Consider the following 141,982-nt stretch of genomic DNA (forward strand, 5'->3'; position numbering starts at 1 on the left):
GAAGACTAAACTTCTTCTGGTCCCGGTGACCGACCCAGATTGGATCCTGCAACATTATCCTGGGACACGTATGTTCTTCATTCATAAGGTGGAGAATATATATATATATATATATATATATATATATATATATATATATATATATATATATATATATATATATATATATATATATATATATATATATATATATATATATATATATATATATATATATATAATAGGGACGCGGTGGCTCAGTGGGTTAGGATGCTGAACTTGTCGATCAGAAGGTCGGCAGTTTGGCGGGTCGAATCCCGAGTGCCGCGTAACAGAGTGAGCGCCTGTTACTCGTCCCAGCTTCTGCCCACCTAGCAGTTCGAAAGCACGTAAAAATGCAAGTAGACAAATAGGGACCACTACGGTGGGAAGGTAACAGCGTTCCGTGCGCCTTTGGCGTCTAGTCATGCTGGCCACATGACCACGGAGATGTCCTCGGACAAGCGCTGGCTCTTCGGCTATGAAACGGAGATGAGCACCGGCCCCTAGAGTCGGAAAGGACTAGCACGCATGTGCGGGGGAACCTTTACCTTTACCTTTATATATATATATATATATATATATATATATATATATATATATATATATATATATATATATATATATATATATATATATATATATCAGAAGAATATAAATGTATGCCTTTCTAGAACAGCTGACATTTAATACCAAGGATACAGTAGCACAGATGTGAACTGCTCAAACAATAAGTTTTAAAGCTGAGTAGCCATGCTTTCTATTTTAGAAGTGAATGTAGTCAAGAGTCAATTATGCAAGAAAACCATACGAACTCCTGGTGCCCTTTCCCTGTTGCACATGCAGATTTGTGTATGTGTGTGTGTACGTTTATGAGTGTGTCTGTGCATGCATAGTACAACCATAGCAACTTTTAAGATGCATGGACTTCAACTCTCAGAATTCCTCAGCCAGCCATGCTTAAAACCCACACATCTTGAAGTTGCCTGGTAGCACAGTATGTATAAAAATTATCTCTCCCCTCCAAAATGCCCCTTTCATTTCTTGTCCTGTTTATGAAATGGAATTTTTTTTTAAAAAAAATATATAATAATAGGGTTTTTTTAACTTTGCATTCGACTATTCTTTTCTTACTGTAGATTTATTTTTCTGCATTTGAACAGAACTACCGTATTTTCCGGCGTATAAGACAACTGGGCGTATAAGACGGCCCCCGACTTTTGAGAAGATTTTCATGGGTTAAAAAGTCGTCTTATATGCCGGAAAATATGGTAATTTTTCCCCCTTCCATGTAAAGTACCTGCAACCATATCAAAGGCAGGAAGACTGAGCTATATAGTCCTTTCGCTTTGAAAGCCTTTTGGCTTCCTGTTTACTGTTTCCTTTGCTACCCTAGTTTGGTAACATGACAAAGTTAGGAAACAGCAAGATAGTTGCATTCTTCCATTAATGCCTGTTGTCCGTGTGCTTGCTGTCTCTTTTGCACAGTCTATATAGATGTTGTTAACGTCTATGTAAGGGACGCGGTGGCTCAGTGGGATAGGATGCTGAGCTTGTCGTTCAGAAGGTCGGCAGTTTGGCGGGTCAAATCCCGAGTGCCGCGTAGCAGAGTGAGCGCCTGTTACTCGTCCCAGCTTCTGCCAACCTAGCAGTTCGAAAGCACATAAAAATGCAAGTAGAAAAATAGGGACCACTATGGTGGGAAGGTAACAGAGTGAGCGCCTGTTACTCCTCCAAGCTTCTGCCAACCTAGCAGTTCAAAAGCACGTAAAAATGCAAGTAGAAAAATAGGGACCACTACGGTGGGAAGGTAACAGAGTGAGTGCCTGTTACTTCTCCCAGCTTCTGCCAACCTAGCAGTTCGAAAGCACGTAAAAATGAAAGTAGAAAAATAGGGACCACTACGGTGGGAAGGTAACAGCGTTCCGTGCACCTTTGGCGTCTAGTTATGCCGGCCACATGACCACGGAGACGTCCTCAGACAAGTGCTGGCTCTTCGGCTTTGAAACGGAGATGAGCACCGGCCCCTAGAATTGGAAATGACTAGCACGCATGTGTTGGGGGGGGCCTTTACCTAACGTGTCTATTGATGGCTGATTTGTCAAGAGTGCCAGGCTTCTTGAAATTCCCTTGACAGTTTTGGAACTTGGCTTGGTTTAGGATTGTTACATTTTCCCAATTGAAAGTAGCAAGCTCAGAGAGCACCCAAGGACCCTTGAAAATCCCCAGTAAGCTTCCATCTTCTACCCCTCCCCCCCCCAACCACCGCGCTTTCTCGCCACAGGACATTCCCCTGACGTCACCGCTTCCTTCACTTCCCCCCCCCCCCTTCCCTTCTAGAACCCTCACGTCCAGGGGTCGCCAACCATAGCCGGCTCAGGAATTCTGGGAGGTGAAGTCCACGAGTCATAAAAGAGCCGAGGTTGCCTACCCCTGCTCACGTCTCTTTCCCTCTCCGGCTCTGGCCACGCCCGGCCTAACGTCAGAGTGCGATGACGCTGTTCCCTGGGAACGGACCTTTATATAAAGCGCCTGCGGCTTTCGCTTCCATCTGAAATACTCCATTATAATCGGCGAAGAAGAAGAAGCAAAGGTCAGTCTCGATAGGGCGAAATGCTTCGTGCCGAGAAGAGCAGCTGCTGTTTTGCAAAGCCCACCGTCCGGTCGCTTATTCGCATTTATCCCGCAGTTACATGCTGGAGCGAGTTTATTACTGGCTAAGAATCCAGAGGTAAGAAGGTTCAATCATTATTTAGACCTTGCTTTTCCCCCGGGGGGGCGGCGGGGGGGGCAGCCCCCTTCCTCCCCCCCACCCCCAAATGCTGCCTTTAATTTATTTGTCGCTTAGCCTCCTGGGCCCCTTGGCCTATTAGGCTCGGCCGCTCGTTCCCGGCAAATGCACGCGTTTGCAAGCCGCCTCCCCACCCCGTATTTTCTGTTTCCCACGTGCTTAAGGCGCTCCCCAGCGGCTACGCCTGTTTCCCCGAGAAGCCCTGGTTCTCCAAACGCGGGCCAGGTGTCCCGGCTTGGCATTATGATAGCCTGCCACCTCCGCCCTCTCGGTTGCCTTCCCAGGCATCCGCCCCAAACCATCCGCCCTTTTTAATTGTTGGGAATCCTCCCTCTTTGCTCCGTGCGGTTCTCACAACAACTGTTTTTCCTCGCGGTGCCCCGAGCGTGGTGGGGGGTCGCCTTCCTCGGGTTCTGGGCCCCAACCCCCTCCCAAAAGCCTTTGGGAAGAGCTTTAGAGATGTTCTTGGTCTTTGCCTCCTGCCGCCTCCCCCCTCCGGCTGTAACATGCTGTTTTTTTTGCCCTGATCTATCAAAATATCATTGGTATATAATTCGCTTCTCTGATTTGTGGCTCCCTCTTTCCACGCAAAGGTGAATTCCCCCCCCCCAAGTCTTTTCTGTGCTTCTTCAAAGTCTAGGATGGCTTTCTCCAAGCTGGTGCCCTCCAGAAGGGTTAGTTGAGATCCCTCATCTGAAGAACATTCCAAGTTTTTTGCTCTAGAGTAGGGACCTTTATGGACTCAAGTCTTGAGTCCAAATTAGTCTCCTCTTCCTGTCTCAAGTTTCCAATTTCACCAGTCCACCCACCCACCCCCCCTTGCTGGCCTTCCATTGCTACTGCTTGCTGCCCACCAAATGCTTGTTAGGAAACTCTCTCCTTGAATCCTCCTTAACTCTCCTCTTTCAGAAAGAACCAAATATCCGCAGGCAGGAAAAGCCACTTTACAATTCCTTTCCCTCTTTCCATAATATTCCTCTGTGTTCCATTAGGATCTTCTCACTTCTTGTCCTGGAGAATCCAAGCTGTTTGTACAATGATAACTTCTGATCATTGAAATCGACTTTCCAAACCTATTTGTCTGCAATCATTTGCAATCCCTTCTGCTTTTTTTTAAAATGCCTGTTGCTTCTCGTACATTAAATATATTCCCTTCCTTTCCTCCCCTCCTCCCTCCATTTCCAGATCTAACCTGTTGTGGGTCAGAAGGGTTGTCTCTCCTCCTCTCTCCCCAGCAGCTGCACACTCAGCATCCGAACTGTGTGTGTGTGTGTGTGTATGTATGCTCACATGCCCCCCCTTCTTCCTGACTGGGGTGTTGCCAGCGTTTCAGGGGCACTTGCTTCAACTTGTTTGGGGCGCGCCCTGAATTCAGCCTACACACCTCAACCAGTGAAATGTTCCCTAAGAAAGCTGGGAGGTAAATTGCACTACAGGTAGGGGGCAGAAGGAATTGTGCTGGAATTTGGGAGTAAGGCACCTAAGTATGTGGTCTTCAGCCTCTTCCCTTCCCCATTCCTCCACTTGCCAGCTCTTGTTTCTGAAAACATCTTCTGCCTTTGCTGAAAAGAATTGGATTAGCAAAAGAACAGGATACCCTGGAAGGAAATTTGCTTCACTTTGATTTTCCAAAGAATGCTGGAGTTGTGATTTTCCAAATGCCAGAACCTGTTTTCTTTCAATCCTCACTGGAGGTTTTTAAGAAGAGATTGGACAACCATTTGTCTGAAATGGTATAGGGTTTCCTTCCTGAGTCGGACTAGACCTCCAAGGTCTCTTCCAGCGCTGTTATTCCGGCTTTGAGGTCTGATACCAGGAATAGGACTTAACAAAGCAAGTGTTAAATGCCTTTGTTTTCCTCCTGAATAAATAAATAAAATATTCTTGCAGATTTTGCAGTGAAAGAATATCATGTGTTTTAGTCATACTAAAAAAAATATTAAAATGTGCCAGAATGGCAGTTATTTTTCTGAACTAAGTTAAGATGTTTTAACCAGACTAGGTTAGGAAAGTTTGTGGGAAACCTGTGGTCTTTCAGAAGTTCTTGAACAACAGTGCCCAGAAATCTTGGATTGAAGGGTGCTGGGAGTTATAGACCAGAATATCTAGAATAAAATAAGAGATAATCCTCAACTCGTGACCACAACTGAGACCAGTATTTTTGTGGTAAGTTAAATCATATGCGATTTTATGACAGTGTTTATGACTGCTGTTAAGTGAATCATATAGTCATTACACGAATTTTGGTTCCCCAACAGGCCTTTTTTTGCCAGAAGGTAACAAATTGCAGTCACCTGGGCACAGGATGCTGCATGCAACAGGTGGTAAATGTGACTTGGTTGCTAAGGTCCATAATTGCAGTCACATGACATATATATATATATATATATATGAGTATAGATCGTGAGTCACTTTTGCCAAGCCTATCATTAAATGGTCATACGGTGAAGACTACCTGTGGCTTGATTTTCAGTTACAGCATGAACACATTCACTTACTACATTCACATAAACGTCACCTTAGAAAACATGTCAAAAACCATTTTTTTACTGACTGGTCTGTGACAGTAGTAGTGTTCAGTCCTGAGCATCTATATTGTTAAAAAATAGGCTCAGATAGCAGATTATGGGAAGGAGCTCTGTATAAAACAAAGGACAGACAGTGCTAGACTTGATGTACAGGTCTAACCTCATAAAAAATGCAAATAAACCTCACCCAAACAGTTTAGTGACCGTTTGAAATGACAGCAGTACTGAAAAAAGTGACCTAGGACTGGTGTCAATGCTGCAACTTCATTTTTGGTTGCCACAGTTGGGAGGGGGGATGTGTGCTTTTAAGGGTAGACATAACAATAAATTGTCCTGTGGGAACCAAGGTCCTTGCTGCTGGGGTTTTGGCAGGCTGAACTTTCCAGCCGCCAAAGTACCTTATTGGGGATTGTGATTTATGACATATTACTGGGGTGGCAAGTTCAGTCTTGGTTTCACTTTTGACCATGTCGATACTTTGTAGCCAATACAGTATGTTCTTTAAGGAAACCTTTTGCCTTGGAGTTCTGTTTTTACTGGTTTCATCTATCGGTACCATGACAACTGGTTTTCACCCTTACGACCGTTGCAGCATCCCCATGTCACATGATCAGAATTTGGGTGCTTGGCAACTGGCATGTATTTCTGACAGTTGCGTTGTCCCCGGGGTCGTGTGATCTGGCTTCCAACAAGTAAAATCCACAAGCCATATTTGTTTAACAGCCACTGCAGTGATTCACTTGACAACTGTGCCCCAAAAAGTTGTAAAATGGGCTACAGCTCACTTAACGGGTCTTGCTCAGCAACAAAAATTGTGTGCTCGGTGTGGTCATAGGTTAATAACTACTTGCAGTTTGTTATGGTTCAAGAAAGCAAAGAATCTTGATGTCTATGGAGATTCTCAGTCATCCAGGTCATAGTTATCCCAAAGGTGCTTTTTCAGGAGGTAACTGGACTTTCTTGTGTTTTTTTTTTTCTTTGAAGACGTTTTGCTTCTCATCCAAGAAGCTTCTTCAGCGCTGAAGAAGGTTCTTGGATGAGAAGCAAAACGTTTTCAAAGAAAAAGCAAGTCCAGTTGCCTCCTGAGAAAGCACCTTTGGGGACAAAGAATATTGAGTTTCAGCTTACGTGTGCTTACTCTAAATTCCAGTGTTGACTGCTTCTTTTCAGATTTAAAATGGCTCCCTGTATTGTGGCCAGCCAGTTCACCTCACCCTTTGAACCCCAAAATATTCTCCTCAACAGTTGTTATCCCTCTGGACCTGGAATGGCAAAAATTCTACTTCCTGAATCAGTCAGCTCCACCCCTGCTGGCACATTTCCAGGTCTTCGACATATGATCGAGTTCGCTATGGTTTGGTTGCGAAGATTTTTATATTTTTGGCAGCCTTTCCCTGCAAGCCTGGTGAAGACTGTCTTGATGGGCATTGCCAGAAGGGCATTGCCCATCTTGGAAAAGATGAAATACTTAAAGAAGGCCGGAGAACTTAAAAGAAATGAAAATGATACTGAGAAGATGATGATGATAGAGGAAGGCAGTTGTTTGGAATATTATCCTCTCGAGAGTCATACAAAGTACCTTTCGGAGGAAAGTTTGGTTATAGATGGCTACTTTGGAGAAGACACTGAACAACTTTTGATTCATTCAAGCAGCATTGCAGTAACTAACATGCATTTGGAAGAGGAAATGATTTCTGAGCTGTGTTTAATAAGTCCTACAATAGTATTTGATTTGGGAAATAATTGGCAAGGTTCTTCAGAAAAGGACATAGAATGTGTGACTACACAAAGTTCTGGGCCTGTCTCCCCTAAGTGGTTGGAAGATACTTACCATCCTGAAATCTTTACAAAAGAGTTGGACCTCTGTGGATATTTGGAAAATACTTCCGACTGTTTAAATGCTAACGGACAATTAAATTTTAATAAGGGCCTTGACCAAATTTTGGAAATCACCAGAGTTCCCCAGGAACTGGAGAAGAACATGAAATCTAATCGGGATCTGCTGTCATGTGGGAAACAAAGCTTAACATGTTCACCTGATTCTTCAAAGGATGTGGAACAGCCAGAAATGTGCCAAAAGAGTGGAGAGAATGAAGATAGGTGCAATATGGACTCCTCTACTGGCCCCAGTAGCTTCCAAAGTTCCCTGGTCCTCTCCTTATTCTACAGTCCATTAGAAGATGAAGAAGATGACAATGATGACAGTTCAGAAGACTGGTGGAGTGAAGATGAGATGGAAGAGAGTAGTAAGAGCAAAATTTGCTCTGATGGCAATAATTCAGGAGACTTGGAGAACTATCAGGAAGTACAAGAGGAGGACTCTGTACAGCAGATTGTTTTTGAGAATCTTGGTGGAGCTCTGTCCATGGACAGTCAACCCTTCCACCCACTCTGTTTTTCCAAACCCATTCAGGCCCACACAGACCTCACCATTGATACACTGAAGCCCAAGAACCATCAAGAAACTCTCGTGTCTTCTTATCGGACAAGAACCAGTTCTAAACTTGAAGAATTGTGTGATCTCCCAAAGCAGCCATTGCCCAGAGACGACCAAAAAGTTGATAATAATCAGGAGACCTACCTATGCTGCCAACCAAGTCCTGGGAAAAACGCTTCTCCTGTCACTGCAGAAATACCTCTAGTTTCACAGCAGGAAATCCAGGTGAAAAAGAAGGTGAGTGTCCTAAAATATTTATAAGTATGCTCTTTGAATGTGATTGGAATGAGGATTTTCAAAATCCACCTTTGTTTTGTTTTTTTATGGCTCCTTAATTAGGAGCCACAAACACTTGTATTTCTGCTCTTGGCTGTGACAGATTGAAATGTAAGACTTGCCCACACGATTATGTTTGAGGAAATGTTTCTGGTTTTTTAAAAAACTATTTTCACCATGGTGATGAAGAGAACAAATGATACATGGTGCTGTTGAGTTGTTGTTTTTGTAGTAGTACTGTGGTCTAAAAAGTTGCATCAGTTGAATTTCTTGCAGAGGTTAAAAGCGGGGAGGGTTGCTCCATTTATTTATTTTAGTTAATATACTGCCTGACTCCTGCTGACCCTGGGTGGTTTACAAAATGTGAGAAACAAAACGAAATAGTGTAAAACAAAAAAGAGCCAAAATACCAAAAACAACTAACCCAGATGGTAACAAAAGGGCTTCAATCCCACTTGCCAAAGGCCTGGATGAAAAGTTAGGTTTTTGGGGCCCTTCAAAACACCATTAGGGTGGGGGACAATTGGATCTTGGGGAAAACCTCATTGCAGAGAGCAGTTGTTAACAGCAGAGAAGGCATGCTACTGGGGTCTTGATAGTCAACATTGTTTAAGTGGAGAAACCTGGAGCATCCCAACCCTGCCAGGTCAGATTAACCGGGCAAATACTATAGGAGACAGACAGTCCCTCAAGTAACCAGGCTGTAGGCCAGGGGTCCCCAACCCCCAGGCTGTGGACCGGTACCAGGCCGCAGCATGCCAGCAACCGGTCCGACAAATGATCAAAGCCCCATCCGTAGGATACCGGCAGCACACAAAACCACGCACACTCTGGTCCGTGGAAAAACCTTTCTCATCAGAAGTGATCCCTGGTGCCCTGTGGGAACGGCCATTTTTTGGCCTCTCAACCTTCAGCTTTCCCAAACGTTTCTTATCAGCCTCTACGTGAATTACAGTGATGAGCACACTCTCCTGGTTCGCACAGGATGGCATGTGGGAGGTTTGGGAAACACTATGATAAAGCTTTCAGGTATATCTTTTAGTATCTTGTTTTTGTAATGATCTCATAGGCTCCTGAGTAGTTCTCACTATGTATCCAATTATCACTATGTATCCAATTATCACTATGTATTCTATTTTTTTGAGATTGATGGGATTTATGTAATGTTGTATTTGGTATTCAGAAAGAGGAGGTGAATAAAAGTTCAGCGGGCAGTTGCTCAGGGAGTTTTTTTGGAGAGACGAGGCTGCCTGGTTGGTTCAGAGCATCTCTATCAACCCGGGTCTGAATTCTTTTCCCTACAGTGCCCAAAAGGTTGGGGACCGCTGCTCTAGCTTATATGGTCCATTTTATTGGAAAATAACTACAGATAGTTCTCGACATACAAGCAAAATTGAGCCCAAAATTTCTATTGCTAAGTGAGACATTTGTGAGGTGAATTTTGCCCCATTTTATGACTTTTCTGGCCACATTTGCTAAGTGAATCGCTGCAGTTAAGTTAGTAACATGGTGGTTAAGCAAATCTGTCTCCTGCATTGACTTTGCTTGTCAAAAGGTGATCACCTGACCATGGGATGCAGCAACGGTCTTAAATATGAATCAGTTGCCAAGCACCTGAGTTTTGATCACGTGGCCATGGGGATGCTGCAGCAGTTACAAGTGTGGAAAACAGTCATAAGTCACTTTTTTCAGTGATGTTGTACCTTTGAATGGCCACTAAATAAAGTGTTGTAAGTCCAGGACTACCTGTACAGGACTACCTGTAGAGTAGTCATTAAAGTGTTGTGTGTTTTATCTGCCAGAGGCACAAATACCAGTATTAGAGGAAAATCCTTTTGGAGGATGTTCCTCAAAGAACATGTTGAAAGGCTGAATGCCTGAGGGATCAAAGGTGAAGTGTTTTATCATGCACAAAATGCCTTTCCTATTCAGTAATTTCAGGCAATTGAGCTCCAATTGAGCAGACCTCTGTGGAAAAGCAAATAAGGAAAAGATTTATGTGATGTGACATGCTTAATTTACAGTTACCAGATTAGTGCCTGAATTAGGAAGAAATGGAGGTCATTTTTTTAAAAAAAAAATTGTGCCTGACTATGAATCACAAGACTCTTCCAAGGGAAATACAGCAAATGATGTAAGATTCGGACATTTCCCAGTCTAGCAGAGTCATTTCCCCGCCTCCTTTTAAGAGATTGCGAGATTGCCTGTTGTAAATTAAAAATGGCTTTCTGTTTTCTACTTCCTTTTTGCCTTACTAGCACTTCCGCACTAATGTGCCAAGTCCACAGACAGATGCAAATTCTGCCCTTGTTTAACACACTAAATGCACAAACCGCTGGAGAAGAGCATGAAAAACAGCAAGTGCACAAAGCAGCCGATTTCATTTGAGCTTGGACTGGGCCCCTGTTTTAAAATTATTTTTGGAAGGTGGAGATTGTGGGTGAAAAACAGCATCTCTTTTCTTAAGGGAAAAGTTAAAAAGACAGTCAACCGCATTTAGATGCCACAATGCCAAGGGATTAGCTTGAGTGTTAATCATGAATTATGGTGGTTATAGCTCATGGGGCTTCCTGGGTGTTGGAGGCCAGTGGCTACCTTTTAGCTCACCAGACTTCATGGATCTATTGGGAGAGTGAAATTATTTAATTTGCACTGCTCCAAGAAGAAAAATGGGATATAGCTCTAATCTCAGATTATAGCAAGGATAAAATGAAATGAAAAGGACTTTATCACTGAGAAGAAACAGTGGGAAACCAGCTAAAATGAGTCAGATGAACAAATGTTTTATTCCCCTCTTTTTCCGTAAAGGAGCTAGGGGAACACACAAAATGCTTTTGTGTTCATTGTGTCCGCCTAACAGCATTGTGAAATAGTTGGGGTGAGAGATGATTGGCCTAAAGTCACCTCCTAGTGAATTTGGCAATTAAAGGTTGTTTGGAACTTGAGTTTCCACACGTCTCAGTCCAACAACTACAGTGCGTAACTATAAAGAACAAAATTGAATTAAAAGATGGAGGAAGGAGACCATCATGCAAGGAATAACATTAAAAGAGGATATGGCTGAAGGATCCAACCTCCCTTATACTACTTGGAGGACCCTGAATAGGTTGAGAGTTGGGAGTAAAACCAAGTGGATGCTCTTAGCAGATAACAACACGCTGTGCGAATATGGAGAGATGCAGAGTCCGGCCCATCTGCTGGTATGTTGGATACTACCAGAAACATGTAACGATAGTGACTTATCTTTGGCCAGCAACAAAGCCAGGAAGGTGGCTTCATACTGGCAGTTTAATGTTTGATCTAGACACAGAAGAAGAAGTACATTGGTGTAGTTTGGCATGGGGGTTAAGGTACTTGGCTAGAAACCAGGAGACGGTGAGTTCTAGTTCTGCCGTAGGCATGAAAGCTGGCTGGCTGACTTTGGGCCAGTCACTCTCTCAGCCCAGCTCACCTCACTGGGTTATCGATGTGGGGAAAATAAGAGGAAACTTATGCTTCCTGACTTGAGCACTTATAAAGTAATAAAGGCTAGACAAAAATCAAATAAATATAAAGAGTGTGTGGTATAATATAATTGCGTACTTGATTTATAGCAACAAGCGCCTGCCCAGAAATATTGGCCTCGTTAGCTCACATCTTCTTTCTTCCATTCTTAGGTCCGATTCTCCCCAGCGGTCACTGTCCACCCACTGGTGGTCTGGGATTATGCCTCTCGGGCTGCCCGTCGGGGCCCATGGGAGGAAATGGCTCGTGATCACTGCCGCTTCCAGCGAAGAATCTCTCAAATGGCAGCCATCTTGGAGCCTTGCCTGGCAGTGGATCATCGGCACAAAGTTTGGAAGAGGCTCTATGGGGTTTCCATGTCTCTTCTGGAAGAAGCTGCTGACAACATTCCCCTCTGTTCCAGTTCCACCAGCAAAGAGAAGTTGGGACTCCATGGTTAGGAATGAAAAGCCTCTTCCACATAAAAATAACGATGTGCACATAGAAGTTGAGGATTCTGGGGGAAACTGGCTGGGGTTTTCCATCTCTAAAGGAGGAAGAACGTTGCTTTTGCTCTTCTGTTGGCATTTTAAAGCCTGGCATGAACTGGAACCTCATTGTTCATAAGTTTGAAGCAATTTCAAACTGGTGACTCTGGGGATATAATAGTGTAGTAAGATTGAGCCCAGGCCAAAACATTCTGGATGAGATAAGAATGTATTGATTATATGAAGGGGTAACATGAGAGAAAATATCAAGGCTTTTGTTTTCTAAATAAATACAATCCTAGGTTGCTACTACTACTACTACTACTACCTCCTTTGATCTGGAAAGTAAGGAAACGTGGCTGTTGTAATGAGTATATGTGAGAAATAATTGCTTTTAAATACGATGTTAAGTTCTATATTGCAGTTCCATTTCACAGGCATTAGTTGCTGTTGAAATCGCCAAGTGTTACAAGGGCTCCATCCTATGTGGTAGCGTTCTGAATCTTTTGGATCACAAGCCCCATGATTCCCAGCCAACCTTGCTTATTATGGAACTGGGACTTGGAGTTGGCTGTTTTATCAGAGGGGCAGCTTGAAGGATATTAAGGCAAAAACTATTGCTAAACATACAGTTGAAAATATCAGTTCAATTTCTTCACCTCTGTAGTCTGATTTCATGGCTAAGCTTTTTCATATGTACCAATCAGAGGGCAAGAATCTGGATCCAAAATTTGACAATTTACATTTTATATATTTCAGCTATATATTTTTTAACCTGGAGTTGGTTAACAAAGTCTCTAGTAGCTTCTATACATTTTTAGTTGAAGAAAAATGTTTTGGAGAGAGATGTATTAATTTATATAAAATTATTCCTTTGAAGTTCCTGGTTATGTCTTGAATGTATCATAACTGATTATTGAATTGTAATAATTATAATTATTTTTTAAAGAATGTGCTTCCTTGTTTTCTTGATATTTATAACAGGTGGTGATTACGAACTATTAAAAAAGCCATTTGGCATCAAAGTAGAAACTTAACCAATCTATATTGTTTTTTCTAGTTAATAAGGAAGGTTTTGGAAAACCCAAAAGCATGATATGAGCAGAGTATTCTGCTTATAGTCTCTTATCACCTGTTATAAACTATGTCACACATAAGAATAATTGATAGCTTTATTCTTCAGGACTCGTAGCTCAATCTTTAAGAGGCTATTTCCCAGCTTTTCCATTCTATAAAATATGTAGTAGTGATTAAAAGCTTTTGTAGGTTATCATGATGATGGCAGATGTGATTCTGCTAGGAAGGTCAATGGAACCCCAAATATTAAATAAGAATACATGTAGATGGACGAAAGAAGATATGTAAATATTGCCAGTTATTAGTGTTCTTGCTCAAGTTTCACATGTGGAAATTTTCACAACCTCTCACCTTCTTTTATCAAATCTAACCCCTCCCCTTTTACACCACCCACTTGATGTTTAATATGGTAACTGGTTATTTATCCACGTACAGTGTGACCAAGATATTTTGTTTTGCCTGTCCTTAATCCCAGATAACAACCAGCTTTCTATATTAAAATCATTCATAGATCCTCCCAAACCATGATTATTAGAAGAAAATATATTTTGCCTGGACTTAAGCGGCATATTAAACCACAGTAGTTAAAAAGCCCAGTGAGTTTATGTAGCGCTCTGAACCAAAACCAAACCAATCATTCAAGTCTGCTTAAGGCTGACATGATGTGCAAAAACCAGATCCCAGTGCGAGATTGCTGGTTGATGCAGTAGCTCAGCACCATCCACACCAACCTCGTCACTTCCAGATTTGCAAAGTTCAACCCTTGATGTTCTTGGCGGTAACTGCTGGCTGGGGGATTTCTAAGAACTGAAGACCACAAATCTGGAAGTAGCAGCGATTGAGAAATGGTGCTTACATAAGCATCCTTCCAGGGCATAAGTTTCTTTTCCCAGCCTAGGTGGAGATGATGACTGAAACTGGGATTTTCTCCAGGTTGTTATCAGAGCAATAGTTCTCCTGACCCCGCCACATTTCAAAGGTGAATCACATATGCCAATTTATTTTTAAGGCTGTACTAAAGTTGGTGCAAACTCTAGTATATTCAGGTTTGCCAGTTGAAGAGAGGCTGCTTGAGACGGTATCCACATTGTAAAATTATGTCAGGGGTGTCAAACTCGCAACATCACGTGACGTGTTGTGACGTATTGCGACTTTTTTGCCATTGCCAGCAATGGGGTGGGCGCGGTTTTGCCATGACGCATCTGGCCCGCAGTTTGACACCCCTGAATTATGTGATGTTCTCAAAACTTTTAAGCTTGGATTTTTTTAAAAAAAACACACACACTGGTTTTAGATATTTGGTAGGTCAGTTTTTCACCAGCTTCTACGTTGACTCTACCTATGAACTGCCCTTCGAGCACGGGTGTCAAACTGCCGGCTCACGGGCCAGTTGCATCATGTGGAGACCACGCCCAAACCCAGCTCCAACAACACAAAGTCACAACACGTCGCGATGCATCTCGTGATGCGAGTTTGACACCCGTGCCCTAGAGCAAATCGATGAGACGAAGATATATTAGGTAGTCCTCAGTCTATGACCACAATTGAGCCCAAAATATCCACTGCCGAACAAGGCAGTTAAGTGATTTTTGCCCCATTTTATAACTTTTTGGGCACAGCTATTAAGCGAAATCACTGCAGTTGTTAAGTGAATCATGCAGTCTTTAAGCAAATCTGGCTTCCCCCATTTGCTACGTTTGTTGAAAGTTGGCTGGGAAGGTTGCAAGTGATGACCATGTGACCCCAGGACAGTGCAAATGTCATAAATGCAGGCCAGTTGCCAAGAGTGCCGAATTTCGATCACAGGACTGTGGGGATGCTGCAATGGCGGTAAGTCTGAAAACTGGTCATAAGTCACTTTCTTCAGTACCATTTATTTGAACAGTCACTAAACAAAGGAGGACCATCTGTACCTCAGAAAGAAATAACGGCAACTACATGTAAGAAGAAAGGTATTTCCTATTTTTTGCCAGTTTTGTCCTCATATGGACACAGCTATAAAAAAAAGTATCTGGAAGAAACAATCGGTGTAAAAGAGCCCAAATCAGAGCCACAGAAATGACTTATGCTGCGTCTGAACCTTTTCATGCAACAGGAATGCAAGCTGACATACCAAGGGTGATTCAGTCATCAACGTTAAAAATAACCTAAGCCAACGCCTGACAGTCTAAGGAACCATCCTAAAATAACTTGAGGTGGAAAATATATATATAAGCGTACATTACATGTTTTATTAGATAACCCCTGATGTGAGAAAGACTTCCGCCAGTACCATAATATTAAGGCCTAATTTTAGATGACAAATCGTCGAGATTGGGATCTGTAATACCCAGCTTGGAGGCTTTACAGATAACCTTAAGACTACAATTTTACAGAATTCTCCACATTGTATAGAAGTTATGGGAACTGCAATTGAAAGAAATCTGGAAGGCTTGTGATTAGGGAAAAAAAGAGCCTTGGTGGAGCAGTGGGCTGATGCCTCCTTAAGTAACACCAGCTGCCTGCAATTAGTGCAGGTTCGCATCCCACCAGGCTCAAGGTTGACTCAGCCTTCCATCCTTCCGAGGTAGGTAAAATGAGGACCCAGATTGTTGGGGGCAATAAGCTGACTTTGTAATAATGCCACTTGGGGTGTGTGTGAAAGCCCTAATAAGCAGGCATATACATAGAATGAAGGCTACTGCTAAGCTTGTAAGCCGCCCTGAGTCTTCGGAGAAGGGCGGGATATAAATGTAATAAAAATTAAAATTAAAATTAAATTAAAATTAAAATTATAACTACTGAAAGGAAGAATGGAAAAGAGCAATTAATTTGGGCAAATCTCCATCCATATCTAAATACATACCGATCACACTATATTCGATTTCATTATGGCAAGTAAGGAAAACGAGTAATAAATAGCAAGCCAAAGTATCGATGACATAAGGGGAAAATAAAAGTTAATACAATTAAATTTAGTTTAAGACAGCATCATTCACTATACCTCTCTACATTTTTCTGTCCTTGCAAACATTTTAGCCTTTTTATTTATATATTGATTACTGGTGTTAGTTTTTATTTTTTGTTATTGTCACCATTATGGTGTGTTTATGTTGTACGCCACCTGGAGTCACACAGTTTGACTTGGGTGGTCTTATAAATCTTCAAACAAATAAAATTCAGACTTCTACCATGCACATATACCAGTTCATATGTTGCCTTTGGTTCTTTTTCAGAGTTTCATCATCTCTATCTAATCCTAATTTACTTTGTCATTCCCTTCCTCTTAGCCTACTTTATTTTTGCTTCATAGAATGTTTTTGTACCTTGATCCGCCTTCATTCTCTGTTTAATCAAACCCCTTAGCTTACTTCTTTCGTGTAACCTGGTCATTCCATTCCATACAGGGCCCATACTCATTCATGACTCTTTTTCTTTGTGTACCATCACACAAACTCCTTAAAGTAACTCATTCCCATGTCCTTCAGCTTATTTTTGTTTCTTCCGAAATTCCCTGTCTTACACCATATAATTAAGCAGAAACACTTGACAGACAGCCATGTGTGCTTCTGTTGACAAACACTTTGTTCCTTGCAGCAGATTACACAGAGCTTTCTGACAGCATTTGGAAATACTTCCTGTGTAAAGTTTGTGTTATTATTGTAAGAATTTTTCCACCCCCTACAGTGAGAAACATATAATAGAATTAAAAGGCTTGGATATATAAGCATGATTTAAGCATGTTTTCTTCTGAGACCCTCCAAATGTGTTGGCCTATTATTTCCTGTTAGCAATGTTTCTCAACTTCGGCAGCTTGAAGATGGGTGGACTTCAACTCCCAAAATTCCCCAGCTGGCTGGGGAACTCTGGGAGTTGAAGTCCACCCATCTTCAAGCAGCTGAGGTTGAGAAACACTGCCTATCAGTATTAGAGTAGAGATAATGGGGGTAGGGACGCGGTGGCTCAGTGGTTTAGGACGCTGAGCTTGTCGATCAGGTCGGCAGTTTGGCGGGTCGAATCCCAAGTGCCGCATAACAGAGTGAGCGCCTGTTACTCGTCCCAGCTTCTGCCAACCTAGCATTTCGAAAGCACGTAAAAATGCAAGTAGAAAAATAGGGACCACTACGGTGGGAAGGTAACAGCGTTCCGTGCACCTTTGGCGTCTAGTCATGCCGGCCACATGACCACGGAGACGTCCTCGGACAAGCGCTGGCTCTTTGGCTTTGAAACGGAGATGAGCACCAGCCCCTAGAGTTGGAAACGACTAGCACACATTTGCGGGGGAACCTTTACCTTTACCTTTAATGGGGGTACAGTATAAAATGCTGACACTTCAAGAGCTTACTAGGATGGGGGAAGATTAATGTAACTTCTATGCAACATTATGTATTTTTAACATTTTGGCAAACATACATAATACTCCTTCCTCCTCCTATTTTCTCAGCAACCCTATGAGGTGGGTTAGGCTGAGAGAAATTGACTGGTCTAAAGTCACCTAGCTGGTTTTTATGCCTAAGGCAGAAGTAGAACCTATTGTCTCCCTAATTTCTCCTCATTATATGAAACCTTATCAAGACAAGAGTTGATGTGATCTGGCATAATATATTCATACACCTCTCTTATTTGATAGGAGAGATTTTTCTTCTCCTCAGCAGCCAGCTTGAAGGAGCTCTTCACCCAACACCTGATTTATGTCCCTGGTTTAAATTTAAAGAGAACTAAGAGGCATCCACAGGGGGCATTTGCCCAGGTTCGCCAGGTGCGCCAGTTGCGCCCCTATCTGGACCGAGATGCTTTACGTACAGTCACTCATGCACTCGTTACCTCCCGTATAGATTACTGTAACGCTCTCTACATGGGGCTGCCCTTGAAGACCACCAGGAGGTTTCAGCTGGTGCAGAATGCGGCCGCGCGGGTTGTGATGGGAGCATCCTGATACTCCCATATTACACCCCTTCTGCGTGAGCTGCATTGGTTGCCGGTTGTCCTCCGGGTGAGGTTCAAGGTGCTGGTTCTTACCTATAAAGCCCTACATGGCTTAGGTCCGGGATACTTACAGGACCGCCTGCTGCCAGGAACGACTTCCCTCCGCCCTGTGCGCTCACACAGAGAGGGTCTCCTCAGGGTGCCGTCGGCTAGACAGTGTTGGCTGGCAACCCCCAGGGGGAGGGCCTTCTCTGTTGGGGCACCCGCCCTTTGGAATCGGCTCCCCCGAGAACTTCGGATGTCCCCAGATCTCCGGTCCTTTCGTCGCGACCTAAAGACTATCTTTTCCAACTGGCCGACCTGGACTGAGGATGGGGTTTTTTAATATTGTTTTAATCTTATTGGTTTTAGTAATTAATTATAAAAAGGTAAAGGTTCCCCCGCACTTGCGTGCTAGTCGTTTCCGACTCTAGGGGCCGGTGCTCATCTCCGTTTCAAAGCCGAAGAGCCAGCGCTTGTCCGAGGACATCTCCGTGGTCATGTGGCTGGCATGACTAGACGCCAAAGGCGCACGGAACGCTGTTACCTTCCCACCGTAGTGGTCCCTATTTTTCTACTTGCATTTTTTACGTGCTTTCGAACTGCTAGGTTGGCAGAAGCTGGGACGAGTAACAGGCGCTCACTCTGTTACGCGGCACTCGGGATTCGACCCGCCAAACTGCCGACCTTCCGATCGACAAGCTCAGCGTCCTAACCCACTGAGCCACCGCGTCCCTAATTAATTATGGGGCTTTGTAATTTAATTCTTTTTTAACATTTGTATTACTGTCTTTTTTATAGCTGTTTTATTGTTGTGAGCCGCCCTGAATCCTTCGGGAGATAGGGCGGCATATAAGTCCCATAAATAAATAAATAAATTTACGTGAATTCTTTCTCTGCGGCTAATATCACCTTTTATAGATTTGCTTTGTGGAAAATTACATACAAATCCAAGCTGATCCAGTAACGATAAAACTACAATCACCGATTTAAGCTCTTTTTAAAGGATCTGTGGAATAATATGGGTTCAAAAGGATGTTGATTCCACGTTTTTAAGACTTAAACGGATCTTCCTAAGGAACTCCATTTCTTCCTTGCTCTGAATACCTTTAGCCTCTGAGAAATCACGAGGGAAAAAGATAATGACCTACGTTCTAATTCTTGTCACTGACTCAGAAGTAGTCGTTGAATAGGTTGTGACCACAAAGAAAATAATTCACTTCTTAGGTCATTAATTAGGCTCCATGTGGATGCGTATCATCTCTGGTTTCCAATATACCTTTGAAGGGCAGGCATGTTTGTGTGTCCACATGCAGATGTCTACACCCATGGACCAGGTTTTGCTCTGTGGAAGTCCAGGAAAATAATGGGTCTGATTCAGTGAGTGACCAACTGTAAAGCTTCTACAGTTCGGAAAACTTAAGTGAAAAGATGGGAAACAATACATAAATAATTATAGTTTGAAACATAAGCTTCCTATGGCTCATTACAACCCTCTCAATTATTCCTTCATAGATGTGGTTGAGCTCCTCTAGCAAGGGTTGTAACTATGACGGGACTGTGGGAATGACTGTTTGGAAGACATCTTTCAATTAAGCAAGTATTTTGCAGGCAATGTGACATAACATCAGCTGCCCTATGGGAAGGTACCATAGAGAAAAGAGGAAGAGACATGTCGGCCTCACAGGAGATTCGGTAAGATCCTCTCAATGTCTTGGACCATTCCTACCAACTGATCTTTGGGAAGGATTCTAAAAATACCTTCATGTTCATTTAAATACCATTATCACTATCAGCCAGATGTGTTTAGACTGGATTTGGCAATTTTATATACCTCTTGAGTCCTTCACTAAGCCCTGGGACAAGCAAATGTTATGTGCTACAGCTGGAGTCTTCAGACTTGGCCCTTTTATGACTTGTGGACTTCAACTCCCAGAATTCCTCAGCCAGCGTGCCTGGCTGAGGAATTCTGGGAGTTGAAGTCCACAGGTCATAAAAGGCCAACTTTGAAGACCCCTGTGCTACAGTATAGGCCAGGGGTAGGCAACCTTGGGTCTTTTATGATTCATGGACTTCAACTCCCAGAATTCCTGAGTCAACTATGCTGACTCAGGAATTCTGGGAGTTGAAGTCCATGAGTCATAAAAGAGCCGAGGTTGCCTACCCCTGGTATAGGCAAAATTTCTGTTGCTAAGGGAGACTGTTAAATGAGGTCCGCACCAATTTTACCACCTTTCCTGCTACAACTGTTAAATGAATCACTTCACTTGTTCTGTTAGTAACGCGGTTAAGCAAATCTGGCTTCCCCCACTGACTCTGCTTATCGGAAGGTCCCAGTGACTCTGGAACATATCATAAAGACAATGCAAGTTGCCAAGTGGCCAAATTTGATCACATGACCATGAGGATGCAGTGACTCTTGTAAGTATGAAAAAAAAACGGTCGTGTTACTTTTTTCAGTCCCACTGTAACTTTGAATAGACACTAAACAAATAGTTCAGTTGAAGACTTACCCATATTGTCACAGGACGTAAGCTTTTCCAAGCAAAGCTGCCTTTTACAATTGATTGATTGCAACTTTGTCAATGCTGATAGTGTTCAAATGGTGTTCCAAATATTTTGGGATTGCACTTAAGGCACCTATCAATCACTATTGGTACTCTTTGTTTTTTTTGTGTTTTTTTTTGCCACAAGTCATTCTGTTTCCATTTGCAGGTCTTTGTATCATTATGAACTGTAATATTAACTAAAAATTTCACAACCCAAATTTAAATTATTTGAATGTATTTTTTCAACGTTATTAAAAAAAACACACCACGAAAACCATGTGACTTGCTATTTTGGCCAGAAGAAACGGCGAGTCATGAGGCAGCCAATGTCAGCAAGTTCTTCCTTACACATTGACTACCGGGAGAAAGATGAGTGTCAGGACAAGATTTCTGCTTCAAAATGAAGAGCAAAGCAGTCGAGTGCCAAGGTATAAGTGCCAAAGTCTAAATTTAAAATTTGCCATGAAAGCTTGAAAGCCCAGTTGAATAACTGGAATCAATAAAGTAAGTCCTAGGATCAGAGGTGAATATGCTCCTCCTAATCTTGCAGACATTCCACAGGTTCAAAGTTCAATCAGTAGGGCAAGGCAAGGGCTTTTAAAAAAAAATAATAAAAAAATTCTCGTACACATATTTGCCTAATTACTTCTCCTGGATCACCTCTGTACTTTCCCATGTGTCAAAAGTTAGGCCTCGCATATCTGGGCTGCACAAATCACGACAACAGCTAGATGGCAGCAAAAAGCTCCTTTTCCGTTACCCCTTTCCTACCGCCACCTAGTGGCTATTTTATAACTTCTGTAGTCTACAGATGGGAAAACTGTTAGGGTAGGGACCATGCTTAAAAGCAAGCATGTAACAGCTTTTCAGGGCATTAGAATGATGTAGGCGTCTTGGGAATGCTGCACTCCCTGTAAAACTCGGGAAAGGAGTGCATCGGTCTCGGTTACTCCCACGACATTCACCTTCCTTCCATTGGGAGGAGCCGCCTGTGAAAAGGACGGACAAAGACTTAATAAGGTACAGTATCACAGGCTCCTGTGATTCACAGCTGCTTCAAACTCCATCCAATGACAGGATGAGATCGTTGGCAAGCTATTGGCACTTTTTTCCGGAGCCTGGAGGCGATTATGGAGTACTGCATCTCCTCCAGGGATCTTAGCAGCTAGCAATACTTCGTCCACTTTGTAGGGACTTGGCAGCAAAGCCTGACTATCCCTGGCTAGTACTTGAATAGGTGACCTCCTAGGACCTAGGGAATGTGGGCTAGAGCAGGGTATCTCAACCTTGGCAACTTGAAGATGGGCGGACTTCAATTCCCAGCATTCACCCAAATAAGAGACTTTCAACCAGTCCTCACACTTACAATCACTGCAGTGTCCCTCGGGTGACATCATCAAAATTTGGGTACTTGCCAATCGGCATGTATTTACCATAGTTGCAGCGTCCCAGGGCTCTGTGATGACCATTTATGACCTTCCCTGAGGTCTCCAATGAAAAAAGTCAATGGGGGAAGCCAGCTCTGCTTAATGACCGTGGTGATTCTTTTACGACCACAACAAAAAGGTGCAACTCACTTTACAGCTCCACCATTCCGGTCCCAACTGTAATTGTTAAGTCAAGGACCACCTGCATAAGATGGGCCAAGTATTACGGAGGCCAAGATAGGAAAAAAAATGGGCTTTTAGAAATTATTTTGGTCTTCCAGACTAAAAGAAGTTATGGCAAAAATAGAAGAAATGTCAATGACCATTCACCCCAAATTGTACATATTTGGTAAGACATACTGCCAAGTCAGGAGCACAGTGACTCGGGCGGTTGGAACGCTGGGCAGGTGGTTTAGCAAGCCCGTGTTCGCGACCGGGCAGCTGCCGTGGGGTTGAGCTCTTATTCTTCACTCCAGCTCCTGCTGGGGGCATGAAAGGAGACACCCCCCCAAACTGGGTGTCCCCAGGGCAATGGTGATGTCACCAGCTAATCCTTTCATCCGTGCTTCTGGCACAACTGCAAAAAACACAAAAACCTGCCGAGTGTACAGATACTGAAACCATGTCGCATGCAAAGGGAAGATGGTGTACCGGGAGGGGGGGGGGAATGCAAAAAAAAAAAAAGACTCCAAGGGATTCAATTTATTAAATAAAACGGAACCAAATTGTTTTAGAACGAAATCCAGCAACTCTCCAACATGTATTTTGCAAACGGATGCAACGCTGTATTTCTGGGAACCGACTGTGGACACGGAGGAAAGAGGGCAAAGCACAATGCTCTAGTTAAGAGGCACCATACTCAGTACCATTATCTTCCCTTCTATTTACCCATGAGCATTTCTGAAACTGTGGGATTAAAATTACCCGAGAACGTCACGATGCCTAACCCTTGCTTCCTTCTCTTTGGCCTGCCCCAACCCTTCTGAACACAAAAGCCATCCTTACTCTCCCCCCTCCCTTAATTACTTCCCTCTGCCAAGGTATCCCCAGGAGAGTCACAGCCATCTGTTTCGTATTTAAAAAAAAAAAGTTTGCTTGCTTGGAAAAAGTGGAGGGTTGGGTGCAGAGGACAACCATTAAGCTTTCTCCTTCTGTAAACAATGCCTTGCATGGTCTCTCCTCCACAATCCTGGGGTGAAGTTTGATTCAGATACCCTGACAACGAGAAAAGAAGAATATGCGGAGCCCTCTGTGCACGCCATAGCCATGTTCTATTGGACAGCTACTTCTGGGTGTGCTTGGTTTTGAAGAGGCTCTGCTTGGTCTTTCGGAGCATCCTGCTCTGGTGCTCCAGGGGCTCCTTGATGGGACTCAGGAGGAGAAGCATGATCTGGAGAAAAGAGAGAAGTGTTACGTCCACTGGTGCGATTCACCTTAAGAACCTTGTTCTTCAAAATACCTAAGGTAAAGGTAAAGGTTCCCCCTCACATGCGTGCTAGTCGTTTCCAACTCTAGGGGCCGGTGCTCATCTCCGTTTCAAAGCCGAAGAGCCAGCGCTTGTCTGAGGATGTCTCCGTGGTCATGTGGCCGGCATGACTAGATGCCAAAGGCTCCCGGAACGCTGTTACCTTCCCACCGTAGTGGTCCCTATTTTTCTACTTGCATTTTTTACGTGTTTTCGAACTGCTAGGTTGGCAGAAGCTGGGAGTAGCAGCAGGCGCTCACTCTGCTACACGGCACTCGGGATTCGACCCACCAAACTGCCGACCTTCTGATCGACAAGCTCAGCGTCCTAACCCACTGAGCCACCGCGTCCCTACCAAAATACCTACTTACCCACAGATTTGGGAGTGAAACCAACACCTGAGGGACACCTTCTCTAGAAGTTTTTTTTCTTCACAGAGGTTAGACCAGGGGTAGGAAACCTTGGCTCTTTTAGGACTCGTGGACTTCAACTCCCAGAATTCCTGAGCCAGCCACGCTGAGGGGAAAGGGAGAGGTTTCCAAGCTGAGCCATGCTGGCTCAGGAATTCTGGGAGTTGAAGTCCACGAGTCATAAAAGAGCCAAGGTTGCCTACCTCTGGGTTAGACTTATGAAGATGGCCTGGTGTTTGTTGCTTGAACTGAGCAAGGATCAGGAAACAGATGGGCTTACAGATGTTGACTACTACAACACTCAGCAGCCCCAACAGCAATTGCCAATGATGCAGAAAGCTGTAGTCCAGCAACAATTGTAGCGTCAGAGATTTCCCATTTGGGTCCCTCTCATTTCTATGAGTTTATGAATTTGGTTTACTGCAGCCTGCACTGCCACCTCGTGGGATGATGTGCAACCAGCCATCCCAAAGTCACCGGGAATTAGCTAACCTCTTTATCTCGACCCACACAAACTTTCAGGATTTTTGGACGAGTAAAAAAACAGAGGCCAGCCTTTATTGAAAACCTTACAAATTTTCTCGCCATATCCGTTAAGTGAATCACTGCAGTTGTTAAAATTGGTAACATAGTTGTTAAGTGAATCTGGCTTCCCCACTGACTTTGCTTGTCGGAAGTTTGCAAAGGGGGATCATGTGACCCCGGGATACCAACCGTCATAAATGTGAGTCAGTTGTCAAGCATTTGAAAGTAAATCACTTGTTTGGTCAGAAGTCACTTCTTTCAGTGTCGTAATCTCAAACAGTCGCTTTTGTTTACCTCTTCTCTTGGAAAAGGAGTGGGGGGGGGAAGTCCTTGGCTGCTGCATAGCTAGTGTGAAGTCCTGTGCAAGACTTATGCTTCCAGATCTTCTTAGTGCCAAAGGACCTGCTTAGTTGAGGCTAGAACAGTTTACACCTAACTTCCCTCAGAAGAGAAGAGTAAGGATGCTTTTACAGTAATGTCTGGCACGGTGGCTCAGTGGGTTAGGACGCTGAGCTTGACGATCAGAAGGTCGGCAGTTTGGCGGGTCGAATCCCGAGTGCCGCGTAACAGAGTGAGCGCCTGTTACTCGTCCCAGCTTCTGCCCACCTAGCAGTTCGAAAACACGTAGGAAGATGAAACTTTGGGCTAACTGAGAAAATAGAGGATTATTTGTACAGACAGTTCTCGACTTACAACAGTTCATTTAGTGACCATTCAAAGTTACAGCGACATTGAAAAAAGTGACTTATGACCATTTTTCACACAACCGTTGCAGCATCCCCACCCTTCACATGATCAAAATTCAGATACTTGGCAACTGGTTCGTATTTATGATGGTCGCAGGGTCCTGGGATCACGTGATGACATTTCTGCAACCTTTGGACAAGCAAGAAAAGTCGTAAAATGGGGCAAACTCACTTAACTAATATTTCATTTGGCAACATAAATATTGGGCTGCACTGTGGTTGTAACTTAAGGACTACTTAAGTATTATGTGGTCTTGAAGCACCGCCAAACAGGCTAGCAGTAAACAACAGCCCAATCAGGGAACTATAAAGACTACTCCCACTTAACACCGATAGGGCAAGCCTTGAGTGTATGAAATATGAGCAAATCCCATTCATTATCAGTACTGAGGATGTAACCTATTTTGGCAATGAAACATCTGCAAGAAAATAACCAAAGTCAGAGAGCATCATGGACCCATTACTGCATCAATTGTTTTATTCTATGGCTATACTGAGCTCAGTTACACATACATAAGTACAATTAGCAGGAGTACTAGCAACCAAGCAACTCCAAAGTTGTAAGGCAAAGAATTCTGTCTTTACCTTACGATGAAACGGCTTTAGAAAGCCATGTTCTCCTAACTCTTTTAAAGCAACTTGGAATCCTGGTCTTCCAATCTTTTCCCTCTCTCAAATGGACCTAAATTGCCCTCTTCCCCAAAATCATGGCTTTCTGGGTCTTACCTGCTGGGGCCGCATGAGGTGGCTGTGCCTGGAACTTCAATTCTCCCCCAGGGCCAACCTTGGGCGCTTGATCCAGTTGTTGAGATTTCCTCTGTTCCATCTGAAGCACAACCTGGAAAGGATGGGAATGTGGAAACAATGCCGTACAGATTTTATTTTTCTTAGGCTTGCAGATGGAGACTGGCAGTTTGGCGGGTCGAATCCCGAGTGCCGCATAACAGAGTGAGCGCCTGTTACTCGTCCCAGCTTCTGCCCACCTAGCAGTTCGAAAGCACGTAAAAATGCAAGTAGAAAAATAGGGACCACTACGGTGGGAAGGTAACAGCGTTCCGGGAGCCTTTGGTGTCTAGTCATGCTGGCCACATGACCACGGAGACGTCCTCAGACAAGCGCTGGCTCTTCGGCTTTGAAACGGAGATGAGCACTGGCCCCTAGAGTTGGAAACGACTAGCATGCATGTGCAGGGGAACCTTTATCTTTACTTCAGAAACTTTTTACAATTTGAAAGTTTTGGTTCAGGTATTTGTTTTAATCCTTCAAAGAAAGGATTCAACCAAGAAATAGCTCCCTATAAAAAAGATCCTAAGGAAATCTATGGTCCTCCGTATGTTACTGAACTACAGCTCCCATCATTCCCTACTACTAAGCATACTATATAGAGCAGCGTTTCTCAACCTTGGCAACTTTTAAGATGTGTGGACTTCAACTTCCAGAATTCTGGCAGCTGAACTGCACATATTGTTGTATAGTTCAAAAATATCTGGAAATCACAGGATCCCATACTGCCATATAATTTTTAATTTTTTAATTTTAATTCCATTTATATCCCGCCCTTCTCCGAAGACTCAGGGCGGCTTACAAGCTTAGTAGTAGCCTTCATTCTATGTATATGCCTGCTTATTAGGGCTTTCACACACACCCCAAGCGGCATTATTACAAAGTCAGCTTAATTGCCCCCAACAATCTGGGTCCTCATTTTACCTACCTCGGAAGGATGGAAGGCTGAGTCAACCTTGAGCCTGGTGGGATGCGAACCTGCACTAATTGCAGGCAGCTGGTGATACTTAAGGAGGCATTAGCCCACTGCTCCACCAAGGCTCTGTCAGCATGACATGGGGCCTCTGTTTCCCCTTATCGAAAGAAAGCATAGTGTTCCGATTTCTGTACTACAATGTGTATCCCTCTAATTAAAATGTTCCCTACCTGTTGATACTCCTTCTTCTGAGCATCAAGTTCCACCTGCCGTTGCTGGAGCTCTTGATGTTCCTGGTGAAGCTGTTCTGTTCGCCGGTTTAACTCTGCCTCTTGAGCCTTGAGCTCCGCCTCAAATCGCTGGAGTTCCGCCTCTGAGTAGATCTGTGTTTCTTCTACTGTCTAGATAGGGGCAGAAAAAAAGAGACCATTGCCCTAAGAAGTACAAGAATACCAAATCTGTGAGCCACCTGGTATCACATAACATAGTGTATAAATATTTCTGGGCAGGGAGAAACCAGTGACAGGATACCTATGAACCTCAATGCAGTTCTTAAAAAGTATTTCCCCCCCCCCCGGGATGCTACCTGGATATGTTGGACAGCAACCTGTTTTGCTGCATTAATTTTGGAATAATTCAAATCTCTAACTCAGGGCTTTTCAACCATTTCACCCATTGTACCGTTTTTAGGATATGGCAACATCCGAGTACCACCAGTCGCCTAGCAAGGTGTCAAAAACTTAATGACCAAAAAAAAAAAAAGGAAAAAAAGTGATGAGGTACAGGTAGTCCTTGACTTACAACAGTTCGCTTAGTGACTGTTCGAAGTTACAATAGCACTGAAAAAAGTGCCCCCCAAGCCACAGCCGAGTAAGACACCTGCCTGCCCACTTGGCGGCGCTCTTCCTCCTGTCCAAGGTTTTCATCATTGTGAGCATTTCTGTTGAGGATTGGCAGCGGGGGTGGGGGTGGTGGGGTGTTTGGTTTTTATTCCCCCCCCATCTGCTGGGTGGTTGCAGCAGGTTTTGGTCACTTCACATGACCCTGGGACACTGTGCCCGTCATAAATATGAATCAGTTGCTAAGCATCTCAATATATATCACAAGACCCTGGAGATGCTGCAACATTCCAGCTGATTGGCACTTCTTCTGGGCTCAGCAGAAGCGCCAGGATCAGCACCGAGCTCCAGCTGGAGCCTGGCACTGATCCTGGCACTTCCGCTGAGCCCTGACAGCCCTGCGGCTCCAGCCGTCTCTCGCTCAGGCTTGTGCCGTGCTGCCACCGATTCAGCTCATTCCCCTCCCCGGCTACCACTTTTCTAGGATGGTCGCGTACCACCTGCCAGGTGCCAATGTACCACAGGTGGTACCCGTACCACTGTTTGAAAAGCCCTGCTGTAACTTTTTTCCCCTTAGCCATGATGGTTGGGACTGATGCATGTCTGAAACACCAGACATGCATTTGCGAAACACCGCAAATCGCTGAGCCACTTTTCAGCTCAGGAGTACAATCAAACATATCTAGAATGAATCTGCTCTCAACCCCATTCACCTTTAGATGTTCGTTCTCCTGGAAATATTTCACTGGGGTTATCAGGACTGATGAAACAAGTGATTTCTCTGCCATAAGATTGTAAGGAGAGCCTTCCTGGATTATTTACATCAGGGGTGTCAAACTCGCAACGACACATGACGTGTCACGACGTATCGCGACTTTTTCCCCCATTGCCGGCAATGGGGTGGGCGCGGTTTTTATGGGACGCACCCGGCCCACGGGCTGGCAGTTTAACACCCCTGACCTATATAGTCCAGCATCCTGTTCCTGTTGAAGCCAAATGGCTAATCAACACAGGGAAGTTTAAAACGTGATGGGATGTGCAAATGGCCTTGGGATGGAGGAGGAGGAGGAACTGCAGCCTAGAAAATGGTCAGATAAAAGAGATTATCTCAGCTCACTGAAGGGCTGGATGAAGAAGGGATGTCAGAAGGGCCCTCCTTAGTTCTCTGGAAAATGAAGGCAAGGGAGGAGTACTACTTTCAGAATCGTAAAATTCTGTTACTGTAATCTTACAATAATGTTAGGGCACTACCTCGAAGGGTAGTCTAAACACAAAGCAGGATCTAGCCAAGACAGCATGCTCCTGTCCATCTCCTTAATCAATATTCAGAGGCCTCTGGCCGCTATTGCTACAACCAGAACTATTAAGACTAGCCGCCAACCAAAAGCTGCCTCCTGAATTAGTGTGCCTGATCCCTTTTAAATTTTTGGATGTAGGAATGTTTGAAGAGCCTAGAAAAATGTTTCCCAACTTTAGCAGCTTTAAGATGGATAGACTTCAACTCCCAGAATTTTCCTTCCAGACTAGAGAATTTAAGTCACAGAAAGGGACTGGAGATTAGCTTCTCTAACAAGTTTTCAGAGGACAATCTCTGGCTGCGGAGGGAGAAAGTTAAAATGGTCTATCACAGGGGTCTTCAAACTTGGCCTTTTTATAACTTGTGGGCTTCAACTCCCAGAATTCCTCAGCCAGGCATGTCCCAGGTCTATCATAACCTACCCCACCTAGAGTTCTTCCAGTGTGCTGGAATTCAACTCACTCACTTCTCTAAGGCTATACTGATCAGGGAATATGGGAGTTGAAGGTCCAAAAGATTAGTAAGTGTGTAGTAGCTGGGGAAAAAAAATATCTAACCATCCACTTGCTACTAGAACAGGGCTAGGCAACCTCGGCTCTTTTATGACTCATGGACTTCAACTCCCAGAATTCCTGAGCCAGCCAAGCTGGCTCAGGAATTCTAGGAGTTGAAGTCCATGAGTCATAAAAGAGCCGAGGTTGCCTACCCCTGTACTAGAAAAATGTTTTCTCAAACCTTCAGACCAACATTTGGAATCCCACTCAGATAAGACAGTGTCATTTCACACACCTCCCATCCATCAGCTTCATTAAATTCCTTCCTCTGAGTGGATTTAACAAACTCTTCTAGGGTCACCAGCCGATCCTTATTAAGATCCACCTGCAGGAGGAGAAGAAGCGGAGGAAAGAAAATGAAATTGCTTCCTTCTTTTTGTACTTTCCCTGCCAAGACTAATAGATTTTGAGAAGTCTCACAAAATAATTAAGGACTCATCCCATTTCTCTACTTGCTTTGGGTTGTAATTCATCTGCAGGGGACCTTCACTTTCTCAAAGCCCAGATCAAGCAAGGGTGCTTCACTAACCCAAACCAAGGGCTGTGGCAGTATTTAGAATGTACATTTACTTTTTACACAAAGAACAGTAGCCAAAGGCAAACACAGAGTTACGTTACACACATTATAAACAAACAAATCCAAGAATGAAGGTATAATAAAGAATCGTCCTGGATTGAGCAAAGCCCAACCTATTATCCTATTTCCACAGTAGCTTAACATGTACAGTAGGTACGAGGTAGCTAAGAACATATCACGCCAAGATATAACGAGCTTTCACTTCCACTGTGGGAGTCAGAGAGACTCCGGTTTGGAAACCATGATTTATTTCTTAGCTCACTGTACAAAACCAGACATATTGATCTATCACGTTAGTAGGATGTGTGAACCCAGTTTTTCTGAAGCAGAATGTGAATGAAACTGGGGCTGCTTTAAGATCTTTCTTTGACGCACATTTTTGGGGGAACTACCTTCTGGGTCATTTTGATTGGTACTACTGTAATAGTTATCGATCTGGAAAATAAAAACTGGAATTGACAAGAGACATCCCACCCCCCCCACCCCCCACCCCAATTAGTTAAAAATCCACTTGTTTCCAATAACCATCATCATTAAAGATTAGCCAGACTTTGTTTCAAGGTAGAACCCGGCAGTTGCAGTTAATAAATAACAGAAGTGAAATAATTATTCTTCCTGAGGAAAAAGTGAACTGGACTAGACTGGGGGTAGGGGGGGGGGACTAGTTCTCCTATCTTAATGTTAAAGTATAACCTGTGATTCCTTTGAAGACCAAGGGGCTTTTAAAGAAACAAATTCCCAATAAACTGGTCTCCACTAGTCGTGCTAGTAATGCAGGATCACTTTTCTCTTTCTGCAAAGCTTTGAAAGACAGCCAGCGCAGAAAAAAGACGCCTTCTTTTGCTCTTTGCAAGCTCTCACAAGTGAGACAAAGAAAAGAAAGACAGACAAGTCTCTTGTTCTCTTTCACCAGGCAGAGGGGATCAGGAGGCAAAGAGATTTCGGGAGAGGAAGAAATCTCCTGTTCTATCTATGGGTTGATTCGCATTTTTTTTTTGCTTTTATATTCACGCACTTAGCTCGTACACTTACATTCTTCATGACGTGTTCTCGCATGCGCAGCCGTTCTTCCTCCATTTCTAACATATCGTCCTCCTCATTTCGGGGATCGTACACCTTGTCCAACTGCAAAAAAAAAAAAAAAAGATTCCTTAAGCTGGTGTTTGCCTAGTTCAGGGCTAGGCAACCTTGGCTCTTTTATGACTCATGGACTTCAACTCCCAGAATTCCTGAGCCAGCCAAGCTGGCGCAGGAATTCTGGGAGTTGAAGTCCACGAGTCATAAAAAAGCCGAGGTTGCCTAGCCCTGGCCTAGTTTGTCCCCATCCCCAAGGGGAAAAAAAATCCAGGGATTGATGTTGTCACTTTTTGTACGCAAAATATGTGTTCTATCTCTGAGCTGGTAAGTCCAGCTTGCAAGACTGCTCTGGAGTTTTGTTTTGTTGTTTTTTTTTGTTTTTTAGGATCACGGCTAAAGCACGCAAGTTGTCTAAATTACAGGACTGTTATCAGGAAGAGTACGTAAAGAACTTGCCTCCTTAGTGAAAAGTGCCTCCAATTCCTGCTCGTCCAGCACCCCATCGCCATTGGTGTCTGGGAGGGAAAAAAAAGGGAAGAATGTTAAGTGAAGCACATCAGATGTGAACCACTGATCTTTTCTTACGCTCAAACCCACATGCCTCTTTGAAAGATGTTGCAAGTGGGGCTGAACTTTGTTTGAGATGGGCCAATAAGTTAGAACAAAGTATGCTACCAGCTACACCAGAGGTCTCCAACCTATGGGCCACGGCCCACTACTGGGCTGCGTGAGTGGCTGGCCAGTGCACGTGTGCACACACTTCCCTCCCCTCGCGCCGGTGCTAGCCAAGCCACGAGCCATGAGCCTTGTACCGGCGCTAGCCGAGCTGCGAACCTCGCACTGGTGCTAGCCTCGCGCCAATGCTAGCGGCCCCATTTGTGGAGTGTGCATGCTTGCGGCCCCGTTCGCGCACATGCTTGCACAGCCACGTTAGTGTGCCTGTGTGTATGCGCATAAAAGTGCCTGCCCCTCCCTTTCCCACTGAGCTGCCAACCCAGAAAGATGGGGGACCCCTGAGCTACACTCAGAAACAGGTAGTCCTCGACTTACGACCACAACTGGGACCTAAATGGCAGCTGTTAAGCAGTTTTACACAGTCGCTAAGCAAAACTGGTTTCCCCCATTGGTTTTGTTTGTTGGAAATTTCCTGGGAAGGTCAGAGATGGTGATCACGTGGTCCCAGGATGCTGCAACCGTTGTAAATACATGCCGGTTGCCAAGCAGACAAATTCTGATCGCGTGACCACTGAGACACTGCAACACTGTTAAGTAGGAAGACTGGAACATAAGTACTATTTTCAACACCACTGTAACTTCAAATGGTTGTTGTTCAAAAATGGATCTAAGTCATGCACTACCTGTATAAGCCAGAATTGCTAAGAATTCTGACATCTCAGTTCAGGAACCACGTATAGATAATCCTCAACGTACAACCACAATGAAGCCTAAAATTTCTGTTGCTAAGTGAGACAAGTTTCGTTTTGCCCCATTTTACAGCCTTTCTTGCCACCGTTGTTAAGTGAATCACTGCAGTTGTTAAGTTAGTAACATGGCTGTAAAGTGAATCTGGCTTCCCCAAAAGGTGATAACATGACCCCAGGACACTTCAATCGTCAGAAATATGAGCCAGTTGCCAAGCATCCAAATTCTGGTCACGTGGACATAGGGATGCTGCAATGATTGTGTGAAAATTGTTCATAAGTCACTTTTTTTTCAGTGCCATTATGAAGTTTGAACGGTCACTAAACAAAAGGTTGTTAAGTCGAGGACTACCTGTAAAGTATATGCTTAGACTGCTAGTTCTTTCTACTTAGATTCCACCTGCCAGGAAAAAAATATTCATTAATGCAGGGGTTTGGAGGGGGCGGGGAAGAAGCTCCCTATTGCATCAGAAATCCACACTGTGGCTACTCCTCTCGTAATCAATACTGAAATTATAGTCAGTGGCTGTTTATGGTTCAAAGAAGCCACAAAGAAGAACTGGGACATAAGATAAGGGGTAGTTAATTTATTTCTAGTCAGTTACTTTCATTTCACTTGTATCAGGCTTCCCTCATGCTAGTGGCCAGCAGTTGTATCAAGATATTTAAATTTACAGCTGGAACAGTGGGGGTTGTGTAATGAGTCAAAACACAGTTATAGCTGATTGACTGAAGAGAGCTGGCTATTGTGTGAGGCAATCTAAGCTGTGATCGGTTGCCCTGAGTGAAAAGGGTTCCCCCCCTTATTTCCTGCCTTTTTCTTTTGTATGCACCATGTGCTCTGTAAGTTACCCGATGATGCTCCTGTTTGCCTGATTATCTTGTCTGGTATATAAAGGTAAAGGTTCCCCCGCACATGCGCGCTAGTCGTTTCCAACTCTAGGGGCTGGTGCTCATCTCCGTTTCAAAGCCGAAGAGCCAGCGCTTGTCCGAGGATGACTCCGTGGTCATGTGGCCGGCATGACTAGACGCCAAAGGCGCACGGAACGCTGTTACCTTCCCACCGTAGTGGTCCCTATTTTTCTACTTGCATTTTTACGTGCTTTCGAACTGCTAGGTGGGCAGAAGCTGGGACGAGTAACAGGCGCTCACTCTGCTACGCGGCACTCAGGATTCGACCCACCAAACCGCCAACCATCTGATCGACAAGCTCAGCGTCCTAACCCACTGAGCCACCGCGTCCCTTTGTCTGGTGTATATATAGATCTAAAATATATTTATTTATATAAAACCACAAGTACGTGTCAGAATCTATGACTTCATTTGGACACCAGCTGCACAATTCCCTGACAAGTTGTCTTAGAACTACACAGACAGACGTCCCTACCATGAAGCTTGAAGAACGTCTTGGGGTTAAATTCATTGGGGTCCAAACCATCCGTCTCCTGCCAGACCTCTTTGAGCTGATCACGGCTGCCCTGCAAGGACAGAATGAGGGACTCAAGTCAAATGTCTATGCAGATTCTGAATCATCCAGGTCATGGTTGTCCCAAAGGTACTTTTCCAAAAGGCAACTGGACTTGATGCTTTTTGAAGGTCCAGATGCTTTTTGGAAAAGCATATTTGGGACAACTCAAGCCAAAATAAGCATCCAAAACCGTGGAAGCCCTACAGGGACGTTGACTTTGGCGTGCTCCTTGTGCTTCTTCTTGAGCTCTTCAAAATGTGCTTCTTCCTCACGACGCTTCTCCTCATCCAGAGATTTCAAGTATTCCCGACGCTCGTGCTCTTTCATCATCTCGTAGCGTTTGAACTCCTCGTGGTGAGCTGCATCATAATTCTCCAGGTCCTTGGTAGCCTAAGAGGGAAAGACAGAAAAGCAAGAACCAACATTACTGGCACGGGAGGAAATCACCTTCCTTTTATAATCCCCCCCCCGCCCCCGCCATCCCACTGGTTTCCAAATAATCCTGAACCGTTGCATCACTTTCACTTGCCTCTAATTTCTGCCAATGACCCCAACATTGCCTTAATGCAGGCCTATCAGGTCCAGATTAGAACATTCTCAGCATAACAGAGTTGGAGGGGACCTTGGAGGTCTTCTAGTCCAACCCCCTGCTCAGGCATGAACAAATGGTCGTCCAATCTCTTTTTAAAGATTTCCAGTGTTGGAGCATTCACAACTACTGGAGGCAGGTTGTTCCACTGATTAGAAGCTGGGGCTTCCCTTTTAGCACTGACCTAACCAGGCACTCCAAGACCCTCAATAGCTGAGCATCAAATTAAGCTAAAAAATAAAAGAGATTAATCTATAACCGCTTTGAATCGAACACCAAAGCCTTCTAAGCATTTCTCACCACCCTCCTCTCTGCTCTGCCAAGTCTGGACAAGGGAAAGGAAAAGAAGGAACAGAGAATATGCTCTGTACTTGAATCCACAATATACCGAGGTAAAGGAGGAGCCAGAGCATGCAAAGCAGATTTAAAGACTTAATTATCTGAAAGAAATAAAAAATAAATTCAACATACAGCTTTAATGAGCAGCTCCAAATCTCGGGCTTCAAACGTGTGCTGGTTTTGAGAGTCCAGATGTTCAAACTGCTTCAATAAAGCCAGGTGATCAACCTGCACATCTGATGGGAGGAGATGAAAAACGGAGATGAAGACTACAGCTTCAGATTTGAAGCTTATAATAAAAACCAGACAATACTGGGGCTCATATACTGTGCTACACCAACATTTGCTTAACCGTTGTTTATTGTACACTGAATGCTTGATTCACACGAGTGTCAAAGTCAATCATGTCACGTGATGTATCACGATGTTTTTTGCTTTTGCAGAGCTGGGGTAGGCTTAGTACATTCAAGAAAACAGGTCGATAGATATTTTTTTTCATATTTGAAAACACATCTTTCATTACTAGATTTTGAAGATGGGACTTTTGAGAATTAAGTCCACTCCATTCCTCTTTAATATCCTGAGGCACAAGGGGAAGAATATCAAACTGATTTGAAGACAAACCAACCGTTTTTCATCATTTAGCCAAATATTTATTTATTTATTTATTTATTTATTTATTTTAAATTTCTATACCGCCCTATTCCCGAAGGACTCAGGGCGGTTTACAGGGCAGCATAAAATACAATATAAAAATAATATAGAATTAAAATACATTAAATTAATTAAGCCCAATTAAAACATTTAACTTATGATTATTTGGCTAAATGAAAAGCAATTGGTTTGTCTTCAAATCAGTTTTCTCTAATATTACTGCCAATAGACTTTCCTTTGTGCCTCAGGATATTAAAGAGGCAGTTAAGAACTGTTAATCCAGGGATTAATTTATCTGCGAGGTCCTTGGTATTCTGAACTTCGTGGTTTTCTTGCAGATGTTTCAATACCAGACTAGGTAACATCATCAGCGCATTGATGATACAATACCATAATGGCTGCCACAAGATTTGTCTGTTTGCATAATGATTCCATAGCAGGAATGACCAGGTACTAAACAGCTATTCTCCATCTATTCAACTAATTATAGTATAACAATTTTATTTTTTTTATTTTAATCCCATTTATATCCCGCCCTTCTCCGAAGACTCAGGGCGGCTTACAATCTAAGCACAAATCAAATGTGCTTAGCAATAGCCTTCATTCTATGTATATGCCTGCTTATTAGGGCTTTCGTCCCCCCCCCCAAGCAGCATTATTACAAAGTCAGCTTATTGCCCCCAACAATCTGGGTCCTCATTTTACCTACCTCGGAAGGATGGAAGGCTGAGTCAACCTTGAGCCTGGTGGGATGCGAACCTGCACTAATTGCAGGCAGCTGGTGTTACTTAAGGAGGCATTAGCCCACTGCTCCACCAAGGCAATAAAACCCAGGATTGGGGCTTCACACATTCTCTGTCCTCAGCATTTGCAGGAATCCCACCATCAACACTCTCCTATCTCAGCTCACCTTGTTCCATCGTGGCATCCATTTTGGCTTTCAGGAGCATCCGGAGCCGGGACACCTCCTGTCTCTTCAGTTCATCTAACTTAGTGCGGACGCTGTGACCAACAAAGTCCAGCTCTTTGCTAAGTTTTCCACTCTGAAAGGAGCAACAAGGAAGCAGATATTTTATTTTTATCCTAGCCTTGTGTTAAGGAATTCATTGTATATGTAGTCGCTTCTTTTATCTCACAACAAACTTGAAAGGTACATTATTTATAATTTATACCTACAATTTCAATTTATAACTCACAGGCTAGAGTGTGCTTGACTCAAAGTAATTTGGATGAACACTGGGATTTGAATCCAGGTAGGTTTTCTCATCCTAACTGGTCACTACATCACGTTGATTCTGTTATTGGGACCAGAATGTTCATTTTTAAGGAAGGTGGTTAAGTGAGTTGCTCTGATGATTTTTTGCCACAATTGTTAAGCAAATCACTTCAGTCATTAAGTGAATCATGTAGTAATTAAGCAAATCCTACTGACTTACTTGGAAGCTGCTTGGATGGCTGCAAATGGCAATCGTCCTAGGACACTTTAATGGTCTAACTCAGGGGTCTTCACACTTGGCCCTTTTATGACTCGTAGCGTTTGAACTTCATTTCGTCGCCCCTTACGCCTGCCTATCTCCTAAGCCAGGGCTCTTCAAACTTGGCCCTTTTATGACTCGTGGACTTCAACTCCCAGAATTCCTCAGCCAGGCACAGCTGGCTGAGCAATTCTGGGAGTTGAAGTCCACAAGTCATAAAAGGGCCAAGTTTGAAGACCCCTGGTGTAAATACATGCCACTGCCTGAATTTTGATCACATGACCATGGGCATTCTGCATCCAGCTGTAAGTCATTTTTTTCAGCACCATTGTAACTTCAAATGGTTACTATATAAATGATTGTAAGTTGAGGACTACACACACACACACACACACACACATAATTGCCCTATATTTCACTTTAAGACACAGAAAAATAGGATAATTTTCCCTTCTGCAAGTGAAAAGCACTATAGTAAAGGTGGTTTGTATCCATTACTGACTCCAAAATACAGGTTCAAGTTTACAAAATTGAACTTATTTATTTATTTATTTATTTATTTTTGGGACTTATATGCCGTCCTATCTCCCGAAGGACTCAGGACGGCTAACAACAATAAAATACAACGATACAAAAGTTAAAAAGAATTAAATTAACAGCCCCAAAAGATTAAAATTAATAAATTAAAAATTAAAAAACATTTTAAAATCCCTGTCGTCAGTCCAGGTCAGCCTGATGAAAAAGGAATGTTTTAAGGTCGTGGCGAAAGGACCGGAGATCCGGGGCCATCCGAAGCTCAAGGGGGAGCTGGTTCCATAGAGCTGGCGCTCCCACAGAGAAGGCCCTCCCCCTGGGGGTCGCCAGCCGACATTGTCTAGCCGACGGCACCCTGAGGAGGCCCTCTCTGTGTGAGCGCACTGGGCGATGGGAAGTCGTTCCCAGCAGCAGACGGTCCTGCAAATATCCCGGGCCTAGGCCATGTAGGGCTTTAAAGGTAAGTACCAGCACCTTAAAACTTCCCACAATGGTAGTAAGAGAGGACTCAGCCCTTGTTAGGACATAGCCACCCTGCTCTTTGTATGTCCCAGTTCACCTTGATGTCCTCTGCATTGGCTGCTTGAAGTTTTTCCCGGAAATGCCCATCGGTTTCCAGCACATTGATGACTTCTTGGAGGTAGCGGTGATAATATAAGCCTGTGTCCTGCAGAAAAACAAAAGTCAGGAGTCAGGAGCCAGATCCACTTGGGGGGGGGGTAAAAGCCCTAATAAGCAGGCATATACATAGAATGAAGGCTATTGCTGAGCACATTGATTTGTGCTTTAAATTGTAAGCTGCCCTGAGTCTTCGGAGAAGGGCGGGATATAAATGGAATTAAAATAAAAATAAAAAAATAAATAAATGTTGTACTTCTGCAAATGAGGCGTATTGAAACTTCTCTTCTGCTTATAGGTAGTGCTATTCAGGCTATATTAGCAACGACATTCACAAGTGAATTTCAGAAAGGACAACATCATACTAATAAAATGAAAAATAGATTATTAAATACAAGGACGCAAAGGTTATGCTTAGAGGATTTTACAGTCTAAAAGTGAAAATAACCGAGGAGGAAGGGAAAAAAATAACAAGCGTGGCTAAAAGCAAACAGAATGCATTTATATTATGATGTCCACTTAAACTTAGTTTGAGAATAGCAGTCTTCCCCAGCTTGAGCTCATCTTAGGTATGCTAGTTGGGGAATTCTGGGAAATGAAGTCCCCGTTTAAGAACCTCAAGTTGGGAAAGGATGAAGTAGAAGATTAGAGCCAAATGTTCTGGGTTTTTTTCTTTTTTGCCAAAATGTTTACTGAAAAAAAAAACCCTGAAGAGACTTATCACTGTACGTAATATCATCCATGAAATAATTTGAGAGGGAACGATAACTTCTGGTGTCCAAGGATAGTTCATTATATAGTTAGGGCCCAATGCCTTGGGCGGGGGTTGGACTAGAACACAGGTCTGCAACCTGCGGCTCCGGAGCCGCATGCGGCTCTTTCAGCCGTCTCCTAGTCCTCGGCCATGTGCAGTCCAAAAAAAGAAAAGTGGGACTAAAAAAGTTTAACCAATCAATTCAAATATGCAGGGTAGGTGCATATCTCGCCTTGGCTCCACTCTTCAGTCAAACCCTGTTCTGCACATGCACGCATGTACGCGCATGCGCACACATTTTTTGCGGCTCCCAGTTTTTCCTTTTGTGAGGGAACCGGTTCCGAGTGGCTCTTTCACTGTTTCAGGTTGCTGACTCCTGGACTAGAAAAACTCCAAGGTCCCTTCCAAGCCTGTGATTAATGCCTTGGGGATGAATAATTACCATTTAAACCCCAGCACCAGATAGTGCATGTGTCACAAGACTAGTTATGGAAAGCACAAATTTGGGAAGGGACAGTACAATTGCCGTGGTATCTTATGTAGGGGTTTCACTTTGGCCCCTCTTGGAAACTTGTGGGCACCAGATTCTTCTGAAATTTGGTCCAACGCCATTTGTCATCTTACGTTACCTGTAACAGCTTTAACAGTGTATCCATACAATCTTTATTTGCGGCTCAGGTAACTAGAATAAGATGATCTCAGGCCAGTTGTCATAAGGTAGTGAGGAAACCTTGAGGAAACCCCCCCCCACTTCCAAATGAGAGTTAATACAATAGTTCATGAACTGAACAAAACAACTCACTTTAGCCGTACCAGTTTAGCCACATATTTCTTCTACAGATGCTCAATCCGATGCCAAGTCCCAAATGCTGCTTCACTTCCTTCCGTTCTCCTTACCCTCTCACCTAACCCCACATGAAACTTTTGACCGCAATTAGTATTGCTAAGATATGGTGCCAGGGAAGCCATTCCAGGTGGAATTGTGCTGAGCTTAAAGGAGCAGATTCCATTTCAGTATCAAAATCTTACCACCTCAGTTTCCAGTCCAAGCTGGTTCTCTGGCAGCCAGGGAGTTGTCCAATTTGGGAAGGGTCAGTACAATTGCCATGATGTCTTACGTGGGGTTTCTATACAGGTCTCTGCCAGTTTGCAAAAATGGCTAAATTGACTTGTTTGCTTAAGGAAAGATGATAATGTATTAAAAAGAGAGAGAGAGACCTTTTGTGAACTTCTTTGCTGAAAACTTGATAAAAATCAATGGGCAATTTGGGTATTTATTGATTCAAAAGTTCTGTTTATGGGAAGAAGAAAACCATGCTTGTCATTTGGAAGGGTGGAGTTGGCAATTATTAGGTTTGCAACTCCTGCAAAGAAAAGCTGAAATGCTTTAGAGACAGGTATAATGTTATTCTTACTTTTCCTTTACTCTTTTGTATGTTTTTTTTCTCTTTTAGTGTTTTAAACCTAGATAAAATCCTCTTACAATAAAACATATATATGTACGTATAAAGGCCTCTGCCAAGCAGAGAACAATGGACAATCATCAGAGCACTTACTGGTGGTTCTGGGGGAGTTTCTTGTTTCTCTTTGGGCCGTTCAATGGGCACACAGATAGCCAACCCCAAGAGGGCAAAGCCCATAAACCACGGTAGATGCATCTTCCCGAGTCCCTGAAATCAAAAGCCATATAAAGAAAAGAGAAGGTAAGCAACCTAAGAGCGGAAAACAAGCTGCTTTAATAGGACTGAGTTTGGAGCAGGGCTCCAGTTTAAAGGGAGAAGCTAGAAAGTCTAAAATAGGAACCCTTTGGAAAGTTGCTCAGTTCAAAGTGGAGCAAGCAACAAATTCCTGGGTCACGAATCTTCTATTTCCACCGAAAGAAACTCAAGGTATCAAAGTGACATTTCCCACCCCCACCCCCACTGTAAATCAAGCCCTAACCCAAAATCCAGAAGTATCTGAATGCTCCAACACTGCAAGTGTCTATGGAGATTCTCAATCATCCGGATCATGGTTATCCCCAAAGTGCTTTTTCAAGAGGCAACTGGACTTTATTTTTTCTCTGAAGCCATTTCACTTCTCATCCAAGAAGCTTCTTCAGCTCAGACTGGATGATTTTTTTTTTTAAAAAAATCCCATTTATATCCCGCCCTTCTCCGAAGACTCGGGGCGGCTTACAATCTAAGAAACACAAATCAATGTGCTTAGCAATAGCCTTCATTCTATGTATATGCCTGCTTATTAGGGCTTTCGCGCCCCCCCAAGCGGCATTATTACAAAGTCAGCTTATTGCCCCCAACAATCTGGGTCCTCATTTTACCTACCTCGGAAGGATGGAAGGCTAAGTCAACCTTGAGCCTGGTGGGACTCGAACCTGCACTAATTGCAGGCATTTATTTATTTAGCGTATGGCTGGTCACACACATAATTAAAAGCACTTCATATTTACAAGTTAGAACAGTTAAAACAATTTTTTTTAAAAAAGAAGCAATTATAAAACCTAAGAGGAAAACAGAAATAACATTTCAGAGTTTAATGTCAAGTTTGGTGATCCAGTCAGTAGCTGCCGTTGTTACGCAGAGGAAGTCCTTAAAATCTCCTGGGTATCTTCTATTAGTGCATTCCCTCACTATATGCTGGATAGTCTGTCGGGGAGCCCCGCAATCACATTGTGCTGAAGGTGTCTTTCCCCATTTATACAGAGAATCGGCACACACCCCATGAGTCGTTCTAATTCTATTGTATGTCACCCATATCTGTCGGGGTAGATTAAATCCTGGAGGTATACTATTAGGATTGATATGCTCAGAAATATCTTGGGAGGTATAGCTACTCCATGCTTCCATCCATTTTTGTATAGTGCTCTGATTTTCGGCCAGCAGCTTAAGCACTGTGAGGAGTGGTGGATTGTGTTACTTTTTTTTATTAGTTTAGTTTAGTTTAGTTTTATTAAATTTTTATACCGCCCTTCTCCCGAAGGACTCAGGGCGGTGAACAGGGCATATAATAAAAATACAAAAATACAAAAGTTAAAATAGAATTAAATTAATGCCCGAAATAAAACAATAAAATATACAAATATTTAAAACCCTAAATTAACTCCCCATCAGGCCAGGCCAGCTTGTTCAAATAGGTGGGTCTTTAACCCGCGCCGGAAGGAGCGGAGATCCGGTGCCATCCGGAGCTCAACCGGCAGTTGATTCCACAGAGCCGGGGCGCCCACAGAGAAGGCCCTCCCCCTGGGGGCCACCAGCCGGCATTCTCTGACCGGAGGCACCCTGAGGAGGCCCTCTCTGTGGGAACGCACAGGGCGGAGGGGAGTTGACGCCGGCAGCAGGTGGTCCCCGAGGTATTCCGGACCCATGCCATGTAAGGACTTAAAAACCATCACTAAGACCTTGAACCTCACCCGGAAGACAACTGGTAACCAATGCAGCTCGCGGAGCAAAGGTGTAACATGGGAGTACCGGGAAACTCCCAAGACAACTCTCGCGGCCGCATTCTGTACCAGTTGGAGCCTCCGAGTGGTCTTCAAGGGAAGCCCCATGTAGAGAGCATTGCAGTAGTCAAGACGAGAGGTCACGAGCGCATGAGTGACCGTACACAAGGCCTCCCGGTCTAGATAGGGCCGCACCTGACGCACCAGGCGAACCTGAGCGAAAGCCCCCCTAGTCACGGCTACTATATGATCTTCTAAGGTAAGCCGCGAATCTAGGAGGACTCCCAAGTTGCGCGCCCTATCCACGGGGGGTAAAGACTCACCCCCCATAAAAAGAGATGGAACATTTTGAATGTCCCGGGATGCCGGAATGTACAGCCACTCAGTCTTGTCAGGGTTGAGTTGAAGTCTGTTCCTCCCCATCCAGACTCGAACCGCCTCCAGGCAACGGGACATCACAGCGAGGGCATCACTGGGGTGGTTTGGGGTCGAAATAAAAAGTTGGGTATCATCAGCATATTGATGATACCCAACTCCAAAACCACGAATGATCTCACCCAGCGGTTTCATGTAGATGTTGAACAGGAGAGGCGAGAGAACCGACCCCTGAGGAACTCCACAAACGAGAGACCTAGGGGCCGATCTCTGCCCCCCTGCCAACACCGACTGCGAACGTCCCAGGAGATAGGAGGAGAACCACCGAAGAACCGTGCCTCCCACTCCCAATCCCCTGAGACGCCGCAGCAGGATACCATGGTCGATGGTATCGAAAGCCGCTGAGAGGTCTAATAGGACTAGGACAGAGGAACATCCCCTATCCCGGGCCCTCCAGAGATCATTCACCAGAGCGACCAATGCCGTCTCCGTGCTGTACCCGGGCCTGAAACCCGATTGGTACGGATCCAGATAATCCGCTTCATCCAGGACCAGAGGGAGCTGATGCGCCACCACACTCTCAACAACCTTCGCAAGAAAGCGAAGGTTGGAGACTGGACGAAAGTTGTTCAACACAGCTGGGTCCAAGGCTGGCTTCTTGAGGAGGGGTCTCACCACCGCCTCCTTCAAGACGGTGGGGAAATTACCCTCACTCAAACAAGCAGATATCAACGCCTGGAACCAGCCTCGTGTCCTCTCCCTAGCTGCATAAACCAGCCAGGAAGGGCACGGGTCCAATAAACATGTGGTGGAGCTCAGCCTCCCCATAATCCTGTCCACTTCATCAGGGGTCACAGAATCAAACTCCTCCCAGATAACATTGACAAGACCGCCCGTCTCCTGATCGTCAGACTCTGCCCAGCTGGAGTCCAAACCGGTCCGAATCCGAGCGATTTTATCCGACAGATGCTGACCAAACTCCTCGGCACGACCCTGCAAGGGATCCCCCCTCACCTCCTGATTAAGAAGTGAGCGAGTCACCCTAAACAGGGCGGCCGGGCGATTATCTGCGGACGCGATGAGGGTGGAGAAGTAATTACACCTCGCCGCCCTCATCGCTGCGAGATAAGACCTAATATAGGTTCTTAACCGCAACCGGTCGGATTCGGATCGGCTGGACCTCCAGCAGCTCTCTAGGCCCCGTTTCCGACGCTTCATCTCCCGGAGCTCCGCGGAAAACCATGGAGCTCGCTGGGATCTGCACCGGGTCAGGGGCCGCAAGGGTACAACTCGGTCCAGTGCCTCAGTGGCTGCCCTTTCCCAGGCTTCCACTAAGGCATCCGCCGAGTTGTGAGCGACGGAGGCAGGTGGGGATCCCAGCGCTGCCTGGAACCCGTCAGGGTCCATTAAGCGCCTGGGGCGGTACCATCTGATTGGTTCCGTATCCCCACGGCGGGGGGTGGTAAAACGGAAGACCAGCCGCAGGAGGTGATGATCGGTCCATGACAGGGGCATAATAAATGGAGAGCCCCCACCAAGATCATCCAACCATCGTCCAGATAAAAAAACTAGGTCCAGGGTGTGGCCTCCCTCATGAGTTGGTTCAGAAATTACCTGCGTCAGGTCCATGGCCGTCATGGAAGCCATGAACTCCCGAGCTAACTCAGATGACCCTCCCAGGGATGGTAGATTGAAGTCACCCAAAACTAAAAGTTTGGGGAACTCAATCACCAAACCGGAGAGGACATCGAGTAGCTCAGGCAGGGCTGCCGCTGTGTGACTAGGCGAAACGTACACCAGCAGCAAGCCCAACTGCGCCCCCGAACCAAACCTCAAAAAGAGAGACTCACACCCGACTATCTGAGGGACGGTGGTCTCCCGCGGACATAAGGTCTCCATGATAACTACCGCCACTCCCCCGCCCCTACCTTGAGCCCGAGGCTGGTGTAACGCTCGGAAACCTGGTGGGCAAAGATCAACCAAAGGGACCCCACCCTCTGGGCCCAACCAGGTTTCGGTGATACAAGCCAGGTCCGCATGCTCACCCTCCACCAAATCCCGCACAAGGGGAGCCTTATTAACCACGGACCTGGCATTCAGGTAAACCAGCCGGAGCTCAGGAGGCTGCACATCCTCGCTCCCGGCACCTCGGGGAAGAAACAGAGGGTCGGAGCGCCTCACCGCTTGTAAACAGCGGGGACGGCCCTCCCGATAACGATACGGCCCTCTGTCCATACGCCTGCTGCCATACCCCAGTGTCGTGGGAATCGGTAATCCCACGACCCGCTCCAGAGCCCCAGATGTAACCACACCCCGCTCCCCCCGAACGCAGTCGGACCCAGGCCTGGCCTGCACCATGGTTGTATGGCCACCCCCCATAGTCAAACAACCATTACCCCCCACCCCTCTCCCTAACCCCCTAAAAAATTTAACTAAAAAATTAACCAGGGGCCTCCTATTAAATTTGGATCGAGAGCCCCTGACCTTACCCGGCCATCTCTCAGGGTCCCAATAATTGGGCCCTTCATTGAGACTGGGAGTGGCAAAAAAGGTGGGACGCACCCAGGAGAGGGGGGCACCCCTGAGGGCGAGCAAGTCCGTGCTGGAATATCTGTACATAAGTCCAACAAGTCCAGATAAGGCAGTCCCATAATGGAAAAGTCCAGTAGGAGGTTCTAAAGGAAGGGCGTGAAACATTCGGACCATCAACCAGCCTACTGCCACCCGGTTGGATGCTCCCGGGGGCAGACCCCAACCCGTCCTCCCACGACAGGTCGAAAGTCTGATCCAGGGGATGGTCCAGAATGTACACCCTGGGTGGGGCATAACCCATAGAGCTCCCACCTCTATGGGAGTGCCGATGTAAAACAAGCCGCTCTCCCACTGCGGCTTGCACCCAGGTCCATCCCAGTCCAAAGGGGAATAGAGAGGCAGATGGAAAGTTAGTAATTGGCAGTCCACCGGAGCTGCTATGGCCACCGCAGACCAGATGAAAAAGCACCGACCACTGCCATATCGCTGCCGATGGAACGGGCCAGCAAGCCCCGAAAACGCCGTCGTCGCCATCACCGTCGGAGGCTGGAACAAGGCAAACGAAGCAGCAGCACCGCCGCCATCGCCGCGGTCGTCCTCTCCACTGCCCAAGGCAGCCCGAGGACGCCGTCACCGTCGCCACCTCCGCCGCCGGCAGCAGCCCGAAAAACGGTACCAGGGACATCCCTGCCACCAAGCTGACCAGCGGTCGTCCCCTCCGCCGTCGAAACGGCCCGAAGACGCCGCAGCCGCCGAAAGCGGTCCGAGGCAGGTCCAACAGAGAAATCGCCGCCGCCGCCGCCGCCATCGCTGCCAACACGGAAGCGCCAAAATGGAGGCGCCGATCAGCTGGAGCTCCGAGGCCACCGCCGGTCAGCTGGAACTCCGAGGCCGCCGCCGATCAGCTGGAGCCTCAGAAACGCCGCCGAAAACCGCCGAGAGCCGGCCAGAAGCAACAGCGTCGCCCGAAACAGCAGAAAACGCCGTCACCACCAGCTACAACCCCTCAGGAGCAGCCCGAGGCAGCCCGGAGACGCCGAGGCGAAGCGACCCGGAGACGCCGAGGCTGTAGAAACCGGCAGGCCGAGACCAAACACAGCAAACACAGCGGCAGCGCAGACGAAGCAGATGGAAACAGCGGGCGAAGCAGCAGACGGAGCAGATGGAAACAGCCACTCATAGACGGGAGAAAACCAACAGCAAGCTACCTCATTCTTTGCCTCTAGAATTAATAGTCCAAATCCCCTACCCAGGGGCCCAAAAGGACCCCTGAGGGGCTCCCAAGGGACGCCAACAACTGGAGCTCGCGGAACTCAGCCCAACACGTCCGCCATCTTGAAATTAAAGAGTTTTACAAAAAAAGTTTTTACAAAACATCCCCAAAACCCACCCGCCCCAAACCACCCCCCTCCCCCCCACTTCCCAGAGCTGAATACAGGGTCATAAATATAATAATCATATTCTAACTAAAATTATCCATTATAAAATTAACCAAATTCATAATGTGCTTTAACTCCCCTTTAAAATTGATACATAAAAACATAATAATAACTTAAACAAAAATATAATCAATACTAATACTAAAGTTAATAAAAATCTAAAATCTACTCATAAGCTAAATGGAACTTTTTAGTCCCATATTTATTCTGAATATAATCTATCCATCTCCTCCAAACTGAAATATATCTTTCTTGCGAATAATCCTTCAAATAAGCAGAAATCTTAAGACATTTCTGCAAGATTCGATACCTTAAGTACCCATTCTTCCATAGTAGGCAAACTATCCTTCTTCCAATATTGTCCCACCAGTAACCGTGCTGCTGTTATCAAGTTCAACATCAAATTGATTTCTTTGGTATCACAATCTACAACAATACCCAATAAAAACAATTGTGGAGAAAACTATCTTTCTGTGGATTGTGTTACTTAAGGAGGCATTTAGCCCACTGCTCCACCAAGGCTGATGATCCTTCCCTTCCCCACCATCCAAAATCAGAGCTGAAGAAGCTTCTTGGATGAGGAGTGAAATGTCTTCCAAAAAAAAAACCACAGCCCAAGAAGGTCCAGTTGCGTCTTGAAAAAGCACACTGGACGTTTTTAAGAAGAGATTGGACGACCATTGGTCAGAAAGGGTATATAGGGCTTCCTGCCTGACCAGGGGGTTGGACTAGAACAGGGGTAGGCAACCTCGGCTCTTTTATGACTCATGGACTTCAACTCCCAGAATTCCTGAGCCAGCATAGCCATAGCTGGCTCAGGAATTCTGGGAGTTGAAGTCCATGAGTCATAAAAGAGCCGAGGTTGCCTACCCCTGGACTAGAAGACCTCCAAGGTCCCTTCCAACTTTGTTACTCTGTTAAAACCGAATCCTACAAAATCGCCTTGTCCAGATAAACACAAAGAAGCTTGACACCCCAACCCCCCGCCCCTTTTTTGTTTTTGTTTTTCGACATAGCAAAAATCAGCTGCCAAATCAACGAATACACCCTTCCGCACAGCCGGGGCCGTACTTACGGTAGAGAACGGGACTCTCCTTCCTTTACAAACTCTGATCCGGAACCGCCAGAGATGGAGAAGGAAACGTGAAGCAAACGCACTCTGTGCATGCGCAGACAAATCTTCGGGAAACGCCGTTGTTTTTTTTTTTCTTTTCTCACCCGACACCCAAAAGTTAGTTTGGGCGGGACTGCGCACCACGTGATCCAGGCCGCGAACGTTCTACCAGCTTACTCCGCTCTATCGCCTCAGTCCATCTCTAAACCCCGCCTTTACATCTAACCTAGCTGGCCACGCCTCTTTATACTGAGTTTTCGGATACGTCACTTTCTACCCTGTCACGTCCGGCGCTCCATTTTGCAATCATGACCTGTGCTTCACACTCTTTTGCATAGAAGGCCACGCCTTCGCTTCGTTCCTCTTCCCCCCTATTTGCGGGGGGGGGGGGAAACATATAAGAATCCGCCCCCTTTTTCTAGAAGGAACGCTCCTCCCCTTTTCCCCCACCCCTCCTTTCTAGAGTTTTCTTGTAGGAACCGAAAGAAATAAAGTCTGATAAAACCAAGGAGAAAGGTCACTGAATGTCATGTGTCGGGATAAATACGTGGCAGGATTTCTTTATAAATTTATTTGGAATTCAAGAAATCAATTGAAGCCTGGGTGAAAAAAACAATAACCAAACCTGCTCCTGAGCATGTTCAAAGTGCATAAAAATAGAACTATCTGACCTCGGTTGCGAAAATTCAAGATAATCGCTATTAGTGAAAGCTTAACTCTTTGCTGCCGTCTTATATGCTGTCCGGATTTTTTGCCCTCCAAATGGGATAGCCCTAATTAAAAACTACACAGGAATGTCTTTTTTAATTTAAAATTCAGATTTGTCCACAGGAAAAAATCTCCAAACGGGTTCTTAAAAGGTGGGCAAATGAAGATTTGGATTTTCCAAAATTCTAGCTTCGATTGCATAGAAAGCAAATAACAAACAGCAGGGGCAGGATTGATATTTCAATGTTTCTCAAACTGGGCAGCTTTAAGATGTGTGGACTTCAATACCCAGAATTCCCCATGGCAGGTTGGAGAATTCTAGGCACTGAAGTTCACAGAAAGCTGCCAACATTTGAGAAACAACGGGGTCCAGTTTTAAAACGGAACCTGGAAATTAGATTTTACAATCTGCTTCTACTTCTGCAGTCCCAGGCAGGCCTCCAAGTGGATTGCTGTCCAAAAGTTTTGGTGGGCTGTTTGGTGCAGGGGATTGTGTGGGCAGGAATATTAAAAGGTTAGAAAAATAGAGTACAAGTAGTCCTTGACTTAAGACCACAATTGAGCCCAAAATTTATGTTGCTAAGTGAGACATTTGTTAAATGAATTTTGCCCCATTTTTTTAAAATCCCATTTATATCCCGCCCTTCTCCGAAGACTCAGGGCGGCTTACAATTTAAAGCACAAATCAATGTGCTTAGCAATAGCCTTCATTCTATGTATATGCCTGCTTATTAGGGCTTTCACACACACCCCCAAGCGGCATTATTACAAAGTCAGCTTATTGCCCCCAACAATCTGGGTCCTCATTTTACCTACCTCGGAAGGATGGAAGGCTGAGTCAACCTTGAGCCTGGTGGGATGCGAACCTGCACTAATTGCAGGCAGCTGGTGTTACTTAAGGAGGCATTAGCCCACTGCTCCACCAAGGCTCTTTTGCAACCTTTCTTGCCACAGCTGTTAAGTGAATCACTGCAGTTGTTAGTAACACGATTAAGTGAATCTGACTTCCCCATTGACTTTGCTTCTCATAAGGTCACAAAAGATGATCATATGAGCCCGGGACACTGCGACTGTCATAAATATGACTCACTTGCCAAGCAACTCAATTTTGATCACGTGATCATGGGGATGTGGCAATGGTGGTAACTGTGAAAAATGGTCATATGTTGCTTTTTTCAGTCCCATTGTAATGTTGAATGGACACTAAGTGAACTGTTGTAAGTTGAGGACTATCTAGATAAGAAAAATTATATCAGCATTCTATTTTGTTTTATATCTGCAAATAATCCACTGAAAAAGCAGACAGCAAAAAGCAATTGAGAAGCACAAGATGGAAGAGAGGAATGTAAGGATCAGTCACAGCTATGAGAAGGTGATTAAGGAGTTTAGTAAGCTGGCCTGGATAACCAGCTAAGAGCAGTTTGTTTCAGGGGAGGGAGAATCAAAAATGAAGGAACCAAAATGAGAATAAACTTGACGGGATTTTTGGTAGACAAATGATATAAACAAAAAAAAATTAGCACAAATAAGAGCCATTGAAATCAGGTGCTATGCTAAAATTGGTTTTCTAGAATACTTTTTTTTTCCAACCTGGTGACAACAACTATACTGGCCAGGATTGATGGAAATTGCAAAATGGTCCATCTGGATAATGCCAGATTACAGGAACTAACAGTTGTGGGAGACTTCCTTAAGGGAATTGTGAAAATCATTGTCTAAACATTCTGGAATTTATCATTCCAGAACAGAACACCATTTTTAATCCTTTGTAGCTGGCTGGCACTGTCATGGTTACCCATTGTTCAATAAGAAAACAGTAACCTGTTTGGCAGCGTAGCCCTTCACATTACATATACAAGTGATAAAGCAGCTTCAGTGAGTTGTTGAAATAAAAATATTAATTAGCAGGGAGAAAGTTAAGTGAAGTAGCAACTTTTAAACTTGAGCAGATCTATTCCTCGAGGGATTTAAAAAAAAACAGCAAAGGCTGCTTTGCAAAAATATATTGACAAATACATTTTTAGGATTATAGGATAAAAAAGTGCAATGGCCATGCTCCACTGGGAAGATGATATTAGCATGTCAAAAAGGCTGAAATCTCCAGATAAAGTAAGTTAATAAAAGGTAAAAAAAGAAATACTTATTTTTCTGTTTAAGTTCCAGTACATATGGGACACTCTGTTTGTAAAGACTTATGACTTGGTGTTTATCTTATCATGTAATGTACTAAGATGTTTTTGTTTTTTTAAAAAGCATAATTTCTTGAAATGAGCCTAGTAGTTGAATTCACACATAACATCAAGTCATAAATTCAGTTTACGAACCATAGTGGGTTTGCACATTACACTAAGACAAAGAACAAGACACATGATCCTAAGGTATAACGTGAGCCCAACTGGTAACAATTTGTAAAGTTATTAAGATTAAGAAAGTAGTTAGATAAGCTTTCTTTTTGCTTATTCATTTCTAGAATTTGGGTTTTCCTAATTAAAGAGCTCAGCAGTCGGGCTAACAAAAAATATGTAGTACATAACAGGGTGAAACTCAGTAAATCTAAATGCAGTATCTAAGTAAGTAGTTACTACATATTTTTAAGGGTTAAATAAATGAATTGAAACTGCATTGATCAATACATCTTAGGCAGGAATACTAAGAGGAAATTCACATATTCAAAGATGATGCTTCTGAATATCAGATTTTAGACAAGAATACGGGAATCTTAAGTCTCTGTTTTGGAGCCTCTTAGAGATAATGATTGGGACAGAATGATGAGGTTGTAGTTCAATCCAACAATATCACTGTAAAAAAGGAAAGATGTGTCTCTCTTGATGAAATACAGTTGAACAAGTAGACTACCAGCTTATGATAACAGGATACAAAACTTTAGATGACTAGAGACTTTCATATTAAAGTTCCTTTCAGACAAGCTTGGTTCCGTCATATCAGAGAAACATATTGTTTTAATGGCCATGAAATTTGTTGCCATTGCTGTCTTCTGAGATTTTTGTTCAACTCCTTATTAGAGTATGCCACTCTCGGATTTCATGGTGGGTGTCCCATCCAAGTATTAATCAACCTGACACTGAAGTTTGTTTGTTTTTTAAAAAAATTGGACAGGTTTAGCTAGGAGCTACCATTTGTTGTGATTACCAAATAGATTAAACCGGTGTTTTCCAAATTTGGCAACTTTTAAATTGTGTGGACTTCAGCTCCCAAGATTCCTGGCTAGGGAATGATTGGTTAGGGAATTCTGGGAATTGAAGTCCACGCATCTTAAAATTGCCTAGGTTGAGAAACACTGGATTAAGCCAAAGTCAATCACCATCAACTCATCAGATTTGCAGATGACACCAAACTGGCAGGAATAGTGAATAAGATAGGCTCAGGAAACAGAAGGATCTTGACAGACTTGAACAATGGTCCCTATTTAACAAAATGAAATTCAATATAGGGAAAAGTAAGGATTTACATTTAGGCAAGAAAAACCAAATGCACAGGTACAGAATAAGTAGTAACTGGCTCAACAGTAGTAACTGTGAAAGAGATCTTGGAGTTCTACTGGACAGACATTTAAATATGAGCTGTAGCCCAAAAAAGCCAATACAGTCCTAGGCTGCATTAACGAGAATCAAGATCATGTAAAGTGTTAATACCACTTTATAATGCCTTGGTAAGACAGCATGTGGAATATTGCATCCAGTTTTGGTTGCCACAATATAAAAAAAGGTATTGAGACTTTCTAGAGTGCAGAGAAGAGCTACAAAGATGATTAGAGGACTGAAAGCTAAAATATATAAAAAAACAGTTGCAGGAATTGGATTTGTCTAGTTTAATGAAAAGAAGGACTAGGGGTGACATGATAGCAGTGTTCCAATATCTAAGGGGTTGCCACAAAAAAGAGGAGCCCAATTTATAAGAAGCAATGGATGGAAATTAATCAAGAAGAGAACAACCTAGAACTAAGGCAAAATTTCCTGACAGTTAAAACAATTAATCTAGTGGAACGACTTGCCTTCAGAAGTTATGGGTGATCCAACACTGGAGGTTTATAAGAAGAGATTGGAAAAGGATTTGTCTGAAATGGTATAGGATTTCCTGCTTAAGCAGGGGGCTGAACTAGAAGACCTCAAAGGTCCCTCCCAACTCTGTTATTCTGTTATTCTGCCATGACAGCCAGTGATATACAGAACATCAGGAGAGTCCTGAATTAGGTCAGCTACTGAGCTGGGAAGGAATGTCTGAAAACTGAATGGAAATTCTTTGTAGGAGCAAATTTATGTCACAGAAGATGCCTCCAATTCCTCCCTTCCATCACAGCCAGTGGGATTCCTTGATCCAGCGTGTAATATTTTGCTAAGTCTGCAGACGTTTCTACAGGAAGAACAAAATGGGCTATTGAGTTGTACCAGCCTGGCTGAATGAAAATTCAATCTGAATCCAAGTCACAGAATGGCCAATTATGCAAAACTGGCTATATGGGCATCGTAATGCTTAACAACTGTATGATGCTTTGTGTTCACACACGCTCATTTCCACATAATTTCTGCATCTGGTTGTGTGGGCAGATTAAATACCTCTCCCTTTTTTTTGGGGGGGGGGCTCAGTAATCTTACACACCACCTTCATAGAGAAAGGCAATTAATATGCTCACGCGTGGGTGACAGAACACCCACCCACAATTGTCTTTTCCCATTACTAGCATAACTAAGATCTTATGCACAGCCATGGACATTGGGGGACCTAATTATCTAAATATAAACGTACCCACATGGATTTCTGAAGCTAATCACTCACATACCCGCTTTCTCAGTTTTAAGCAGGGCTTTTTTTTGTCATAGAACGTTCAGAACGGAGTTCCGGCACCTTTTTTGGATGCAACCTTGTAGGGTAGGCAAGGCGGGTTGCATGACATGTGTGAGTTCCAGCACCTTTTTCTTTTACAAAAAAAGCACTGGTTTTAAGTATATGTGAACATGGTAGAGGAGCATGTGCCTACTAGCACAGCCTCCAGTAGACCTTTATATAAACAAACTACAAAGTCTCCATAAAGAAGACTATGCCAGCCACAGAACCTGGAGACTTAAGACAAAGCTGATTAAGCAAGAGAGAATGCGATGCCGGTTTTGGTGGGAGAAGAGGAGGAGGAGGAGGAGGAGGAGGAGGAGGGACCGTCAACTGCCCTCCCACTGAGCCAGCTGCAATTTGAAGGCAACGTCAGAACTGAGCGAGAGAAAGAAGAAGGGAGAGAAAGAGGGGGGGGAATGGGAGGGCGGGCAAGATCTAACTTGGATGTTTGTGATTTGAGAACTGGGATATACTGGATACCGTAGAAAGCGGGTAAGTAAAAAGGCAGGCTGACTTCTTTTGGTGTTGAATATCGTTCTGTTGTGTTGCTCACTTAGCTTTGTTGGCATTCCCTGGCAAACGGTGGGATACAAATATTTGAAACGTGTTTTGTAGCGTGCGTCAAAAGTGACGGAGCACAGAGAGCAGTAATGGATTCTGAAGCTTTGTAACCCAGGCACAAAAAAGAAAAAAAAAGAAGGAAAAAAAGAGAAAGCAAAAGACTCCTTGCTTCAGAGAGAAGTGAGTAGAGCCCAGTGATTTAAAACAGAGACACTTTCGGAGTCGGATCTAAAACTGCTGGGCCCCACTTTAAAGGTGCTAAGAAAACTACTTTGCAAGATATTCTTAAATATCTGTTTTGGTTTTTTTTCTCCCCGCTTCCAGTTGCAGTTGGAGCCTATTTTAGTGCAGCCGTCTCCGAGACACAAGATGTAAGTTACAGAGAACATTCTCTCTATAAATTTGTGTGTGTGTGTGTGTGTGCCTCGGGGGGGGGTTTATTTATGTTAATCTCTAATGCCCTGTCTGTCTTGGGATAAGCACAGATGCCTGAAATGGACAGCCTTGGTATTACCATGCCTTCACGCTTTTAATCCACACTCTTAGTCTCCTAAGGTCATGTTTTTTTTAAGACTTCTAAAGGCAATACCGGTTGCGCTGTTGTGAACTCTGCCATCTAGGACAGAAATGGGCAGATTTCAAGCATGTAGAATCTGCTGAGTTTTTTTACTCAAATCCCAAGACCTACAAGTGGAATCAGATACAAAACCTGTGACTCAGGCAAAGGGACTCACAGCACAGTAAGAATAGGGCGCTTTGGAGCACAGCAGAATTCCTGTCTAGTTTTTATCAACCCAATCTTTATAGTTATTAAGGATATATATATATATTTATCAGCAATCTCATTTAGGAGAAGGCAAGCCTTTTTTAATTGGTTTTGGACACTGGGGATTAGAAACTTTTGTAATTTCTTCTGGAAATTATCCAAGAAATCTAATAATATGTTCCCAACTGCTTTCTAATCATCCATAACTTCAGGACAAATGTAATTGCAGTAATGTCCTACACCAGGAAATGTACATGTGTGAGTGTGTATGTATGTATACATATGTATTGTATATGTATATGTGTATATGTATTTTAATGTTGTGTATAGGTATGGAAAGAGACGCGGTGGCTCAGTGGGTTAGGACGCTGAGCTTGTCGATCAGAAGGTCGGCAGTTTGGTGGGTGGAATCCCGAGTGCCGCGTAGCAGAGTGAGCGCCTGTTACTCGTCCCAGCTTCTGCCAACCTAGCAGTTCGAAAGCACGTAAAAATGCAAGTAGAAAAATAGGGACCACTACGGTGGGAAGGTAACAGCGTTCCGGGCGCCTTTGGCGTCTAGTCATGCCGGCCACATGACCACGGAGACATCCTCGGACAAGCGCTGGCTCTTCGGCTTTGAAATAGAGATAAGCACCGGCCCCTAGAGTTGGAAACGACTAGCACACATGTGCGGGGAAACCTTTACCTTTTACCTTTATAGGTATGGATGGATTTATTCATCTTTCCATCCATCCAACCACCCAGTCACCCTGATTTTACCCCAAATTAAGGGATTACAAGGTCGCAAAAAGGGAGTTTTATATATATATATGAATGAATTAGGCTGTTGATTCTTCAAGCTTCAATATGAACTATACTGCCTTTGTGGTGATTCTCCAAGACTAGAGATAATTGATTGAATATTATCAACAAATACAATCTTTAGATTTCTCTAAGTAGGTATAGATAGGACCATTGTCTGCAATGTTGTTGAGCTCTTGATATGATTTTCTCTCTTTGTGAGGTGAAATATTCCTCCTTAATTCTTGATCTAGTGGAAAAGTGTACCATCATGTAATCAGCTGCCCCTGTGGTGAACTCCTATCATGTCTCTATTGCCTGGGCCTCAGTCACCTGACATCCTTCCATGGTAATGGGTCCTCTATAATAGTGTTTCTCAACCTGGGCAATTTTAAGATGTGTGGACTTCTCAAGCACAGCTGGCTGAGGAATTCTGGGAGTTGAAATCCACACATCTTAAAGTTGTTGAGGTTGAGAAACACTGCTATAGAAGGATGCCTTTGGTTGGTGCCAGAGTAAAATGGAAAATCAAATGCTATAAAACCAAGAATAAGTTGAGGCACTGGTGGAGAGAAGATGAACTAAGAGTCAAGGGTCAGAACAGCAACAAAGTGTTGCCCGAACATGTTTGTGGGGCAGCTAGATGCCTGTGGGGGGGAAAACCCATATGTAGTGTTAACAATGCTAAGCTTGATAACCAAGTCTGACACAGCATAAGGCAGCTTTGTAAATCTTTCTAACATTTAAGATCTACTGTGATTGCTGAGGGTAAAAACTAGGTCTTTGGGCTTGACTGGCTAAGTTAGGAAAAGCACTGAAGCAAAAAATAATTGCCTCTTCCTCCACTTTCCCATATCAAGTCACTATTTACCCAGCCCAGGAAAGAAATGTCACAGTGTGCTTTTCTCCATCCTGAATTCTTTATTCATTATGAGAAGGTCTTTTACAGTATTGGAAACCATCTGTAGATCTCAGCCATTTTCTGGGACAGCTGCTAAATTAATGAGAAAGCATTTGATTGAAATTTTCTGCCCTGAGGTTTTTTTTGCCTAAATCATTATTTTAATTCATTCTCCCTGCCTCCCTAAACCCCTTAAAATCTCTTATGGCAGCCTTTCTGGGCCAAAAATGTTCTCCAGGCATCACTCTTGCTAGGATCATGGTTCATTTAATAATATATAAAAGGTAAAGGTAAAGGTTCCCCCGCACATGCGTGCTAGTCGTTTCCGACTCTAGGGGCCAGTGCTCATCTCCGTTTCAAAGCCGAAGTGCCAGCGCTTGTTCGAGGACGTCTCTTTCGAACTGCTAGGTTGGCAGAAGCTGGGATGAGTAACAGGCGCTCACTCTCTTACGCGGCACTCGGGGTAAAGTTACCAAGTTCTCAGCAGTGGGAATACTTTCACTTTTAGAGCCCATTCTCTCTCTTCACTTATTAAGAAAGGCATTCAACCTTTTACTGATGGCCTTTGCAGGCTATATAGGTAGTCCTTGACTTATAACCACAATTGAGCCCAAAATTTCTGTTGCTAAGCAAGGCAGTTATTAAGTGAGTTTTGCTCCATTTTATGACCTTTCTTGCCACAGTTGTTAAGTGAACCACCGCAGTTGTTAAGTTAATGATGTGGCTGTTAAGTGAATCTGGCTTTCCCATTGACTGCTCGTCAGAATGTCACAAAAGATGATCGCACAACCCCGGGACACTACAAGAGTCATAAATACATGCCCGTTGCCAAGTGTCTGAATTTTGACCATGTGATCACGGGGATACTGCAATAGTCATGTGAAAAACAGGCATAACTCACTTTTTTCAGTGTAGGTTGTAACTTCAAAAGGTTACTAAATGAATGGTTGTAAGTTGAGCACTACCTCTACTTTTAAATGATAAAAATAAATAAAAAAAGACAAGGTCACAACCTTGGCATGTAAGCTTATCATTTTTACATGCATGAAATCCCCCAGATTCTGAACATAACATTAGAGATCACATTGCTGTCATCTAATGATCTGTAGGATTTTTGTAGCCCAAATGTAATACTATAGACCAGGGGTGTCAAACTGCCAGCCCGCGGGCTAGATGCATCATGTGGAAGCCACGCCCAGCCCATTGCCGGCAATGGCAAAACCGTCCCGATACGTTGTGCGACGTCACGTGATGTCAAGGGTTTGACATGTCTGCTAAAGACCTATATTTAGATTAAAATGGCTTGGAGTTCTATAGATGTGGCCTGCTTGAGATAGGAGCACAATATTTATGATAAAGACAGAAGACTCTAATAATTAATTTCACTGTATGATTAGGACCTGATTTAGCATGGGGAAAGCCATTTTAATGTTTGTGATTTGATTCTTCTGTACTGATTTTTTCCCCTTCAGCATAATGGAATCCTCAACTACATCCACTCCTGGAAGGTAAGGAAGATGACAACACAACAGTGACATGGGAATGGATGTTTAAATCTGTTCAAACTTCCAATGGAAAAGAGTACTAGAGTCTAGCCCTATTTTATGCTGTGTATACAAATATAAACAACCAGTAATGGGCAGCGAAGAGTTGAGGCTTTCTGTCTAAATTTGGTAGCCTACCTCAGCCTATGTGCTAAGGTGGTCCTGATTTAACAACCACTCATTCAGCAACCATTTGGACTTACAACAGGACTGAAAAAGTGATATTTACAGGGGTTCTTGAAAGTCTAGTCATCACAGCACCCCCCCCCCCAAGATCACATGACTATGATCCATGTGATAGACAACTGGCCCAGGTTTCTTATTGTCCCGTGGTTGCATGATCACAATTTCTGACATTATCTGCCAGCTTCCCACTACTAGCAAAACCAATGGGAAAGCCAGCAGGAAGTCAGAAGTCACAATCATGAGGTGCTTGCTTAACAACCTATGATTTGCTTAACAGTGGTAACTGGGCATTGCCAGAACTGCCTTTATACTAACTAAGCAGTATGGTCATGTGACATTGCATGTTACAACTGCATTGTTTAGTGATAGAAATTCTGGTCCCAGTTATCATTGTTAAGCAACGACTAGCTGTACTTAATGTTTTGGGAAGGAAAGCCTAGGTGGGTCGTGTCACACCTGTGAGCAAGGCTGAGATTTTCCATTGGAAGTCTCTTTGAAGGATTGAGTCTTTATTTTTATTTTTAAATAGCTACTCCTATTTTAGCATCAGAATTTTCATTTTATTTGCCGTCCATATTGTGACCAACTCAAAATGCAAAGGACATACTTCCTGTTTGCTTTTTCTCAGAAGAAGGCTATCCATAGCACTGATTGGCTGGCCCTTGTATCAGACATGAACCTACCAGCCACTCAGAACAGGCTTCAAATAGGAAGAATGTTCCACTTTAAAAAAAAAGAATTGGAATTAATACTGGAGTGAAAACCTGATGGGATTGCCAGTGTGAAGTGATTGGCTTGGGGATGGGTTCGAGGAGATCCATTCTGATGTGGAGGCTGGAATTTGCATCCGTTTGGGAGCAATAGTGGGCCAATGGATGGATGGTCAAAATGAAGACTGCACTTTTTTTCTAGTACATCAGTAAGTAGCTATATATAAACAGTACGGTAGAAGAGATAAGATGGGCCTCGTGTACTGTATATATATTCATTACATTTCTGTCTCTTCTCTCTAAGGCAGTGATTCTCATCCCTGGCAACTTTCAGACATGTGGACTTCAACTCCCAGAATTCCCCAGTCAGCAAGCTTCTGGGAGTTGAAGTCGACACATCTCGAAATGCCAAGGTTGAGAAATAACTGCTCTAAGGATTAAAAGCAGAGCGAGTGATTCCACTTCCTGGCTTTCATCCTTGGAACAACTTTGTGAGGCAAGCTTGGCCTCACATCATCTAGTGAGCAATGTGGTTGGACAGGTTTCCCCCCCTCCCCCCCAAGGCCAAAAAGTAGAATTTGGCTAGGCCTCTCACCATCTCAGGGCCACAACTAAAAAGTCTCTGCTATTCCTAGAAACGGTGGAAACTTCTTTGGAAGATGGAAGGGAAGGAAGTTCACACAGGAAAAAAAAAGATAATATCAGAATGCATTTTTGCTTTGGTGGGCTTTGGTTGTAACTTCCGTGACTTATCTGCGTATTAAAAAATCACATGCCACTATTTTGATAGGGCACCTCTACATTTAGATGCTTCGTGGCATAAGGCCTTTTTAATCTCAGGAACTGCCTGCCTTTGTTGTTTCTGTCCATCTGGTGAGATCAAGCAGGATGGGGCCTGCTCCAGATCCCCTTGATTAGAAATTTCTTCTGGTGTCTTCTCTGTCATGGTGCTTGCCCATAGAATGATTTCCTCTGAGAAATCAACATGGCTCCCATTCTGATGACAGTTGAGAAGCAAACCTGTTTATTCTCCCAGGCTCAGGGAGATAGAAATGGTTGAGGCCCTGTTATATTAGATTGTTTTAGTTTATATATTTGTTGTTGTTGTTTTTTACTTTTTAATTATAAACTCTCTGGAGTTGTTGGGATTCAGTCAGCCTATAGACTGAATAAATAAATAAATTGTCTCCACATAAGACAATTATACTTTGCCTTCTACTTCAGTTGTGACATTAGAAGCTCATATTATTGAACTTTTAATCTAAACTTAATATCCCAGCCTGGTCTAGCCTTCAGTGATGCTTTAGGATGGCACATCTCATTTTTTTTGTTCTTTCTAGAATAGTAGCCTTCTGCTTTGGGGGCGTCTCAGTACTTTGTATATATTTTGATTTTACACTAGTTTGACTGTCAAAAGGACTTTGAGGCCTGAACTTTTGTGGGGCTTCTGAGATGACCCTGGTGGAGAAAGAATGGCAGCTTGAATATGCAATACTGTATAGAAAAGGTTGCCTCTGTCTTTGAGGCGATATCTCTCAAGACGGGAGTGGTCCTTGAAAATGGCTTTTATTCATTTATTTAGCGTATGGTATCTACAGAGATAGTGCAATGACTGATATGAAAATTTAGTTTAATTAAAGTGTCAGCAAATAAATGTAAATGTATGTATATGTATGTGTCTAAAATAATAATATGTGGACAATACAAGATAGGAGATAATATATTAAGATAAAACCATAATAAAATCACCATAATGTGGAACCATAGAATTGCATATAATATAATAATATGATATGATATGATATGATATGATATGATATGATACGATACGATACGATACGATACGATACGATACATGACATGACATGACATGACATGACATGACATGACATAATGATAGATGTTATAACACTACAAGAGATTCATTTAGCTGATGCGGATCAGATTAAAGCTTGGGGGAAGATCCTGGGGTAGCTGATTTAACATCTAATGTCCATGGCTCCTTAATGTAGCTCCGTCATGACACCAAAGAATGCAAGATTGTTAATTGTACCCAACAATACAATATTTAGTGGCTTAAACATGCTTAAACGGGATTTAAAACATGATGCATTGAATCGGCCTTTGCTGATCTTGTATCTGAAGATATAGACCACAACTCCTATATCTTCCAGCCATCGTGGTTAATCATGCTGACTGGATGTGATTGGGACGGTAGCATCGGATGTCTGAAGGACACTGGTTTGGAAAACAGAATGGAAAATAGTGCTCAATTAATGAGCTTTGGGTGGGGTGAACGCTGCGAGGGAAGCGATGTCTCAGCACAAAAACCCTTTTCCCAACCCAGACCTGGATGCCCTTGAAAGCTTTTGTGAGGTCACAAAGTCCCTGTAATGCCATGACATTCAGAATCTCTGGGAAGCAGGTAATCCTGGGGGCCCACCTGTCAGCGGATGGGGCTGCCCTGGCGCTGGCAGAGTGATGCCACATCTCAAAATGTACCACAATCTGTATCGCCGCCTCCATGCCTTCCCCAGTTCACCTCTTAACACTGGCACCTCTTTTCCTTCTAGCAATGGCAGTGGTGAGGCAGCATTAATCCGGAAGCAGAAACTCGAATTCCAGGTATTTTGTGCTGGGGAAAAGACTTTTTCCGATTCTGTGGTGGTATTGGGATGAGAAGAAATGGCTCTTGGTGTGAAGAAACATCTTATGCAGTGAGAGATGAGGTGGGGAGGCTAAAAGCAGTGTGGAGCAATTGACACATAAGGGACATGATGTTGTCCGTAGGAAAACTGCAGGTAAGATACGGAACTCTAAACTCTGTCCTTCCATCGTGTTGCTTGTAGTGGGTGTTTGAAAAACACAAGCCCGCTCTTCTCTTTGTGCGAAGAGGTTTGTTGCATGGTGTTTGGGCTCCCACCTTGTAGAAGTGTGCCGTCTCGAAGATTCTGGGTTCTTTTGAGAGGAAAGCTGATATATAAATAACACAATTAATGTGAAGAACAACACCCTTAATAAAAATAATACCACATCTTACCCCATCTCAGTAAGAAATATTTTAGTTCAGAGCTAGGGAGTGAAAGAGACTCAACGAGGCATCTTCTCAACCAGGTGGATTGAGGTACATCCCTGGAAAATATAGCCGAGCCCTTTGTGAATGTTCAGCTTTTATTTTATTTTAAAATTAAATCTAAATAACAACAACAACAACAACAAAATTGGAAGGTACCTTGGAGGTCATCTAATCCAACCCCCTGCTCAGGCAGGAAACTCTGTACCATTTCAGACAAATGGCTGTCCAGTCTCTTCTTAAAAACTTCCAGTGTTGGAGCATTCACCACTTCTGGAGGCAGGTGGTTCCACTGGTTAATTGTTCTAACAGTCAGGAAGTTTCTCCTTAGTTCCAGGTTGCTTCTCTCCTTGATTAGTTTCCATCCGTTGCTTCTTGTCCTGCCTTCGGGCGCTTTGGAGAATAGCTTGAGGACTACAGGTAGTCCTCAACTTACAACAGTTCATTTAGTGACTGTTCAAAGTTATTATAATGGCGCTGAAAAAAAGTGACATAGTATTATTTTTCACACTTATGACCATTTTGCAGCATCACTGTGGTCACATTATAACAATTCGAACACCTGGCAGCTGATTCGTACTTATGACAGATGCGGTGTCCTGGAGTCCTGTGATCAGCTTTTGCGACCTTCTGATAAGCAAAGTCAGAGGGGAAGCCAGGCTCACTTAACAACCTTGTTACCAACTCGAACAGCTCCAGTGGTTCAATTAACAACTGTGTCCAGAAAGGTTGTAAAATGGGGCAAAATTCACTTAACAGCTCTCTCTCTCGCTTTGCAATGGAAATTTGGAGGAGAAAAGAGAGGAGGAGGAGGAGAAGGAAAAGGAGAAGGCGGCGGCAGCAAGTCATAGTACATTCATTCCTATGCAATTGCTTCCTGGCTAAAAACAGTTCTACTTGTTTCTGGTCAGAAATGAATCCTACAGAGTTGAAAGTAGGTTGCATTTATTTATTAAGTTTATAATGCTGCCCATCTCACTATCCAATGCAAGTCTGGACAGCTCACTCACTCTCAGCCCACAGTGTTAGGCTTGGGGAACAAGCAGGTCAGTCAATCCCTGTCGCAACCAATGGACCAATATTCAGTCAAAAAAGTGGACCTTGCACTTTCAGAATAACAGTAGGGAATGAAAAATAAAAATAAAGGCTGCCCTGGAAAGCTGATCTGCCACTGAGTGTCAGAACAGACATTTAAAAATGAATTACGTGTGCCTCTTTGTAAGCAATAGACGGTAACTTTTCCTTGCTTGCAATCTCTCTTGAACTCCTTTTCAGCGCCGTATCATTGAAAAGAAGCAACGCCGAAAGCGCCAGGAGCCACTTATGGTTCAGGCCAATACAGACACCAAGGTGAAGGGGTGCCGGGGGAGGCAGAAAGCCGAGGAACGCATCCCACTCATGGAATCTTGCAGTGAACACAGCCTGGGGAATAGTGAGTATCCTTGTTCTTTCCAGTCTTATGCTCTCTTCTTTCAGAACTGCTAACTTCTCTTTCAGTGGGCAAGGCTTGGTCAACATTGGTGTACTCAAATCTGCAGATTTGCAGGTAGGTCTTTTGTGCTTTCTGAATAATAATATCACTGTTACTCATTTGTTACTCCCAAATTGGCCTATGTCAGGGGTAGGCAACCTTGGCTCCTTTATGACTCGTGGACTTCAACTCCCAGAATTCCTGATCCAGCCATGCTGGCTCAGGAATTCTGGGAGTTGAAGTCCACAGAGTCATAAAAGAGCCAAGGTTGCCTACCCCTGGCCTGTGTGTAACCTGTGTCACAAATTTGCCATAGCTTTCCTCTTTTGCCACTTAAGGTGACTGTTGGCAGAGTGGATGCATTTCAAGGATAAACAGAATGAAAGAACAAGTGAAGAAAGAGCAACAGCAACTTCAGAAAAATGCACGTTATGACATATTGATCATTTTCCAGACTAGTCTTAAAGAGTTTGGATTTGGCATCCTTTGGATATTTTCTTTGAATTAAGAATTACACAGGTTTGCTAATTTGTTACTTTTGACTGGGGAATTCTGGGAGTTGGTCCATACATCTTAAATGATGCCAAGGTTGAGAAAGGTAATCTATGGTAGCCAAAAATCAGGAGGAATCTGGTAGTGTATTTTCTGACACACGTTATTAAAAGCTGCAGTTTTGTGAGCTGCAGTTCACTTCATCAGATCCATACAGTACTTCCGATGTAGGGCTAAATTTGGAATCTCCTCCCATCAGTGGCATAGCGTGGGTTGTCAGCACCCGGGGCAATTTGCGCCCCCTAACCCGGTGACGTCATGGCACCGCCGAAAAGACGCGCCCCGCAGCGGCGTAGACTTTCCAAGAAGAGTCGCGCGCATGCGGGATGCTTCCGGGTCCCTCTCGAGGGCGGCTGGGCGGGGCTCCGACCTGCAAAAGCCGCTGCATTCAAGCTCGCACGTGAGCCCCGCTAAATAAAGCCACGCATGCGCACGAAGCTAGGCCAGCCGGCCGGCGGGTCCGTCTTCGCTCGGCCAAGCCTGCCGGGGCGCCTGCGGGGCGCTTGCGGTTGGCCTGAGCCTGGGCGGAGAGTTGGGCGCTTCTATTTATTTTATTCAGTTTATGTGGCCGCCCATCTCACCTGTCGGACTCGTTTCGCTTTGCAAGAAAGAGCAGCTCGAGAGCGGAGCCAAGCCGACTCTGTGCAGCCCTTGGGGCTCCCTGAGCAGCTCAGTGCGAGCGCGCCCCCCCCAGATGTTGCGCCCGGTGCGGCCCGCCCCCCCTGCACCCCCCACGCTACGCCACTGCCTCCCATCCCCTCATCCCAATCAAATCGTAAACCAGTCAAATCATTCATTGCATCGGATGCTGTGATTGGCAGTTCATGAGGACCCAGATTGTTGGGGGCAATTAAGCTGACTTTGTAATAATGCCGCTTGGGGGGTGTATGAAAGCCCTAATAAGCAGGCATATACATAGAATGAAGGCTACTGCTAAGCTTGTAAGCCGCCCTGAGTCTTCGGAGAAGGGCGGGATATAAATGGAATAAAAATAATAATAAAATAATTATGCCTTTTAATAAAATTTGTTAGCCAGAAAAAGTGCTGCCAGACTCCCCCTGGTTTTTAAAGGGAAAAATAGTAAGAATGAATGTCCAAACTACAGGCAGACAAGTTTGCAAAATGTGTGGTGCAGCAGAGATCTGATTAAAAGGGTACAGAAAGTTACTGTGTGTGAAACGGGGAAAGTGTAGTGCAGTTTTTTCCCTGCCAAAGCCTACGCAGACCAGATTTTTTGCTTTGCAGTGTATCGTTGAGGAGTGAAAAATATGAATGAATGTGAACAAAGTGATGGTTATCTATATACTGATTTAAAGGAAGTGTGTGACAAAATTAATATGCTTCAATTTATGAGATATTTTACACAAATATCGAGTTGAAGGTTGATTGCTGAATGCAGTGAGTGTGGTATACGAATGGAAGGCGTGCTTATGGGAAAATAAATCCAAATGGTTCATTGCCGAACAGAAGACAAAGATGTGCGATTTCTCCTTGTTTGTGGAAATATTACACGTCTGCTGACAGGGACCTGGATATTGCACGTATGTTTGGATACCACCACAGATATGTAGCTGGCTAAAAACCCAAATGGCCTGCAGTGAAAAATGAGATTGTGTGATGCACTGAGGAGTATGGCTCTGAAAAAGAATTTATCAAAGGCTGAAGTATATGTTGAAAGCGGAATGAACAATTGTTAAGTTATACCTAAAGGGCAAAAGTGCAAGAGAGAAGTAGAGTTCGTTCCCATAAACTGAATGGCAACTGAAAGTTTTCATTAGAGTTACCATATCTTCCCTGCAAAAATCTGGATGACCTCTAGATAGCAGGCAAGAGACACCAAATGTTAATTCTTTGCTGCTCTGTCATGGTCATAGCCCAGATAGGGTAGCTCTGCCCTTCTTTCAGGTTCTGCCATGTCCCTAAGGAACAGAAAGCTGTAAAGCAAGAGTTGTCTAATCTTGACAACTTTTAAAACTTGTGGACTTCAATGCCCAGAATTCCCCAGCCAGCATAAAGTTGCCAAGACTGGGCACCTCTACTGTAAAGGGACAGGTTGCTGATCTGGAGCCCAGTATTATTTCAACAGGTCTATTTGGCCCAATCAGCAATCTTATTAGGATGATCTAGTCCAGGGCTTTTCAACCAGTGGTACGGGTACCACCTGTGGTACATTGGCCCCTGGCAGGTGGTACGCGACCATCCTAGAAAAATGGTTGCGGGGGGAGGGAAGGAGCTGAACCGGTGGCAGCACCGCACAAGCCTGAGCGAGAGATGGCTGGAGTTGCAGGGCTGTCAGGGCTCAGCGGAAGCGCCAGGATCAGCGCCAGGCTCCAGCTGGAGCTCGGCACTGATCCTGGCGCTTTTGCTGAGCCCAGAAGAAGTGCTGATCAGCTGGAATGTTGCAGCATCTCCAGGGTCTTGTGATTTCCATTCAGATGCTTGGCAACTGATTCATATTTATGACGGGCACAGTGTCGCAGGGTCATGTGAAGTGACCAAAACCTGCTGCAACCACCCAGCAGAAGGGGGGGGGGAATAAAAACCAAACACCCCCCACCCCACCCCCGCTGCCAATCTTCAACAGAAATGCTCACAACAATGAAAACCTCAGACAGGAGGAAGAGCACCGCCGGGCAGGCAGGCAGGTGTCTTGCTCGGCTGTGGCTTGGGGGGGGCACTTTTTCAGTGCCATTGTAACTTTGAACAGTCACTAAGCGAACTGTTGTAAGCCGAGGACTACCTGTGCTTCATCACTTTTTCCTTTTTTTTTTTTTTGGTCATCAAGTTTTTAACACCTTGCAAGGCGACTGGTGGTACTCGGATGTTGCCATATCCTAAAAGTGGTACAATGGGTGAAAAAGTTGAAAAGCCCTGATCTATTCCGGTGGTGACAAACCTACGACATGCAATAAAATTTTGGGTGGTACCCTACCATTCCATGGCTATTCTTGATATCACATCCCATTTTTGCATAATTTTGGGAAGCTGCAGAGGCCATGCAAAAAGCAGCCTCTGGACCCTCTGAAAATGAGTTTGTTTTTGTTTTACTTGTATTTCGTTTTTGTAATTATTGGACATTTGTTTATATAACGCATAGCACCACATGACCGGGCTGTATGCTTTTTTAAATAAATGTATATGTAAAGAATTATTTCTCTCTTTGTTTCCGAAGGTGGGGAGGCAATGACAGGACAGCAGAGTCAGGTTAGGCATTTCAAAAAAAATTTGACACACCAAGCCCAAAAGATTCACCATCGCTGATGCAGTCTACGGGTTCTCTCACAGAACCATATCCCAAAGCCCCCTTTTTCACAAGGCAACTGGACTTTCTTAGTTCTTCTTTGAAGGCCACTTGGAGGTTTATCTGTGCTATCAGGGTCACCTGAGTAGTACAAATGGGTCTGGACAGAGAGGACACCGCTGGTTTGAAAGAGGGATCAAAGAGGCCATCTATGTCAAAATTGAACAGCCCTCTCTCGACAGGGGGGGGGAGGGCCACGACACCATCTATCTCCAGCCTACAACAGCCTCAATGACTCTCTAAAAGAAGGCAAATGACCAGCTGTCTGCAAGGAGTATAAATCCTTCCACTCCCCACCATCCAGTCAGAGCTGAAGAAGCTTCTCGGATGAGAAGTGAAACGTCTTCAAAGAAAAATCAAGAAAGTCCAGTTGCCTCCTGAAAAAGCATCTTTGGGACAACCATGACATGAATGACTACAAATTTCCATAGACATTGGTACTGGAGCAATTTGTCTCAGGTAAATAGAAGAGAGGATGGATAAATGAGACTAGGAATCAGGTTGGAAATTTTTTAGTGAGCACAAATTACTCCTTTTAACGTACAAATTGTTTGTCTCTCCAAAGGTGCAAACAACCCTTTTCTTGTGGAGTCTGTTCCAGAGGCTCACCTTGGTGTCCATATGTGGGGTAGCTCTATCCAGATGAGCCGGTCACACAGTGGCCAGGGGGAAAGCCAAGCAGCTGGACCAGGTAACCCAAAATTCTGAGGCACCAATTCCAGATGTGCTACGTTGTTCTTCTATGAGACCCTCCAGTTTGAGCTGCCAAAGTTTCCAGCAATCCAAAGCAATCTTTTTTTTTATTCATTTTGTTTCTTTTTTCCCCCAACTTGCTCTCTGTGCCATCTTTGGTTAAAAAAAATAAAAACTTCTCAAGGCAGGTGAGTTGTTGTTGTTGTTGTTAGTTGCGAAGTCGTGTCCGACCCATCGCGACCCTATGGACAATGTTCCTCCAGGCCTTCCTGTCCTCTACCATCTTCTGGAGTCCATCTAAGCTCACGCCTACTGCTTCAGTAACTCCATCCAGCCACCTCATTCTCTGTCGTCCCCTTCTTCTATTGCCCTCAATCTTTCCCAGCATGAGGCTCTTCTCCAGTGAGTCCTTCCTTCTCATTAGGTGGCCAAAGTATTTGAGTTTTAGCTTCAGGATCTGGCCTTCTAAAGAGCAGTCAGGGTTGATCTCCTCTAGGACTGACCGGTTTGATCGCCTTGCAGTCCAAGGAACTCGCAGGAGTCTTCTCCAGCACCATAGTTCAAAGGCTTCAATTCTTTGGCGCTCAGCCTTTCTTATGGTCCAGCTTTCACTGCCATACATTGCAACTGGGAAGACCATAGCCTTGACTATACGCACTTTTGTTGGCAGGGTGATGTCTCTGGTTTTTAGTGTGCTGTCTAGATTTGACATGGCTTTCCTCCCAAGGAGCAAGCGTCTTTTAATTTCTTGGCTACAGTCCCCATCTGCAGTGATCTTGGAGCCCAGGAAAATAAAATCTGTCACTACCTCCATTTCTTCCCCATCTATTTGCCAGGAATTGAGAGGGCCAGATGCCATGATCTTGGTTTTCTTAATGTTTAGTTTCAACCCAAGTTTTGCACTCTCCTTCTTCACCCGCAACAAGAGGCTCTTTAGTTCTTCTTCACTTTCTGCCATTAGAGTGGTATCATCTGCATATCTTAGGTTGTTGATGTTTCTTCCGGCAATCTTAATTCCAACTTTTGATTCATCTAGCCCTGCCTTTCTCATGATGTGCTCTGCATATAAGTTAAATAGGCAAGGCGACAGTATACAGCCTTGCCGGACTCCTTTCCCAATTTTGAACCAATCAGTGGTTCCGTGTCCAGTTCTCACTGTTGCTTCTTGGCCCGCATATAAATTTCTCAAGAGACAAATAAGATGGTCTGGTATGCCCATCTCTTTAAGGACTTGCCAGAGTTTGTTATGATCCACACAATCAAAGGCTTTAGCATAGTCAATGAAGCAGAAGTAGATGTTTTTCTGGAACTCTCTAGCTTTCTCCATGATCCAGCGTATGTTAGCAATTTGATCTCTAGTTCCTCTGCCTCTTCGAAATCCTGCCTGTACTTCTGGTAGTTCTCGATCCACATACTGCTGGAGTCTAGCTTGTAGAATTTTAAGCATAACTTTACTAGCATGAGAAATGAGTGCAATGGTGCGATAGTTTGAACATTCTTTAGCACTGCCTTTCTTTGGAATTGGAATGTAAACTGATCTTTTCCAATCCTGTGGCCACTGTTGAGTTTTCCAAATTTGCTGGCAAATTGAGTGTAGCACTTTTACTGCATCGTCTTTTAAGATTTTGAATAGCTCAGCTGGAATACTGTCACCTCCACTAGCTTTGTTGTTGCTCAGCTTTTCTAAGGCCCACTTCACTTCACATTCTAGGATGTCTGGCTCGAGGTCAGTGACCACCTCATTGTGATTATCAGGGACGTTAAGCTCGTTCTTGTATAGTTCTTCTGTGTAATTTTGCCACCTCTTCTTAATCTCTTCTGCCTCTGTTAGGTCCCTGCCATTTTGGTCCTTTATCATGCCCATTTTTGCATGAAACGTTCCTTTCATCTCTCCAATTTTCTTGAAAAGATCTCTGGTCCTCCCTATTCTGTTGTTTTCTTCTATTTCTTTGCATTGTTCATTTAAGAAGGCATTCTTATCTCTTCTAGCTATTCTTTGGAATTCTGCATTTAATTGGGCATATCTTTCTTTTTCTCCCTTGCCTTTCACTTCCCTCCTTTCCTCAGCTATTTGCAAAGCTTCCTCAGACAGCCATTTTGCTTTCTTGCATTTCTTTTTCTTTGAGATGGTTTTGGTTGCTACCTGTTGTACAATGTTGCGAACCTCTGTCCATAGTTCTTCAGGCACTCTGTCTATCAGATCTAATTCCTTAAATCTATTTGTCACCTCTACTGTATATTCAACAGGGATATGATTTAATTCATACCTGACTGGCCTAGCGCTTTTCCCTACTTTCTTTAATTTAAGCCTAAACTTTGCAACAAGAAGCTCATGGTCTGAGCCACAGTCAGCCCCTGGTCTTGTTTTTACTGACTGTATAGAGCTTCTCCATCTTTGGCTGCAGAGCATATAGTCAATCTGATTTCTGTGTTGACCGTCTGGTGATGTCCATGTGTAAAGCCGTCTCTTGGGTTGTTGGAAAAGAGTGTTTGCTATGACCATCGTATTCTCTTGACAAAATTCTATCAGCCTGTGCCCTGCTTCATTTTGTACTCCAAGGCCAAACTTGCCTGTTATTCCAGTTATCTTTTGGCTTCCTACTTTAGCATTCCAATCCCCCATGATGATAAGGACATCATTTTTGGGTGTTAGTTCTATAAGGTGCTGTAGGGCTTCATAGAACCGGTCAATTTCATCCTCTTCAGCACCGGTGGTTGGGGCATAGACTTGGACTACGGTGATATTGAATGGTTTGCCTTGGATTCGAACTGAGATCATTCTGTCATTTTGAGGATTGTATCCCAGTATTGCTTTTCCTATTTTTTTATTGACTATGAAGGCTACTCCATTTCTTCTGAGGGATTCTTGCCCGCAGTAGTATACCTGATGGTCATCTGAATTAAATTCACCCATTCCTGTCCATTTTAGTTCGCTGATACCTAAGATGTCGATGTTCAGTCTTGTCATCTCTTGTTTGACCACGTCCAGCTTTCCTTGATTCATGGATCTTACATTCCAGGTTCCTATGGAGAAAAAATCTTTACAGCATCGGACTTTCCTTTCACCACCAGACACATCCACAGCTGAGCGTCCTTTCGGCTTTGGCCCAGTCGCTTCATTCTTTCTGGCGCTACTAGTACTAGCCCTCTGCTCTTCCCCAGTAGCATATTGGACGCCTTCCGACCTGAGGGGCTCATCTTCCAGCGTCATATCGTTTTGCCTTTTGGTACTGTCCATAGGGTTTTCATGGCAAAGATACTGGAGTGGTTTGCCATTTCCTTCTCCAGCGGATCACGTTTTGTCAGAACTCTCTGCTATGACCTTTCCGTCTTGGGTGGCCCTGCACGGCATAGCTCATAGCTTCATTGAATTACGCAAGCCCCTTCGCCACGACAAGGCAGTAATCCATGAAGGGGAGGCAGGTGAGACCAAGATAAAATTATAGGAAGATCAGCTTGTATATATGGGTGGGTAAATGGGTGGTCTCGCAGAAAGCCCACAAGCTACCTGTGACTTCCCTTTAAAGAAAAATGAATTACGGGGATGTGCTGTCATCCCTGAAATATCTCCTTACTTGGGAATAAGGCACCAGAACATATCAATATGTTCTTCTGAGATAAGCTCCATCCTGCAGTTTTTGATTTGGGCATGGAATACGGTATGTGCCTTGTGTGATGAGAAACTTCAGCAAATTCAGCAAGCGGATAGCTAACAACAAACGTCTAAAATAGAGCAGGATCTTCCTAGCACTTCCATTGCACACAACTTTGGTGGAGCTAAAAACTCACTCTCCAAAGGTGTGTGGGGTGGGTCACCCAAAAAGCTTCTAAAAGTGCATTGCGGGTGAAAATTGGATTTAAATACCATGACTTTTAATTATTAGACTTTTGATTTTAACCCACCCCATTTCCCCACATCAAATGTGATTCCTAGATTTTTAAAATTAAGTAGGTGTATAATATAAACCAGAAGAAGAGAGATAGAGAGAGTGAGTGTCATATAATTGAACTGGTGCAGTACAAGATGGTAGACTAAACTAAAATTAAGCTGGGAAGTTTGTGGGCCAGCGTTGGTTTGTGCCAGGCATGAAAATACAGCCCAGTTTTCCAGCAACGCAACGTCCCAATTTTGTAAAGTAGCTAACAGAGGAGTTTCGCAGCTTCAGTAAGGTTACTTTAGCTGCCGTGTTGCAGACGAGAAAAAGGGTATACGCAAACATGCAAGAATTGAGCCTTATATAAAGGTCAGTCCCAGGGTTTAAATCCCAGGTCTTTTCTTTCCATCCCTTCACGTCAGACCTATGACCACAACTGAGCCCAAAATTTCTGTTCCTAAGCAAGACACTTGCTGAGTGAATCAGGCCCCATTTCATAGCCTTTTTGTCATGTTTGTTACCGTATTTTTTGGACCATAAGACGCACTTTTTTTCCCCAAAAGTGGGGGGGAAAACGAGGGTGCGTCTTATGGTCCGTAGGTGATCCATATGGCCAGCCCCAACCTCTGCAAGTGGAGCACGAATCGGCACGTGCTGAGAAACGCCGATCTCACGCTCCTTCACTCTCCCTTGCTCGGTTTCAGCTTCCCTTGCTACAAGAGAAAGCAGGCTGAAACAGAGTGAGGAGATTGCCAGGAATGCGAATCGGCTGATCTCGTGCTGCTGCAATCTGCCTCGTTTCAGCTTGCTTTCTCTTGTAGCAAGGGAAGCTGAAACCGAGCGAGGGAGTTTGCAGGAGCGCGAGATCGGCCGATTCGCATTTCTGGCAATCTCCCTCACTCCATTTCAGCTTGCTTTCTGCAAGAGAAAGCCGGGCTGCAGGGCTGCCTCCGCGGGTACTGCTCTAATGCAGAGAAGGAAGGACAAAGAGGGAGGGAAGGAAGGAAGGAAGGAAGGAAGGAAGGAAGGGACAATGGGAGAGGGAGGGAGAGAAAGAGAGAGGGAGAGAGAGAGAAGGAGAAAGAATTTTTTTTCTTGTTTTCCTGCTCTAAAAACTGGGTGCGTCTTATGGTCTGGTGCGTCTTATGGTCCGAAAAATACGGTAAGTGAATCGCTACAATTGTGAAGGGAATTATGCGGTGAATCTGCCTTCCCCATTGAGTTTACATGTCAGAAGCTCCTTAGGAAGGTTGCACCACAAGAGCACCCCGGGACGCCGCAACCGTTGTAAGAACATGTCAGTTGCCAAGCACCCGAAGTTTGATCATGTGACCGTTGGGCTACTGCAATGGTCGTAAGTTTGAGAATTGGTCAAAAGAGGCTTGGACTAGAAGACCTCCAAGGTCCCTTCCAAATCTGTTACTCTGTATTCTTTTCAGTGCTGACTTTCCGTTGTTCTTTTCTCAGCCTTGAGCGTTGGAGACTCCTCCTCCATGTTAACATAATGACTCTGTCTGGCCTGAGAATTTTATTTATTTATTTTAATCCCATTTATATCCCGCCCTTCTCCGAAGACTCAGGGCGGCTTACAATCTAAGAAGCACAAATCAATGTGCTTAGCAATAGCCTTCATTCTATTGAAAAGTTTTAAAATACAATTTTCCTTTAAAAAACCCACCTTCCCCCTCCCTACTCCCCCCCCTACCTCCCCCCCACCTCCCTCCCTCCTCCCCTCCCCCCCCGACTTCCCAGAGCTAAATACAAGGTATATATCTATAAAAAGGCAATCATAAGCAACCATATACTACCCACTATAAAATCTAAAATCCATTACTCTCTAGCTTATATAGGATAAGACACACCTTAACAATATTAACTATATATAAAAAACTAAAAGAAAAAAGAAAAAAAAATGAAAGAAGACTTATTCGAATGCTACATAAAACTTCTTAACCCTATACTTGTTCTGGATAAACTCAATCCATTTTCTCCATTCCATAATATAGCGTTCTTGACTCGGGGCGGCTTACAATCTAAGAAACACAAATCAATGTGCTTAGCAATAGCCTTCATTCTATGTATACGCCTGCTTATTAGGGCTTTCGGGGCCCCCCAAGCGGCATTATTACAAAGTCAGCTTATTGCCCCCAACAATCTGGGTCCTCATTGATAGTTCCTGCCTTACCAGCTTCTGTTCTTAGAGTAAGCATGTTAGGAAACCATCTAAATTAAATCAATAACAAGACATCAATAACAAGACATCACTGTTTAAAATGTGTGTGAACCAAATTGTCAAGCCTATCATAATATCTATGTGAATCTCTCTCTCTCTCTCTCTCTCTCTCTCTCTCTCACACACACACACACACACACACACACACACACACACACACGAGGAGGTGACAGAGAGAGACAGAATAGGCAATAGAATCTGGGAAAGCATGGGGGGCAGGTCTGATTTCCTGGAGAGGAAAGATATATACATTGTCTGGGCAAGCCTGTCATAATCTCTCTCTCTCAAGCCTGTCATAATATCTCTCTCTCTCTCTCTCTCTCTCTCTCTCTCTCTCTCTCACACACACACACACACACACACACACACACACACACACACACACGTGTGTCATTCAAAGAGGAGGTGACAGAGAGAGACAGAATAGGCAACAGAATCTGGGAAAGCATGGAGGACAGGTCTGATTTCCTGGAGAGGAAAGACATATACACTGTCTGGGCCACAGGTGGTGTATTTATGATGGGGAAGGTTCATTCTCATCCCACCAGTATAAAATAGTACGTTTTCAAAATATATTGGATTATAATCCAGCCCATCTGAAAGCTGTTATGTTGAGGAAAGTTACCAGGTGTAGTCTGGACGGTGCTTTTTCAGAAATGACCATGGATCCTCATACCATTTATTTGTGCTCCTGCCTTTCTTTTCCCCTCTCTGACTAGATTTTTCTGATGAGGCAGAGCTGGAGGTGGCCATTTTGGAAGAAACCCAGCCTATCAACAAGAAGGAATCCATTCCCAAGAATGGCTGGCAGGTCAAACAAAGAGAAGGTGAGGCCAGGAAAGGGAGGAGTTGCTGGGATCGCTATGATGCCATTCTCTGTTACTAAGCTACTGCCTTTGGAGTGAAGCGCTTGGTTGCCAGGCAACAAAGTTGGGTCAACAAGTCAAGCTTGTATGCGCCGGACAAGGAATGAATTCCTCCTTCGTGAACCAGGGTGACCAAAAGTGGAAGCCATGTAACAGATATGATGCTAAGCATGATGGTATCGATGGACCTCCATCTCAATGTTCCTCACCTGGATTTCCAAATTTTTCTCGGCACCATAGAGGTTTTCCAGAGCTATTGTGCCTTTTGTTAAAAGCTGCTTCCTTCTGCCTGTCCTAGTTCTTCCTTTTTAGCAGGAATTGGGAAGGAAGGCTAGTAATGAATTGTCCCTGGATTAGCCAACTTCAAAGATATCAGCTCTAGGATTTAATGGTTAATGATTAAATTATTGTGTTAATTGTTCAATTCTGCTTTTAGGCTTGCTCCAGATTTAATGTAGAGCCAGCTCATAATTAGTGGAAGTTAAATTCATGACTAAGTTTGATTTCAGGTAGACAATCCTTAGCTATAATAAGGATGGTCCCTCTCAACAGCTCTTAATACTACTCATTGGAAGATACTGTGTAGCTCAGCATTTCTCAGCCTTGTCCATTTTAATATGTGTGAACTTCAACTCCCAGAATTCTCCAGCCAGGCTTGCTGACAGGGGAATTCTGAGAGTTCAAGTCCACACGTATCAAAATGATTGAAGCTGAGAAACATTGCTATAGGCTAGGGCAGGGGTAGGCAACCTTGGCTCTTTTATGACTCGTGGACTTCAACTCCCAGAATTCCTGAGCCAGCATGGCTCAGCTTGGAAACCTCTCCCTTTCCCCTCAGAATGGCTGGCTCAGGAATTCTGGGAGTTGAAGTCTATGAGTCATAAAAGAGCCAAGGTTGCCTACCCCTGGGCTCTTTTCTGACTCGTGGACTTCAACTCCCAGAATTCCTGAGCCAGCATGGCTCAGCTTGGAAACCTCTCCCTTTCCCCTCAGAATGGCTGGCTCAGGAATTCTGGGAGTTGAAGTCCACGAGTCATAAAAGAGCCAAGGTTGTCTACCCCTGGGCTCTTTTCTGACTCGTGGACTTCAACTCCCAGAATTCCTGAGCCAGCATGGCTCAGCTTGGAAACCTCTCCCTTTCCCCTCAGAATGGCTGGCTGAGGAATTCTGGGAGTTGAAGTCCATGAGTCATAAAAGAGCCAAGGTTGCCTACCCCTGGGCTCTTTTCTGACTCGTGGACTTCAACTCCCAGAATTCCTGAGCCAGCATGGCTCAGCTTGGAAACCTCTCCCTTTCCCCTCAGAATGGCTGGCTGAGGAATTCTGGGAGTCGAAGTCCACGAGTCATAAAAGAGCCAAGGTTGCCTATCCCTGCTATAGGCATTTTGCCTTTCTCCCCACACATTTGATTCTGTTAACGTGAAAAAAAATAACGAAAGGAATGGCAGAAAAATGAAGACTGCGTTAGAAAAGGAAGAGAACGATATCCGGATACCCTTCCCCTCTCCAGGATTCCCTTCTTATCAGTGTTTCAAATATTACCATTACAGCTTTTCATCCTTTGTTGAATAGCTATTTGTTCAGTAGCAGAAGTGTGTCTGTGAGGGGATGTGCAATAAAATTATGGACGGAACTCTTTCCAGACATGGCCACGTTAGTGCCTTGTTTCACATCCCGTTTATATCTTCATCAGTCCAAAAGTATGAATGGCGTCTGACCATCAAAAGATTTTTTTTCCTCCCTCCAGTTTTGTTTCTGACTCTTGAGACTTAATACACTTCTTACCCTGGATATGATGTCATCTTCGATCATCCACAGGACGACCAAATCCTCAACGGCGTGGTCAGACTGCCAGAACAAAGAGAGAAAGCTTATCCCCAAGATATGACACTCCGTCTCCCATGGTGGGTATGGAAGAGGAGGCTCCTGAGCACATGTTCCAGGCAACCAAATCAAAAAAGGAAAGGTTAACCCCAGTACAGAAGGTTGCATCCGTTGTCATGGATATGGAAGGTGAGACTTCTGAGATATAAGTCAGAATCCAGGGGGGCTGGGGGGAAAGAAACCATACGCGTATGAAATGAAATGGGAATGAGTGTTGGCAGTCTATGCTTCCTGCTGCGAATAAATGGGTGCAGAAAACTGGTGTACTTGAAATGAATTATCTTACGTTGTAGCAAGGCAAATTGAGATGAAATACTAGGCAGAACAGTTAAACAATGGAGCCAGTTACTGAGGGACATCGTGGTATCCTCTTTGTTGATGCAGCAAAGCAAAGCAAAGCCTTTTCTGGGAGATAACTGCACTTTGTGGCCTCCACTAAGTAGTAGGCACTTGGATTCAATGACCTAAATAATATCTCCCAGTGCTAAGATTTTACACTATCATGTACACCAGTGGTGGTGAACCTACGGCACGCGTGCCACAGGCGGCACTCAGAGCGCTTTCTGTGGACGCATGCGCCATGCCCCGGTGATGGCAACTGTCCCTCTTCAACCGGCCGCCTGCTAAGTCGCTGAGGCCCCATGTGGCCGGATGCATCCCGGCACGGCTGATTCCCACCCCCTGTCCCATCCCTCCTGGCCTCGCATGCTCTCCTTTTCCCAGGCACGACCCACTGCATCGCCTCCTCAGCTGTCGGCCGGCCATCCAGCTCAGAGGCGGCTTCTTTGAACTGCTGGTGGCGGGCTGCAGAGCCCCAAAGTGCGCCAGTCGAGGGGCCAGCAGGCTGTGGCTGCTGACAGACACTGTCGGCCCCCATGCGCTCGCTGGCTTCTGTGTGCGGGGGCTGATGGTGTCAGGCAGCTGCCACCCTAGCCCTTGCCTTGCTCCATGGCAATGGCACCCCTGCCTTGCCTCACCTCACCCCACAGGAGGAGCCTCCTGCCTACCGCCCTGCCTGCCAGAGACCCCCTGGATCTCCCCAACCCTGCCCCCCCCACAGGCGTTCCTCCCCATGAGCAACATTGAGGTGACCGCACCCACCTTGGCCACACCCACCCAATCTGCCATGACCACCACAGCCACGCCCACCCAGCACCCGGCAATAAATACGTGGTTTTTGGGTTGCTCTTTGGGCACTCAGTCTCTAAAAGGTTCACCATCACTGATGTACACTATTGGAGACTCTTGATTCCTGACAGTGGAAATGCAACAATGCATACCTTTCACGGATTCTCTAATTGTAGCGAGGAAAGAAGGTGTTTCTTTAAAACTACATGTTTATGCGTATGTATAGGAGGTGGCAAGGTGGGCTCAGCAGTTAAGACTCTGGGCTTGTTGGCTGGAAATCCGGCAGCCCAGGTTGAAGAGCTGAGCACCATGGGATGGGGTGAGCTCCCGTCCTCGCCTCGGCTCCTGCCAGCCTAGCAGTTTGAAAGCATGCAAATATTGGTAGATAAACAGGTAGCACTTCAGTGGGAATGTAACAGCCCTCCACGACATCATGCTGGCCACATGACCGCAGAAATGTCTTCGGACAGCGCTGGTTCAATGTCCTTGAAATGGAGATGAGTACTGCCCCCTACAGTTGGCAGTGACTAGCGGAGTAAAATCCTCAGGGACTCCTTTCTCTCTCTTTTTTTTTTTAAAACACATATATGACTCTAAGGTAGTAAACATATAAAAATATGGCGTCAGAATAATCCGGGCGGAATGAGAAGAGATAGATTTCACATCTTGTTTAATTTAGTTTTGAAGAATGATCTTCCCAGAGAAGACTCGAAGTCTGCAGAGTCCAAAAAGGCCATTGGAGACATGTATAACATCACTGTGCTCCAAAGCAACTCCGAAAGTGACGGGGAATACTCCCAGGAGCTGACTGTACCCTCTTCACCTATGAAGAAGCCCCGTGACAGGATGCTGAGGCACCGAGGTTAGTGGACTTTCTGCATGGGTGGGAGTAGCGGATGGAAAGAGGCGCTCAAACAAACACACTTAATTTGCTTTGGAAGTTTGTTGCATCGTGTGACTTTGGAACTTGAGTCCTGTTCTGTGTGATTTCAGAAAATAAGCCCTGCACCATTTTTATTTTTATTTTTATTTTGCAATTGTCCTTCTTGCCCTGGTTTTAATCTCTCAAATTTGTCATGATTTTATGGTTTTAAACCATTTAGCAATTGTGCTGGTAATGAAAAGCATTGAAAGAAATATAAACAAATGATCGAAATCTGGGGACCCAGATTCACATGTTTTCAGACAGGAAGGCAAACATCAGGAGTCAGGATTCCTGGCTTGACCTTTGCTGTCTGTTGGAATGGAATTAAAAACAAGAAAGGGCAGAAAGAAAGGATGACTCTTTTCCTTTGCCCAACTTTTGCAGTTCTCCTTGATTTTTCCAGGGTCTCTCACTAATGGAAGGAGGAGTCAGAGTGAGGAAGAGGAAGAAAATGATGAAGATGATGACGATGAAGACTTCAAAGATGACGACCAAGACATTCTCAGGAGTGTCATGTACATTCAAGAAGAAATTGACTTATCTGCGGTAAGGGGCTAAAATAAAACTTGGACGTATTTTAGACACCCCTTGGGAAATCTTTTTATCGTTTCATCTAATGCACATTTATCATTACTTAGCAGAAAGGGATTTTCTTCTGATTCTTCTTCCTTTGAAGACCTTTCTCCTGGCCCCCACCCACTGCATCTCCCGCTTACAGTTTCTCTACCGTGGCATGTATTTTCACACTGTATTTTAACCCTTTCAGGAGAAAGCAGAAAATGAGAGCACCTTTTACCAACATCTAATCCTTAGAGCAGGGCTTTTCAACCAGTGGTACGGGTACCACCTGTGATACATTGGCACCTGGCAGGTGATACCCGACCATCCTAGAAAAGTGGTAGTGGGGGAGGGGACAAGCCTGAGCGAGAGACGGCTGGAGCTGCAGGGCTGTCAGGGCTCAGCGGAAGCGCCAGGATCAGCGCCAGGCTCCAGCTGGAGCTCGGCGCTGATCCTGGCGCTTCTGCTGAGCCCAGAAGAAGCGCCGATCAGCTGGAATGTTGCAGCATCCCCACGGTCATGTGATTTACATTCAGATGCTTGGCAACTGATTCATATTTGTGACGGTCACAGTGTCCCAGGGTCATGGGAAGTGACCAAAACCTGCTGCAACCACCCAGCAGATGGTGGGAAATAAAAACCGAACACCCCCCCATTCCCGCTGCCAATCCTCAACAGAAATGCTCACAACAATGAAAACCTCGGACAGGAGGAAGAGCGCCGCTGGGCGGGCAGGCAGGTGTCTTGCTCAGCTGTGGCTTGGGGGGGCACTTTTTTCAATGCCATTGTAACTTCGAACAGACACTAAGCGAACTGTTGTAAGTCGAGGACTACCTGTACTTCATCACTTTTTTCCTTTTTGGGGGGGGTCAAGTTTTTGACACCTTACTAGGCAACTGGTGGTCCTCAGATGTTGTCATATCCTAAAAGTGGTACAATGGGTGAAAAGGTTGAAAAGCCCTGCCTTAGAGAACAGGGAGGGTTCCCGTAGATTTGCAATAGCCGGCATTTTATGGGTGGAAAAGCAAGAAGGTTGTAGTGCAAACCGGCTCTCGGATTTTATTATAGCTTGCCTCTTCTTCTCCCTGGCAGTCCCCAAAGGAGGAACCAAGCACTCCCTCATCACTCAAAGTGGATGACATTGAAGCCTTTGTTTTGCAACCTGCCCCCCAGGGCCACACGATCCAGTGTCGCATCACACGAGACCGGAAAGGGATGGACAAGGGCATTTTCCCCTTCTACTACTTACACCTTGAGGTGGAAAACGGGAAAAAGGTATCGGAAAAAGCAAAGAATGGTGCTGTACTTAAACACACACACACACACACACACACACACACACACACACACATACAGTTAAAAATACATGATTCTGAAAAATGGGTTTGAATTGGCATCCCAGACAGAGCAAAGTTTCTGCTAACTACTGTTTGGAGATGAAGGCCTCGAAACAAACCCAATTGAAAAGAAACCCAGTATTGTGATCCCTTTCACAAGAAGCGTCCATTCCATCCTATAGCACAAGTAGTCCTCAGTTAACCAACCGCTCATTCAATGAAGTGGTGGTACTTTTGACCAGCCTTCAAAATTCCAGCTAGCGCAGCATCCCCACAGTCACACAATCATGATCTGGGCACTTCACAAACCAGCCCAGATTTCTGACCATTACAGCATCCCACAGTCACGTAATTGTTATTTGTGACCTTCCAGCTTTCGACAAGCAGAGTTAACAGGGAAGCTGACAGAAAGTCAGGCTGAGATCACATGAGGTCCTTGCTTAGCAATTTACGGGGAATTGCTTAACCACAGTAACCAGGGATTGCCAACATTGCCATTGTTATTCATAGAATGTCCCATTTTATTACTTTATTGCTTAGCGACAGACATTCCGGTCCCAGTTACTATTGTTAAGTGAGGACTACCCATATATGATTAATAAATTATGCTATTTAAAAAATATTTGTTAGATGCTCTGTAAAGGATTCAGCTTGCAAACAACTGTCAGGTCTAGGAATATTGAAATATCAAAAAAAGAAGTCTTTCAAGGTATCCATCACACTTGTTGAAAGGGACGTGGTGGCTCAGTGGGTTAGGACGCTGAAGTTGTCGATCAGAAGATCGGCAGTTTGGCGGGTCAAATCCCAAGTGCCGCGTAGCAGAGTGAGCGCCTGTTACTCGTCCCAGCTTCTGCCCACCTAGCAGTTCGAAAGCACGTAAAAATGCAAGTAGAAAAATAGGGACCACTACGGCGGGAAGGTAACAGCGTTCCGTGCGCCTTTGGCGTCTAGTCATGCCGGCCACATGACCACGAAGACGTCCTCGGACAAGCGCTGGCTCTTCAGCTTTGAAACGGAGATGAGCACCGGCCCCTAGAGTCGGAAACGACTAGCACGCATGTGCAGGGGAACCTTTACCTTTACCTATCACACTTGTTTGGTCTTTGAAAGTGCCTACAGTTCTTAAAGACCGATCAATCTCACATATTTGAAGTGACAATGCATTAGCTAGAAGCTCACAACACCTGCAAGAATGCTGTGATACTAACAATGCTGAATTCATTGACTGTTGCAATGGTTGTCAGTCAAAGGAGATGGCAGTATCTGGCCATCCTTAACTGATTTTGAAAAAGCTAATACGATAGGACCGGTTCAGAACAAGAGCCAACTGGAAATTGAAAAACAGGAAGGTATCAAAATGCTTCTGTTTTATTAATTAAAAAAACAAAAAACATGGAAGGATGTGTCCTCGAAGTCACTCGTTTGAGAGAGTCTTCACCTCTATTGCCTTCTATCACCTTATCGAGGCTGATATTAAAATATTTTGATTCAGTTTAATTCACGAAGCGGTCTCCTTTGAACTTACTTTCAGGAAGCAGGTGGGTTGTCTGAATGCTGCCAAAAACAGAAGGGATTTTTTTGTTTCTGCTGAAATATACTGTACTTAGGGTGGACTTCAGCACTCAGAACTGTCACCGATGGCCAAATTAAGAATCCATATGTTTGGAGGACACCCTGCTCGGGAAAGGCTGCTATGGACGAACCCCGGCAGCAGTGTTTCACACAATAAAACAAGTGCGACTGAGCAAACTGTTTTACTATGGTGTACGAATCCAACCTGAGCAACAGTTAGTTTTATAGGGGTGAATTGGCTATTATGACCATTTTCATTTTTGATCTCTTTGGCATTCAACCATATCAAAACAGCAGTGATGGCAATTAAAAAGGCAACCAGGAATGATTCTCCCTAACAACTGGGCGTTCTCTTTCAGCGGTTCCTCATGTCTGGGAGGAAGAGGAAAAAAAGCAAGACTTCAAATTACCTTATTTCCTTAGATCCGATCGATCTGTCACGAGGTGGAGAAAGCTTCATTGGAAAAGTCAGGTGTGTCTGGTTTGGAGCCTATTAAAAGCAGGTGTGAGTAGCCGATAGACCTACATCCAGTGGTTCAGCTTTCTCCAATGGATATTGAATGGAACCCCCAGAATTCCTAACCAGAATGACCAGGATGGGGGATTGTGGGAGTTGAAATCTAATACTCTACCCCTTTGCCAAGCGTTAGAATCTCTATGATCTTCAGTAAGTCAGTTGCACGTCACTCCCATTGTTTTACTTATGGGGTAATGTACATAATTATCTTGAGTATTTTCAGTGAACACTCTTAAACATTAGAGCGTGTTACAGTTGCTTCTACAAAATGGTCTCCATGGTGGCAGGAGGGGTCACGGTCATTGAAATGGGGAGGGTGACTAGGCTGTTGAAATGTGATGCCCATTAAAGAAGGGCGGAGCTTTGTTCACCCAGTTGCGCCCACCATTTTGACATCACTGAGGTGCATAATAGACATGCTGGACCCAAACCATGCATTTCCTAGCAGACCATTTGGTGACATTATTCTCCAATATAGGTAGACTTCACTTAGTGATTGTCATGGGCAGCCACCATTCAAAGTTACAACAGTGATGGGGAAATTGCAGCCGTTGCTTGAATGTCTGAGCTTTGCAGTGTCTCAGTCAAACATTTTCCACTATAGCAGGGGTGTCAAACTCAATTTCATTGAGGGCCACATCAGCATTGTGGTTGCCCTCGGGGGGGCCAGGTGGGTATGGCCAGGGTGGGCATGGCCTACTGGGTGGGCGTGGCTGGAGTGCGTATGGCCTACTGGGTGGGCATGGCCAGCTCTACATAATTGGCATCAAGGGTGCCTATGGGGGCCTGGGCAGGAGTGGGACAGATCTGGGGGTCTCTGGCAGAAGGAGGGTCTCTGGGCCAGGGCCAAGGCAGTGGGGGCCGTTCCCTCACTGTTTCCAGGATGGCTTCGGGGGCCACACAAAACCACTTCGCGGGCTGGATCCGGCCCCCGGGCCTTGTGTTTGTCCTGTCTGCACTATAGTCAGCATGCATCCTCCTATGGAGAAAAGCAAAGTTTTACATTTAGGCAGGAAAAATCAAAGGTACAATTACAGATTGGGCGAGACCTGGCTTAAAAACAGTAACTGTGAGAGGGACCTTGGAGTCCTAGTGGATGATCACTTGACTATGAGCCAGCAGTGTGCAGCAGCAGCCAAAAAAGCCAATACAATCCTGGGTTGTATAAGCAGGGGCATAGAATCAACATCCTGCGAAGTATTGGTACCGCTTTATAAAACCCTAGTAAGACCACACTTGGAATACTGCAGCCAGTTTTGGTCACCATATCCCAAAAAAGATGTTGAGAGTTTGGAAAAAATTCAGAGAAGAGCAACTAAGATGATTAAAGGCCTGGAGACTAACATGTACGAAGAATGGCTGCAGGACTTGGGTTTGGCTAGTTTAAAGAAAAGAAGAAATGGGGGAGACATGATAGCAGTGTTCCAGTATTTGAGGGGCTGCCACAAAGAAGAGGGGGGTCATGTTATTCTCCAAAACACCGGAGGGCAGGACAAGAAACAATGGTTGGAAACTGATCAAAGAGAGAAGCAACCTGGAATTAAAGAGAAACTTCCTGACAGTGAGGATAATTAACCAGTGGAACAGCTTGCCTCCAGAAATCGTGGGCGCTCCATCACTGGAGATTTTTAAGAAGAGACTAGACTTGTCTAGTCACTTGTCTTGTCACTTGTCTGAGATGGTATAGTTCCTCCTGCTTGAGCTGGGGGCTGGACTAGAAGACCTCCAAGGTCCCTTCCAGCTTCTCTTCTCTTCTCTTCTCTTCTCTTCTCTTCTCTTCTATTCTATTCTATTCTATTCTATTCTATTCTATTCTATTCTATTCTATTCTATTCTATTCTATTCTATTCTATTCTATTCTATTCTGAAGCTGAGAGGATTTGACTGGAAGAAAAAGGGGAATGGCCAAGGATTCTTTGTTTACTAGCCGAGGGAGGGTGTTTTCCCATGAAGGGAAGTCTTGTTGTTGTTAGCTGCGAAGTCGTGTCCGACCCATCGCGATCCCACGGACAACGTTCCTCCAGGCCTTCCTGTCCTCTACCATCTTCTGGAGTCCATTTAAGCTCACGCCTACTGCTTCAGTGACTCCATCCAGCCACCTCAATCTCTGTCGTCCCCTTCTTCTCTTGCCCTCAATCTTTCCCAGCATTAGGCTCTTCTCCAGTGAGTCCTTCCTTCTCATTAGGTGGCCAAAGTCTTTGAGTTTCAGCTTCAGGATCTGGCCTTCTAAAGAGCAGTCAGGGTTCAACTCCTCTAGGACTGACTGGTTTGATCGCCTTGCAGTCCAAGGAACTCGCAGGAGTCTTCTCCAGCACCATAGTTCAAAGGCTTCAATTCTTTGACGCTCGGCCTTTTTTATGGTCCAGCTTTCACTGCCATACATTGCAACTGGGAAGACCATAGCCTTGACTATACGCACTTTTGTTGGCAGGATGATGTCTCTGCTTTTTAGTGTGCTGTCTAGATTTGCCATGGCTTTCCTCCTGAGGAGCAAGCGTCTTTTAATTTCTTGGCTACAGTCCCCATCTGCAGTGATCCTGGAGCCCAGGAAAATAAAATCTGTCACTACCTCCATTTCTTCCCCAACTATTTTTCAGGAATTGAGAGGGCCGGATGCCATGATCTTGGTTTTCTTAATGTTAAGTTTCAAGCCAGGTTTTGCACTCTCCTTCACCCGCAACAAGAGGCTCTTTAGTTCTTGTTCCCTTCCTGCCCTTAGAGTGGTATCATCTGCGAAGAGAAGTCTAGATTTCCCATTTGCAAGTTTAGCGTTTTAACTACAGTATTCTATGCAATTGTAGGGACATCTGGAACTCTCTTTTGAGTATATTTGCTGAAAACTAAGAACAGTTTTGTCTGATGTTGAGGTCAGAAGCACATGAAGACCCTAGGGCAGTGTTTCTCAACCTTGGCGAATTGAAGATGTGTGGACTTCCAACTCCCAAAAATTCTCGGAGTTGCAGCCCACCTATCTTCCAGTTGCTAGGGTTGAGAAACACTGCCCTAGGGCAAGGATAGGCAACCTCGGCACTTTTATGACTCATGGACTTCAACTCCCAGAATTCCTGAGTCAGCTATGCTGACTCAGGAATTCTGGGAGTTGAAGTCCATGAGTCATAAAAGAGCCGAGTTTGCCTACCCCTGCCCTAGGGTGTGCCTGAAAAGAGATAGATCATAATGTAAAAAGCACGCTCCTGAAAACTCTTCCAGGCACCCTATTCTACCTCTATGGAAGATGCATCCTAATTTGAGGGGGGATCTAAATATAAAGGACTCATTCCCTGTGCTCTTATTATGTACATTTTCATTACCCAGCCTTCCTCCATAGTTAATACAGGTTTCCGTGTTGAAGAATTGTGCTCATAAGAACGCTACAGTTTCTAGAATCTCTTGGTGTTCTTAATTTGCTTTTTATGCACTTTATGGGTGCTTCTCTGTAGTTTTCATCCTAGCTTTGGGTTCTTCCTTAATTAACATGAGGGCGGGACAGGAGGGATGATTGAGGAAAATACGGCGGGCTCTTAAGATGCTTAAAGGAAGAAAACATCCCTTCATTTTTTTTGCCTGCTTTCCAGATCTAACATGCTTGGGACCAAGTTCACTGTATTTGACAATGGAATCAATCCAGAAAAGAAACCTTTTGTTCCAGAAACTGCCCACCTACGGCAGGAGTTAGTTGCCATTTGCTATGTAAGTATCGCAGAGTTGGCAAAGTGGGGGAACTGATATGCCCCTTATATACAGGTAATCCTCAATTCCCGAATGTTCATTTAACAACCGTTGGAAGTGAAAATGACTCAGAAAAAAGTGACTTCTGACCAGTTCTCACACAGCGTCCTTTCGATCACATGATCTGGGCACTTAGCACTTAGCAACTGGCGTGTGCTATGGTGGTTGCCGTGTCCTAGGTCAGGTGATTACCATTGGCCCCTAGATTTGACAACCTTTCCCACCATTAGGCTCTTCTCCAGTGAGTCTTTCCTTCTCATTAGGTGGCCAAAGTATTTGAGTTTCAACTTCAGGATCTGACCTTCTAAAGAGCAGTCAGGGTTGATCTCCTCTAGGACTGACCGGTTTGATCGCCTTGCAGTCCAAGGGACCCGCAGGAGTCTTCTCCAGCACCATAGTTCAAAGGCTTCAATTCTTTGACGCTCAGCCTTTTTTATGGTCCAACTTTCACTGCCATACATTGCAACTGGGAAGACCATAGCCTTGACTATACGCACTTTTGTTGGCAGGGTGATGTCTCTGCTTTTTAGTGGGCTGTCTAGATTTGCCATGGCTTTCCTCCCCAGAAGCAAGCGTCTTTTCTAAAGTACCCATAGGCAAAACAAGAACCAACGGATGGAAACTAATCAAGGGGAGAAGCAATTTAGAACTAAGGAGAAATCTCCTAACAGTGAGAACAATTAACTAGTGGAACGACTTGCCTTCAGAGATTGTGGGTGCTACATCACTGGGGGCTTTTAAGAAGGGATTGGACAGCCACTTGTCTGGAATGGTATGGGGTCTCCTGCTTGAGCAGGGAGTGGCACTAGATAGAAGACCTCCAAGGTGCTTTCCAACCCTGTTATTCTGTTACTCTGAATTAAAAGCAGAGGTCAATAGATTTCTGACTTAACCTCCCATCCCTGTTTCCATCTCCTTGCAGGAGACCAATGTTTTGGGTTTCAGAGGTCCACGGAAAATGACCGTGATAATTCCTGGAATGAATTCAGAGAACGAGAGGATCTGCATCCAACCTAAAAATGTGAGTGGTTCTCATCGCTACTATTTCTGTACAAAAAACATCAGCCCAGGAACTCCGTAATGTTTGCGCTTCTCTGCCTACAGGAACATGAAACCTTACTGTTGAGATACCAGAACCGGAACATGCAAAACCTGATCAAACTCCAGAACAAAGTGCCTGCTTGGAACGAGGAGACCCAGTCATACGTACTCAACTTCCACGGGCGGGTCACGCAGGCTTCCGTCAAGAACTTCCAAATCATCTCAGAAGACGACCGTGAGTAGTGGGCAAGGTTCAGGAGAGTGCAGAAGGTTTCGCAAACTGAGGCTAAGCTATCCACCAGATGTCCCATTTAGTGAGACTGACTTCTAAATAAATCAATCTATTGTGGCCAGTTTAGCTGACAAACATGACATTATTTAAGGTGATTAGAACGAAGAGGGATACCGCAACGGTTAGCCTGAGCACCAGCATAAGGAAGTGTAATGTGTAGTTTTGTATAGTGGAGCAAATCCTCTGTAAATTTACAGATATGTGAATCAGATTAGAGTTGGCAAGAGCGGGATCACAGATTGTGGTGTTTTAACTTAGTAGACACTTCAGTATACAGCAGTGACGAAAAAAAGGCAAATTCTTTCTTAAAGGCAAATAGGAAATAGAAACCCAACTATTGTAAAAACTTTATGGACAACCAATCTCATTTAGAAAATGGAAGTAGTTCTGGTGGCTACACCTCTCCATCACCAAAAGGAATTTTGGTAGAGCTGAAAAACAGGCAAAACAGGGCAAGCAAAATAACCCAAGGATTAAGCAGTTCCCTCAGATGTTTATATCTGGGGAGGACAAATAAAGTTGATGAGCATGAAATGGGTATAAAATTCTCCATGATGTACAGTAGATGAAGAAAATAGATGGGAAGATTATTTTTGCCCTCTCACATGATTCTGGAAATTGCGGTTATTCTGTGAAACCTAACAGTGGATGATTCAGGGCAGATACTCTCCCATATACTTAAAATGGTAGAATTTGCTTCCACTGAACTTAGCAGTGGCCACCAATTTAGAAAGCCCAAGAAGAAAATGAGATAGTCATGGGGTGTAAAGTTAGTAACAACAGGTAGCCACCATAGCTATCTTCTGTCACAAATGTCAAAAGATTCCTGTAGATGGAGAATATGAACAGAATACGAACAAGCACCAGCATCATCCTTTTCAATACTAAACTCTCCCACTGAGCATCTCTTGGTTGCTTTGGTCCAATCTAGATAATTTTTCTTCCTCAGTACAGTAGCGGCCAAAATTGTGGAAACCTTCTGGGAAAAGGTGTACAGTAGAAATGCCACCTTTGGTTAAGTTTCCACCGATTTTTCTTCTAATTTCTTTATAACTGTAGCCTTGTTCACTTAATAATACTATTTTACATCGCTTTCTGGGCAACCAGTCAACTCTTTGCATCATTACTTTAATTTTATTACATTTTACAAGCTCACTAAAGGAAACACACAAAAAACCCAACCAACTTGATAGCGATCACATAACACAGGGCTTTTCAACTTTTTCACCCGTTGTACCACTTTTAGGATATGGCAACATCCGAGTACCACCAGTCGCCTAGCAAGGTGTCAAAAACTTGATGACCAAAAGAAAAAAAAAGGAAAATAGTGATGAAGTATGAAGTCATCAAGTTTTTGACATATTGCTATATCCTAAAAGTAGTACAACATACAACTGTTCGCTTAGTGACTGTTGTAAGCCCCAGGATCAGCACCAGGCTTCAGTCGATCAGCGTTTCTTCGGGGCTCAGCAGAAGCGTAAGGATCAGTGCCAGGCTCCAGATGATCAGAAGCGCCAGGATCAGCTGGAGCCCAGCGCTTATCCTGGTGCTTCCGCTGAGCCCTGACAGCCCTGCAGCTCCAGCCGTCTCTCACTCAGGCTTGTGCGGTGCTGACGCTGCTTCAGTTCATTCCCCTCCCCCGCTACCACTTTTCTAGGATGGTCATGTACCACCTGCCAGGTGCCAACGTACCACAGGTGGTACCTGTACCACAGGTTGAAAAGCCCTGACATAACGCACTGACAAATGTCCTCCTCTCAGCTTCAGTACAATGACATCAATAACTGAATCCTACTGTGATCTGATTGACTCATTGCCAAAACAAGATGACACCTGATTGGCTCTCTAAACACTCATGCTCATTGGCTACAATCAGATGAAGGAAAGCTACCTGATACCAACCTAAGCAAGCTGTGCTGCCTTTTTCTGGTCACTTTTCATAGAATACAGTAGAGATAATTGAACAAACTTTGTTGCTTTACATTCTCGATTAAATTATCTTTCCATTGATGTATAATTTTATGGTATTATTCCAAAAACAAAAGTGGTGTTATTAGCCATCAAACCTCAAAAAATACACTTTCCCCAAAAGGTTTCCACAATTTTAGCCATTACTGTATGTGCTGGGCCAGTGATGGCGAACCTTTTAGAGACCGAGTACCCAAAATGCAGCCCCCAACCGACTTATGTATTCTCGGGTGCCGGGTGGGCGTGGTCTATTGGGTGGGTGTGGCCCATCGGGTGGGCGTGGCTGCCGTGGTAATGGCAGACTGGGCGGGACTAAAAAGTTCAATCAAGCAATTCCAACTTTGCAAGATCTTTTTTTTTCTCGCAAGAAGTTGAAACTGATTGATCGATTGAACCTTTTTTTTTTTTGCCTGTGGCAGCCTAAAGCAAAAAGGTTTTATAAAACCCAGCTGAAGGCCTAGGACTGGGGCGACGGCGCACGTGCCCACAGAGAGGGCTCTGAGTGCCACTTGTGGCACACGTGCCGTAGGTTCGCCACCACGGTGCTGGCCAAATGATTTTCTAACAGGTAGATTTTACCCCTCTAGTCACTGCCAACTCTAGGGGCCAGTGCTCCTCTCCATTTCAAGGCCACTGAGCCAGCGCTGACCAAAGACATTTCCACAGTTATGTGGCCAGCATGATGTCACAGAATGTTGTTGCCTTCCCACCGAACTGATACCTATCTATCCATTTGCATCTGCATGCTTCTGAACTGCCAAGTTGGCGGGAGCCGTGGCAAGGATGAGAGCTCACCCTATTGCGTGGCACTTGGGTTTCAAACCTGGGCTGTCGGCTTTTGAGCCGACAAGCCCAGCGTCTTAACCATTCATCCACCACACCGCCCTAGTTTCTAAATTGAGATAAGAGTTCCGATAACGCAAGTTTGATCTTGGTGTGAACCGGTGCCACGAACACAGCCTCAGTCCTGCGTGCGGGTTTCCATATTGCTCTTCGTCAAGCCCCAGGAGCAGAATGAAAGACGGACAACCCAGGACAAGCTTGGGGAAGAATTGGATCTGCTCAATCATCAGGGAAGGAAGCCCTTGGGGAATTTTTTTAATTTTTTTTTTTTGGAGGAAGGCTTAGGACAGGGGTCTTCAAACCTGGCCCTTTTATGACTCGTGGACTTCAACTCCCAGAATTCCTCAGCCAGCTGTGCCTGTCTGAGGAATTCTGGGAGTTGAAGTCCACAAGTCATAAAAGGGCCAAGTTTGAAGAGCCCTGGCTTAGGAGATAGGCAGGCATAAGGGGCGACGAAATGAAGTTTTTGGTGGATCTTTTCTTTTGCCTCAATGTGGTCTTTCCTCTCCTTGGTTTGCAGCTGACTACATCGTGCTCCAGTTTGGCCGGGTGGCCGCTGATGTCTTCACCATGGATTACCGATTCCCTCTCTGTGCACTTCAGGCTTTTGCCATCTGTCTGTCCAGTTTTGATGGGAAGCTTGCCTGCGAGTAGAAAAGGGGCCAGCCCAAGCAGATTTTTTTTTTACGCCCAAATCCTGTGGCTTTGCTCCAGAATGGCTTTCTGCTGCCCCGTAAAATCAGACACAGTTCCTTACATTGCCAGTATTGCTCATCTTTGTCCTTCCCGTTGTTTTTTGGGTTTTTTTTTTTTTTGTTAGGCTGGATTTCCACGTGATCTGTTACTTTCAAACTGGCACATATTTTCCCGTGGCTCCTCCTCCTTTCCATGCCAACTAACTTTCCCTGCCAAACGTTCGTCATCATTCCTAAGCCCTTTGATTTCTCTTCCATTTTGATTTTTCGTGCGCTTGGATTTTTCTATTCTAGCCCGCCTGTTTCCTCTGATGCCACATCATCTTTGAACATTGCTACTCTTGTTCAGACGTGTCCTGCCCCTCTCTTGCCCTCTCTTCCCCCTCCAAAACGAATTCAGGAACACCAAAAAAACAAAACAAAACAAAACAACGCAACCACCTTGCAAGATGTGGTAGATAGCTCCATTATTGAACAAACACCCATTAATAAACAGCCAGTTCTGCCAGCTGAATTATTTCAGATCAAAGGGAGGGGCAGCCAAACGAATGGGAAGGAGCAGCTATATTGAAACAGTGGACTGAAGCTGCCACCCCACACATCTTCCCTTCTTTATCAAATTGCAAATAAAACCTAACTCAAGAGACCAAACTCCCTGTTCACTTCTTTCTGGGAAGGGGTAGAATTCTTTCCAGGATCATGTCTGGAAGCTCTACCATTGCATGAAATGGAAAATATTCAAAATTGCCTCTAGGTTTTTAAGGACTCACAATTACGCTGAAAGAGTTAGGTCAGGGGTAGGCAACCTTGGCTCTTTTATGACTCGTGGACGTCAACACGGCTGGCTCAGAAATTCTGGGAGCTGAAGTCCACGAGTCATAAAAGAGCCAAGGTTGCAAACCCCTGAATTAGGTGGAGGTTTATCGGTGCAAGTGTGCCCCATTGTTTTCGGTGAATCATGCAGCTGGATCCTGAAGTGTGCTGCATTTCCTGGAGCTTGCTTGCTTGCTTATTTGTTTACTTGATTTTTATCCTGCCTTTTGTTACTTTGTAAGTAACTCAAGGCAGCAAATGCATCTAAAATCCCTTCTTTCTCCTATTTTTCCCCATAACAACAACCCTGTGAGGTGGGTTGGGCTGAAAGAGAGTGATTGGCTCAAGGTCATCCAGCTGGCTTTCATGCCTAAGGCAGGACTAGAACCCACCGTCTCTTACTTTCCAGATCAGCACCTAAACTAATAGACCAAAGTGGCTTTCTAACTTCTTCTCATATGTGTAACCAGAGCACGCTATTGGCCCTCCTGAGAAAACGAAGAAGGATGGTTGGATGCAACCAGCAATTGGTTTAGACATGTTTCTAGTTGTCAAGAAAGATGTTGAAGCAGGATGAGAGAGTGTAGGAAACCTGTCATATTTCCACCTTAGGCTCACATAAAATGGCGCAGGTCTGGCTCAGGGCAGAAATAAGTTTCGTTTCTGTTCATAAGTTGTGTTTTACCAAAAATCAGATGACCTTGCTACGTGCAGACGGACACCCCCGTTGGAACACGTACAAGAAAGTAACACATACAAGATAGTTAGAAGAACAAAGACATTCCATACAGATATGTAGCTGATTTATAACCTTGAGATAATTGCTTAGTGCATGGCTGAGATGTAACCATTCGCAACCTTAAGATAACGGTTTTCATGGATAGCTGAACGCTTAGATAATTGTTTGTTGCTAATTGCTTGTTGCTTATGCGTTGCTGGTATCTCAATAAAAGAGAGCTTGGGACTTCGGTCTGGGCCCTCATCCCGAGAAAGCTCAGACACGTGTCCTCATTCATCGGCAAGTTCATGAGGAGCCCGCAGGGTGCGAAAAAACCCACAACTGGTGACCCCGACGTGATTCTGCGGAATACGTCTTCAGCCATCCATCCTCATTCACCCGATGGTGGCCGTGCTCAACCTGGCTGTTCACTAGCAGCAGGTTCCCAGCAACAGGTTCCCAGCAACCCGGCTGCTTCAAGCTGCTTCAAGCAACGGGTTCCCAGCATCCCGACGTGATCTGCTGCGAGTGGATACGTCTCTGACGGTCTCCATACTCATCGCCTGGAATAGGCTGTGCACACGATCTCGCCTCGTGAAGACGACGATCCATTCGTGAGTATGGGGAACAAATTTTCTAAGCAACAGGCAGCGCACCTGAAAGAGCTTGAGGAAATAGTCAGAACTTCTAATATTTTACTTAAAAGTAGTGGCAAACAATTACCAGCAGTTTCAAAAAAGGAGTTGATTGCTTTAATGGAATATATTTGGGAAAAGACTCCGGCTTATCCGGAAAAGGGCTCGTTGAAAACAGGGACTTGGAGAAAAATTGGAGAATGGCTCCACGAACCTCCTCGAGCACCTCCAAAAATGTTAACAGCCTGGCGAGTCTTAATGGAAAGTTTGTGGATTCACGAAAAGGGACTTAAAGAAGCCTTTTCCGTTTCTCCGGCTCCCCCTCCTTATGAGGAACCTACTCAGCCGGGAGAAACTAAGCAGGGCACCTCAGCTGCGGCTCCCAGTGCCCCTCAGGCTCAGCCAGAAGCAATTAACAATTATCCTAAAGAAGGAATAGTGGCAAATGCTGTTAGACAGGCCGCCCGATCAGGACAGCTAACATTGGAAGATTTATCTTGCTATCCAGTAAACATCCAGCCAGCTCCGGCAGCTGGAGGAAATGCTGTTCACACATATGTAGGACTGGAATGGAATATAGTGAAAGATCTTAAAAAAGCTGTTGCTTCATATGGCATTCAATCGCCTTTTGTGCAGGGACTTTTCGTTTCCATGGCCTCTACTTATGTGATGCCATTGGTAGACTGGAAGTCCATTGCACACATGATATTGACACCTTCACAATATGTAGTTTGGGAATCTGAGTATAAAAAAGAAATAGAGAAAAAAATTCTTGCTGGATTACCTCAAGGGGTAAATAGGGATCAATTATTTGGCACAGGACAATTCGTTACAAATGACCAACAGGCTCAAAGCCCAAGGGAGGCTTTTAATTTGATACAGGAAGGGGCTTTAGCAGCTTTCCGCAAGATAGATGATCCTCACGGAAAAGCTAAAATGTCTTTTGCAAAGGTTTATCAAGGTCCCAATCAGGCTTATTCAGACTTTGTGGATAAACTGCAGGAAGAAATAACAAGACAAATAGACAATGAATATGCCCGAAATGAACTTCTGTTAAAATTGGCTTATGAAAATGCTAATGAAGACTGTAAAAAATTGTTAAAATCAATTATTGCCATGCCAAATGCCACTCTTGCTGACTATTTAAACGCATGTCGCATAGTAGGCACAACGGCATATTCCATGGATGCCCTGGCTATGGCACTAAATAATGGAGGACAAATAAAACCAATGGGAAATTGTTTTAACTGTGGCAAGCCTGGACATTTTAAAGCACAATGTCGGGCACCCGGGGGAGGAGCAAATCGGCTTCAAAATAGCTCCTCCACGAAACCAAAAACAGTCTGTCCTCGCTGTAAAAAGGGATTTCATTGGGCAAATCAATGCCGCAGCTCTTTTTCATCTGCTCCCCAAGATCAATTCCAGGGAAACTAGAGGGGGGGCGGTCAGCTAGCCCAACACCAAAGGCTGACTTTTCACAATCACATCCTGATGTTTTTAATATTGTTACATCAGAAGCCCTGGAAATCAATGTGCCTGGGATGGTTTATTTTTTGCCAACTCAGCCCGACCCTCAGGGTCCCCAACCACCAAATGCTCCTTTGTTAATATTTCCGGTGCGAGACCTCATGGCTCGGGGAATTTTGGCCTCGCCTTTTTTGCGAGATTCAAACGATTTTTCATCCGTTGCAATGGCGGTTACCGGAAACACACCCACTTCTTTTCAACAGGGAGAACTCGTGGCAACGGCTATTTTGATTTTGCCTGCCACACCCTTCCCCTCCTTTCAAATGGCGGATGCACTTGCCATTGAAAAAACGGTTCAGGATGACCGCCCTATGATGACATTTAAAATTCATAACCGGAACTTTTCTGGTTTATTGGACACAGGGGCTGATGTTAGTGTCATTCGAACAGAAGAGTGGCCAGAAAATTGGGAAACAGAAAGTGCTCCGGCAGTGAGAGGAGTGGGGGGAATTCAACACGCTGTCCGCAGCAAGCGGTGGCTTCCGGTAACTTCCTCTGCTGTGTCTTCTATTGCCTATTTTCAACCTGTGATTTTGCCCATTCACACAAATTTGTGGGGAAGGGATTTGATGTCACAATTTCAAGCAAAATTGACTCTTGAGTAACATGTTTCAGACCATTCAACCTTTAAAGCTTCATTTGAAAACTGATACACCCGTCTGGGTAGATCAATGGCCGTTAACTCAGGAAAAATTAAAAGCTTTAAAGCAATTAGTAAATGAGCAATTGGACAATGATCACATTGAGCCTTCACACAGCCCTTATAACACTCCAGTGTTTGTCATCAAAAAGAAATCAGGCAAATGGAGATTTCTTCACGATCTCAGGGCCATCAATTTGATTTTAAAACCGATGGGGGCGCTACAACTTGGTTTGCCAAATCCAAATTTAATTCCTCACAATTATGATTTATTGATAATTGATTTAAAGGATGCATTTTTTTCTATCCCATTGTGTAAAGAAGACAGACAACTTTTTGCTTTTACATTGCCTGTTTTTAACAATTCAGAACCTGCCCAAAGATATCAATGGAAAGTTTTGCCTCAAGGCATGCTTAATAGCCCCACCATGTGTCAATGGTACGTGGCAAAAGTGCTGCAGCCGTATCGTGATAGGCATCCACATTTTTTGGTTTATCACTATATGGACGATATTTTAATTGCAGCACCAGGCCCCAAAGGAACTGTTATGGCCACTTTTGATTTTTTAACAAAAACTTTAAATCAGTTTGGATTTTTTGTCAGTCCACAAAAAGTTCAACACATGTCGCCTTATTCCTATTTAGGCCATAAACTTTTGTCCACAGCAGCTTTTCCTCATATTCCAAACTTATTTTTGCCATCAGAACCAACATTGGTACAATTGCAGCAATATCTAGGAACCATTAATTGGGCAAGACCATATCTGTCCTTAACAACATCAGATTTGTCTCCTTTGTTTCATGCTTTAACATTAGGGAAGCATCCAGCAGACAAAATTTGTTTTTCAGAACAACATATTAAAACTTTGCAGTTGGTAAATGACGCACTAAAAAAGATCTGGGTAGATCGTATGGTTATTAATGTTCCTTTTGCTGCTATTATTTTAAACACGCCTGGACTATTTACTGCTGCTATTGTTCAATGTGCTAACCAATTGAAAATTTTAGAGTGGATTCATTTATCCCACACGCCCAAAGTTTCTGTTTTAACCAGAGAAGCACAATTGGCTCAATTGATTTTTAAAATCCGTCACCGGACGAAAGCCTTGATTGGGCTGGAGATAGACACTCTTTTTGTGCCTATGTCTTTGCAAATTTGGGAATCATTTTTTCAAACCTCGAGTGAATTGCAATTTTCCTTAGCTGATTGGCATGGCAAGGTTTCTTGCCACCCACCACCCGATTATCGTTTGCAAATTGTTCGCACTGTACCCATTGACTGGTTGTCACCCTTGTCTCCTCACCCTTTACATTCGGCTGTTACAGTTTTTGCAGATGGGAGCAAGGAGTGTGGCGCCTGTGCCTGGTTGGAAAATGGTCAATGGAGAACCAAGCAAACAACACCCCAGCGGTCAGCTCAAAAAGCTGAACTGGCTGCTTCAATTTTGGCCTGTCAAATTTTTTCCTTTCAACCTTTAAACCTTATTGTGGATAGCTTTTATGTTTATCACACAATTCAAGTGATTTATGGATCTTATTTATCCCCATCCATTCAACCAGATTTGTTACAACTTTTTTTAACCTTGCAAAATTTGCTTTTTGAACGCCAACATCCTATTTTTGTTGCTCACATTCGTAGTCATCAGCCTTTTCCAGGTTTTTTGCAAGAGGGAAACAATGTTGCAGATCAGGCTGCCTCCGGACCTTCAGCCTGTTCTTTGCAACCCCTCACCCCCTGGGAAAGTCATTCATATTTTCATCAAAATTCCAAAGCCTTGCAGAAGCAGTTTGGCATCACCGCTGCAGAAGCTATTGCTATTCGCCAGCAGTGTCCAACCTGCAGCAAACAAGCAACTGCAATCCCTATGGGTGTCAATCCCAGGGGATTGGAGCCTTGCCAAATTTGGCAAATGGATGTCACACAATATGCACCATTTGCCTCATGGAAGTATTTGCATGTTTCAATTGATACCTTTTCAGGATTCATCATGGCTACCCCCCAAAGGGGAGAAGCCACCAAACATGTCATTAATCATTGTATTCGGACTTTTGCAGTGCTGGGATGTCCAAAAGAACTCAAAACAGATAATGGCCCTGCTTATAGCAGTCAAGCCATGGCAGAATTTTGTCATCATTGGCAAATCACACACAAATTTGGAATTCCATATAATAGCCAAGGCCAAGCCTTGGTGGAAAGAGCTAACCAAACCTTGAAACATGCTTTAGATCGCTATAAAAATCAGAACGGGGGAAAACGAAACCCCAACCTCCCAGCAGTGCAAGAAATTCTTAACCTTTGCCTCTACACTCTGAACTTTTCAAACTTGACTGGCCATCCCTTAACCACAGCTGCAGAGCGGCATTTTTCTTCTTCTTCTTCTTCAGATCTCCCTAAGCCACAGGTTTGGTACCGACAACTTCCAGACCTGACTTGGCAAGGCCCCGCAGACCTTATCACCTGGGGCAGAGGCTACGCAGCTGTTCAACTGCCAGACAAAGTGCTGTGGATCCCCGGTCGTCATGTTCGCCCATATCATGCCTCCACAAAAACAACTATGGACCCCGCTAAAGACGACAATATGGTTTGTGACTCTTATCGGTTTTTCATTAACATTACCAACTCATACGACCACGGTGCTTCAGACTAAAGGACAATGTGAACTTTGCATGGCAACCACCAAACAAGGCACCCTCATAACTAGAACATTGATTTTTCACACTCACCTATCTTGCAAAACCAAACTTTCACATCAATGCACCTATAATGGTACATCATATTCCATCTGTACTGATGCTGGTAAGATTCAATGTTTCAATCCAAAGGGACCCACTCATCGATACACAATTAAAATTGAAGCAGGGTCAGCTCTCCTGGTTAGTCATGATTTTTATAACAAAGAGGTTTCTCAATCTGTCATCTTTGATGCGTGCAGAGCCATGGACGAAGGGGCCAGCACATGCGGATCCTTAGAATGGCGGCGAACTTACTCCAACAACGAAAAGTATCTATGCGCCCGACGATCCGACTACCGTGACTCTTGCGGCAGAGGCACCTATTGTGGGGACTGGAAATGTGTGGATTTTCAGTCCCGAGGAATGACTGTTCATCCAGATACCATACCCAGGTATAATCAGCATAAAACACTTTATATTACCAGGTTGCCAGCAAACTCCTCCTGCCACCGGCATAATTGCAACCTAATAAATTTGACATTCCCGGTCCCACAAAATTGGTTGGGATCGCATTCCTGGAAAGGGGTCAACAATCAATATGGGCTGGGTATCGACGGAACAGGCTCAGATCCCAGTGTAATCTTAACAATCCAGATTATTCAGCACAATTTAGATCCCCTTAGTCAGTCACTTTTTCATTCTTATTATCAAGAAAGCCAACAAATGGAGGGGCTGGTACTTCCCCCTAGAGCTCACAACATGTTTTTGGCCTTGGCAGAAACTATTGCAAAGGAGCTTACGGTACAAAATTGTTTTGTGTGTGGGGGCACTAACATGGGTGATCAATGGCCATGGGAAGCCCATGAACTCAATTACACTCAAATGTTAGAAAATCAGGCCAATTACACCTTTAATCAGAAAGGACAAGAAATTTGGGCTATAACTACCAAATTGGTAGGCAACATTTGTTACCAACGTAAAAAGACTGATTTTCGCCATAGTAACGTGGGCTCACTAAGATGCAAAGGGACTTGGGAGAACAATACTTGGTGGTCAGGTTCTTCGGACTCACAGCCCAACAACGCATTGGCACAAATGACACACATGGCCTTCCTGTTAGATCCAGAAAACAACGCCTTGCAATGGAAAGCTCCTACCGGCCTATATTGGATTTGTGGACGTTTTGCTTATAATTTTCTCCCCAAGGACTGGTATGGTTCTTGTGTTCTAGGAGCCATCAGGCCTAGCTTTTTCCTTTTGCCCCTCCAACAGCGACAAGTGTTGGGTGTTCCGGTTTATGAAGAAATTGGTAACATCCGTAGTGAAAGAGACACAAAAAACATTCATCGGGGTGTTTGGAAGGACAATGAATGGCCCCCCGACCGTATAATCCATTATTATGGACCTGCAACTTGGGCAGAAGATGGGACCTATGGCTATAGGACCCCAATTTACTTACTCAATCGTCTGATTCGGCTGCAAGCAGTTGTAGAAATTGTCACTAATGAAACAGTTTCAGCCATGACCCATTTAGCAAAAGAAAGTGCTAAATCAAGAACTTATATTATGCAAAATCGATTGGCCCTGGACTATCTCTTAGCTAAAGAAGGGGGGGTATGTGGAAAATTTAATCTTACAAATTGTTGTATTGAAATTGATGACAGTGGGAAAGTGATTCAGGAGATCACAGATAGAATGGTTAAAGTAGCTCATGTTCCTGTTCAAACATGGAATGGTTTTAACTTTCAGGAATTATTTGGCTCCTGGTTTCCCAAATTACCTGGTTTGCAAGCTATTGTAGCTTTAATTAGTATGATTGCTTTAGGATGTATTATTTTGCCTTGTATTTTACCTATTTTTGTTAGAACTATTTCTAATAGCATTTCATTTATAGCAGAACAACGTGCCATCAAGCATGTAAATGCCTTGTGGGAAAAGAAATATCAGTTATTGCCTCAAGAAGACCTTGAGTCAGATACTACAGACCGTGCCATTGTAAAGGCCTCCTTCGTATTAGACACAGATGGCGAGGAGGGCCAAAAGAAAGCCTTATGCTTATCACCGGCATGCACCACATCTCTGTCCTACTGAGCCCTTTGGGTCAAAAAACAAAAAGGGAGGAGATGTAGGAAACCTGTCATATTTCCACCTTAGGCTCACATAAAATGGCGCAGGTCTGGCTCAGGGCAGAAATAAGTTTCGTTTCTGTTCATAAGTTGTGTTTTACCAAAAATCAGATGACCTTGCTACGTGCAGACGGACACCCCCGTTGGAACACGTACAAGAAAGTAACACATACAAGATAGTTAGAAGAACAAAGACATTCCATACAGATATGTAGCTGATTTATAACCTTGAGATAATTGCTTAGTGCATGGCTGAGATGTAACCATTCGCAACCTTAAGATAACGGTTTTCATGGATAGCTGAACGCTTAGATAATTGTTTGTTGCTAATTGCTTGTTGCTTATGCGTTGCTGGTATCTCAATAAAAGAGAGCTTGGGACTTCGGTCTGGGCCCTCATCCCGAGAAAGCTCAGACACGTGTCCTCATTCATCGGCAAGTTCATGAGGAGCCCGCAGGGTGCGAAAAAACCCACAAGAGAGGATGAATGCTTCAAAGAGATCCATTGCATTAATTGCTACCTTGTCTTATTGATGTCAATAAGCAGGGCTTTTTTTCTCATAGAACGCTCAGAACGGAGTTCCGGCACCTTTTTTGGATGGTGCAAGGCGGGTTGTATGACGTGTGAGTTCCGGCACCTTTTTCTTTTACAAAAAAAGCGCTGTCAATAAGAATCTTTTAAGCAGGGGTCTTCAAACTTGGCCCTTTTATGACTTGTGGACTTCAACTCCCAGAATTCCTCAGCCAGGCACGCTGGCTGAGGAATTCTAGGAGTTGAAGTCCACAAGTCATAAAAGGGCCAAGTTTGAAGACCCCTGCTTTTAAGTATGATTGGCCTGGCTGATGCATGACATTAAACCTTGAGAAGGCTGATTTGATTTTTGATTTAGTGTGTTGTCTGAAATCAGCTCCTGGGAACTACAATTTATGATAGCTGGATGTGTGAACCAGGGCAGCTGTGATATCTGAAACTCTAGCGTGAATCCAACCATTGTTTGAAAAATGACTTTAGAGCTTAATGCTCTGTAGGCTGCTTCCCACCAACCTGCTTCACACAACACACAACGCCGTTTTGTGCTTTGTTCAGTTTTGACTTAACAGGTGGTATGAAACCAGACATTCGGGAGTTACTGTTTTGTTTTATGTCTCGGCAAATGTAAGCAATTGTGTGTTTTTGTATAGAAATTATCCTTAAATTATAGCGGAACTCAATTTGTGAATTAGGTCACTGGATCTGGATTGCATTCAATAACTGAAGAACTGTATATATTTATTTCTTGCTTTTTGCTGATCTTGAGCTTAGCGAGCTTTACTAATTTAACTTTGTTACCTTTGACAATAGGAAATGTTATTGAATAAACTTGCTTATGACCCTAGAAATACATGTACAGTTCCAGACAGAAACATTTACAAATATTTAACAAAATGGTCAGATATTTTTTTTCCCCTTGGGCTTGTTGCATTTATGAAAAAAACAACACAGTGACACAGTGGGTTTTTACTAAAGACTCCTGCCAGAAAAATAAATGGCATGGCACTTTTTTAAAATTTAAAATGAGAAGGTGGCAAACATAATAAGGGAGAGGAAAGCAGTAATTATCACTGAATTAACTTGCCGTGGCAAGTATTTATTTCATTTGGATGCCACCCAATTCCAATGAGTAGCATGGATGGGAAGGGACAAAGAAACATGTCCACAAACCAAAGACAAAATTACTGCTGTTCAGTAAGGCATTTATGTTCCCAGCCAGATTAATCCTTTAAAAGAGAGCAATAGCAATTGCAGTCATCCATCCTTCTAAACCAGGGTTGTTTGTTTTAATCATGGCTTTAATTCATAACCACTGTTTTCATACCAAATGTCGAATTTATAGCAATCAAATCATTTTGCAGTTTAGTATCTGTCTAGATTCATTTTGGGCTGGTGGAAATGTTTAGAGCTGCCTGATCTAGGCTGGATAAACCAAGTAACTAGATGACCACTAGAGGGAAGCAAAGGGTTAGGAGTTACTATATCCCTTTGTTTCCATCTAGTGGTCATCGGGAGTTTCTCAGTCCAGATTTATTTTTTATTTTAACTGTATGGCTTTAAAAAAAATCAGTTCTGGTAGGGGTGAATTGGGCTGCAAGAGGTCATAGGCTTCGCAGGGTATTGGTCCCAAGTGAAATCCTTGGTCCTGTAGAACATAAATGGGAAAGACAAAAAACCCAAAGAAGCACTATTGCTGTTGGTCAAATAAGATGTTAGAATCAAGTTTCCAACCAATCGTATGTTTTCTGCAAGATAATTCACTGAAGGGGGGGGGGAAGAAGAATCCATTACATCTCGGAGACATTTGGTTGAAGAAGGGTAAAAGAAAACGGAGCGCTGGGGGATACAGTGACTAAAGCAAGGCTTTTCAACCAGTGGTACGGGTACCACCTGTGGTACATTGGCATCTGGCAGGTGGTACACCACCATCCTAGAAAAGTGGTAGCGGGGGAGCGGGAATGAGCTGAACCGGTGGCAGCACCGCACAAGCCTGAGCGAGAGACGGCTAGAGCTGCAGGGCTGTCAGGGCTCAGCAGAAGCGCCAGGATCAGCGCCAGGCTCCAGCTGGAGCTCAGTACTGATCCTGACATTTCTGAGCCCAGAAGAAGCGCCAATCAGCTGGAATGTTTCAGCATCTCCAGAGTCTTCTGATTTACATTCAGATGCTTGGCAACTGATTCATATTTATGATGGTCACAGTGTCCCAGGGTCATGTGAAGTGACCAAAACCTGCTGCAACCATCCAGCAGAGGTGGGGAGGAATAAAAACCAACCCACCCACCCCCCCGCCAATCCTCAACAGAAATGCTCACAACAATGAAAACCTCAGACAGGAGGAAGAGCCGGGCTGGCAGGCAGGTGACTTGCTCGGCTGTGGCTTGGGGGGCACTTTTTCAGTGCCATTGTAACTTCGAACAGCCACTAAGTGAACTGTTGTAAGTCGAGGACTACTCGTACTTCATCACTTTTTTCCTTTGGGGGGGGGTCATCAAGTTTTTGACACCTTGCTATGGCAACTCGGATGTTGCCATATCCTAAAAGCGGTACAATGGGTGAAAAGGTTGAAAAACCCTGGACTAAAGTGCAGTATTGTGAGCAAACTCTGCCCGCAGCCTGTGTTTGATTCTGACAGGGCTCAAGGTGGATTAAGTCTTCCATCTTTCTGAGCTCGGTAAAATGAGGACCCAGTTTGTTGGAGGCCATATGCAAATAATGGTTTTTACCTTTTAAATTGCCAAGAGAATGCAGTAACGTGCTGTAGGGCAGTATACAAGCGTACTGTAAATGCTATTGCGGTTGCCATCTGCACTTTTCAGCTTGAAAGTGGGAAAGCAATATCTAAAAAGAGGTTTATAATATAGCTAATGTTAAAGGAGGAGTGGATGAATAGTGTTTCTCTGCAGGGGTTCTCAGCCTTGGCAACTTCTACTGCAGTGTTCTACCACGTACTTGCTCTACTTCTACTCCTGTGTTTCTCACTTGTAGTGCTTTCTACTGCACTAGTCCTACTGTAATAGTTCTCAACTTCCACTACCGTGTTTCTCAACTTTGGCAATTTCGAAATGTCTAGACTTCAACTCTCAGAATGCATGCTGGCTGGGGAATTCTGGGAGTTGAAATCCACACGTCTGGAAATGGTATACCAATGTCTTGCTTACCGGAGCTTACAGCAAAACTGGGTGGTATTTAACTCATGAAAACATTTTTTAAAAAGATTCCTTTCTGGATGTAATACACGAATACAACACACAATGGGGTCCTGCATCTAATAAATGCATAAATCCTCAACGGCTACCCTTGAGCCCAAAGTTTCTGCTCCTAAGTGAGACATTTGTTACGTGAATTTTGCCCCATTTTTACGACCTTTCTTGCCTCGGTTGTTAAGTGAATCACTGCAGTTGGTAAGCGAGTAACCTGGTTGTTCAGCGAAATCTGGCTCCCCCACCCCACCCCGCAATTGACTTTGCTTGTCAGAAGATCGCAAAAGATGATCACATGACCTTGGGACACAGCGACGGCCATAAAGGCGAACCAGTTTTTGCCAGGGATCTGAACTTTGATCACATGATCACATGCTGGAAAAGGCATAACTGTGAGAAAAATGGTTATACCTCACTTTTCTCAACGCTGTTGTGACTTTGAATGGTCACTAAACGAACTGTTGTTGTAAGTCGGGAACTATCTAATAAGAGCCTGAAGACCTGTCTCTGCTGGTTGGGCTGGGGATCCAAGTGAGGTAGCATCATACCGGGGGTGGCTAATAGATTGACAGCAAATTTCACCTCCTCCCTGGCTCTTTGCTTCCCCAGCCACCTAAACTTTTATTTTCATATCACTGTATCCTCACGGTTTTCTCTTTCGCTATTTATTCTGTTCTTCCATTATGTTGCCGCTGTTATATTTCCACTTCTTTTCCTTTATCCACTTTGAGTGTGGGAAGCTGCCCCATTGCGAGATAGGTGGCAAATAAATTTATTTATTTATTTATTTTAATTCCATTTATATCCCGCCCTTCTCCAAAGACTCATGTAACAAACACCCAAGTAACAATCCTTGTGCACACACACACACACAAGTAACAATACCCGCGTGTAGGAGTGCTTGTTCTCATTCCACACCCCTGACTGCTTTAATTCTCCCTTCCACCCTCTGCTCAGGCTTCTGGAGTTAATCCGAGAATATTTTTTGAGTTACAGAAATCAGCGCTGGCACATACAAAGTTAAACAGGAAAAGTTTTCCTCAGGGCATATTCAGAGTGCCAAAGCCTGCCGGCCTCATTTGACTCCCAATTGTCCTCCCCACACTTGCATCTCAGAATACTGGTTTTCAGGACGGAGGTGGTTTTTTAGACAAACCTTGCTTCCTTTTAACGTTGATCTTATCTTCATTGATCCTAGCTCCATGCCCAGGCTGCTTTAAAGCATAATCCAGAGACATTTACATCTTTGCCCTACTGCATAACATGATGAATGAAACTTGATACAGGTAGTCCTCGACTTAACGATCGTAATTGAGCCCAAAACTTCTCTCGCTCGACAAGACGGTTGTTAAGTGAATTTTGACCCCGTTTTACGATCTTCCTTTGCCACAGTTGTCGTGAATTGCTGGAGTTGTTAAGTTAGGAACATGGTTGTAAAGTGAATCCGGCTTCCTCGTTGACTTTGCTTGTCAGAAGATCACAAGAGGTGGATCACACGACTGTCATGGTTGCGATAAGGTAAAGGTAAAGGTTCCCCTGCACATGCGTGCTAGTCGTTTCCGACTCTAGGGGCTGGTGCTCATCTCTGTTTCAAAGCCGAAGAGCCAGCGCTTGTCCGAGGACGTCTCTGTGGTCATGTGGCCGGCATGACTAGACGCCAAAGGCGCACAGAACGCTGTTACCTTCCCACCGTAGTGGTCCCTATTTTTCTACTTGCATTTTTACGTGCTTTCGAACTGCTAGGTTGGCAGAAGCTGGGACGAGTAACAGGCGCTCACTCTGCTCCGCGGCACTCGGGATTCGACCCACCAAACTGCCGACCTTCTGATTGACAAGCTCAGCGTCCTAACCCACTGAGCCACCGTGTCCCTTGGTTGCGATAGATGAGGCTAATTAAAACAGAACTCTGAGGCTTGAGTTTCCCTCTAAGGCAGGGGTAGGCAACCTCGGCTCTTTTATGACTCATGGACTTCAACTCCCAGAATACCTGAGTCAGCTATGTTGACTGAGGAATTCTGGGAGTTGAAGTCCATGAGTCATAAAAGAGCCGAGGTTGCCTACCCCAGCTCTAAGGACAGGTTTATTGGATTGAATGTATCGAAAATGCTGTGCAGGTTCTGAGGTTTTGCTTGATAAAAAATACAGGAAACCAGAAGTTGCCTTCAAGCTTTACGTTTTTATTTAGCTGAACAAAGACCGGCTCCTCCAAAAAGAGAAAAAGCCCCAAATATCAGAAAAGCCTTATTTTTATACCTACTTTGATTACATAAGCAATTCACCCAGCAAAGCTGACACACATAATGTTATGTCCGGATTGACGAGCAGAGACAGCGAGGTTTAGCAAGGAACATTTATTGAACTCACATATGTCAACTGACTAACTAACGGTTAAACACTACCTTATATACTAACTGTTATTCAAACGTAACCAATCCCCGGCTTTGAATCTGTCACCGAGAAGTAACAGCCAATGGCTGCTCTGAGTTTTCCCTCCGAAGGTGAACCCTCCGTAACTAAGGACACAACACATAAGATAAAGACTTCGCCCTTTAAAGCCGGCACACTGTAGATAAGAAGGAAGAAAGCAGAAGTAGCTAAAATGCTCCCTTTTGGGTGTTCCCCCAAGACACCATATGGTCCCATTTGGGTGGTTTAGGTGTTTCCCTAAGACATCGTATGTTCCCGGGTGGGTTGGGATATTGGGTGTTTCCTTTGCTGTCCTTTTATGACCTTGCATTCGTGGTTCTGCAAGTGGCCAGAGAGCGTGGGGCCATCTGCACGTATTCACAATTGATTGTTGTTGTTGTTACTTGCGAAGTTGCGTCCGACCCCTCGTGACCCCCTGGACAACGTTCCTCCAGGCCTTCCTGTCGTCTACCATCTTCTGGAGTCCATTTAGGCTCACGCCTACAGCTTCAGTAACTCCATCCAGCCACCTCGTTCTCTGTCGTCCCCTTCTTCTCTTGCCCTCAACCTTTCCCAGCCTTAGGCTCTTCTCCAGTGAGTCCTTCCTTCTCATTAGGTGGCCAAAGTATTTGAGTTTCAGCTTCAGGATCTGGCCTTCTAAAGAGCAGTCAGGGTTGATCTCCTCTAGGACTGACCGGTTTGATCGCCTTGCAGTCCAAGGGACTCGCAGGAGTCTTCTCCAGCACCATAGTTCAAAGGCCTCAATTCTTTGGCACTCAGCCTTTCTTATGGTCCAACTTTCACAGCCATTACATTGCAACTGGGAAAACCTTAGCCTTGACTATATGCACTTTTGTTGGCAGGGTGATGTCTCTGCTTTTTAGTATGCTGTCTAAATTTGCCATAGCTTTCCTCCCCAGGAGCAAGCGTCTTTTAATTTCTTGGCTGCAGTCCTGATCTGCGGTGATCTTGAAGCCCAGGAAAATAAAATCTGTCACTACCTCCATTTCTTCCCCATCTATTTGCCAGGAATTGAGAGGGCCGGATGCCATGATCTTGGTTTTCTTAATGTTGAGTTTCAACCACAATTAATATTGTCCCCTAAATCTGGGTCAACAAAACGGTCAAGAGTGTGACATTGACAGGGGAGTACAGTTTACTGCTAAGTTTTGGGGAGATTTCCTTGAGCTGATTGGATCCACTCAAGGACTTTTGCCGGCTTTTCATCCAAGCACGAATGGATCGGCATATATTCAGGCATAGGAATGAACTCACGGCTGGTTGCTATATTAAATTGGGTAAGTCCAGTACTACTGTGCACCGTATTGTTGTATGCCACTTCGGCAAAAGGCAGGAGATCAACCCAATTATTCTGTTGATAATTAACATAACATCTGATGTATTGTTCCACCATTGCGTTCGCACGTTCAGCCTCGCGTGTTTGTTACACTGCTTGGTCAGTGCTGTTGATTGTGGAGAGGGAACAATGTCCTCATGGCGGCTTTTGTATTGGGGCATTCTAGACAATGCATCAGCCAGTAAATCCCCCCCCCCAGGGAAATATTTTAAGTCAAAATTGAAATGATTGAAGTATTGTGCCCTACGGACCTGCTTGGGGGACAATTTTCTAGGGAGGAGTCCCGAGTTTAATTCACTCAAGTAGGGTTTCCTATCTTTGCCATGCACACATTCTCCCTGTAAATTCAGGTTTGGTACTCCACCCCAAACACAGAGAGAAGCAGCCACGCAGGGCGTCTCCCAGCCCCAGAGCAACCCTGCCCCTTTTCCAAAGCATAGGTTCCTAAATGTAGGCAGCTGCTGATCCAGATTCTTCACAGAGGGGGAAAAAAGCAGAATAGAAACATCTATTCTGTTAGCCATCAAGACACCCAAAATCTTCCATGCCTCTCTGCTGGGGAATCTGCTCGGCTGGGAAGATTTCCCATGACTTCATTGTGGCCTTGAAAACTCTGCCGGCAGATCACAAGGTTGTATCATGTGCTGAGAATGTGTGAGAGAGTGTGCGAGTGTGCTGGTATGGGGAGACAGTTGGTTTTCTTCTAAAAAGGCTGGTGCACCTTAAAGGTTTGCCTGCTGTTAGAAATGTAGAACTAGATGAATAGCTGAATTTAGTATAAAGAGTTTTCAGCCTCTGGGATCTTGAAGCAAGCATGAGAGGGGCCTTCCAGGAACCTGGGATTGCAGTGGCCAACCGGGGTTGACGGAGCTGCATAAATAAGATCGGTGTGCTGATTTTATATAAGGCAGCCACCCACATTTCCATTTTTCCAGTGCTGTATTCCTGCTTCCCAAAACAAAATCAACAACAGGAGTCAACCACCGGTGGACTCTCTCCTGACTGCTCTTAAGGGCTGTCACTGAACACTTATACCGGTATTTGTATATTTGTAGTTTTCTGTGTCTCCTTAAGAGACTCGTGTGTGTGTACAGTAGGGTACACCTAGACTAGGGCTGATATATTGTCCTGATTGAATATGCTAAAAGAATAGCTGGGTTTCCTCAGCCCTGAAACTCAACTATCCAATGGTCATTGTTGATTTTAGAAAAGGCAGGTACAGCCACATACCCCTGATTCACCTGTGGAGGTGGTTATCAGCATCAAGTTTTTGGGTGTGCAGCTAATGAGTAGACTAGCTTGGTTGCTCAACAGTGAGACACTAGTGAAGTGGGCACAGGAGCATCTGCATTTTCTGGGTCGCCTGAGAAAAATACACCTTCCTTCCCCTGTCCTTAACACTTTCTACACAGAGACAGTCAAGAGCATCTTGTCATATTGCATTACTGTCTGATCTGGAAGCATTACTGCTTCAGACAGGAAGGCAGTGTAGAGAGTGGTGAGGATGGTAGAAAAGATTATTTATTGGCAGTTCACTTCTTTCTATCCAGGACACAGCATACTGTATAAGTGATGCTTGAGCAAGGTCCGCAGGATTATCTGGGATGCTACACATTCTCTTCATGACCTGTTTTCTTTGTTACCTTCTGGGAGGAGGCTTCGTGGTATGCAAAGCAGAACATCAGTCACAGCTTTGTTCCATATAGTATTGACCCTATGAACTCTCAAGTTTCTTCTTTCCGCTGTGTATTCAAAATGGACAGTGATTTGTAATATGTATATATATGTATGGGTGTAATTTTTAACGTGGACCAGTGTGCGCATAGTAAAAAATGTCAGTAAAGGTTATCTTATCTTATCCGGCTAGGAGCAAATTTGCTACAGTTGGCATCACCCAAATAGCAGTAGTAATAGGACTTAGACTTATATACTGCTTCATGGTGCTTTACATCCCTCTCTAAGCGGTTTACAGAGTCAGCATATTGCCTCCAACAATCTGGGTCCTCATTTTACTGACCCAGGAAGGATGGAAGGCTGAGTCAAACTTGACACAGTGAGCCTTGAACTGCTGAACTGCTGGCAGTTGGCAGTCAGCAGAATTAGCCTGCACTACTTCCGGCAAGGCTGCATACTGTCGCCCTGCCTATTTAACTTATATGCAGAGCACATCATGGGGAAAGACAGAGCTAGATGAATCAAAAGTTGGAATTAAGATTGCCGGGAGAAATATCAACAGCTTAAGATATGCAGATGATACCACTCTAATGGCAGAAAGTGAAGAAGAACTAAAGAGCCTCTTGATGTGGGTGAAGAAGGAGAGTGCAAAAGTGGGCTTGAAACTCAACATTAAAAAAACCAAGATCATGGCATCCGGCCCTCTCAATTCCTGGCAAATAGATGGGGAAGAAATGGAGGTAGTGACAGGCTCCAAGTTCACTGCAGATGGGGACTGCAGTCAAGAAATTAAAAGACACTTGCTCCTGGGGAGGAAAGCTATGGCAAATCTAGACAGCACACTAAAAAGCAGAGACATCATCCTGCCAACAAAGGTGCATATAGTCAAGGCCATGGTTTTCCCAGTTGCAATGTATGGCTCTGTAAGTTGGACCTTAAGAAAGGCTGAGCGCCAAAGAATTGAGGCCTTTGAGCTATGGTGCTGGAGAAGACTCCCGCGAGTCCCTTGGACTGCAAGGCAATCAAACCGGTCAGTCCTAGAGGAGATCAACCCTGACGGCTCTTTAGAAGGCCAGATCCTGAAGTTGAAACTCAAATACTTTGGCCACTTAATGAGAAGGAAGGACTCACTGGAGAAGAGCCTAAGGCTGGGAAAGGTTGAGGGCAAGAGAAGAAGGGGACGACAGAGAATGAGGTGGCTGGATGGAGTCACTGAAGCAGTAGGCATGAGCCTAAATGGACTCCAGAAGATGGTAGAGGACAGGAAGGCCTGGAGGAACATTGTCCATGGGGTCGCGATGGGTCGGACACGACTTTGCAGCTAGCAACAACAAAACTGCATTCTAACCACTGTGCCACCATCTCTCCATCTGGAAATCCTCTTGAGGTTTGCAGATATCCAGAAATTATCGAGAAAACAAATTTTAAAAGTCTGTAAGGCAGGGGTGCCACTCCCTTTCTCCAAAGCTAAACCTTCCCCTACTTAGCATTTTTTGCGGATTATACACTGAAGGGAAGCAACTTACTTTAAAGAAGGATGGGATGGAATGGTTGATGGTCTTCATATCTCCAGTACAACTCCATGTTGCCACCTGGCCTTTCATTACTTTGAATTAGAGCAAATCAGCACTTAATTGAGTCAAAGCTCCCCTCAGCAAGCAAATGAGGCAGTAGTCCTAGATTGCACCCTGAAGTATGCTAATATAAGCTAAAATTTTCTCACTCACTCTTTCTGGGAAAATACTTTCTGGGAAAATACTCGAATGCTTCTCTTTCCTCTGGAGAGCTAGCAGGAAACAACTTTATTGCTTTGAAGCTCAGATAGGAATCTCATTAAGATTAAAAAAAACAATAAGCTGAGACAGTGCTAATTATCAAGCTATGGTACCACTCCTTTCTCAAGGCATCTATAAAGAAAAACAAACAAATTGTATTCACCCTCCCAGATTTTTTCCCTTGCATCCTCAGGGGAAAAAATGAGTTAACTAATTTGGATGGAGCAAAACCATCTGTATAATTTGGACCACTTCTTATTAATGCCAGCAAGAAGAGCAAATGGGTGGTATGGTTGGGATTGCTTAAACCAGGGGTAGGCAACCTTGGCTCTTTTATGACTCATGGACTTCAACTCCCAGAATTCCTGAGCCAGCTATGCTGAGGAGAAAGGGAGAGGTTGCCATGCTGACCCATGCTGGCTCAGGAATTCTGGGAGTTGAAGTTCACGAGTCATAAAAGAGCCGAGGTTGCCTATCCCTGGCTTAAATGAACTGTTTAAGTCAAGGACTACCTGTACTTGGTCACTAAACAGTTCATTTGGTCACAATTCGAAGTTACCATGGCTCTGAAAAAAAGTGATGACGATTTTTCACACTTGTGACTGTTGTAGCATCCTCACGGCCACGTGATCAAAATCCAGACGCTTAGCAACTGACTCGCGTTTATGATGTCGCCGTGTTCCAGGGTCACGTGGTCACTTTTTTAACCTTCTGACAAACCAAGTCAATGAGGAAGCCAGATTCACTTAACAACCACGTTACTCCCTTAACAACTGCAGTGATTCACTTAACGGTAGCAAGAAAAATAATAAAACGGCAAAATTCACTTAACAAATGTCTCACTTAGCAACCGAAATTTTGAGCTCAGTTGTGGTTGCTACTTGAGGACTACCTGTAGTGAAATCAAACACGAATAGTGAAATGAAAAATAAAACCGGCTATATCTATATTTGATAACACTTTTGTGCTTCCAAACTTCTGTGCACCTCAATGGCTATTCCGTACCTACCTATCCATAATGCAAGTCCACAATTCCTAGGATGCAGATTCCCTTTTCATCAAGTGCCAGGATGAATTGAAAATTTATCACCCTTCAACCCCTTCTGCTAAGTACAAGGAGGGTTAATTTTGTGAGAGTAAAATACAGTGTCCAACTTCGTGTAATTTGGCTGCTGCTTCTTTTTTTCCAGATAGCTGCTATTGCTTCTAGCAGTCTCAAGCATGCCCAGGAATATGCCAGACGACATATTTGCAGGGCCTATGGCTCTTATGAGGAACTTGCACAGGATCCTGACGTGGGTGAGCTGAATTAGACCTTGGGGACAGAAAATCAGTTCCAAAACTGGCAGGGCAGGGTTGTGGAAGAGAGCAAGTGAAATACTCTCTCTTGATAACTATGACCTGGAATGAATCTCCATAGATCCTCTCTCCTGAGGGGATTTGAGACTTGAAATTAGGAGGAATCAGTATAGGAAGACATACACAGTCGGCCCAGGTTCGAATCTCAGAAGGGTGTGGCTGACTGATGAGAACAAATGAGTTTGAAATGGCCATATCAGCCTCCCTTTAATTCTTTGTTAGCAAGCCAAAAAGTTTACACAAATATGAGCTGCCACTGCTGTGGCTACTGCCTGTAGATGGCCTTGGGCTAGGCTGAAACAGGAAATAAGATTTGTCCCGTGTCTGGGACTAAGCAAGTGTATTCTGAATGCTTAACAAACATTTAACTAACACACACACACACACACACACACGTATATGTATATGTATATGTATATGTATATGTATATGTATATGTATATGTATATGTATATGTATATGTATATGTATATGTATATGTATATGTATATGTATATGTATATGTATATGTATATGTATATGTATATGTATATGTATATGTATATGTAAGAACAATTAACCAGTGGAACAACCTGCCTCCAGAGGTGGTGAATGCTCCAACACTGGAGGTTTTTAAGAAGAGACTGGACAGCCATTTGCCTGAAATGGTATAGGGTTTCCTGCCTGAGCAGGGGGTTGGACTAGATGACCTCCAAGGTCCCTTCCAACTTTACATTATTATTATTATTATGTATATGTATATGTATATATGTATGTATATATATATGTATATATATGGTAAAGGTTCCCCCGCACATGCGTGCTAGTCGTTTCCAACTCTAGGGGCCGGTGCTCATCTCCGTTTCAAAGCCAAAGAGCCAGCGCTTGTCCGAGGATGTCTCTGTGGTCATGTGGCCGGCATGACGAGACGCCAAAGGCGCACGGAACGCTGTTACCTTCCCATCGCTTCAGTGACTCCATCCAGCCACCTCATTCTCTGTCGTCCCCTTCTTCTCTTGCCCTCAACCTTTCCAAGCATTAGGCTCTTCTCCAGTGAGTCCTTATAATTATAATTAAGAGTCATAAAAAGGGAGTTATGCCAGATGTTTGTCTAACAAAGTTTGTCAACCCTGGCAACTTGAAGATGTGTGGAAGAGAGGGAAGTAAGGAGGGAGGGAGAGAACAATTGATGATCTTCATATCTCCAGTACAACTCCATGTTGCCTCCTGGCCTTTCATTACTTTGTATTAGGAAGGAAGGAAGGAAGGATAATAATAATAAGAAGATCATAAGAAGATTCCCAGGCTCCAATGAAATCCTGGTCTCCCCCTTTACCTCTCTTCCGTTTTCTGTTCATTTGCTGAGGTGTCTTCTGCTTCCCCCTCCAGATGTGATCTACGTGGGTTCTCTCAACACCCAGCATCTTTCTCACACCACCCTCTTCCTCCGGGCTAAAAAGAGCGTTCTCTGTGAAAAACCAATGGGCATGAATGCCCGCGAAGTACGGGAGATGATACGAACAGCTCGAGAGAACGACGTGTTCCTCATGGAGGTAGGAGATGCGAGCTTTTAGGAATCAAGCTCTAGCTGGCTTCACACATTGTGCTAAGCTCCTGTGGGGTTTCTTTGAATTTCAATTTTAGCATGTGGTGTAAACGCACCGACACGATAGCTTAGAAGCCATCAGAAGTGCACAAAAAGAGTCATACTGGTTTTGAAGCATGTATTCCAGAACATTTTTTGCCACTTTATAGCTCTAGAAAAACTAAGCTTTTTTTTAAAAAAATAGAAATCTTAGTCTATTGTAATCAGGGAGGGATTTATTATTCACAGTGCCAGTCGCCCGACTTCCTTCCCTGCTGCATTCTTAAAAGGTTTGTTTTGTTGATGCACAAATCACTAACAACAGTTGTGATACTGTATGTCTTTGTGTTCGCCCTGAGACACCGTTCGGTTTATTTTATAAACCTAAACATGCATTATATTGAATACTGAAAATACAGGTAATCCTCGACTTACAACAGTTCATTTCGTGACTGTTCTAAGTTACAACAGCACTGAAAAAAGTGACTTGTGACTGTTTTTCACACTTACGACTCCCCCGTGGTCATGTGATCCAAATTCAGACTCTTGGCAATTGACTCATATTTATGACGGTCACAGTGTGACTTGGTCATGTGATCCCCTTTTGCCATCTTCTTACAAGTCAATGGGGGAGCCAGATTTGCTTGACAACTATGTTGCTAATTTAACAACTGCAGCGATTCACTTAACAACGGTGGCAAGAAAGGTTGCAAAATGGGGCAAAGTTCACCTAACAACTACCTCGCTTAGCAACAGGAATTTTGGGCACAGTTGTGGTCATACGTCGAGGACTACCTGTCTACGAATTTGAATCATGGTGACAATGGGTGGGGAAAACTGGTTATGATTGCTTTGTTACTGGAGATGCAAGCTAGAATATTAAACATCTGATCTGATATTGTTCTAGTTATCTCATTTTTTGGCCCAGGATTGTCAGGATTGTCATTATGATTAACACACCGTTGCAGATTCTTCTTGGCTGTATCCATTACAGTTAGAGTCAAGGTGTCAAGAACTGTGGATTTTATAGGCAAGGGGTGACCTTAGCAGATTCTCCATATAATACTAGGATTAAAGTCTATATCCACCCATTTATAGCAAACGATTGTTGCCATGCTGCGTGTTGTTTGTCAACTTTTGATATATATTTTTTTCACCAAAAGAGCAAGCAATACTTTCTTCGTGCAATCTAACTCTGTGTTTGGGATTGTATTACAACTAATATAATTTTCAGACTCTTTTTCTCCCTTTTAAAAATGGGGCTTATTGCTTTTGAAATTATATCATTTCACTAATACCGTTCTAGGTGTTTATTTTGCTTTTGTTTTGTTAATAAGCTTAGCTCTCTATAGAAGCATGGTTACATCGAAATTATTCTCTTCTTTTCTTCAACACTAGTTTTAGTTTAGGGATGAGCTGTCGTGCATACAATCAGTGGGCCACGTCAAATTAAAAAAGCAGAGAAAGATAATTAATTCAGCGATGGAAAACAGAAGATTAAAATGTGGATGCCTCTCAAGATAGTCAGGCAGGGAGGACAGAATCAGAAAAAGTTTGCCTGTGTCTCCCTGCTCCACGTAGTCCAAAACCTTAAGCCAGGGCTTTTCAACCTTTTCACCCATTGTACCGCTTTTAGGATATGGCAACATCTGAGTACCACCAGTCACCTAGCAAGGTGTCAAAAACTTGATGACCCTCCCCAAAAAAGGAAAAAAAATGATGAAGTACAAGTAGTCCTCGACTTACAACAGTTCGCTTAGTGGCTGTTCGAAGTTACAATGGCACTGAAAAAAGTGCCCCCCAAGCCACAGCCAAGCAAGACATCTGACTGCCTGCCCGGCGGCGCTCTTCCTCCTGTCCTGAGGTTTTCACTGTTGTGAGCATTTCTGTTGAGGATTGGCAGCGAGGGTGGAGTGGGGGAGTGTTTGGTTTTTATTCCCCCCCCCCCCCGTCGGCTTGATGGTTGCAGCAGGTTTTGGTCACTTCACATGATCCTGGGACACTGTGACCGTCATAAATATGAATCAATCAAGCATCTGAATGTAAAGCAACCTAGAACTAAGGAGAAACTTCCTGACAGTTAGAACAATTAACCAGTGGAACTACCTGCCTCCAGAGGTGGTGAATGCTCCAACACTGGAGGTTTTTAAGAAGAGACTGGACAGCCATTTGCCTGAAATGGTATAAGGTTTCCTGCCTGAGCAGGGGGTTGGACTAGATGACCTCCAAGGTCCCTTCCAACTTTATTATTATTATTATTATTATTATTATTATTATTATTATTATTATTATTATTATTATTATTATTATTATTATTATTATTATTCACAAGACCCTGGAGATGCTGCAACATTCCAGCCGATCGGCGCTTCTTCTGGGCTCAGCAAAAGCGCCAGGATCAGCGCCGAGCTCCAGCTGGAGTCTGGCGCTGATCCTGGCTCTTCCACTGAGCCCTGACAGCCCTGCAGCTCCAGCCGTCTCTCGCTCAGGCTTGTGCGGTGCTGCCACCCGTTCAGCTCATTCCCCTCCCCCGCTACCACTTTTCTAGGATGGTCGCATACCACCTGCCAGGTGCCAATGTACCACAGGTGGTACCCGTGCCACTGGTTGCAAAGTCCCACACCATCTAGTTTTCTCCAACTGAGGGCAGTTCAGAAAAGGAAGCTGTCCTAATTCACATAAGAACGGCATCAGCCCCTCTCATTTCCTTCTGCCTCCCATGATCAGCCATAAGGGAGTCTAAGATCTTTTTCTCTCCTTCTGACTCAGGGAAAAATCTTTACTTTAATACTTTGATCGCTCCCAGCTTATACCCAGACCCAAAAAATCCTAACCAAGTTGGCAAGGAACCGGCAAACGTCTGAGAGGAACAAGTCAGTGCTTGAGGTTTGCCAAGTATGGCATGTGCAATGTGCAATCCAACAGGTTTTATAAGTGACTTTTCAGGGCAGCAATCATGCTTGTTTACCAGTCTGGGCTGCAATTCCCCAAACCCATGTGATTAACCTCCCCCCCCACGCCTCTTTTTGTAGTGTTGGTGGAAGCGTGTTATATTAAGCTAATCCAGTTTTTGCACTCCCTAATCAGTTTTTGTTCTTACTCCCACTCTCATTCTTCCCCAGGCAATGCCACTTGAACTTTAGCCTTACATTCCCACTTCCCGAGATTAAAAAACCCCCCACATTCCTACTTTTTTAATGACTGAAAAATCTAAAGAAATGTTTCTCAAGTCTAGCAATTTTAGGATGTGCAGACGTCAACTCCCATATTGGCTGGGGAATGTTGGGAGTTGCATTCCCCACATCTTAAAGTTGCCAAGCTTGAGGAACTGGTGTCATATGCCATCGGTAAAACATTTTATATAAGTTTTCTTTATATGGCACTGCTTTAGTTAATTTAATATTTCTTTCCCATAACTTTTGCCAATCTTCTAATTCTATATCATATACAAAATACTTTGCCCATGTTATCATTGTTTCTTTTACTTGTTCTTCCTCCATCTTTAACAGAAATCTATAGAGTTTCTTAATCAACTTTTCATCTGTTTTTAACAGTATCTGATCAAATTCTGTCTGTTCTTTATAAAATCCCATTGTTTTAACATCTTTTTCATATCTCGTTTGAATTTGCAGATATGGCCACCATGCTAGATCAATGCCTTGTTCTTCTAAATCTTGTCTGCCTTTCAATTTTCCTTCATTGTCCAAAATATCTTTATAAGTCATAACTTTATTGTAGTTAATAAAATTTGGGTAAGCAAAAGCTTCCATTGTTGAAAGCCATTCAGGTACCTTAATAGCAATTTTTTCTTTTATTTTTTCCCATTCTGAAAGAAGTGCATTCCTTATAAAATGGTTTTGAAAGTATCTATGTATTTTATTCTTTCCATACCACAGAAAGGCATGCCAACCGATTTGTAGGTCATTCACCTCTAGGTACAATAGTCTTTTATCTCTAAGCATTATCCATTCTTTAAGCCATGTTAGGTTGAGGAAAACTTCTTGACAGAGAGCATCTAAAAATGTGTTTCCACCGGAAGCTATCTAGGAAATTCTGTGACAATTCTATGCATCTCCTTTTATCCTTTTAACAACCCTGCAAGTGGGAATTAGGCTGAGAAATGCATAAAGATCAAGTATGAACTACTTACAGCAGTTCATTTAGTAACTGTTCAAACTTACAACGGCACTAAAAAAAGGTGACTCATGTTATGATCGTTTTTTTCACACTCATGACCTTTGCAGCATCCCCGTGGTCACTTGATCAAAATTCAGATGCTTGCCAACTCACTCATATTTATAACGGTTGCAGTGTGTGTGCCGGGGTCCTGCGATCACCTTTTTTTATGACCTTCTGACAAGCAAAGTCAATGGGGAAGCCAGATTCGCTTAACGACCATGTTATTAACAACTGCAGTGGTTCACTTGGCAACCATGCCAAGAAAGGTTATAAAATGGGGCAAAACTCACTTAGTAACTGTCTCGCCTAACAACAGAAATTTTGGGGTCAGTTGTGGTCGTAAGTCGAGGACTGCCCATAAAAAATATACCAACCCTGTGGTAGCGTACCCTGACTTTTTGGTTTGGTGTTTCTTGGCTTACAATCCACTGGTTGGTGTCTTTCTTTCATTTTTTTAAAAAAAGATTAAATATTAAATAGAAGTCATTCCCCTGTACAGAACAGAGGAGAGCTCTATAGGTAGTCCTCGATTTAAACCACAATTGAGACCCAGATTTTCTGTTGCTAAGTGAGACATTTCTTAAGTAAACTTTGCCCCATTTTACGACCTTTTTTTGATACAGTTGTTAAGTGAATCACTGCAGTTGTTAAGTGTGTAACAAGTTTGTTAAGTGCATCTGGCTCCCCCATTGACTTTGTTTATAAGAAGGTTACCAAAGTTGACCACACGATTCCAGGGCACCTTTATAAATATCCACCAGTTGCCAAGCAGACTAATTTTGATCACATAACCATGGGGACACGGCTGTTGAGCAAGTGGCACCCGATTTGATGACCCTTTTTGCCATTTTTAAGTGAATCACTGTACTTGTTAAGTGAATGGCTTGATCATTAAGTGGATGCAACTTTTCCCATTGACTTTACATGTCAGAGGCTGTCTGGGAAGGTCACAAATGGCAATTGTGCTAGAAACCATAAAGTTTTATTCAACGAAAATTAATTGTATAACAGACATTTTATTGTCCAGAAGCCTTAAGCAATGACTCACATTTTGCAGAAAATTTCGTAGGTAAAAAGGAATAATTCTCCATCTCAGCTATTCACGTGGTTACAGCATGGTTCATTAGACAAAAGTTTTTACAACCTGGCACATAACAGGATGTCCTGCAATAAACTTTGAAACTCCTTCCAGTGTTCTAGATAAGCTATAGGTATAGGAATTACTAAGAAATAGACTACATTTCCCAGAAGCCATCTCTTAAGGAAATAGCATTTATCCCTGTAAATGCTACATACAGTTCTGCTAAGGATATAACGTTAACCCTGTAATGTTAATGTTGATGTTAATGCTAAATACTCTAACACAGTTCTTAAGTATATGCTCTGGCCAGATGGTTACATACTGGTCCATCACAGCAATTGTATGAGCCCAGGATGCTGCAACCATTCTTAATATATGCCGGCTGCCAATTATCCAAATTTTGATCAGGTGAATGTAGGGATTATTGGGGTGGTTGTAAGTGTGAGGACTGGCCATCAATCTCCTTTTTTTGGTGCTGTTGTTACTTCGAATGATTGCTAAACGAATGGTTGCAAATCAGGGACCATCCGTACAGATCAGTGGAATTTTGCTACCTGATGAGATCAAAGTTCTGTTTGGTCTTAGCACTCTCCCAAGGACTAGAAACTTGATTTACTTAGACTAAAAATATACAGACAGCTGGTCTGTATCCAATGCTACTTCCCTTGAAGTAAAAGATACCTTCCAATCTGAAAGGCCTTCGTCTCTTTAAGGGCTTCTGGACCAGATTCTTCCCGGTGTCTGAACAAATCCGTAGTGCCGTGTGCCAGAAATCTCTTGGGAATTTAAAAGTGCTCCGAGCTCAACTAGCTGTTCGGATGGACAATATTCCAAGGCTGCTGGACAAGAAACTGGGCGGAGGTGTCATCCTGGATTTGGGCTGCTACTGCATCCAGTTTGCCTCTATGGTTTTTGGGCCTGAAATGCCCCAGTCAGTTCTGGCCTCAGGATTGCTGCATGAAACAGGTAAATGTCTAAACCTGCTCCTGCAGGAAAAGAGTTAAAGTAAATGTGGCTTGGTGGACTCTTTTATCAGAAGGGACCTTGGAGGTCTTCTAGTCCAGAGGTCCCCAGCCTTTGGGGCACCAGGGACTGGTTCTGTGGAGAAAGGTTTTTCCACGGACCGGAGAGTGTGTGGTTTTGTGTTCTGCCTGCATCCCATGGATGGGGCTTTGCTTATTTGTGCAGACCGGTTGCTGGCATGCTGTGGCCAGGTACTGGTCCACGGACCGGGGCTTAGGGACCCCTGATCTAGTCCAACTGGCTTGAGGGAGGGGAACGGGACAACTCGCCACAGCCAACTTGCCGTGGGACAACTCACTGCGGAAAAACGTAACAATTTAATTTCATTATTTACAATTAAAAAAAATATTTTAATTTTTGTCGATCACATTTCGTTCTGTCCCTCCTTTTGCATCCTTTCTTTAATCATTCTATTCCACTATTTCTTCGTTATTAGTGTAACTTTTGTCCAGCAACAAGTTGGCTGTGGTGAGTTGGCCACGGCGAATTGTCATAGATCCTGAGGGAGATGGTTTAGGCAGGCAATCTTTTCTGTGCCTTTCAGGAGTGGACGAAACCGTTTCCATCATCCTCAACTATTCAGAGAACCGTCAGGCTGTGCTTAATGTCACCATGATGATCGATCTGCCAGGAGAGGCAACAATTGGAGGAACGGAAGGCAGCATCAAGGTATTTGCTAAGGGATGGACACAGTAAACGTGAAGAACATCCTTCACCAAGTCAGATTTCAAATGCTGCTGTGGAGATGGGACAATTCAGAACTGAGTGCAGACAGATGAGGGATTTAAAAAAGGATGGGTAGTCAGTTGCCACACTATCTGTCTGTCTGTCCATCAGTCTATCTGTCTGTCTATCTATCTATCTATCTATCTATCATCTATCTATCTATCTATCTATCTATCTATCTATCTATCTATCTATCTATCTATCTATCTATCTATTTGTCGTATGGCATATCTACAACATATTTTATTAAAAAGGAACACAAGTGTAAAATACAAAACATAAGATTATAAAATCTGGAATCTTAACAGGAAGATTACAAACATATATCAAAGTTACAAATATAATTTGTTTCCTTTGTTTGTCGCAGACAGGAAATCAGCAAAATCTTCATTATAGGCTGTTTTGACACTCTGTCACTGTGCCTTGGATAGATTTGGTTTTTGGTCCCACATCATACTTAAGGACTGTCACCAAAAAAAAAAAGTTGTTAAATTGGGTCCAGTCACAGGTTGACTCACTTTATGGCCTGCACGTGACTGAAACTGTGCAGGTCTACGTGTTTCTTTCTTTCCTGCTTAAGAATGCCAAGTGAATTTTCTAACCAAATGAGGGATTTGCTTTAGAATTTTTGAGAGCAATAAAGGAGAATATTTGTAGCTTCAGATTGAATGGGGGGGTCCTTGGTGCTCTCTGAGCTTGGTTGTTTTCTGGCAGATGTTTCATTACCCAAACAAGGCTACCTCATTGGTGCTCAGAGAGCAGAGAGAGCACCAAGGACCCCACGATTTTCAAGACAGCAGAAGAATCCAGGGAGATTTTAAGCGTGAGCAATAGATAGGAACTTGGGCACTGAATGTGAACCATAAAGCAGAAAATCCCATTGGTAGCCTCACGTTGCAACGAACAAGGACATACATTCAATTTCACAGCTACTAAAATTGTTAGCCGTGCAGGTACAGAGATAGCCAGGGAAATGACTGAAGCCTGGGAAACGGGCCCCTTGTCAGTCAACAGGAATGCTGATTTACCACCAGCTTATAAGGTACCTAATGGGGACGCGGTGGCTCAGTGGGTTAGGACGCTGAGCTTGTCGATCAGAAGGTCGGCAGTTTGGCGGGTCGCATCCCGAGTGCCGCGTAGCAGAGTGAGCGCCTGTTACTCGTCCCAGCTTCTGCCAACCTAACAGTTCTAAAGCACGTAAAAATGCAAGTAGAAAAATAGGGACCACTACGGTGGGAAGGCAACAGCGTTCCGTGCACCTTTGGCGTCTAGTCATGCCGGCCACATGACCACGGAGACGTCCTCGGACAAGCGCTGGCTCTTCGGCTTTGAAACGGAGATGAGCACCGGCCCCTAGAGTTGAAAATGAATAGCACGCATGTGCGGGGGAACCTTCACCTTTACCTATAAGGTACCTAGGAGCCGAGGACTTGGCAGCATAAGGAAACAACAGCCAATTGCCAGCCGTCAACACACCAACCAATAGGAAGGCATCACGTAAAGTCAACGCATAGAATAGCCCAAAGCACACACTCCAGTAGAGAGAAGTTCCCTGAGGATGGGCAGAAGACTAAACCTCTGATCCTGGTGACTGACCCAGATTGGATCTTGCAACCCGGGACACATATATTTGCCTTCATTCGTGAGAAATTCTTTTAGCCCATACACAGCAACGCTATTGGGATACTCATTTAGCGAACTGTCCATTTTCAATTAGCAAGTTCACACATTGTATCATAATGTGCTCTTTGCTTGGCTTAATTTAATTGAATATTGGGGAAATAGTCAGTTTTAGCTTGCCAAACAACTATGACTTTATAGGGACCAACAGTTTGATATAGATTAAAATACAGTTAAAAAAAAAGACTGCTTCAAGATGTAGATTCCTTGAGCATCTAAGACCTCACTGTCATATCCTGAGTCTCAGCAGCTCGGTCACCAACAACCAGAGTATCTACTTCTCACACTATCAAGTTAACCGATGGATAAATTGAGCACATTAATTCCTAGTAGGGCGATATGCAGTGCTTTTTTTGTAAAAGAAAAAGGTGCCAGAACTCATACATGTCATACAACCCGCCTTGCCTACCCTACAAGGTTCCATCCAAAAAAGGTGCCGGAACTCCGTTCTGAGCGTTCTATGACAAAAAAAGCCCTGGCGATATGATTTTTGTGTTGTAGCTCAATAAATTAATTGAATGTTTTGGATATGCATAATTATGGGTTTAGTGTTTTAGTATACAACAGTGTGTGTGTGTGTGTTTCAAATTGCAATACAAACACAATGTATATTAATCGAATAACCTCTGGTTGGTATAGGCTGGGTTATAAATGTTACTGACTGCCACCTGCAAAGTAGAGATAACATGATTTCAATTTTGTCATTGAAAAGACCATCTTACTTTTCTTCCTAGATTCCGGACAACATGAACAGCCCTACAATCATGTTTCTGAAAGGGAACCGGTGGGAATGGCCCTTGCCGTCTTCTCCTGAGCCCCTCTACTTTAAGCACAATATTGGGTTTCGATATCAAATTGAACACGTCCGAGAGTGTCTGGAAAATGGTAATTAAGTAGTGGGTGGTGTTGGTGGTCTATTTAACCCAGAAGTTCTCCTTTGATTGATCCACATCCATTCTTCTTCTTTTTTTTAACACTGCATCTCTAGCATCTTATTTTACTCTCAACTCTTCTATCACTTATAAAAGCTGTGACATCTCTGGTGAAATTGTAGGTGTCAACTAATTTGTTGTTGTTAGTTGCGAAGTCGTGTCCGATCCATCGCGACCCCATGGACAACCTTCCTCCAGGCCTTCCTGTCCTCTACCATCTTCTGGAGTCTCTTTAAGCTCACGCCTACTGCTTCAGTGACTCCATCCAGCCACCTCATTCTCTGTCGTCCCCTTCTTCTCTTGCCCTCCACCTTTCCCAGCATTAGGCTCTTCTCCAGTGAGTCCTTCCTTCTCATTAGGTCAACTAATACCTCAGTAAATAATAATAATAAAGTTGGAAGGGACCTTGGAGGTCATCTAGTCCAACCCCCTGCTCAGGCAGGGAACCCTATACCATTTCAGACAAATGGCTGGCCAGTCTCTTCTTAAAAACTTCCAGTGTTGCAGCATTCACCGCTTCTGGAGGCAGGTTGTTCCACTGGTTACCGTAATTGTTCTAACTGTCTGGAAGTTTCTCCTTAGTTCTAGGTTGCTTCTCTCCTTGATTAGTTTCCATCCGTTGCTTCTTGTCCTTCCTTCAGGCGCTTTGGAGAATAGCTTGACTCCCTCTTCTTTGTGGCAGCCCCTGAGATATTGGAACACTGCTATCACGTCCCCCCTCGTCCTTCTCTTCATTAAACTAGGTAAAGGTAAAGCTTCCCCTGCACATGTGTGCTAGCCGTTTCCAACTCTAGGGGCCGGTGCTCATCTCCGTTTCAAAGCCGAAAAGCCAGCGCTTGTCCGAGGACGTCTCCGTGGTCATGTGGCCGGCATGACTAGACGCCAAAGGCGCACGGAACGCTGTTACCTTCCCACCATAGTGGTCCCTATTTTTCTACTTGCATTTTTACTTGCTTTCAAACTGCTAGGTTGGCAGAAGCTGGGACGAGTAACAGGCGCTCACTCTGTTATGCGGCACTCGGGATTCGACCCGCCAAACTGCCAACCTTCTGATCGACAAGCTCAGCGTCCTAACCCAGCGTCCCTTTATTAAACTAGACATACACAATTCCAGCAACTGTTCCTTACGTTTTAGCCTCCAGTCCCCTAATCATCAGTAAAGATGGTGTATACATACAGATGTACGTAAAATACATCTTCCTTCAAATTTGGGTGCATGGTATTTATGTGCAATTGGTTCACACACACTCTCCGTCGATATCTTGCAACATCTCCTTTAGCACAAGTAACAGTTTCCAAGGGTTTCTTGTAATCAGCTAATATATTTTTGTTAATTTTCCCTACTCTATCTGGCAGAAATCTAATTTGAAAACTTCCTCGCATTCCAGAGATTTTCAATAAGTTTAGAGACTGTGAAGGACAGTTCAACACTTTTACTGTTCAAGTACAGATAGTCCTTGACTTATGACCACAACTGGGCCCAAAATTTCTGTTACTAGGCTAGACATGTTAAGTGAGTTTTGCTCCACTTCACGACCTTTCTTGCCGGAGTTGTTAAGCGAATCACTGCAACTGTTAAGTTAGTAACACGATTGCTAAGTGACTGTGGCATCCCCATTGATTTTCCTTGTCGGGTCGACCACAGGATACTGAAACTTGTCTTAAAGACGAGTCAGCTGCCAAACATCTGAGTTTTGATCACATAATCATGGGGATTCTGCAATGATTGTTCAGTGTGAAAAATAGTCATTAGTAAAGTGCCGTCGTAACTTCGACCATTAAAAGAACACCTGTCAAAGGCTACCTGTACTTGCCACCCAGAGTAGCCCCACAGTGAGATGGTGGCAAATAAACTTAACAAATAACTTTATGACTGACAGCGATTTGGCAAAATATTCATCTTCACCTTCAATTGCTGAATATACGCCATAAAGTGGTTATCTGCTTCTCTTCACCAAAACCTATTATTTGAGCAGGGGACCTCAATTTTCTTTCTGTATTCCCACTTTCCCCATTTGAAGTACTTTTCTGTCCACCGCTGCCCGTAACCTTTGACGGCAATCCTGATCGTTTGGCCCTGTTCCTCGGACAAGCCATCCATCATCTAGACCAGTACGGTCCTTTGTATACATCCCAGTGGGCGATGGTGATGGCTGTCACTACGGCATTACAAGGGGAGGCCGCAGCTTGGGTGGCGAACCTCTATGGTGACCGTGCCCGTGAGCTGGGGGACGTCGGCCTTTTCCTCGAAGCCCTGCGCATTCGATTCGAGGACGTGACACGCACGCACCGGGCGGAGGCTGAGATTATAGGCCTGCGACAGAACGGCCGTCCAGCTACGGCATACGTGCAGGACTTTCGAGGAGTGGCCGGCAGGCTCAGTTCATGGCCGGAGAGGATGCTAGTCCACCATTTCCGGGCCGGGTTGGACGACTATCTCCTACGGGCTTGTATCGTCCGCGGAATCCCTCCTAGGCTTCAAGAGTGGCTGCGGGTCGCGGTCGAGCTGGACGTGGCCTTACGGGTTTGTCAACGCCGTGTGCGGGCCACAGGAGACTCCCGTCAGGTCCCGCCGAGGTCGCAGGGCCAGGTGCAGAAGCCGTCGCCACCGTCGCTGGGTCCCGCCGTTCAACCACCACGGTCCGCTCTGCGTTGCTTCCGGTGCGATCAGCCAGGGCACCGCGTGGCCGCCTGCCCTATACCCGCATCCCGGGTGGTTGCAGCAGCAACCCCAGCAAGGGGCGCAACCCCTGGGCGCTTTGCAGAGCGTTCCCGGGCTTCTCGGCAGGCTGTGGAGTCCACACCAGGGGGAAGCGGCCAGACGGAGGAGGACAGTGTCATCGATGTGAACGTGGAGTTTTACGAGCATGGTGATAGGCCAGAGGAGGACCCCATGGTAAGTGCTCCGGTTAGCCCGTTTTCAGTCCCGGTTACGTTAACAAACCCCACCACGGGGGAGGTGATGGGGTTTAGGGCTTTAATCGACTCTGGTAGCACGAGGTGTCTCATTAGCCGGAAAGTGGTAGCCAAACTGGGTGTCGGGGTGATACGGCTAAGGAATCCGATACGGTTTCAGCAGGTGGATGGGTCTCTTCTGGGGGGGGTGCCCATCACCCACGTCACAGGACTCATACGGTTGGATATGGGGGAGCACTGGGAACGGTTGCGGTTCATCGTGGTGCCCTCCATGACAGAGGAGGTGATCCTGGGACTAACGTGGCTGGACAGGTGGGGCCCGACCATCTGGTGGGAGGGGGGTTGTCGACACCTGCACCTAGGGATTGGGCCACAGCCCCCTGATCATGAGCGGCCGAGCACGCCTGACCCGCCAGGGAGGCCGGAGGAGAGTTGCAGGGCTGGGGCAGAGGTACAAGTGCCACCAGAATACACCGAATTCCTCGAGGTTTTCAGTGAGCAAGAATGCGATCTCCTGCCTCCCCATCGACCGACGGACTGCGCGATCGAGCTGGAGCCGGGGGGTCAAACTTCCTAAGCCCCGGATGTACGCCATGACCCCGCGGGAGATGTCGGAACTCCGGAGTTACATTGACAAGAACCTTGCACGGGGATTCATACAACCTGCTCGTTCGCGGATGGCAGCACCAGTTCTCTTTAGGGAGAAAAAAGACGGGGGGCTGCGTCTTTGTGTGGACTACCGGGGGGTCAACGCAGTGTGTGTTGAACATTTGTATCCACTGCCCTTGATGAAGGACATGTTGTCCCATCTGGCTAAGGGGAGGGTGTTTACCCGGTTGGACTTACGCGAAGCCTATTATCGGGTGCGTATCAAGAGAGGAGACGAGTGGAAAACGGCGTTTAACTGCCCACTGGGCAGCTACCAATTTCGCGTGATGCCATTCGGACTCCAGGGGGCCCCCGCCGTGTTCATGCAACTAATCAATCAAGTTCTGCATGAACACCTGTATAGGGGGGTGCTCGTGTACCTTGACGACATCCTGATTTATACGGAGACAATGGCCCAGCACGTTGCCCTCGTGCGGCAGGTTCTGCGAAAACTCCTTGACGCACGACTATATGTGAAATTGTCAAAATGTGAGTTCCACGCTTCTCGTCTAGATTACTTGGGCTATCGGGTCTCGGCGGCTGGGATTGCGATGGACCCAAAGAAGGTGGAGGCCATACTGCAGTGGCAGGCCCCAGGGACCAGACGACAGCTACAGAGTTTCCTGGGGTTTGCCAATTTTTACCGCCAATTTATACCATCATTTGCTGCAGTAGCTCTGCCACTAACAGACCTACTGAAAACCAAGAAGTTAGCGGTGAAACCACGACCGGGGTTGCGTCTAGCGTGGACCATAGAGTGTCAACGGGCCTTCGAGACTCTGAAAGGTTTGTTCACCCGAGAACCCATACTTTTGCATCCCGACCCGGCGGCGCCATACGTCGTGCAAGCAGATGCTAGCGACGTGGCAGTCGGAGCTGTCCTTTTGCAACGCAACAGTAAAGGTGCATTGCAACCGTGCGCTTACGCGTCAAAAAAGCTATCAGCCACCGAACGCGCCTGGGCTATCTGGGAAAAGGAGGCCTACGCCGTTCGGTGGGCGTTGGAGACGTGGCGGCACCTCCTGGAAGGGGCAGAGAAGCCCTTCGAAGTGTGGACAGACCACAGGAACTTAGAAGCCCTACAATCCCCACGTAAGTTGGCTCCTAAACACGTACGGTGGGCCCTGTATTTCAGGCGGTTCAGGTTTACCCTGAAATACGTTCCAGGGGGGAAGAATTTCCTGGCGGATGCCCTCTCACGGCTTCCGCAGTATGACAACCAGCGGGAGGAGGTGGTACTGGCTCTTATCCCTCCTCTCGGCCCAGAGGTGGTGCGGGCTGTACAGAGCAAGGTTGTGGATGACCTTGTACAGCGGCTGAAAGAGGCTCTTGTGGGGGACAGCTGGTTGCAGCAGCACCCGCGGCTCCTAACTCGACGGGACGGCTTGGCATGGTACGGGAGTAAGATGTACGTGCCGCAGACCATGCGTGAGACTGTACTTTACAGGTGTCATGATGCCAAGCAGGCCGGACACCTCGGGTTCCTAAAAACCCTGCACCTTGCCAGGCGTCAGTTCTGGTGGCCCGGGATGAGGCGGCAGGTCAAGGATTATGTTCGGCGCTGCCACACGTGTGCTATGGCCAAACCCCAGCCCGGGAAACCAGCAGGGCTTTTACAGACAGTGGCGGACCCTAGCCGACCATGGCAGGACATCGGGATGGATTTCATCGTGGACCTGCCAGAGAGCCGGGGGTACACTGTTATCTGGACCGTGGTTGACCTGTTTTCCAAACAGGCCCATTTTGTCCCGTTGAAGGGCTTGCCTTCGGCCCGGCGTCTGGCCTGGCTGTTTATAACCCACGTGTACCGTTTACACGGGGCGCCTAGACGCATTATCTCGGACCGGGGAGTGCAGTTTACCGCCAGGTTTTGGCGTGAGTTCCTCCGGTTTATCGGGTCGTCCCAGGGATTAAGCTCGGGGTACCATCCCTGCACGAACGGTGCTGCTGAACGGGCCAACGCCGCAGTGGAGCAATATCTACGCAGCTACGTCTCGTACCAGCAGGTGGATTGGGCCGACCTACTGGCGTTTGCAGAAATCGCCCACAACAATGCTGTGCACAGTAGCACTGGCCTCCCACCGTACACAGTGGTGTCCGGCTACGATTTCCCTCCCGTTCCCGAGTGCGACCAGGGATCGCCCTCCCCCTGTCAACCCCAGGAGTGGATGCTGCAAATCAGGAAGGCATGGGCAGCAACCAAGGAGGCACTGAACAAGCAAGCCAGCATCGTAAAGGCCCAAGCAGACAAGAAGCGCCAACCGTTCTACACCCCAGGGGTTGGGGATTGGGTGTACTTGTCCACAAAATATTTGCGGCTGCAAATACCTAGCAAGAAGCTGGGCCCTAAGTACATAGGCCCCTTCCAGGTCACCCACATCATCAACCCGGTCACGGTGCACCTCCGGCTGCCTAGGTTCCTGGGCAGGGTGCATCCCGTGTTCCACGGGAGCTTGCTAAAACCAGCCCCCGTTCCTGTCCGGGGGGAGTCAGTAGGCCCGGGGCCTGTAGGTGATGGACAATATGAAATACAGGTTCTAGATTCCAGGTGTTGTGACTCAGGGCCAGCCTGTGGGTCCGACAGCCGGCTCTGATGTATCGGATGACTCTGAGGGGGAGGAGGGAAACGAACCGGCTGATGATGGTTTGGAGGAGGGAAACGAACCGGCTGATGATGGTTTGGAGGCTTTGCAGAGTCCTCAGCCGGGGACCTCTTCTCAGCTGCGTGAGCCCGAGAGTGCGGAGGAAGATGACCCACAGCTGGCCCTGTTCAAGGACGCCCGACGCAGGAGGCAGTCAAGCAGGAACAAACAAAGAAAGGCTGCAGGACTCCTCGGGAGGAGGCACAAGGAGACCACGCCCTGAGCTCTCTATAAAAGGAGTGTTTGGGGAGGGGCTGGTTGCTGAAAGCAACTTTTCCGCTTGAGAAGACAAGCTCTAGTGTTTTTGTTAACTGCGTAATTAAATCTTGGCAGAAGCCTTTTGGCCTTGGACGCTTTCCAGTCTCTTCTTTTTGAATAGGGGTTGCGAGAAGAGGGCTGGTTCAGAACACCAGGGTGCGGAGAGGGCGGCTGCAATACCTAGTGCTTTGGAAGGGTTATCCGGCTACCGAGGCATCCTGGGTGGCGGAATCGAATGTCCAGGCCCCTAGGTTAGTTAAGGCGTTTCACCAGAAGCATCCTGGTAAGCCCTCGGGAGGGAGTCGGAGGGAAACTACTGCTCTCCTTGGTGCATGTATGACTTCTGTGACTTGCCTTCCAGGAGGAGCCGTGGTAGGAGGGGCCGACTGTCAAGCCCCTCGGGCTCGACACTCGCACGGGATACAGGGGAGCACCTGGAGAGGGATTCAGCCGCAACCGCGCCCAACAGCTGCACGGCGGCCGAAAACGACCCCGGGCGTCCATGCCGAGACCGCTCCTGCCCGAACAGCTGACTGGCGGCCGGAAACGAGTCCCGGCAATCACAGAGGAGCTGCGCCAGCCCGAGCAGCTGTGCAGCGGTCTGAAGCGGGTCCTGGTAGCCACGGGGAAGCCGCGCCAGCCCGATCAGCTGTGCGGCGGGCTGAAGTGGGTCCCGGCAGCCAAGGAGAAGCCGCGCAAGCTCGATCAACTGTGCGGCGGCCTGCAGCGGGTCCCGGCAATCACGGAGGAGCCGCGCCAGCCCAGTCAGTGGAGCAGCGGCAAGAGGCGGACCCCGGCCATCGCACAGGAGCCGCGCCTGGCCGGTCAGCTGCGCGGCGGGCAGCGGCCACAACAAAGCGGTCGGAAACAAGACCTACGGGATCTACGGACGTTTCAGCCGTTTGCGTGCCGGTGGAGCTGCAGGGCGCTCTACAGCTGCGATCGGACGATGGGGCTTGCCAGGGGGCTGCGGGTGTGGCACAGAATACCGAGTTGGTGGAGGGGAGCACAATAGGGACTTTAGAGTACGGGGGAGGGGGATGCTGGACTTACACCTTCCTTCGCGCTGTATGGACCTCGGCGTCAGGGGAAGAAGCAGGGCGTGGGGCGACAGGATAGGGGGTGGGGTTTTTACGCAGTTCAGGCGGATGCTGGTCTGCGTGGGGAAGGGGTGGGGCTAACAGGTGGGGCTGTTGATCAATTATTGGCAACGTTTAAAAAGAAGCGTTGGGACGAGTGGCTCCCAACGCTGACTTTGCAATTGCTTGGATATCCTGCTAGTAAAGGTACTCTCGCAGTCAACCGTACTACGTCGTCGTTTTTGCTTGCTTGCGTTTCCCGGCGTAGACGAGGATTTGACAAATGGGTCAGGTAGACAGCATAGTGCCTGTACTGTTCCAGCCTACGACTGGCCCTGTTTGTGTGTCAGGGACAACCCCTTTGTCCTTTTTACAGTCAATAGGCTGGAAAAACCCAACCCAAATTTACTTACAGTTCAAACAAAAAAGCAACAGAATATTTCCTTCAATAAATGAATCAAAATATCAAACAAGAGTTAATCAGAAGTATCAAGAACAGACCAGGATTCCCTTAGAATGTCTCCAAACGGTTACCTTCAGCAACCAGCCCCTCCCACACCTTCCCCTTTTATTATCCGTCCCAAGGCATGGCTTCTCAGTACCTTCTCCTCCTCTCACTGAGTTGCCTCATTGATTTTCTCTGCTCTGCTCTGCTGGATTACCTTCTGCTTCTAACGTCTCTGAACAGATTCAGCTATGAATCTTCTGAGTCCGACACCTCGTACTCACACAGCTGAGCCTCATGAGGAACATGACTAGAGGGGCCAGGCTGAGAGTCCTGCAGTGCATCAGAGCCTCCCTTTGACACCAAAGGGTCTCCAAACCCCTCCTCCTCCTCTTCCGATTCATCGGACTCAGCTGCTGGGAGCACAGGCTGACATTGAATCACAACAGTGCCCCCAATGCATTCGGCGAGAAGGAAAGCCAGATGAAGCTTCCACCGAGCTGCCTAAATCAATAACTAAGAAGTAGCAAATACTGCTGCTAGCAACAGACAGTTTGAACGGATGACTAACTGTTAGTTATTCAACTAGCAAAACTCATTTGGAGGCCTTGCTTCTGTGATCCAGCTGTGCGCCCACAATGAGCGCACTATCAGCATTCAATCTTGTACTTTGCAAAATAATTTTAATTTTACTCGTGAGTTGCTCAGAACAGGCGCCCATAACTGTTTACTTCCTTGAAAATAAATCTAAAAAAAATCTACCTCTCAGGAAATGAAGTACAGGTATTCTTCAACTTACAACAGTGACCATTCAAAGTTACAACGGCACTGGAAAAAGTGGTTTATGACCATTTTTCATACTCATGACCATTGCAGTGTCCCCGTGGTCATGTGATCAAAATTCAGACACTTGGCAACTGACTCATATTTATGACGGTTGCGGTGTCCTGGGCTCAGGCGATCCCCTTTTATGACCTTCTGACAAGCAAAGTGAATGGGGAAACCAGATTCACTTAACGTGTTATTAACACCTGCAGTGATTCACTTAACAAACCGTGGCAAGAAAAGTCGTGAAATGGAACAAAGCTTACTCAACAAATGTCTCATTTAGCAACTGAAATTTTGGGCTCAGTTGTGGTCATAAGTCAAAGACTACCTGTATTCATTCCCATCGACTGGAGCCGTTGCTAAGAGGGAAAAGTACCTGAAATATTCCTTCGAAGAAGAATAAAACTTAAAACAACACCACAAGTCTGTAAATTGTATTCTTTATTGTGAACTGAACCCTAGGCCTTCATTTAAATCAAGATACCATATTGCTTCAGGACATCTGTGTATTTAGCAATTTTGCTCTCCACATTTTTCTCTGCTTGCTTTCGGAGTTTCTAAAAAGGAGAAAGAAAAAGAAGAGGAACTCAGTACAACAAAAAGGTATTAACAGGCAGGTAAGCGTTAGAATAGAAGAAATCCAATGTTGGGAAATTACACAACCTGCTTAGACAAACTATCAGGGAATCAGTCACAGAATAATTTTTTCAGATTCACCTTATAATTTCTTCTTCACCACCTACTGGACAATTAGTAGTTTCTCTTGGTGGAGAATCTAAAGTTATTGTTCTTCCCCATCATTTTTAATTTACTTTAATTTTTAATTTACTTCCAAGCATAAGCATTTCTCCACTCAGCCTTTGACATGCAAGATTTGGGGCGGGGGGGGGGGGGGGGGGGAGAGAAAAAGACAGCCATCTCCCTGCTAAGTCTAGTCTAGACAGAACACCCGTGACTACAATTATAACCTAAGGTTAACTCACCATAAGCTGTTTCTTCTTTGTGTAATGAACCTTGGCCTTCTCTTTGCGCTTCTCTTCCAGGGTGGCTGTGATGGCCTGGTACTTCCACCCAACCTCATGGGCAAGGCGGCCCAAAAAAGCAAACTGTGTGGAAGAAAAACGCAGCGCTTTTGTGACCAGTCTTGGCGCTGCACCAATTTTTACACCTTCTACTCTTGCTCAGTAAATTTCGTTTTCTCAAGATTCTTATTAATGCTATTCCTAGTACTCCACACCTACCCAAACCAGACAGACAACTCAGCCTTTAGCTTAGCCCTGTCCTTCCTTTAGCAGAGTCCTTCCCAACCCGTCTTCCACCTCTGCGGGATCTTAACGGACTGCCCCTCTAAACTACCATGGCTACCTCAGCAGAATCAGAACTCTTGTTCTCCATCACTCAGAGGACCCCCCTACCCTACCCCCAAATCTCACAGAATGTTTTGCAAAAGGCAGGTCTCAGATGGTAGTGCATGAAACGTCGTCTCATGGTCTTGAAACTCGAACTATGGTGGAATGTCATCATCACAGACCGGTTTAAATCAGTACACTTAAGAAATGGAGCAGATGTATTATCCCCCAGCCAGCTAGTAAGGCCAAGATTCCCAATCATCAAAAATCTAAGAGTGATGCTGTAGGAGAAAATACCATACTATACTATACCCCTACTACTGTTAAGAGCCATGGTGGTGAAGTGGCCAGAACGAAGTATTGCAGGCTGACTCTGCCCACAGTCAGGAGTTCGATAGTGACTGGCTCAAGTTTGACTCAGCCTTCCATCCGTCCCAAGTCAGTAAAGTGAGGACCCACATTGTTGGGGGGGCAGGGGGGCGTGCGGCAATATGCTGACCTTTATAAACCACCAAGACAGTGCTGCAAAGCACTATGCAGCGGTGTATAAGAGCTACTATTACTACATTTTCAGACGGAAATCGTTATCTGGATGGACATCCAGTAATGTCAGCCTTCTTGCTTGCTATCATCTACGCAACTGTGGGGGTCTCCCAGGCCTCAGATGGCCTCTTCTTAGCTCAATTCTTTTAGCCAGAGAAACGGAGCTTCTGAAAACATATTTGCACGCTTAAAAAATAGGAAGCTAGGGGTCCTCCTTAATTTAGAATTTTAGTGGCAACAGACTGTCAAACAAAGAAATCACACACTAAATCCCTCCTGTCAATTCTTAACAATAACAAACATTACCTTACGTGTGGGTTTGAGGCGGACCACTTTCAGAGCAGCAGGCACCACCATTCTCTTCCGCTGCAGGATAAAAGATGCCCTGTTAGCGATACTTGCACAACGAAAGCACCTCTGAGCACCGGTACGGATGCTCAGATCTGCCTCAGTGTTAGGTATTTTTTCTTTTTCTCACATCTCAAGTCAAACAATGTAGGTAAAAAAAGAACATCATTGACAGAACAGGAAGCCAAGGAGTCGAAGATCATTTCTCCTGCACATCAGAAAGGAAATTACCTTATCATAAGGTGGAGGGATGCCATCGAAAACCTTCAGCCTCTCTAAGGCAGCCTGACCACGTTTGGTTTTGTGAGGGAGCATTCCTAGTGGAGGGGAAAAAAAAAAGATGGGAAAAGCACAGTTAGCAGAGAGACCCCAAGGAAAAGCGTCAGATCTCTTTGAAACAACATCTGCAATGCCGAGCAGAATGAAGGACCAAAATGAGCTCACTGAGCAAACATAAGCGAAAGTAACCTGGATTAAAAATAACTTTAAAGGTAAAGGTTCCCCCGCACATGCGTGCTAGTCGTTTCTGACTCTAGGGGCCGGTGCTCATCTCCGTTTCAAAGCCGAAGAGCCAGCGCTTGTCCGAGGACGTCTCTGTGGTCATGTGGCCGGCATGACTAGACGCCAAAGGCGCACGGAACGCTGTTACCTTCCCACCGTAGTGGTCCCTATTTTTCTACTTGCATTTTTACGTGCTTTCGAACTGCTAGGTTGGCAGAAGCTGGGACGAGTAACAGGTGCTCATTCTGTTACGCAGCACTCAGGATTCGACCCGCCAAACTGCCGACCATCTGATCTAACCCACTGAGCCACCGCGTCCCTTATAACTTTGCCCCATCCCAAATTCAACAGTCTTTGCTAATCAGATCCTTCAAGGTGTTTTGAACTACATCTGTTTTAACTGCCAGACCACAGGGACGTTGATCACAATCTGGAGAGAGCGGGTTAAGGGATGCCAACCTCGCTCAAGATGCACACACACAAAAGGCGCATGCGGACAGCCACTGAGTCGCGAGTACGACACATTCCGCAAATGTGCGCAGATGTTTTGAAAAAGTAACTTATTCTTTGCAAGGGATTACTTCCATTTTCAAGGAGAAAGCCACACTCACCTCGAACTGTTCTCCAGAAAATTCGACTGGGAGTACGGAAGTGGTATGGGCCACGGGACGGGTTGGTGTTCATCCGCTTGCGGAGGAAAGCAAGGTATTTCACTGTGAGGAGAGAGAGAGAGAGAGAGAGAGAGAGAGAGAGAGAGAGAGAGAGAGAGAGAGAGAGAGAGAGAGAGAGAGAGAGAGAGGCTTAGACTAGATCAGAAAGATCAGTGTGAGCTGAACCCCCATAGATGATACAGCTCATTCATGTGCTTAGCGTCTTGGTTCCGATTAATGAGATAGTTCCTAAATGGAGGAACCAAATCCCCACACTTACAAACAAAATCATTTACTGCAATTATGAAGAGCTACCTTTGGAATGCAGGAGCCTCCCAGCCACAAGAAAGCTTTCAGTTTCTTGTGCAAACGATAAGAGGTATGGACTCTGGAATCCCTGACTTACCCTTAGACACTTTATTATTAAACTTTTTAATATAGTAACAGGTGCACTCGGGCAACTCCTTTGCAAGCTGCTTTGTTGTTGTTGTTAACTGCGAAGTCGTGTCCGACCCATCGCGACCCCATGGACAACGTTCCTCCAGGCCTTCCTGTCCTCTGCCATCTTCTGGAGTCCATTTAAGCTCACGCCTACTGCTTCAGTGACTCCATCCAGCCACCTCATTCTCTGTCATCCCCTTCTTCTCTTGCCCTCAATCTTTCCTAGCAAGCTGCACTGGTTTCCAATTGGCCTCCAGGTAGAATTCAAGATGTTGGTCGGCAATGAAAAAGCCTTCCCTGGCACAGAGCTACCCGTGGGACAGCTCTCTCTCTCTCTCCAGTTACATCCGCTCATCTTCTTAGATATAGAGCAGCAGGAATGCCCCAGGTCCCCTTGTTAAAAACCGTTATCATTTTGTGAGACCTCAGAAATGTACCTCTCCTGTCGCTGCAGCTGGACTGTGGATTTGAAGCCCTCTTCCCCTAACCTCTGCATGGACCAAGCCTGTTGCCATCTAGGGAAGCCCTTTTAAAACATGGCTCTTTCACTACTAGGACTTTCCTAGATGGCAACAGGCTTGATCCATGCAGAGGTTAAGGGGAAGAGGGGTTCAAACCCTACAGTCCAGCTGCAGCGACAGGAGAGGTACATTTCTGAGGGATTGCTTCTGATGGGATTGTTTATATGAATGGAATAAATGAATAAGTTATCCGTACATTGTGCTTCTCGTCCCAAGCAACCGGGTGCCACAGTGCCTTAAATTCAACATGGCAAAATGAAGGGAAGGGATGCCGGCAGTTCTCTTGACTCCTTCAGAGCCTATGCATATCGTACGGATAGTTACAGAGCAAAGAAGGCTGTGAAAGAATAGGCTGGTGGTCTCAGATGGTAGTGCATGTAGAATTGTCTCATGGCCATGACACTCAAATTAAAGGTGGTTAAGGCATCATCACCGACCGTTTCTCAGCCACCATTGTTGGTATTCATCATACCGCATTCTCACTCTGTGCCACCCATTCTTATTTAGTCTTTTCTTTTGTGCAGAGTGGGGAAATGGTTATTTAAAAGCATCCAAATCTTGATGCAATGTACATATGCCAAAGTAACACGTCAAAGCTCCCAAAGGTTGGAAGAGCAGCCTCCAGTTTTTCTCAAGCTTCTCTGCAGTGAAACGACATTAAGAAAGTACCAACCTAGCCAGCTTATGCAGCTCAACAGTGCAAAATGTTTAGACTTCTACCACAAAGATGACCTACTGGCACAATTCTTCCACATGCTGCCCCCTAGCTGTGTTGCCAAGTATTAATTAAAATGGAAGGAAGGCTCCCTATGCCAGGGGTAAGCAACCTCGGCTCTTTTATGACTCATGGACTTCAACTCCATGCTGGCTCAGGAATTCTGGGAGTTGAAGTCCATGAGTCATAAAAGAGCCGAGGTTGCCTACCCCTGCCCTATGCAATGCTTGCCAATATGATTATACTGCATTTTCTGGGGAAAAAATGACCAATAACAACCTCCCAGAAGCTTATTCATTCCCTTTGTTGATGCTCTTTCTCCCTTGGGGGGGTGGGTCCTCAGGACCTTTAAATATTTAACTCCAAGCATTTGAAACTGCTACCACTAGGTTTCAAGACTGTAGAGTCTTGCCGCTTTTATGCCAAAGTAGAACTAGCTTTAAGGAAAACATGATTGTTCTAGAATCCTGGGTCATTGTTTTAAACATGTGCCTTAAGATTAGGAACTCGCCCTAATTGCCAAAGCTAAGTAATCTACTTTCCTAGTTACTGGGTAGCTTGAAAAAAAAAAGATCTTCCCCAAATTACTTTGACACGACGTTTGGAAGCCTCAGTTTTACTTACACTTGTTTCGGTAGAAGTTGCCAGATATGTTAATCCCTTCACATCGTACAACCACAACTTTGCGCCCTGAAGGAAAAGGAAAAGATCAGAGTATGTCTTCTAACACGAAATACAGATTGGACAATAAAGTTTCAAAGAGCGATGTCTAGCATCTGTTACAAATTGTAAGCTTGTATTCTCAGAAGTCTTACTACTTCACGCTCTCGTTGCTTTTCAATCCACAGATGAATAAATTCATTCACGTAAGGATGGTTGGGAAAATCTAGGTAAGCTTCAGTGAATTTAGCACCAAATTGGGTTGAACAGGCTAATGCTTTGCATAAAAGACATCTCCATAAAATTCCAGGTCTGAAGGGCAAATTGGAAAACTGAAAGGGCACCCTTGGAAGAAAAAAAAAGGACAAATTTCTTCCATACAGCTGTCAAGAAAAGGTATAGACAACTCCACAAAGTTTCCAGGAACTGACCTTGACTTTAAAGGATACTATTAAGTTCCATTAAAACTACCTGGTAGTACAGAAAACTGCATACATTATGACTAGCCAGGGATTTATCAGACCAAAAATCTAAATTAATGCAAAAATGATAAATGTGCTTGAAAATGCAATCTATATTAAGACCAAACACTTTAAGGAAGTAAAATCCTACACAGCCGGAGTAGGCAAAAGAGTATGAACTTTTCTAGATGGAAATTTCTATCAAAATACCAATATTAAGTTTTTAAAAATTATTTTCTTTTAGTTTATGCTCAGAAAAAAAATACAAATAGCCTCAGAATTTGCTTCAATATTTGCAAGATTCAAATATCAAAAAGCATTTCTATATACAGTTAGTAAAGTCCTTGCCTTGCCTCATCCTCGCCAAGATACAATACGCCCTCCATACATTGGGATGAGTGACACAAATTGTCCCACGCACAGATTAAACCTTACCCAGCAACACTTGCTTAGCCACAATGGCTGCGAGGCGACCCAGCAAATGGCCGCGTCCATCAATCACCAATACCTGGAAAAGAGAAGCTTTTAAATGGGGCTTATTGACATATATAAAGGAGTATTTCTAGGATGAAACAAAATGCTCTTCTCAAACCACAATGGTTTAAATAATTTAGCAATTATGAGAAAATCATTGCATAGCTCTAGACATGATAAGGATGAAGAAACAGTTTCCCCAATCCAAAAAGCATCACAGCTTCTACTTAGCAAGGCTAACACCAGCCAGCCAACATTTTTTTTTATTCCCATTTATATCCGGCCCTTCTCCGAAGACTCAGGGCGGCTTACAATCTAAAGCACAAATCAATGTGCTTAGCAATATTATTCCCCTGCTGCACAGCATAGGAATTTGGCTCAGCTTTTCCAAAGCCACAAGAGTACCTTTCACAGCCTTAACCACTCATTTCCTACAAAACTGTTACTAACGTGTTTTTTTTTGCAGTTTTCTCTCATCTATTCCACATTCTTCTCTTTCTCTCTTGTTCACATTACCTTTCCACTAAAGCTATCACAACTGAGCAATTCTGTTATAGTCTCAGGTATGTACAATCGCCCCCTGCTTAGCAGAAAATAAAGCTACAGCTATGCATAAAAAAACCAGCTTTCTGGCATTCAGAACAAGGAACACACTCAGCAGGCATACAATTTTAAGGCTCAATTGAAAATGAAAAACCAAGGGGGGGGGTAGAGGAGGAATAAGTGTTGGAAGTTAAGATCTGCCGCTTTTTAGCAACCTTCTGATCATCATAAAATGTGGATTTTTCTTAATAAAATGAGGGGCCCTCGGTGCTCTCTGCTTGTTTTCTTGCAGACGTCTCATTTACCCTAACTTAGGTAACATCAACGGTGCGAATAAAATCTCCCTTTTCACGGCATGTCCGGATTTCATCGATTTCTTCTTGCTTCGCCCCAGCTCGTGGATTAAACTACAAATGATTTCCTTCTAGCGCTAGAAAGCAGCTTTCCCGGCTTCTAATACCTTTCCTGATGCAGTCAATTAAAACACATCATATTTTTTCTCCCCCCCCCACCCCAAGGCTTTGGCTATGATGCTGGATAAGCTACAGCCCTTGTAAGGCACCAACTTGGTATAAAGGCTGGTGTGGATCATTCTTGGCCAGCTGGCTGATGCGCTTTAGTGCACCATTAACCCGAGTCTCGTCGTCTTCAGAAGCAAACTACACTGTCAACGCTGATCAAGCACCTAAGATTTACCCTTCTTTAAATACCAAATCAGACTTAAGTGGTGGCGGGGAGAGAAACATTTATTTATTTGTGCGTGTGTAAATTATTCAAATTGCTAATACAGAATTTAGGGAGGCTGATATGATCATTTCGAACTTCTTATGTTCTCATCAGTCAGTCATACCCTTTTTATCTTGAGATTGGGCTGATTATATATTATATATATTAGGCAGTTTCTCTATTATCTTTCTTTCTCTATTTATTATTTATTATCTATATATCTATCTATCTTTATTTATTTATTTATTTTAATTCCATTTATATCCCGCCCTTCTCCGAAGACTCAGGGCGGCTTACAAGCTTAGCAGTAGCCTTCATTCTATGTATATCTCTATAGATATATATTTATTTATTTATTTTTTATTTTAATCCCATTTATATCCCGCCCTTCTCCGAAGACTCAGGGCGGCTTACAAGCTTATACACATACATTCATATAGATAGATATATAGATATATAATTTGCCATGAAGGAAAGCCACGCAGAGCGGGAGTCTTAATTCATCCTTAGCCACGCTAACCCCAATCCCTTCCCTCTTTCCCATCCCTCCAGGCCCAGCTCTTCTCCACGTGATCCCGCTCCCTTCTATCCCGACAACCGCCTGGCTCCGGGAAGCCCGACAGCAGATGAAAAGGGACGCCGTTCAAGCCCCGCCGCCCGCCCCGCCAATAAAACAAACCAACAAAAAAAAGGCGCTCAAGCCCCGCGCACCTTCGGCTCCGTCATGGCGGCTCCTCGGCGGCCACAGGGGAAAAGGCTCCGCCTCTTCACATCCACGGGGTTGCCTTTTTCCGGCCGGTTTAAGACATGTTAAGCACCACAGGGGCGGATATGACGTACGGCCTAAGTCAAAGACGACAGAGGAGCGAAGCCGGTACTACCGGTAAAGACAAGCGGCCTTCTTCCGTTCAAGGGTCTGGAAATGGTGTCGCTCTACAATTTTTCCCCCCTTCTCTATGGTGAGCGCCTTCTTTCCTAGGCGGTTTGAAAGTTCCCTTGGCTTAGAAGGTTTTCAGTTCAAAACTTGACAGGAAGTAGTACAGTAATAAGGTAGGGCGCCACAGGACTGACCGGAAGAGAGCTCGAACTCAGGGCGGAAGTAGT

General features: G+C 44.7%; 5 protein-coding genes across 6 annotated transcripts; 3 read left to right on the forward strand and 2 right to left on the reverse strand.

Annotated features, from left to right (window-relative positions):
• Nucleotides 1–2,599: 2,599 nt before the first annotated feature.
• Nucleotides 2,600–12,963, forward strand: LOC308676136 (uncharacterized protein). The gene is made up of 3 exons (XM_081341872.1): nucleotides 2,600–2,749; nucleotides 6,508–8,011; nucleotides 11,707–12,963. The coding sequence occupies exons 1-3, from the start codon at nucleotides 2,712–2,714 to the stop codon at nucleotides 11,992–11,994; spliced, it is 1,830 nt and encodes a 609-aa protein (XP_081197998.1). The 5' UTR covers nucleotides 2,600–2,711; the 3' UTR covers nucleotides 11,995–12,963.
• A 9,742-nt stretch (nucleotides 12,964–22,705) lies between these two features.
• LOC308676695 (nucleobindin-1-like) lies at nucleotides 22,706–48,133 on the reverse strand. Its single transcript, XM_081342689.1, has 13 exons — nucleotides 47,920–48,133; nucleotides 40,616–40,729; nucleotides 38,247–38,354; nucleotides 36,589–36,721; nucleotides 35,157–35,260; nucleotides 34,301–34,486; nucleotides 34,016–34,106; nucleotides 31,664–31,722; nucleotides 31,163–31,255; nucleotides 29,789–29,878; nucleotides 27,094–27,264; nucleotides 25,891–26,002; nucleotides 22,706–23,408 (listed from the first exon to the last, which is right to left on the reverse strand). The coding sequence occupies exons 2-13, from the start codon at nucleotides 40,715–40,717 to the stop codon at nucleotides 23,290–23,292; spliced, it is 1,368 nt and encodes a 455-aa protein (XP_081198815.1). The 5' UTR covers nucleotides 40,718–40,729; nucleotides 47,920–48,133; the 3' UTR covers nucleotides 22,706–23,289.
• A 5,772-nt stretch (nucleotides 48,134–53,905) lies between these two features.
• Nucleotides 53,906–92,362, forward strand: LOC308676098 (tubby-related protein 2-like). Of its 2 annotated transcripts, XM_081341822.1 has the most exons (17): nucleotides 53,915–54,003; nucleotides 54,127–54,252; nucleotides 54,397–54,443; nucleotides 57,992–58,027; nucleotides 61,533–61,584; nucleotides 63,308–63,464; nucleotides 67,922–68,047; nucleotides 74,877–74,984; nucleotides 76,841–77,035; nucleotides 78,714–78,896; nucleotides 79,363–79,505; nucleotides 80,610–80,792; nucleotides 82,786–82,898; nucleotides 86,519–86,633; nucleotides 87,595–87,693; nucleotides 87,777–87,948; nucleotides 91,337–92,362. In XM_081341822.1, the coding sequence occupies exons 4-17, from the start codon at nucleotides 57,996–57,998 to the stop codon at nucleotides 91,468–91,470; spliced, it is 1,812 nt and encodes a 603-aa protein (XP_081197948.1). In that variant the 5' UTR covers nucleotides 53,915–54,003; nucleotides 54,127–54,252; nucleotides 54,397–54,443; nucleotides 57,992–57,995; the 3' UTR covers nucleotides 91,471–92,362. The 2 variants fall into 2 exon arrangements, with proteins under 2 accessions (XP_081197949.1, XP_081197948.1); XM_081341823.1 differs by lacking the exon at nucleotides 54,127–54,252 and having other exon boundaries at nucleotides 53,906–54,003.
• Nucleotides 92,363–108,681: 16,319 nt separating this feature from the next.
• Nucleotides 108,682–124,127, forward strand: LOC308676307 (trans-1,2-dihydrobenzene-1,2-diol dehydrogenase-like; the record flags this gene model as incomplete). The annotated part of the gene is made up of 6 exons (XM_081342119.1): nucleotides 108,682–108,768; nucleotides 112,777–112,885; nucleotides 114,314–114,477; nucleotides 120,483–120,735; nucleotides 121,337–121,461; nucleotides 123,933–124,127. 6 exons carry the CDS (start codon nucleotides 108,682–108,684, stop codon nucleotides 124,089–124,091), a joined length of 897 nt encoding a protein of 298 aa, XP_081198245.1. The 3' UTR covers nucleotides 124,092–124,127.
• Nucleotides 124,128–133,370: 9,243 nt separating this feature from the next.
• LOC308676683 (large ribosomal subunit protein uL13-like) lies at nucleotides 133,371–141,688 on the reverse strand. Its single transcript, XM_081342672.1, has 8 exons — nucleotides 141,590–141,688; nucleotides 139,571–139,643; nucleotides 138,639–138,704; nucleotides 136,299–136,400; nucleotides 135,418–135,503; nucleotides 135,145–135,204; nucleotides 133,930–134,052; nucleotides 133,371–133,503 (listed from the first exon to the last, which is right to left on the reverse strand). The coding sequence occupies exons 1-8, from the start codon at nucleotides 141,602–141,604 to the stop codon at nucleotides 133,417–133,419; spliced, it is 612 nt and encodes a 203-aa protein (XP_081198798.1). The 5' UTR covers nucleotides 141,605–141,688; the 3' UTR covers nucleotides 133,371–133,416.
• Between the last annotated feature and the right edge of the window lie 294 nt (nucleotides 141,689–141,982).

This window comes from Vipera berus, assembly GCF_964194415.1.
Source record: "Vipera berus genome assembly, chromosome: W".
NCBI lineage: Eukaryota > Metazoa > Chordata > Lepidosauria > Squamata > Viperidae > Vipera > Vipera berus.

Bases quoted from the DNA above. Each gene is read 5' to 3' on its own strand.
- LOC308676136 (XM_081341872.1), top strand. From the start codon at position 2,712: ATGCTGGAGCGAGTTTATTACTGGCTAAGAATCCAGAG. The intron at 2,750-6,507 runs GTAAGAAGGTTC...GCTTCTTTTCAG, and splicing joins TACTGGCTAAGAATCCAGAG to ATTTAAAATGGCTCCCTGTA. The intron at 8,012-11,706 runs GTGAGTGTCCTA...TTCCATTCTTAG, and splicing joins AAATCCAGGTGAAAAAGAAG to GTCCGATTCTCCCCAGCGGT.
- LOC308676695 (XM_081342689.1), bottom strand. From the start codon at position 40,717: ATGCATCTACCGTGGTTTATGGGCTTTGCCCTCTTGGGGTTGGCTATC. The intron at 34,107-34,300 runs GTAGGGCTTCCA...CTGTCCTTGCAG, and splicing joins ACGCCAAAGTCAACGTCCCT to GGCAGCCGTGATCAGCTCAA. The intron at 26,003-27,093 runs GTAGGGAACATT...CATCCTTTCCAG, and splicing joins AGAAGAAGGAGTATCAACAG to GTTGTGCTTCAGATGGAACA.
- LOC308676098 (XM_081341823.1), top strand. From the start codon at position 57,996: ATGGAATCCTCAACTACATCCACTCCTGGAAG. The intron at 58,028-61,532 runs GTAAGGAAGATG...TTTTCCTTCTAG, and splicing joins ACTACATCCACTCCTGGAAG to CAATGGCAGTGGTGAGGCAG. The intron at 82,899-86,518 runs GTGTGTCTGGTT...CCTGCTTTCCAG, and splicing joins AGCTTCATTGGAAAAGTCAG to ATCTAACATGCTTGGGACCA.
- LOC308676683 (XM_081342672.1), bottom strand. The intron at 138,705-139,570 runs GTAAGGTTTAAT...CTTTTCCTTCAG, and splicing joins GGCTAAGCAAGTGTTGCTGG to GGCGCAAAGTTGTGGTTGTA. The intron at 134,053-135,144 runs GTAATGTTTGTT...TCTTCCACACAG, and splicing joins GCCTCAAACCCACACGTAAG to TTTGCTTTTTTGGGCCGCCT.